We start from the raw sequence: 144179 nt of genomic DNA on the forward strand, positions 1-144179 counted from the left end.
CTCTGCAACCTTGTAGGACTGGAAGAATACTGATGGAATCAGGCAAATCTTCCAATGATCTGCACTCCCTAATGATAGAAACCGCAGGTTTGTGAGGTGTCCCATGGAATCAGGTATCTTTCTTAATGAAACACAACCATCAAGGATGAACTGTTTTAGTGACTTCAATCTTCCAATAGAATCTGGTATTTCTTTTAGAGATGAACAGTCAACTAATGACAGCTTATGGAGATTCTTCAGGTCTCCAATGGAGCTGTGGATATCTCTCAAGAAGTACCAAACACAATGGTCAAGAATGAGCAGCTTCTTCAGATGCCCAATGGATTCCTGAACTTCTGCCAAACTCTCACAGCCATCAAAAACCAACTTCTCTAGGCAGGGGATGCGAGCAAAATCAGGAACTATTACCAGATTCCAGCAACAAGACAGATTAAGGACCTTCAGTTTATCAAACACTTGAAGATCATTTCTTTTGTAAAAGGAAAGAAAATATGGTAACCTCCTAAACCAGAGTCTTAGTCCTTGCTCATTCAGTATTTGGTGGATGTTATGGTTATGAGATAGGTCTTGACCGCAAGTTCTTCAAGATTGAAATCATTGAATACAATGGTATTTAAGGGGAAACCATCCCATTTCAACTACCTTAGATTTCTAGGAAGATCATTTAGTCCACCTTGAAACTTCCAAGTACTGTTTATATGAAGCATTCTAAGTTTCTCCAAAGCAGCAAAAGCTGTCATGCTAAAATTCATCTCTCTTCTATCATAGTTGACACTGATGCCTTGGGTATTTTTGTTATCTGATCCCTGAAGACAAACAAATAAGTAAAAAAAATCATTTAAGGTAGCATCAAGAAATTAACAACTTTGACGTCACTTATGCTTCTAGGTTATCTTGGAGCAACCTCGCACTTTCAAAGAGTTATCTGCACACATGACAGGCTTTAACTTGGACCTTTCAAATAGTACTAGATAATTGACTATGATTTTATGGAAAGTTAACTAAAACCCTTTTCAAAATTTTCATTATATGCAAATCAAATATTTTGCTAGGGTAAAGAAAAAGAACACATGGGATTTGGAAATATTCATGTAAATGAAGAAAAAAAAATGCTCTTGTCCATTGCACCACAGGTTTATATAAACACAAACATATTACGCAAAACTCCTTCAAATCCTTGATAAGGCTGCCTGAGTGTGACCTTGAAATAGGGATGCATGAGTTACTACAGCAAGGGTTCTTTGTATAGCTCATTAAGAGTTAGTCAAGGTTCTCATTATCCCTCCCAAACTTAAAAGAAGGGTCAAGTTTTTTCTTTAATAAATTCTAATCAATCAACAAAAGTTGGAACTTACTAGTGACTTGTGAATCTAGAAAGTAATTGAAAAAACCTTGTAATTTGACAATGAAGTGAGGTGAGTTTAACGAATATGATGTCATTAATTAAAGTTTGAGTGCAGTGAAATAAATGCACAAGATACCAAATTAAATGAAAGAAAATTGCCAACTAAGAACTCGCATTTGGGTTTTTTGTCATATCATTTACTTCATAAGTTCTCAACCTGCTTCTCTGACCAGGATTTTCGAGTTTTTCTTGTCTAACTATTTGTCTGCCCATATCTCGTATTTGGTCATGCATATGGAACTCTCCTTTATCACTAATCTTGATTAGAAGTTATGCAGTAAGGTATCAATTGGTGTAACAGGGGAAAAGCCACAACCTTTCCACATGTGAACTGCATACACTTTATTCCATCCAATAAAGAAACACACAACATTAAAAAATATTTGCTTCTCATTTTCTTCCAATACATCATAACTTATTTTCAACCTGTCGCAAATAGCTTTATGTTGATGCTCAGTAAGCTCATTTAGTAGATCTTCCCATTCTTTTGGTGTTCTTTTATTGAAAAAAGTGAAACCAAATACCTCAAGAATTAAGGGTATCCCACTGGTAGTTGATACAACTCTATTACATAACCCAATGTATTCCTCTGCTGGTTCCTTTCTCCCAAATGCGTGATAGCTAAACAATTCAAGTGATTGGTCTGGATCCAATTGTTCGAGCTCGTAAATCTTGCACTCATTCAAGCATGTCGCTTCGAAGACATGTTTGCATCAGGATGTAATGATGATCTTGCTTCTCGGATTGAATGATTCTATGCTCCCGATCAATGCATTAATTTGCTCTTGAGCATCATCATCAAGAATAACAAGACTACTCTTTACGGCCAATATTGTTTTTGATCAATTGGATCCTTCTACTGATGCCGCGGCATGCAGGATCGTTGCGCTTTAGCACATCTTGGAGGAGCTGTGCTTGTAGTTTCATGAGCCCATTGGATTGTTTTGATACTTCCCTTACATCTGAAATGAAACTGCTAGCTTCAAATTTGGAAAAGATTGTATTGTAAATGGCCTTAGCAACAGTTGTCTTCCCCATGCCTCCGATGCCATGGATTCCAACAACTCGTATTTCATTTGTTTCGGTATCCAATAACTTCATCATTTTGCCAAACATTCGATAAGCTTTGTTTCTTTCCTGTCAAAGAAGGAATAACAGCAACTTTAAGAGATACTGTTGATGAAACAACAATGTTTGCAAAGCAAAAGGAAAACCACTGATCCTTGGAATGACTTAATCATACAACGTTATTGCACAAATTCATGGGCGATTTGACTTCCGTATAATTTGCTACTTTTGTGTGGAACGAGTCCTTTTTGGCATAGAAAATCTAGGAAGTGTATGGTGAACTGAGTAACATGTGGTAAAAAAACATGAATAGAACTTGTGTACAGAGTGCTTTTATATATTTAAATGCATATTGCCTAAGGGGTTTGGCACAGTGGAGGGGGCCTTGCCCACTAGAAGGGTGGTCAGGGATCCATTTTCTTTGAGCGTCAAACCCTTTGCATTAATGAGATAAGCCCTTGCTCAGGGCAACTCCCTAGAGGCAAAGGGTGCGCCAGGGGTCGACTATAAGTATGGCAGGTCTCTGATCTCAAGGGTAGTTTCCCCGTTCACTATGAAAAAAAAAATGCATCTTTGTTTGGAGGGCCAATTTTTGTGTAATCACCCACTTTCACGACGTCACATTTTTGCCATAAAAGATCATGCAATATACAATTCAAGTTTGGGTTGTCTTCCTCAGATGATTAGATTAGGTAAAGCTCAAGCAGATTTGATCTTTCCAAATATATATATGCTAACGTTTACTTTCAATAGGGTTCTAATCTGCAAAATCAAATTCCAAAGAGTGGAGTTTGGCGAGAAAAAAAGGTTTAAGACATGATAAATATTTGAGGAAAAGCCCAAAATAACTAATGAACCTAACGAAAACTTGTGGGAGATATGATCAGAACCAATATATAGAGAGCTAGGGCGCAGGGCTCTAGCTATTACCAGGCACCAAGATATGACCTGACACGATTAATAAAGAAATGGGCCGACCAATGAAGAAAGCCAGAAATCTTCAGTGCTTTAGATTTTCTTTTGTAATAAATCTTGGATCAAGCAGATCCCTACCAGTTCACTGAATTAGAATTCAAACGATCATCCTTCCAAATAGCAGGTGGTTTGTGCACTGCCGTACGAGCTAATGCACGAGCAATCCAATTGCAGGATTTGTCAACACGATTTACACGAACATAACCATTCAAGGCATTTATTAGGAGATGTGACATTATTCACTATGCATCACAGAGTGTCGACAAGGTAACGCAAAACTCACTTGGTTCTCTAGGGAGTCACCTTGGCTTCGGCTTAATTTGATTTTAACAGCTATACTTTGAGTTGAAAAAATTCATGTTTTACCCCTGGGTGCGGTCAACTTGCATTTAGGGTTACCGTTGTTTAAAATGAACTCAGTTAATTTTGATGGAGTTTATTTTGGTTAAAACAAAAGAAATGGGGCAGGAGGAGGTGTTATGACATGACCCGACCCTGACTTCCCCTCCTCGATTTCTATCATCTTTTTTCGATGGCAGCCTCTCCTCTTCTTCAGATAGTGGCCTTTCCTCCTCTTTTTACGACAGTGGTGACAATGACGAAGGCAACTTTTAGGTATGTTTGTCTCTTTGAGTTCTTCCTCTACCTCTTATTTATTTTTCTCTTCTTTTTGTCTTTCTTTTTCTTTTTTCTCCTCCTTATTTTTCTCCTTATCTTCCTCCTTGTCTTCTCGCTTTTCTTATTTTTTTTCTTCATTTTTTTTTTCTCTTCGTTTCTTTCATTTATCCCTCTCTTCACTCTTTATTTTTCCCTTTCTTCCTCTCCTTGTTGGTACAAGCAAGGGCCAAACACCTACCCGTAGGTGAACCCAGAATGGAACTTAAGCTTGGGTTTAAGATATATATATATCCTCAAACCTTGACACAGAGTTTTTTTTTTTAAAGTACCTCGTCGCAACATCCACACTAGGGATGGCAGTGGACCGGTGCGGGGGCGGCCGACAAGGTCTCCACCCCCGCCCCATTTCAAAGTCTGAACCTCCATCCCCGTTTCATGTCCTCCATCCCCGGTCCAAACAGGGGCGGGCCCGTTTCCCCTTAGTCTATAGTCATCCCTTGAAGGATTGGGGACGGGGACGGAGATGGGGCGGGGCGGGGAAAAGCGTAAGTCCATTCCCGCACGGGGATAGATTTTAACCTTCATCCCCGCCTCCATCCCCGTTTCATGCCCTTCACCCCTGGTCCAAACGGGGAGAGGCGGGGCCGTTGTCCCCCGGTCCACTGTCATCCCTAATCCACATCTATTTAACACGGGTTCCATATTATAATTGGCCAATAAAACAAACCTAATAAATACAAGCGGTTAAACCATTTGGATGATGTCAGGGTGTAAACGCGGTTTTTCGCCATAACCTGGTTTTGGCATTGTGTAGCCAAACTGTTAGTTACAGAGCGGGCTCCACCAGATCTACAAAGACTAGACACATGCTTATGCACAGAGAAATTTTCCATCCTTAATTTTTCATAGTGGCAGTTAATTATGGTTACTATTAGCCGTTATGTAAAGCCTATGTCAAATCATAGTCTACCAAGCCACAGGAGAAGAAAATTTCTTCCTTAAAAAAATTAAATACTTGTAGATGGAGGGCGGATCAGGTGCGGCAGCACACCAAACTGTGAAATGTGATTGCACCTGATCTGTTGTGGGCAAACATAGGATCCGTTTTGTTGTTCCTGTGTAAAAGTCCATTTCAGTGGCACGAACGCCGGGCCTTCCCTTTCTGATGCTTCCATGGAAACCAACAAATTTTCTGTGCCACTCTCAAACACTAGTGAAGACTTAACTGTGTTGGGTATATCCCAACTGAATTGATTGGAAGATCCAATATTCCCATATAAATTTTCCATCCAAATACAACATTGCTTCCTTTGTAATCTAGTTCATTTTTTTTTGGATAATTCAAGGAAAAAAACCCGTCACTGAGCCTACCTTAACTGGCCTCTGGTTGGTAAAACCCTTAAGGCATGTTTGATGGTTTGTCCAAGTTTGGACAAAATGAACAAAAAGAACGGAACTGAACTATGGTTCTGTTCATTCTGTAATAACTGTTCCAAGCCCAATGTTTGTTTAGATACTACTCAAATGCTATGTTCTAAATGTCCATTGTTTGATGACAATATGCAGACAATTTGGACAGTCATGGATAATGGGTCAAATTACTTCATTTTGGATTGTATGACACAATCGTTCACCATTTTACATGTTTTAACAAGTTTATTATGTTTTTTTTTGCCCGAATATGGATCCAATTACGTAATTATATCTAAATTCATGAATTTTTGCCTTAAATACTAATTTTGAATTGGATTTTTGCCTTGAATATGGATCTCGAATGAGATTTTTGCCTCGAATATGAATTTTGCTTTGAATATGGATCTCGAATTGGATTTTTGTCTCGAATATGGATCTCAAATGAGATTTTTGTCCTAAATATAAATTTTTGCTCTGGATGGGGATCTCAAATTGGATTTTTGCCTCGAATATGGATTTCAAATTGGATTTTTGCCCCGAATATGGATCTTGAATTTGATATTTGCGGCGAATATAGATGTCTAATTGGATTTTACCCCGAATATGAATTTTTGACCCGAATATGGATATCAAATTGGTTTTTGGCCCAAAATATGGTTTTTCAAAAACTATTATACATTGTGCTCATTTATCAAAAAAACAAAAAGTGAAGAAGATTTTTACAAGGTCAACATTTTTGGATTACCTCAAAGTCTTAAAAAAGGTAGAAAAAATTGAAAGAATCTTTCAATTCATAGCATTTGTGGAGGCACCCGCAAGGTTCTTGTTAGTTGTCTTATCCTGTTTGCTAAATGCACTCTGCCTGCACATGCCAAATTTATGAAGCAATATACGCTATGTTTTCAGGCATCTTAAATGTGAAAATGAATTTTTAAGGAAAGAAAACTAACAGAAAATGGCAATATAGTTGTAACTTTGTTAGTTCAAAGATTCCTAACCCACACAAGCATGTCACAATTATTAGAGAAGAAAGCAAAACATTCCAATGATAAAACTAATATAATACAAGAAAACAAATATTATAAAGCTTTTAGTAGTTAGAATTTAGATTCATAGTTTCAAACCGAAAAATTTATATATAGTGATCCTGATTAACTGTGACCAATTAGTTCTCACCAACATAAAAGTTTTGATTGGATGGTATCTGGTGTGCAGCCCTCTTCAACAATACCTTACCACTTCTAGCAGCTTAAACATCTTCAGATAGAAGTCCACCATAATCTAATGACAGCATTATGTTGCTCTATGTATTTAACATTTCATGCACAAGAATAATGACAGAAAGGCCTACATGTGAAAGTCCGATATCAACTTTAGGGATATCAACCTCAAAGTGTAAAAGGCTGAAGTTTTTTCATTCCAACAGTTAGTGATAGATTCTCGATTGAAAAAATACAGCTGGCATGGTGACTCTGGTCTCTTGCTTTCAACTTGACATACAAATCTTTGAAATCCAAAACCAAATGGGTCACATCCCTATCCATGATAAGCAACTCAACAATGATGTTAAGCAGTTTGCAGTACCCACTAAGCTGACCCCTTACACTGAATTCGCTAATGCTTATGCAAAGAGAATGAAGTTCTTTCCAAGCATTACTTCCCACAGGTTGTCCATAATTGATGGGAATATGTATCTGGAAAACTATATCACTAATGCACACTTGGCAATGACCAAGAATTACGTGAAGTTATGAATCCATCACCCTCCTTCCAGACTGCCTTTCTCCCAATATATTTTCAAGAGCATTATGCAATGAAATCCCCTGTAATTTACACAGAGAAACCTTCTTATCAGTTTTTTAGGCTTCACTTTATTGAATTATTGAAAGAAAGGCATGATAAACAATGAAAGAGATTTCCCTCATGTCATAGTTTATTCAAAATCAACAAAAACACTAAGACTTATCAAAAATAATATTAAAAAAAAAAGAATAAGACTACAAGCTTGAAGCATGAACTGGCTAACAAAATCGAAACAATACTACAAACAGTAAGATGCATAACGATCTCCAATCGACAACACCACACAGACACCCCAAAAATCTAACAAAATCAAATTTCAACACACCTCCGGATCAAGCAACGCAATCCTTTTCTTCTTCCTCGCTGGGCTGAGTAACCAGATCTCTGTAACCGATCATTTTCCCTTGAATTCCACTAAACCCCAAAATTAACAGGCAAAGCCACTAAAACTACAAACACCTCTTCCAAACAAGAAAGCGCGGAAAGAAAGAAAAAGCGAAAAAACAGTAAAGAATGGGCCAAGAAACCTTAATTTTAGGTCAAAATGAGCTCTGTGGGCCTCAATCTTGAGAATCGAAAACGAAAACAGTGAGAAATCGACGATAATTCGGTCGATCCTCGTGGATTCAAAGCGCAATGGAGAAGATTCTTGAAGAAGAGAATTCAGCAACGACACCTTCAGAAGGACGCCGCGAGCGGTTATGCGGGAACGCAGAAGCCCTAATTTGATGTCGAGGCTTGCTTCTTCTTCCGGCCATGATCGTAGGGACGAAGCTACCCTGGCTAGGATGGCAGCATGCAGGAGAGGAAGAGGTTCATGGTTAGAATCACGCGACGATCGGTTCACAGGGTCGCAGGGAGAGGGGAGGAACTTCGAAGGAGAGAGAGAGCACGCCCGTCGATGTTTTTTTTCGTCCCCTTCGTTCCTGTTCATTTTATAACCGGGGGGGGGGAGGGGGAGGGGGAGGTGGATCAAAAATTACATACTATAATGGACGCGGCGGACGCGCGGAACGCCGTCCGACGCGTCCAACGTTTGTTGAAAATCTCTGTTCTCAGCGAGATTTTTGTCCGAATCTCGCTGAGAACAGCGCATCAAACATGCCCTTAAGGTCCCCCCTGCCCACTAGGGACTACACCCAGCTTCGACCTTGCCCCAAGGGATGCCACCCGTGGGTTTCGAACTTGTGACATAATTTCAACTTGGTGACATTCACAAGTCGCCCCTACCACATGAGTGAAGCCCTTGTGGGCAATCTAGTTCAAATTTCTATATGGATTGGGAGTGTAACTCAGTTAGGTTTGGTTCGGGTTCTCACAAGCCCGATTTAGGTTCGGGTCTAAAAGTTAAACCCAAACCTGACGGAATATGATTCGGGTTTGGACTAGTATGCCTAAAAATTATAGGCCCATATAAGTCAACAGGTTAGTGTATACATCGGGCTAGGTATAAATGGGTCAGATCTTGAGTACACCCGATTTTAATCGGGTTTAAGAATTAGACCCAGAGACTGCCCATTTTGATTCGGGTCCATATTCAACTCTGGGTATAACTGAAAAATATCAACCCATATAAGTTATCAGGTTCGGTTATGATCAGGATGAGGCTTAACAGGTTTGGATTTCAGTTTTAGCCTAAATATGATTGATATTGTAAATCCAATTACCGCTAGAAAAAAATTAAATAGTCACGTAGTCAGTTGCTCTTTATGATGATTGTAAGCTAAGAAATTTTGTTATAAACACTCGAGTGGAGAAGGTTATTCACTGTTCTAAAACAAGCCAAAATCTAAATATAAAATGTATTATTTTAAAAGCAATCAATTATGTCAAGTTAAAATATAAAGATATCAATGTTGAGTCATTAGCAAAATGGTTCAAAACTAGACTTTGGTTTGGATCAGGTATAGTTTTGTGTGAAAACGGGTTTGGATTCATGTGGATTCTAATACATAATGGGTTTAAGTACATACTCTTTTCGGGTTCGAGTACATGACGGGTTTGGGTTTGGGTTTGGGTTCAGGTGGGTTCAAATACATACTACCTTTGAGTACATACTGGGTTCATGTTCGAGTACATACCAGGTTTGGGACTATTCGACTATGGATTGTGTGGAACCATTTGATTTGACTATAACAAATAGATAGACTCTAAACGGGTTTGGGTCTTCTTTCATTGTACCCAAGAATAGACCATTTTTCAGTGGGTCCATATTTTAGACCAGACCCAAACCCATTAGTCCACTAAATTCGGGTTGGATCGGGTTTAATTTGTAAAACTAAAGATTTTTCTTTGGTAATTAAAGTGAATAAATGATAAATTATTAGTGCATCTATGACTATATTGCGAATTCTTGATTTTGATTAATTATGAATTTCTGTCTCAAGTTATAAAGAATATTGCAAGAATAATTATAACATTTAAAAATAAGTGATTTTAGATTTTGAATCTAAATTCAATATTTGGATCCAATATGGATCTAAGGTGACATTTGGATTGGATCTAATTTAAAATATTAATTGGATCCAATGGTAATATATTGAACCCTCATAGGAGACGTCCTATGTAGAACCCCATTTGAATCCAAAAGTCTATATGGGTTAAAATTTTATCTAGTTTTAATTTAGATAAATAAATAAATAAAAGAGATAATTATGATTTTAATTAAAAAATTTAATTAAATTATTAATTGAGATATTAAAGAGAGTGAAACGTCCCATACCTCTTGAATATATAAAAAATTAGTTGAAATTGTTAGTAGTTAGTTGTAGAATAGTCAAACTTCAAAATTCTAATCAAATAAAAATTTAAGAAAATTAAATAACTAATGAGGAAGGAATCTAGTAGATAGTCTTTCTCAAAAAGGACTTGTCTCCCCTTCCACATGATTTTGGAGGAGAGAATCATTCACCAATTAGGACTAGGGCTAGGTGAGAGGGTTATTTATATCTCCTTCTTACACGCTTATCTCATTTTTTCAGAAAAATTCTCTCTATCTCCCTCTCTTTTCTTTTTTCTTTTCTTTTTTCTTCTTCTTTCTCTTCTTCTAAAAACGTCTAGAAGGTCTAGAGTAGTAGTGAGCAGCCATTAAAGTTGCAAAACCTTTGGTGGTGGTGGTGGTATACAGATCAGACTACCCAATTTCCTTTTGATTTAGAGAAACTATCAATTTTTAAGGTAAAATTTACATAGTAAATACTTTGTATATACACCAAGCATACATATATAATATATTATTTCAGAGGTGTATTTATATATTTAGATTAGTTATACATCTTTTTTTACAAAGAAAATATTATTTGTATTTGCAAAGGGAGAATCATGAGTTTTTCATCAAATTGATTTTGAAAAGCATGTCTAAATAGGGTTTCTTTGTTGATTCAGTCATAACACGTTTATTTTTTGTGATATTCATAAGTTAACCCTTATTAGATTTGGTTAAAGCTAAAATACTAAGATTTCAAAGGTTTTATGGTCTCATAAAGTTTTTTTAACAAAAATGTTTTCTCTGAAACCTAAGTTTGAGATGATTGATATATAATTTCTGATCAATTTAAAAAATAATTATGTATCTTCTCGAATAACAGTCAGAAAAATATAAATAAAAATATTAGGTTAATCTACACATCTTGGGATTGATTTTAGAATCTTGCTTTACCTAATTTTGATTCGTATTGAAGAAACATTTGTCTTAACGGAGCTCTAATTTCAGGTTTGTTTCGACCTATCTCTTTTGAAAGGTGCAAAAGTTCAAGCAAAATCACTTAGAATATTTTATAAAAGAAATGGGTGAAGTCTAACATATGATAAGAGATTATGTAAAAAAGGTTTTGTCAAAAATGTTTACTATAAACTTCAAGAAAATCTTTATTGTAATAAAAATCCTGCACTTTACAGATTTTGGATTGAAACTCTATCGGAAGAGGATTCAGTAGAAGTTTTTTAATTATTTTTCTACTCATTATTTTTAAAATCAGTTTATTGGGTTGTACTCTTGATAGTACAGGCAGCCATAGTAAAAATATGGTGAATTTATATGTGATTTGTAATTTTTGGTAGATTTTGTAAAAATGGGTTAGTAGGGATCAAAATTTTCCTAATGACTTATGCTTGTGATTAGTTAGTAACGTGTTTCGATCTTATTGTTTCACTATTTTTCTGACACATTTTGCATATTATCAGTGTTAAAACATCTTATTGAATCACAAATAAAGAACCAAACATTGAAAAAACACTGAATCGGAATTTGTGCAAGTTGTAGTTGAAAGATATTGTCAGAGCTTGACTGTTATACAAATTAACTGTTTTGGTTAATTTCAAAGAAGAGTATTTTCATTTGTATGATTGTGTTCAGCGTATTTAGCTTGTTAAATATCTGAAATCATACTTGACTTAATGAAAATTAAATGGTTTGTGTTTAAGAGAATCAAAACCCTAATTTCTCATAAATCAATTTAGGGTTTTGGGGTTTTTCCTGTAATTCGATTCTTATAAATGCATATATTATTAATATGTGATCTTTTTAAGTTATATATAGTATGAACTGAGTTAAATAATATAGATTTAACTTGAGTAAGTGTAGTTACAACTGAACATAATTAAAAACATATAAGCCTTCCGATTTGGGCTTATCAGGGCCTGGACTGGGAAAATCAACTTTTTTTTTGTTATGGGTTAGTTGTAATAGATTAATTGATTCAATATATTATCATGGATATTTTATTCAGGTCTGATATGATTTGAATTACTATAAAATCAGTACATTAATTAGAGTCATGCCGATTTGCTCAATAAGAGTTTATGGGAGCTCTTATTGGAAAAGTTAGAGTTCGTAGCTCTAATTATATTTTGATATTTTTCTTTAAAATTTTTATAAATTCAGTTTTCAATTATATAAGATCTAATATAAATATTTATGATAGAGATAAAGCCGAGTTAGATCTCGATCGATAAGTTATGGTTTTGGTGTAAGAATACCTGATCTGAGAAATAGGTTCCTACACATATTGTATTTGAATTTCATGATAGCTTAAATATAATTTTTTTCATGATAAATTGAGCATGAGCATAATTTTATTTACAAAACATGTGAAATATGAATATGGACATGTTTGATTACATTGTGATTTGGCAAAACATGTTTTTGTTGTGCGGTTTCGGGCTACTCTAGCCACGAGACCTAAATAACTTGACAGTGACATGGAATTATAGTTTATTGAATGATTTATATTTGTGATAATGATGCATGTTGATTTTTATTGAAATTATGTGATATTGCATGAATAAATTATTGAATAACATGTTGACATGATTCATTGTTTATGAGAATGCATATAATATTTTGAAATGCAGTATTTATGAAATGCATGCAGGGTGATAAAAATCCTACAGGGTTGCATGGGTATTTGGGTGCTCAATAAAATACTAATGTAAGGTTCCAAAGAGTCAACAATGAGATGACAATCATTAGCCTAAATAGTAAATGTATTTACCTATAACCTAATTAATAAGATAACCCTTAGCATGATTCCAGGTCTGCCTTTACCGAAGTATGCTGAACCAAAATGGTCATTTTCCCACCTTATATAGGGTAGGTGTTATGAAACTCTCTAGGCCTTTTTGTTTCTTATTATGTTGTGAGGGGCAATACCTCAACGGTCCATCAGCCTAAAGAATTTAGTGGGGCCTGGATTGCCTCTTTTGCAGAAGTATGTGGTCATAATCACCGTATGACACAAAGCCATTCCTCCAGACAGATTCTCTCTGAGCACGCTGCTACGTCATACGGTCCGACTTCGCTTCTGGAAGGATGACTCAGTCAATTACTCGAAAAATTAAAATACATAGTATAATAAACACCCAAGTAATCTAGTATATTTCATAGAAGGCGCATACATACTTGATAGGGTTTTTGGTAATCAAGTGAAACTTAAATTACATGCTCACTTTACTTTTTCATACTTTTATTTATACTCATTTGATTAAGTGAATTCATGCATATGTTTAAATATCTTAATTTCAATTATATTGTAGTTGTACATGCTTAAAATTATAATATCATGCTTTTGTATATTTTAAGAATTATGAATACATGAAATTTATTGTTTGATCATTTATCTGCAAATTAAATATTGAATTTTGTATACTTTGATGGATATATGTAATGCAAGCTTAGTGTATTGTATATTTTCGTTATCTATGTAAATCTTAGTAAAACTCTTCGAAGTCTCATGCTTTCAAAATAAAATATTTTTTAAGTAACATGTGATCTAAGGAGCGAATGTAGGATGATGTGAATGCGCTGTGAGAGACAAATGATTTTGAGATCCCAGAGGTTATTTGTCAAATTTTAATTTGATACTCATTTGACTACTTAATTATCTATTTTTAGACAAATGTTTGAATGATTTGATATTTAGTTTGATTGTTTAATATATCAATTAATTTCTTTTATAGGTGGTTGAATGAAAGAGTTTTAAAATGTAATGTGTTTGGGAGGTTTAACCAAAATTTCAACATATTAAATTGATTTCAAATCAATATTTTTCGCTATGTTTAATCATGTAAATAAAGATATAAGGAGTTTGTCATTTGGACGCCTTTATCTCGAACTTTGTTTTAAAGAGCTATTAAACATCGGTACATGCATGAATTAACTCTTTAGAGCTTAATTCTGTTAAAGCAATGCCAATGATGAAATACGTAAATTAATAAATTTTGTATGTAATAGTTCAATAAGATTTGTTAATGGTGGTTTCATACTGGATCTGGTACTAGAAGGCTAAGACACGCTTACGCTTAGGCGGGCCGTCTAGTACTTGGTACAGTTAGAACGTGTCCATTGGTGAGACTGTTGTATTATTACATATTAGAAAATAAAATTTAAATCAACAACGGATTACCTTTGAAAAAAAATCCGATATTTTTATGTTGAAATATGTCAGGCCTTTCCACAATTGGTTCAAGATCTTGGGTTGATTGAGTATACCCAACCCAGTTACATCCCTAGTATGAATCATAGTGACAAAATTTAAAAATGGGAAAATATCAACAGCCGAAAACTCTCAAGAAAATGATTTTTTTAAAAATCTTGCATTTTGGCTAAATTTTGGCAAAAAATACATTGAAAATATAAAAAAAATAAAATTATACAAGGAAATATAAATAAAAAATATTCAAAAATAAAAAGGACATGGTTTTTTACGATAAATAGCCGATAAATCGTAATATTATGTTTTTGACAAAAAACTTGTGAGAAATTACCATTTTAAACTTTTGAATAATTTCTCACGATATTTTCATGATATTTTTTATAAATCTCGTGAGATTTGTCACTGTGGTATGAATCAACCATGATCTGGCAACCATCCAACCCATCTTCACTGCTAATTGAACCTAGCCACTTCGTTCCAATCAACTGCTCGAGACATGCATTTCAAACTTAATAACTTGGTAGCTTAGGAGGCGTTCGAATCCCCATCCGCACAAGCCAGGATCAGGTGTCATCACATGGTACACTTTGAGTGTGCCGTTACACCTGGTGCCCTCCATCTTTGGCTGACAGTCTGTCAGTTGTGGGACCTAAAAGCAGATGGAGGGCAGCCAGGTGCAGAGGCACACTCAAAGTGTGCTATGTGATAGCACCTGATCCTAGCACATCAATGCCTGTCTGCGGGATGCACTGAGCATGGGCCCACACGCATCCATGCACCTACACAAACACGGGATGCACCGATGCTACTTTAGAGCATCCAGCAGACGCTAATTCGACGTCTGCTGCTGTTCCATGCCCCCCACAGAACAGTAGAGGACAGACAGGCTGGACACACTTAAAAAAATTGAGGGCACTGGGCAGGGCAGGACAGCACATCTTGTTCTGTCTGCAGACAATACAGGACAGGACCTGCTGTCCTGTCCATGAGCGTCCACAATTCAGAGGTTAACTTATAATACTGACAAAGTGCAAAGTGGGCTTTTGTCACCACATGGACAGGTTGTGCACCTCGCTGAGATTGTAATGCAACTTTTCTTTGGGAGACCTTTGCCTGCCTTACAAAATAATCCCATCTGGTGCACCTATAATAGAAAACATCCCGACTATTCAAGAGAAAGCGATAGGGAAGGCCAAGCTCATTTCGTTATACAACCAAAAACAATGTCCTTTACTAGGGCTCTCTTGAGCTCAAGAAGAGATGCATTTGTGGTCATGATATGAAACTCTATACGGACATGGTGTGTGTGTGTGGCACACGCATGCATATGAGAGAGAGAGAGAGAGAGAGAGAGAGAGAGAGAGAGAGAGATTTCCAACAGGTAAAATGCATGATTATATTTCTTCCCCATATACCAATTGGTTGACAACCACGTTCACTAAAACATAAATTACAAGGCGACTTGTGCCATATACAAGGGAAGAACTATTTTACATACTCTCCCGAATCAGTGTTACAACCGCAGATCAGCCACCTTAAACCTCCCTGCTTCTCGATTACCCACTTGCCCAAGGTGATCAAGCCCCGGAGTGCTGATGATGACATCTAGCCATCTGCTTTCAAGCAAAAGAATTTCATCCACGGCCTGCCATGGCTGCAAGAGAACTGTAACCTTCACCTGCTATGAGTTGCCAAGAATTCTCACAAAGCAGAGAACTTTGCAGTGCGAGGCATACTTCCTCTCGAAATGCTCAAGAGTATACAGGTGCTTTGCTTTCCATTTCCTTCCAAACATGTCACAAAATGTCTGTCAGATCTGGCAACTCTCTGAAATCTTCAAGATCAGATATGAAGGCTGGATTGTATTGATGGGGTAACGGTTCAAAGAAATCTGATTCTGCTGGAGGAACAGCATCTGTAACGTCTCCAGCAGGAACTGGGCATAATTCAGGTATCAGAGGCGGCACAGGAAAAAGAGCGTAAGAGGATCTTGGTTGTGTATCCCCAGTTACAGCAGAAGCAGCTTTACTAACTGCAAGCTCCTCGTTCCGATCAATAGTTCTGGCAATCTTTGATTTTGAAGGTTTAGTTGCATCTGAAGTAGCCTTGTGTTTCCCTTTAGACAGTGATTTAGAAGCTTGCCGAGAACTCAGAATGTCATTTTGTTGAAACGCTGATCTTGCCCAGCCAATGCTTTCTCCTTCTAAACAAGCTCTGGATGCTATCCTGCATGCCTCAGAAATAACACCAACAGTGAGGTACCTCAGGTGCTAAACTGTATCGACACATTAAATGCTGGTCAAGGCCTATGATTAGTAAGTAATATTTCAGATACACTTGGACCAGCATGAAAGATGGCTGGTTCAGCTAATGGACCAGATGAGTAGAAGAGTCATTTGGGAACAGGAGCTCATAACTTGTTTCAATGGCTGTCAGCGGACAATGTCCATTAATAGTCCATAACCAGGTTGATCAACCATCAGAGTCAGTCTTGTTCCTTTGCATGAATTAACCAAGTTCACAAAGGAACTTGATATCATGCATGACCAAGGTTGCCAGAAAGGGAAACAGAAATAAGAATCGTGTTGGGAAACGGAGACGGGGAAATGAGACTTTTTAAAGTTCACGTGAAATGGAAAATGTGGTGTAGCAAAAGTACAAATATTGACAATATGCATGAAGAATATTATAAATTTACATAAACTTTACTTTTTTACTAAAATTGTGATAAATGGGAAGAAATTGATACATTTACATAAACTTTACTTTTTTATTAAAATTGTGATAAATAGGAAGAATTAATACATTTATCTTTTTATAGGATATACGATTACATTGACTACAACTATAAAACTATTACAAAGTTGGTTATACTTTATATAAACTAGTTCATAGTCAGCTTGGTTTTAATAAAATATTAAATATCATAAATAAAGTATTCAAATGCCACATAAACTTAGATAGAATCAAGAAATAAGAACAAAAATAAGGAAATTATAATAAAATTTGAAATTCTCAATTTCATCCAATACAGTACACTCTTAAACATTAAAAGTTATACAAAATTTAGTTTTTTTAAATAAGTAATCAAATTTTTGAACACATATATCTCGATTTTTTATTGAAAAAGGAAATATCTTATTTAAGGAAAACTTGCAAGAAATGGAAAACATTTTTCCCAAATAAGGGAAAGGAGTTTCCCATACGAAGTAAGTAGGTTTTCATGTGATGTGATTCTGTGAAATGGGTTTCCCATGCATTTAGAAGTTTCCCACAAGTTTTGGAGATGCTAGGTTTCTGGTTTCGGAAACAGTTTCCCAGGAAATGAGTTTCCCACATGTAAGTGGAGTTTCCAGTAATTCCACATGACTGCAACATCCATAGGTAATAGTGAACCACAATGGAACTGGGAAAAAAATGGCATCACATACCTGTAACGAACCACAGCTGTTTGATGTGAACAATCTTTTAGCAACTGATCATGTGGTACATCCCTCTTTGGAGATGATATAGGTTCAGATATGGATACATAGATATTAGACGGTAATGGAGGTTGCCATGCACCACTGTCATCTAGAAATTCTATTGTTAAGTCTAAGTGCTCCAAAGATTCTGGTGTTCTTTGCTCTGGCCCTTCCAAGACTGGTAAACCTTGATGACTTGGAGGAACTGTTGGCTCATCTTGCTGTTTTCTGGGAATGTCATTAAGTGCCAATGCCACTAACCTACTGCTTTGAGATAAAACAGCAAGATTCCAACGCGTGGTTTTCCTCTCAGATTTTTTAAAACTGGTCAAAGAAGAAAGTGAGGAATATACATGGCCAGGATAATGCATACTCCGTGAACCTGTGTTGTTCCAGAGATCATGCCTGGACCTTTCCCTCCAAACAGATGAAAGTACAGCTGTATAGTGTTTCTGAAGGAGTAGCGCATTATCAGGCAGCTCACTTGCAACGTCCAAGAGCACCTGAACATGATCCTGCAGAAGTCACAATAAACACATTAGTTGATTTATCTCCCTACGTTCATAAAGGAGTTCTTGCAGGTGGGAGATAGATCTTATGAAAATCACAGTAGTTATAGAAGAACAATTAGTGTAAGAATGACCTGGAATAGCACCAAAAGGAATTTCAACAGAAATCTTCGATAAAAGGATGGCAGCTTGTTGTTACATTTTCTAGGCACTACCTAGTATTTACCCTCAATTAACACTTATAAACAACAATGTCAACACTATCTGCTAAAGTTTTTTTTATACTTTTTTATTTTCCCTATTGTCTCCAAGTACAAGGTTTGTTTAGACACCCACATTGTCAAAATGTTCTTTTTCACATTTTTATAGTACTTTCCTAATCAAAAAACAGAAAAGGAAACAATAAGATTGAACATCCAAAAGCAAATCCCAGGCCATGATTTCTTTTTTTATTAGTTTGTTACCATGACTGCAGACAGAAGCCTAAAGTAAACAAAATAGTGGCATTTAAGATACAACAACATTAGGCAAAGAATATACTGATTTTGCATTTCCTACTGAAGATCCTTGATGGCTGTCTTAGATAAAACAATTTGAATACCCTAAATGTATTTGTGATCCATTACTGACTATAACTTTATAAAACCATCAAAGTATTGCACATCTGACACCTTGTTTTCCAATTAGATGAGAATGAATTAAAAATGCCCTTGCATCTTAACCAGTGTTATTAAAAGCGCGCCTCAAGGCGCAAAAAGCGCGCCTCGCCTCAAGGCGAGGGGCTTTGTGCCTTGAGGCGCAGGCCTCATACGCCTTGAGGCGCACGCCTCAAGGTGAGGCGTACGCGTCTCACTGCAAGCTGCATATTTTTTCACCAGTTCTTTATTACAACCAGCAGAGAACATTTGTTGAACTTATGCCATGATATATTGTCATTCATCAGATGGACAATGTCTGCCTTATCATTTAAGTTTAAATGCATGTGCTCAAGAACTCTATTTGACAGTAGTTTCCTATATATATATATATATATGCACAATTATCTTATATTTTATAAAATGCTCTAGATATGAAGTTAGATTATCAATTACAAGCTAAAATGCTGAAGCATGTCAAACGTATATAGTTAACTAACAAATATCAACAAGTATATAGTTACACTGCTATTGCCAAGCATAGACCATACAACGATCGGATCATAAGATGGATAAATTGGGTCGACCTACATAAAAACCTGGTTGAGCACATGCATTTTGGTCCATTTTTGGATTTATTTTATTTTTTTTAAATTTGCCCCTTTGAAATGGGCTGCTGAATTTAAAAAAAAATCTTAGGGAGGGCGCTGCCCCCCTATAACCCCCCGCCAGGGGCGTCACCCCCTGGACCCCCGCCGGGGGGAATCCTCGGACCCCCCTTCTGTAAGGGAAAAAACTATGAATCGGGCTCCACAACTCATCAGTTTCTTAATATATTTTAACTTTTATTGGTTAATCTCATATATTTTCCAGTTATGTAATCAGTTTTTTAATTACTTTTATATGTTAATCGCATATTTTTTAGAATAATCTCATAGATTTTAACTTTTGTAGGTTAATCTCATATATTTTCCAGTTATTTCAGTTATGTAATCAGTTTATTAGTATATTTGAACATTTTTTGGTTAATCTCATATATTTTTGAGTTATGTAATCAGTTTTTTAGTCACTTTTATATGTTAATCTCATATTTTTTAGTACTTATTTGAGATTTTCTATTTTTATTGATTGTTATTTAATCAATAAAGCATTTATTTATTTATTTGTATTTTTAGATATTTTTTTATAATATTTTTTAAGTTTTCAAAAAAAAAATTTTGAGGCTTACGCTTTACGCCTTGAGGCTTACGCCTCGCCTTGGTTTTTGGTGGAGCGCCTCGCTACGCCTCAACGCTTTTCACAACACTGATCTTAACAAAACCAAACTTCATATCTCTTTTATAAAAACTAAAAAAGCAAATTCCCTCTACAGTACAAGACAAATTGCTTCAATATATCCATATGGGTGACTCATATTCAGAACCAATTCAAAGCTAGCAATCTCATCTAGGTGCAAACCTAGCACATAAATCCACAACAGGATGGAAGGAAACCCTTAAGTACCAGATCAGTGCAACAAATCCACATCTCAACACAAAATCGAAGAAAAAATCAACTGCCCAGACCGGAAACTTATTTTCATAAATAATACCTCTGTTACTTTGAGAAGAGCCTTTGCAGCAATAGAGACTTGCTTCTCACTAGTGCCATTTTCTATGGCAGATGAAATGCATCTGGAGAACAATTCTCTGAACCTCTCAAGACAATGAACAGGGTGACGAAACCTTCCTCTATAAAACCCACCAGCTGGCATTGAGTAAAGCGTATCACTTGCTAAGCTCCACACAGCACCATATTCATGTACAATTGCACATAATATAGCATCCTCCTGTGAAGACCAAGAATCAGGTGATGGGATAAAATCTTTAGCACGAAAATTCCCCTTTTTCTTCACCTTTTCTGGCTTGATCACCAGAACACGCTTTACTGACATGGGTACAATGGAAATCTTTCCTCCCATTTTATTCTTGCCTGACGGTTTAACATCAGGACTACCAACAACTTCACTGGGCTTCAGATCCTTGTTTTCTGCAACTTGTTTATTTTGAGAGTCAAAAGGAACCACAGGATTGTCTACAGGGGACTTCTTAAGCTTCTTTGAGCTTTTCTTTGTTTCCTTTTCTTCTTCAGGTACTTTTGGGAACTTTTTCCGTTTTTTCTTCATTGATGAATGTGCCTTTCGTTCAGCAGAAGTTACAGCTTCATCAACAGACACAAGTTCTATCTGAGGTTCTTGATGTAATGGTTCAGTATTTTCTTCTTCAGGTACTTTTGGGAACTTTTTCCGTTTTTTCTTCATTGGTGAATGTGCCTTTCGTTCAGCAGAAGTTACAGCTTCATCAACAGACACGAGTTCTATCTGAGGTTCTTGATGTAATGGTTCAGTATCAGAAGCCAAGGTCTCTTTTTTCAGAGACTTGAACTTAGCCTTCTTCAGCTTCTTCTTTGACTTGGTTTTCAGATCACCTGATCTGTCCTTCCTGCAAGAAAACAATCAAACAGGATTAAACGCACAATCAAACAGAATTAAAGGCCTATTTTCCTTAATTCACTTTTTTCTAAAGAAATTTATTAGCCAAGAAAGCATCTTCACTAACAAAAAACTCCTCTGATGGGTTATGGGCTTATCGCCATTGGAGACCTCTAAAAACCCATGATGGTTTAAAAGTAGAGCAAACAAAAAAGTGGAATTAAAAACTGACACACTACAGTATTGTAACAGGCGTAAAAAAAAATACAAAAAATGTGAACAAATGTGATGTCAGAAATAATTTAGGAGCATAGAAAAGAACACAAAAATCATCTAACAGGCTCCAAAATCATGAGAAAAAGGGCTAAGTAGAAAATAAAAAATAAAAGAAATGAGCATTCCATGCCTGCAGAAACATGTAAGCATGAACATGTTCTTGTATCTTTCTTTTCTAATAATCAACTGCTTCAATATCATTGTAATAGTTTCCGATGGGAATTTTGAAATGATCAATCTCAGTTTTTGATTATTTTCTGAGTATTAACATAATCAGCTATTAAAACGTGCATATAAAAAATATACACCTTTTAGGCTTTTGTTTTTCATTATCTCTATCTACAGCCTCTTTTGCTTCAGATTCTAATTCCTCCATCAACTGCAGCAAACAACGCCATCAGAGTCAATCAACTGCCCATAGCACTAACACATGCAAATTATCAAACTTTACAAAATTGCTTGAACACACCTGACGTTGTGCTAAGGCCTCAACATGTTGGCGATATGCCTCTGTTGCAAATTCAGTATCCCATCCTGAAATAAAGACAGCATATCAGGATCTTCTTCTTTCCATTCTCCCATTTAAAAAAAAAGAAATATGGATGATTTGTGGAATAAGCCTTATATGCACAAGTATATCTGAAAACATGCTAATGTGCAAATAGTAAAACTCATGTCTACATGCTTTTGTGTGCCTACTGGTCATAATCTCATGCCTGAATAAAAGAGGAGAATTGATGTTAGTGGCAATCTACCGTGGAACTTCGACCATTCTACAGAGATTTATCCTAAGATAAAATTGCTGATCATAATGCATTCTTTGGAGGGGAAACATTAATACAAACCCAGTCGTAATGCAAAGTGAACAATGTGCTTTAGTTAAACTCACCACAGTGAATAGGAAAAAGTGCAAGGTATCTCCCATACAGAACGCACAATAGCAAAACACAAACGTTAGGAATAATAAGCAAGGATTCCAACACTTACATAAACTTATATCAAGAAAAAAGGAGTTTGCTACTATGATGAGGAATGCATAGTATAGTGTAGAAAGATAACAAAAGAAAGCATTGAGCCAGTGTGTAATGAGATATTGCGGAAATATAAAGAGTGCATACAAGCACATACAACAATGAATAAAAGTGAAAATATCACAAGTCCACGAAGGGACAATACAAGCACAAGCCTTTAAGAAGGCAACAATATACAAAGCCTCTTATTGAAAAGAGAGAGGAGCTCTCAAGATGAGAATACACAAGGGGATCACCCCTATTTATACAAGAGAAGGAGGAGGAAAAAGGAGGGCCAAAGGGCCTCAAAAGGAGAGCCAAAAGAGGGCTCCCATAGAGTCGTTGGGAGCCCCCAACGGTCACATTTGTGACCGTTGGGGGCTCCAACGACTTCTATGTTGGAGCCCCTTTAGGTCCTCAAAAATAATAAAAAAGAAATGAAAAAAATAAAAAGTAAAAATTACATTTGTTCAAAAAAGAAAAAATAGTTGTTTTCTAAAACAACTGTGAAATTACAAAAATACCCCTATCGGGTATTGATGTAATAAACAGAATTTATATATATATATATATAATAGGTACATTTTAACACCCCCCCTCAAACTTTACGGGGGAAGGACGGAAAGTTTGCCGAGAAGAAACATGAACCAAGGAGCCGGAAGAGCTTTAGTGAAGAAGTCTGCCAATTGATATTCTGAAGTGACATATGGCAGAGCAATAGTTCCTCGTAAAAAATCGTCACGAACATAGTGGCAATCCATTTCGATATGTTTCGTACGTTCATGAAAAGTATGATTGCTTGCAATATAAATGGCACTTTTATTGTCGCAACACAGCTTTGAGGGTTCAGTAATATCAACTCCCATATCTTTAAGCAAACTGCGAAGCCATACAAGTTCCATTGTTGTGGTTGACATTGCCCAGTACTCAGCTTCAGTGGATGATAGTGAAACTTTCTGCTGCTTCTTGCATCGCCAGGCAATCAATGAGTCCCCTAAAAAGACACAAAAACCAGTAGTTGAGACTCGATCATTGGGATTACCTCCCCAATCGGCATCAGTATAAGCAAGAAGATTCAAAGGGGAAGAGGAGGATAGAAATAGCCCTTTATTGATGGTATTCCGAATGTAGCGGATGATTCGGAGAACTGCACTCATATGCACGGTTGTAGGAGCATGCTGAAATTGACTGACTGAGTGAACCGCATGAGTGATATCTGGTCTGGTGATGGTTAAATATGTAAGAGACCCAATGAGTTGTCTGTACGGTGTAGGATCTTCCAGAAGAACCCCATCCTCTAAGCGCAACTTGGCATTAATAACCTCGGGAGTCTCTACCTTCTTATCATCAGAAATCCCAGACTTAGAACATATATCTGCAGCAAGCTTCATCTGTGACAAAATATATCCTCTAGGAGAATATGTAACCTCAATTCCAAGAAAATATCTGAGAAAACCTAAATCAGACACATCAAAATTATCTTTTAACATATTTTTAACATTAATAATACTACTTTGATCATTTCCAGTGATAATCATATCATCAACATAAAGCAACAAAATTACGATACTAGAACCTGCATTTTTAACAAAAAGAGCAGTGTCAGTATAACAAGAATGAAATCCTAATTTTATCATGATATCACTAAAACGATCATACCAAGCCTTAGGAGCTTGTTTAAGACCATATAATGCCTTTAAAAGCCGAAGTGTTTGACCTTGCTTAATATTTATTCCGGGTGGTGGATCCATATAAACTTCTTCACTTAAACTTCCATTTAAAAAAGCATTTTTTACGTCAAGTTGATAAATAGGCCATTTTTTGGTTGATGCGACAGCTATTAAGGTTCTGACACTTGTCATACGAGCTACGGGGGCGAATGTTTCTTCGTAATCAATACCGTATTCTTGGAAGTATCCCTTAGCAACCAATCTTGCTTTATATCGTTCCAAAGAGCCATCGCTTTTAGTTTTAACTTTGAAGACCCAACGACAACCAATAGGTTTTTTGTGTGAGGGTAGATCAACTACTTTCCAAGTATTGGCCTTGTTTAAAGCATTTAGTTCAACTTGCATTGCTTCAACCCAATGAGGTATAGATTTAGCTTGATTATAGTGAGTTGGTTCAAAATAAGAGTGTAGAGTTATCAAACATGCCCGATAATTGGGAGTTAAAGAGTCATAGGAGACAAACCTATTTGGGGGTATTGATATTCTAGAAGAATGCCTAACTTGTGATTCCTCAATTGATTCGGAAATTTGAGAGTATTTTTCGAGGGCACTAATAGGTTTTTCTTGATTTCTTCTTGAGTAAACATTTATATTGGCATTGCTATCATGAACATTTGTATTTGAATTACTATCATTTGAGAGTGTTATGTCAAGAGGGGATACCTCGTGAGTGTCATCTATGTTTTCAAGAGAATCTTCTTGTATGTCATCAATAAGATCATATAAGAATACATAATCGATTTCATTTGTTTCTTCTATTTTATCAAAACTGTTTTCTTCTTCGAGAAATGTTACATCTTTTGAAACATATAGTTTATCATTCTTAAAATCATAACATCTATACCCTTTTTGATTTTCACCATATCCAAAAAATACACATTCAATTGCTTTGGGAGATAACTTATCCCTTTTACGTAGTAGGACAAAACATTTGCAACCAAAAATACGAAGTCGATTAAAATCGGGTGAAAACTTAAAGAGTTTCTCATAGGGAGAAGCATTTTTTAACTTAGAAGAGGGCATTCTATTGATTAGATAGGTTGAGGTAAGAACGGCTTCCGCCCAAAAATTTTTTGGAATATTTCTAGACACAAGCAATGTTCTAGCGGTTTCTATAATGTGCCTATGTTTCCTTTCCGCTAGGCCATTTTGTTGAGGAGTCCTAGGACATGACTTTTGATGACAAATGTCATTTTGGTTTAAATAGTTTTGGAATTCGTGAGATAAGTATTCACCACCGGAATCGGATCTTAAAATAGATATGTTACTTTGAAATTGATTTTGAACCTTTTTATGAAAATCTTTAAAGAAAGTAAATACTTCCGACTTATGACTAAGGAAATAAATCCAAACATACCGAGTGAAGTCATCAATAAACGTAACATAATATGAATAACCCCCTTTAGACATAACCGGAGAAGGACCCCAAACATCCGAATGCACCAATTCAAAAGGCCTTGATGAGAAAAAAGATCTAGTTGGAAAAGGAATAGACTTCATTTTTCCAAAAATGCAATCTTTGCAATTAATTTCTTTTTCCTTACAAAATTTGTTTCCAAAAGGAAAGAGATACATTTTGGAATAACTTGGATGACCAAGTCTTTTATGCCAAGTTTCCATATTTTTTTCTTGGACATAAGAACAAAAAAAGTTTATAGGGAGATCAAGATGTTCCATATAATAGAGGTCTCCCTTTCTATGGCCTTGCCCAATCCGCTTCCCGGACTGGAGATCCTGCACAAAGCAACCATTAGATGAGAAAGATATTTCACATCCATGGTCGGCAATTTGAGAAACCGAAAAAAGGTTTAAATTTAATTTAAGAACAACTCTTACTTTTGGAACACAAAAATTTTGAGAATCTTTAAAAGAGCCAATACTTGAAATTTTCAAAAAGGTTCCATCGGCCGTTGAGACACAAGAGTCCTTTGAATTGATGCAAACATCACTAAGTGCATTCTCATGAGGGGTCATATGAAAAGAAGCTCCGGAATCAAGGATCCAAGAATACGTACCGGGTGATGATGTTGAAGCAATGGCCGCACCCGATGTGGAGGAAGAAACTTTAAGCATTTGTTGGAGAGCCATAGATATTTGTCCAAGAGTTTCTTTAATGTCATTGTTTTTGCCTTCATCTTCTTTGGAGGTGGTTTCTTCAAGAGAGGCTACTTTAGGCTTGAAGGCTCCCATAAGCTTTGGACAAACGGGTCTAATGTGACCCGGCTCATTGCAATAATGACAAACAATCATTTTTCTTCCTCCATTGTAGTTCCCTTGTTTCCCAAAATGAGGAGGCTTATATGTTCTAACATTGTTACCCGGTTTGGATACGGCAAGGATTTCATCAACATGCTTACTCATGCCAAGCCTTGTCTCCTCTTGAGTGATTTCGGCAATAGCATCCTCAATAGGAGGAAAAATAGATCTATGGAGAAGTGAGGATCTCACTTGCTCAAATTCGGGGCGTAGCCCAAAAAGAAATTGAAACAATCGCTCTTGTTCCATTTGTTTTTGTCTTAAATCAACATCTTCCATAGAAACCCACTTTGGCTCTAAAAGAGCCAATTCATCTCATAGTGGGTTAAGGGCACTATAGTAGTCTTGAATGCTAGAATCACCTTGCTTGGTGGTTCTAACTTTTTCTTGCAAGAAGTATGCTCTTGCAAGATCCTTTTGGGTATACATACCCCTCATAAAGGACCAAGCCTCATTGGCTCTACGAAATTTAGCTATATTAGCACATACCTTAAGCTCCACATTGTTCATAAACCACGCAAGGATTTTTGCGTGATTGCTTTCCCAATCTTCTACTTCCTTTTGATGATTTTCAATGGCCTTGAGACGAGCATCTCCCTCAAGAGCTTTTTCTTGATCTTCTTCCATTTTTGTGAGCATGAGCTTAGGTTCCGGAACGGTCCCCATGACATAACCCCAAAGCTTCTTCCCTTTGAGATTATTCTCCATTGTCGATGCCCACATCATATAGTTCTTTCCATTGAGTTTGAAAGAAAGATCAATCTTTGTCTCCATGATGTTGCCAAGAAGTGAGAAGATGTCCACCAAAATAAGAGATACACGAACCACACCTTTCCTTCAAGAATCAAGTGGCTCTGATACCATGTAATGAGATATTGCGGAAATATAAAGAGTGCATACAAGCACATACAACAATGAATAAAAGAGAAAATATCACAAGTCCACGAAGGGACAATACAAGCACAAGCCTTTAAGAAGGCAACAATATACAAAGCCTCTTATTGAAAAGAGAGAGGAGCTCTCAAGATGAGAATACACAAGGGGATCACCCCTATTTATACAAGAGAAGGAGGAGGAAAAAGGAGGGCCAAAGGGCCTCAAAAGGAGAGCCAAAAGGGGGCTCCCATAGAGTCGTTGGGAGCCCCCAACGGTCACATTTGTGACCGTTGGGGGCTCCAACGACTTCTATGTTGGAGCCCCTTTAGGTCCTCAAAAATAATAAAAAAGAAATGAAAAAAATAAAAAGAAAAAATAGTTGTTTTCTAAAACAACTGTGAAATTACAAAAATACCCCTATCGGGTATTGAAGTAATAAACAGAATATATATATATATATATATATATATATATATATATATATATATATATATATATATATAATAGGTACATTTTAACACAGTGAACACAATAAGAAAAAGAGAGACAATAATGTGCCTATGAGAAACAAAACAGAAAGGAGAAAATGCCAAAGATTCAGATAGGAATTTAAGCTTTGGTGTGCACAAAAAATTACTCATTTTAATTGATGGTGTTTTACAAGATAAAGTTGTTGCAATATGTAAAATAAGTGATATGGTTATTGGGTCAACATTTTTTTTTGTTACAGGGGTTAACAATTTGTTTAGAGGACATATATAATGTTGTTAATTTTTCAACACCTCAAGTATGGGTTAATAAAATAACAAACAGAATTTAGGATTTGATTGAAGAAGCAACAAGTTTAAGAAAATGAAAGCACATTTACAGGTGGACACTGAAATTGACATATACAAAATGCAAAAGATGGATATGGTTTTGGAGACAAGAATGAAAAAGAAGGAAACATTTTTACTTTACAATCACATTTAATTTTGTAAGAGGAAATACAAACTTCGAAAAAAAGAAGACCAAGAGTGAACTAATTTGGCACAAACAAATTACTTTATATGAAGATGAAGAGATAGACAATGTGAGAATCATAAGCACATACTAAGAGAATGTATCATCACAAACAAAGACTAGTAGGTTAGATGCGTGTATAAAAAGTTAGAAATAAAGAGAACTATAAGAATTAGATGATAGAGCATTAAGGATAATGCAAAAAAAAACAAAAGAAATGCTATTAAAACAAAGGAATTTAGGTTGCAGGTAGGTTCTGATTAAATCTGAAAGAAAATGACATACTGCATGAAGGAAGTTGCAAAACTATTTATTTAATTAAAAATACAGCTCATATACATAAATAAATAAACAAACAAATGTATATATATAAGTGTAACAATTATGCTGACAAAAACATAGGCAGATAGCGGGCTTAACTCAAACCAACGGAGGCTTGGGTTCTTCAAGACAAGTTGTTGATGATCACATGCATCTATAATGCAAAGAACTTACATATAGAGGGTATTTTGGTAATTTTTATACATAGCACAAATAATATAAAGTTTTAATGATGGACACCCCATGCTAGTTTCAATTTCTATTGCATCTATGTCCAACCCTAATTCCTTTGACAAATGTCACATGTTCTCTTCCATTCTGGTGGAGGAGTTGCTCAAACATGATCCACTGCCAACACAGAAACTAGGATACTTACCTGCAACTTAATTGGCCCAGGCTAAAGGGTCCAGGGCTTTAGGAAATTGGAAATTAACAAGTTCAGAAAATTCTAACCTGTGATAAAAATTAAGGTGCAATTGTCTCCTAAAGTTCATGGTTTTTTTTAGGATATATATAATAAAGACACCTTGCATTCCCAAAATGCAAGCAATACATCTGTTATTTTTGCATTTAATATAGGGAACTGACACAGCATTCCAAAGTCATTTAGGCAGAAAAATTTAGCATGTCAATATCCTATGGGTGATGGACCAGGGTTACCGGAAGCGCGCTTCACATTAATAAGAAGTGTGCTTCCCCATTAACGGGAAACATGCTTCCCATTAATAGGGAAGCTCGCTTCCTGATATTGGGAATTCCTTTTTTTAAGGGTTTGGACAGTTTTACCCCCTTATTAAACTTTTTTTCCAAAAAAATGTGTTTTATAAGAGGGCAAAATGGTCATTTCCAATTTTTTTGTGAAAAAAAAACAAATCGCATAGGGTTTGTGTTTCTTTCGAAAAACAACTCTCTCTCTCTCTCTCTCTCTCTCTCTCTCTCTCTCTCTCTCTCTCTCTCTCAGTGATCTCCACTGACGTTCAGGCCTCCAACGACCTCCAAGTCTCCGCCTTCGGCGTTGGCGATGGGCATTCACAGGTACCTCTCTCTGCCTCTACTCTTTGACCCTCTACTCTTTGACTCTCCCTCTCTCTCTCTCTCTCCCCCCTTTCTCTCCTCGTCTCTCGCTCTCTTTGTCTCTCCCTCTCTCGTGTACTTGAGCGTGCAGCGTGAGTGCCTCGTGAGACAACCGATCCCATGTCACCTTGGCGATGGCTAGCGCCTGTGATGCCCGACTCACCTCACTCTTCACTTCTACCAACCTCTTCTCGGTTGTGCTCCACGTGTCGCTCTGCTCCCTCACCACGCCCTCACTCTCCTCCAACATCACCTTGTGCCCCGACAGTTGCTTCCTCCTTCAAGCCAACTCTACTCCTCCTGCACCCGAACATCATCTTGTCTGCACATGAAGCCTCTTTTGTTGGCTCTCATAGCTCAGGCAAGCAACATGATGTAATATTTAAGATTATTTGATTCATTTCTTGAAAAAGGTATGCTTCTCAATCAAATTTATTAGTTTTCTTGATGTATTATTTATTAAATGCTTGCAACATGAAGCATTTGTTAAATAGTTGCAACAAGAATATGAACTATGAATTTTTCTTGATGTATTATTTATTAAATGCTTGCAACAGGGTGCATTTGTTAAATTATTGCTACTTGCATCTGGAATATGAATTATGATTTTTTCTTGATGTATTATTTATTAAATACTTGCAACAAGATGCATTCATTAAATGATTGCAACAAGAATATGAATTATGAATTTTTATTGATGTATTATTTATTAAATACATATATAATTTAGTTTTGAGATTAATAAATCAACTTTAATGTTATATATTTGTGTTTTATTTTGTCAGTGATAACATAAATCTTATATTTTGGTAAATTAGAAAAAATATAATATATTTTTGCTTCTCTTTTGATTCCTATTCGCTTCTCACTCGAATCCTAGGTCGCTTTCTTCTTTGTTTCTCCTTCGAATCCTGGTTCGCTTCCGATTAGATTCCTAGGTCGTTTCTCGTTCGCTTCTCTTCTCGCTTCCGAGACGATTCCCGGTTCGCTTCTAAGTCATTCTGTGCTTCCCGCTTCCTAAAATTTTAAAAGTGCCCTGCTTCCTGAATCACTTCCTGCTCCCGCTTCCTCGAATGGCAACTCTGCAATGGACATTAAGGACAGTCTTTCCATATACAAACAAGAACAAATGTCATTAATATATTGAAACAACATAATTGGTAGGTCAAGATGGAATCTAGACAAACCCATTTGTTGAATCCACATGCAGAACCTGTCTATAGGATACTAAATTACATGAACCGCTTGAAAGTCAAAGTGTATTAAATAATAGTGATCAACATTTTATTTTATTTTTCCTTGATGAAAACAAGTTTACCAACCAATCAAGGTACGATCTAGATGAAGATACCCTAGAGTTAGATAAACACACATGCAAAGAAAACTAGCGTGGAATTCAACTTTACAGCAAAATTGATGAAAATTTGTATCTATTCGCAAATGACAAAAAAAAACAGGTGGACTCACGCATCAGGCATAACATTATAACAGGCAGTTATAGTGGAAATCATGACAGGAGCATCAACAAATACATAAATCTATAACTAAAAATGTGAACCTCCTACATGGTGATTCAATAAGCATGCATTTTAATCATGTCAGCACATGCATAAAAGCAAAAACATGTTATTTAAGAAAGAAGATGCATTGAGATTACAGTTCTAGAAGGTACTTACGCTCATATACAAGGGGTTCATCATCATCATCAACTTCAGCTTCTAGATCTTCCTTGAATTTCTCAATCATTTCCATATCCCACTCTGTTTCCATGAAACTGGCTTGAGAATCTGCAGCAGATTTGTCAATTATAGGATCCCAAAGATCCAGAAACCGCATTGCATATCTGTCAATTGGGCGTAGCTGATTCTCAAAAGATGAAGAAGCTTGTCCAGATGCTGCTGCAGCAGCTGCCATCTGCTTAACATCAGCCAACATGTCAACATCGTCATCTCCACCTGCTAAAATAAGAGCTCTGTCTTCCTTTAGATAGCTTTCATCTACAGGAGTACCACTGTCTACTTTGACTGCAGTGGAGATACTCTGGATCTCAGGAATTTTCTCATCAAACTTTAAATCCTCCTCATTTACAAGTTCATCATCTTCTAGCTTTCCAACTGCTTCTTCACTAAATTCCTGATTATCCACAGCCTCCTCTTCTTCAACTTTTTTCAAGGCCATGTAGTCTGCTTCATCCTCCACATGTTTCAAGGCAGCTTCTACATCTGCATTTGATAAAACATCATGTTTTCCATCAACAGTAACTGCCCTATGCCCAGAGAACAATTCCATGGGGTCAAGCTTTTTAAAGAACTCTGTGTTATAAGCACCACTCTGTATGACCAGATCATCAAGAGCACGCTTCTGATTTGCTTTCTTCAAGATATTTTCCTCAATCGTGCTCACACTAACAAGCCGATAAATATGCACTTCCCGTGTTTGTCCAATTCTGTGACACCTATCTTGTGCCTGTTGATCCATTGCAGGGTTCCAGTCACTGTCATAGAAAATGACAGTATCTGCTCCAACCAAGTTGATCCCAACACCTCCACTTCTGGTAGATAATATGAAAAGAAAAAATTTTGGATTGGTGTTAAACCGCTGCATCAGCGTTTGTCTCTCCTCTGGCTGAGTAGAACCATCCAGGCGCATATATGTATAGCCATACAGGTTGATGAATGCTTCTAGGATATCAAGCATTTTTGTCATCTGAGTGAATATGAGTGCCCTGTGACCTTCTGATTTCAAACGTCTTAGCAAGATTGCTAATTCCTGAAGTTTGCCACAGTCAAATTGTATAAGTCGCTTATCAGGAAAATAGACCTGTCTTCGCACAATGGCAGGTCTAATAGATGACAGGAGTGGACCGAGAACTGATGTACATTGTTCCTTGCAGATTGGTTCGAGGAGCAGAGAAAATCCCTTCTTGCTACACCAACAGATAGGGGAAGGTGCCCGAGCAGCTGGAATTGCAAACATAAAACATTCAACCAGCTCAAGAATCCTCCTGAAAAGGTCTAGTGGTGACAAAATAATTTCTGCCAGTTTTGATGAGAAGCTCATATAGCAAGACGGATTTCTAGCCTGTTGATGAATGTCATAAACAGGATGTCTTACAGTGACCAGCTCCCTAAGATTTGTTCCATACAAAGGCTTCTTTTGGCATCGCAATGAATTCCACCAAGCAATAGATGCAGCCCTTTCTTGAGCCTGTTTTATCCTTTCCTCAGAAAGAGCTCTTCGAATGTCTTCAAAAATGTTAGTTCCATGAGTTCTTTTCTTATGTTCACAGCCCAAGGGTGAGCACTCTATCTTGGGGAGAGTTTCACAATCAGTAACTTCTTTAATCAAACAGGGTGGTGTAGCAATTGCTTCTAGTTCTTCTTTCTCCCAAGAAGTCATACTGTAATCAAGATGAGTAAAGAGCATTGACAACCCCATGAGGTCAACTTTAGAAAATGGGCCAGAGCAAAGTAACCCACAGACAGAAGAACTCAGCTGTGTGTCAATGCCAACCATGTCAAATGAACTAATGATTGGACGACCTTCAAAAAGATCAGGATGATTGCACACTTTCCGGAGCTGCATTATGACACTAATCATTCCAAAAAAATTTGCACTAGCCAATGTTGCTTGAGTTTCTGAGCTGGCAATAAAATCTTCATATAAGTTTCGTTGCCTTCTTGATAATCTGCAGTATATTACATGCTCATACTTCTTTGGAAGTTGCTTTTCCACATCTCTTTTTAATCTTCGCAATATAAAAGGGCGCAGGACATTATGTAAACGATCAACAACTTCTTTATTAACTTTCTCTTGGCCCTCCACCATTACATTAATGGGGTTGCTAAACCAATCTTTGAATTCTTGATGAGACTGAAATATATGTGGCATCAAAAAATGCATCAAAGACCATAACTCCATAAGGTCATTCTGAACGGGAGTTCCAGTCAACAGAATCCTTCGTTTGGAATTGAAGTTCAGTAGAGTTTGCCATCTTTGAGATTTCCAATTCTTTATCAAATGAGCTTCATCAAGAATCAAGTACTTCCACTTCTTCCGCTTAAAAGCTTTTGCATCCTGTATCACCAGTCTGTAAGTTGTAATGCATATATGGAAGGAATTTACTTTCATCCAACCCTGCCTTTTAAATTTCCGCTCTTTTGCAGATCCAAAGTAGGTCAGAATTTTAAAAGCAGGGCACCACTTCAGAAATTCTGTTTCCCAGTTAAGCATAACACTGGTAGGTACCACTATAAGATGGGGTCCCCATATTCCTTTCTCACATGCAAGGTGTGCTAGAAGAGCAATCGTCATTATTGTCTTGCCCAAGCCCATTTCATCAGCTAAAATTCCATTAAGCCGCTTCTCATACATAGTAACAAGCCAGTCAAGCCCGATATGTTGGTATTCACGGAGAGGGTGTTTAAGAAGGAAAGGAAACTTTGTACGTACTTTTGTCGTTGAGAATGTGTTTCCAGTTGGTTGAGCTGATCTTGCAGCAGCAGCTGCATCTGCAATTATATTTTCACTCTCTCGTCCTTCAGATTTCTTGTCAAACTTGTCATCCATTTCTCTGATTAGAGAATGTTCCTCATTGAGAAGATCAACTTCATGCCTAACTGCATCAGAACTAACTGGGTTCTCCTGGTTGCAGAAATCCGATTCAACACCAGAACTAGCTGAGGAATGGAGTTTCTCCTCACACGAAGCAAAATCAGTTCCAGCTGACCCATCTTCATCAGTGTCGCTTTCCTAATAAAAGCAGCCAGCTTTACAAAAGTTACACAATCGAATATCATCAGAAAAAATCAAACAAAATACCTTATTATAACGTGCAAGTAGCTCTTCTATAGGCATTTCACTCTCCTTCTCCAGTAACATGATCTGTAAATGACAAATTAAATTATAAGCAAAAAGAAAAAGGAACATAATAAAAAGAAATTGCTTTAAGAAAAAGTACCGTCAACCTGCAGTAATATATGTCTACATACAGTGAAGAATGAAATATGAACACTAGAGCAATAATAAATGCAACTGACAATGCTACTCATCACTGAAAATAATACAATCATGTTTCGAGTTACATATACACCTAAAGCAGGTACATGGCACACTTATCAATTATATCATTGCAATATCTGCTTGATATTATAACATCAATAGCTGGAGACTAATACCTATATATAATGTGACTCTTGGGAATGTATTGTAATGGGATAACTTGAGAGATTACTTGTTCTCTATAAGTTTTTTTTGTACAGTAGAGAAAAACTTGTTCATGGATAGAACAAGAAGTGCGTACTTTAGTGTAGGCGACCAGGAGCCATGAATAAGGGCTAATGGAAAAAAACATATACATAATGGAAAAAAACATATAAGTATGGCGGTACAAAGCCGGACCTCAATAAGCTCAGACCAAGATAGGCTGATATTGGCTGCTCATTAGAGAGCAAAAAGTACATTGGTGAAGATCTTCCTCATATAGTGTGCTTAAGTCCAGAAGTCAAGATGTCTAGAATTCCTTTCTAACAAAGTTGTCCAACAAAAAGCACCATCTTCACATCAATGCCCATCTCTCATCCTTCCTTCTTATCCGTAAGATCAGAATGAATGATCTCAAGATACGAGTGAGATCATCCATGACAACCAAGTTAGGCCACAACCACTTGAGAAGCAGATGAAAGCGCACACACACCACAAACTGGAGCCAAGTGAAACTATTTTGTGTATTGCATTTTTTTTTTAAACACTAGCAGTAGATATGGGTAATGAGGCTCCCTTATTATTCTAACCGCTGTATTTCACCAAGAACTTTTTGTCTTGCTTCTTTTGTACTAATCAAATCTATTAAAGGACACAATTTTACTCTTCATATATAAGAGTGGATCCATTCGCTTCAGCTTTAATCTCTCCTCTAACTGTGCTAATATGGCACTCTGATCAGGTGGATTTCTAGTCCACAACACTCAATCTACTCCACAGATCTGTAATTTATACTGAGGACCACTGTCAGCATTAGCTTCAGCATATTTTGCTTGGGGTGCTGAAGAGCATTAAATGATAGGTCATTCTCCAACGGAACTATCTGTATTAATGGTTAATATTTGGTGCTATTTGTAATGAAAAGAGGCGGAAGCACCAATAGAGCAAAAGGTCACTCTTTAAGAGTGACTACTAGAGCCAAGAACACAAACACCAAATGTGCACACACACAACTCACAAATATAGAAAATGACTTAAAGTCATAAGTTTGAAGAAAGGAAGAGAAGGGTGTAAAAACCCATACATTTAAGAGGGGAACACCTCCTCTACTTATAGAGGAGGAGGGCACAAGAAGGGACCACAAGGGGGCTCCCTTGTAGTCGTTGGGAGCCCCCAACGGTCAGAAATCTGACCGTTGGGGCCCCAACGACTACAAGAGTGGGGTCCCTTGTGGTTCAAACAAAAGACAAAAAAAGAAAAAGAAAAAAAGGAAAAAGAAAAAGTAAAAAATATAAAAAGTACATTTTGCTGTTTTACAAGAATACCCCTATCGGGTATTACACTAAAGTGAATATGTATATATATATATATATATATATATATATATATATATATATTTTAACACGCCCCCTCAAACTTTACGGGGAGAAGACCGAAAGTTTGCTAAGGAGGAACATAAATCGTGGAGTTTGGAGCGTTTTGGTGAAGAAGTCAGCTAGTTGATACTCTGAAGTAACATATGGTAATGAGATAGTCCCTCTGAGGTATTCGTCTCGAACATAATGGCAATCCATTTCGATATGCTTTGTCCACTCATGAAAGGTGTGATTGCTGGCAATGTATATCGCACTTTTGTTATCACAGCAGAGCTTGGTAGGAGTGGAAATGAGGACGCCCATGTCAGCAAGGAGACTTCTGAGCCATACGATTTCCATAGTTGTCATTGCCATAGCCCGATACTCAGCTTCAGTAGATGATAAGGAGACCTTCTGCTGCTGCTTGCATCTCCACGAGATGAGAGATTCACCTAAAAAAATACAAAGACCCGTAATTGAGATACGATCATTGGGATTTCCTCCCCAATCAGCATCAGTAAAAGCAGTCAATTCAAGAGATGAGAAAGAGGATAAGAAGAGTCCCTTGGAGATGGTATTTTTGATATATCGCACAATTCTCATTACGACCGCCATATGAACCGTGGTAGGTGCGTGCTGGAACTGGCTCGCTGCATGAACCGCATGAGCTATGTCAGGACGAGTGATGGATAGATAGGTGAGGGATCCAATTAATTGACGGTAGGGAGTTGGATCTTCAAGAAGAACACCATCTTCAAGTCTTAGTTTCGCATTGATAACTTCAGGAGTCTCAACTTTCTTTTCATCAGATATTCCTGATTTGGTACAAATTTCAGCAGCTAACTTCATTTGAGATAAGATGTATCCACGTTCGAAATAAGCTACTTCAATTCCTAAAAAATATCGCAAATAACCAAGGTCAGACATATCAAAGGTATCTTTTAGCATAGACTTAACATCATTTACTCCCTTTTTGTCATTCCCAGTGATGATCATATCATCAACATACAGCAGAAGCATGATAATGGAGTCACCTGTCCTTTTAACAAAGAGAGCAGTGTCAGTATAGCAAGAAGAAAAACCTAAATTGATTAATACATTACTAAACCTGTCATACCAAGCTTTAGGAGCTTGCTTAAGTCCATATAAAGCCTTTTTTAATTTCAAAATTTTTCCATTTAAATTCATACCTGGAGGTGGTTCCATATAAACTTCTTCATTTAGATTGTCATTCAAGAAGGCATTTTTAACATCAAGTTGAAAGATAGGCCATTTTTTAACAGAAGCTATAGCAATAAGGGCTCGAACACTAGTCATTCGAGCAACTGGGGCAAAAGTTTCATCATAGTCTACCCCATACTCTTGGGCATATCCTTTGGCAACCAACCTAGCCTTATATCTTTCTAATGAACCATCACTCTTAGTTTTTACTTTAAACACCCATCTACATCCAATGGGTTTCTTGCCATTGAGAGGATCAATGATTTCCCAAGTTTGCGCCCTTTTAAGGGCATTAAGTTCAAGTTCCATAGCTTCATTCCAATGAGCATATTGTTTGGCATCATTGTAATGAGATGGTTCGTGAAAGGAGTGAAGAGCAAGAAGACATGCTCGATAATTAGGAGAAAAAGAGTCATAAGAAACAAATCTATTTGGTATCTTGGGAATGCGATTTGATCTTCTTTGAGAGGTTTCTTCTATCGACTCACTTTGAGAAAATCTTTCAAGAGCACATGGAGGATTTCTTTCATTCCTTCTAGAGTAGACTTGTATTTGTCTAGACGCATTTTCTTCTAAGTTTTGATCATTATTTGGATGTTCAACAAGATCTTCACTAAGAGATTCACTAGGATCAACATAATCATCTATGATGTTTTCTTGAGGTAACAAATCAAATAAAAAGGAATAGTCAATATCCTCATTTGGTTGATGCGAAAAACCACTTTCTTCTTCGAGGAATGTGACATCTTTTGAGATATAAAGTTTATTCTTAAGAATGTCAAAACATCGATATCCTTTTTGTTTTTCGCAATATCCTAAGAAAATACATTCAATAGCCCTAGGAGAAAGTTTATCATTTTTGCGAGTTAAAACAAAACATTTACATCAAAAAATTCTTAATCTTTTATAGTCGGGAGACATGTAAAGTTTTTCAAAAGGAGAAAGATTTTTCAAAGAGGATGAAGGGATTCTATTGATGAGATATGTTGAGGTTAGAACCGCTTCGGCCCAAAAGGATTTTGAGATATTTTTTGAAATCAATAATGTTCTTGTAGTTTCTATTATGTGCCTATGCTTTCTTTCCGCAAGACCACCATTTTGTTGCAGAGTGTTGGGACAAGAACGTTGATGACAAATTCCATTTTCTTTTAAGTAATTTTGAAAATCATTGGACATATATTCACCTCCCGAATCGGACCTAAGAATAGATAAATTTCCCAAAAATTGATTTTTAACCATTGCATGAAATTCTTTAAAGAAGGAGAAGACTTCGGATTTGCGACTTAGGAAGTATATCCATGTAAATCTAGTGAAGTCATCAATAAAGACCACATAATACGAAAAACCTCTTTTAGACAAAATTGGGGAAGGTCCCCACACATCGGAATGAACAAGTTCAAATGGCTGAGTGGTAAAGTAACTCCTTTGAGGAAACGGAATAGCTTTAGATTTCCCAAAAATGCAATCTTTACAAGTCATGTGATTGTCTTTACAAGTATTGTTCAAAAAAGGGAAAAGAGACATTTTTACAAAATTTGGATGACCAAGTCTCTCATGCCAAATTCCAATACTTTTGTCTTTAACAAGATTGCAAGATGACTTAGATGGAAGCGTCAAAAAATCCATAAAATAGAGATCACCCCTTCTATGGCCTTGCCCAATCAGCTTCCCTGACTGGAGATCCTGCACGGTGCAATCTTTAGGTGAGAAAGAGACTTGGCATCCATGGTCGGTGATTTGAGAAACGGAAAAGAGATTTAAATTAATTTTTGGGACGACTCTTACTTTGGGAACAAAAAAGTTTTGAGATTTTTTGAAGTCAAGAGTTCCAATACTTTCAATTTTTAATGACGTTCCATCGGCCGTTGAAACATAGGAAGACATGGGTTCGGGAAAAACATTTGAAAGAGAGGTTTTATGAGATGTCATATGAAAAGAAGCACCAGAGAGTCTAGTATCCACATACTTGGAGGTGATGAAGAGTAGGCGATGGCGGCTCCGGATGTTGAAGGAGAAGACTTGAGAAGATGTTGGAGAACTTCGGAGATATGATTGAGAGTTTCTTTGATATCTCCTTCTTTGGTACTTTCTTCCTTCTTTGGAGAGCTTTCTCCAACCGCGGCAACCTTACCTTTAAGCTTAGGACAAACCGGTCTAATGTGCCCCGGTTCATTACAATAGTGGCATATAATTCCCTTTCTAGGCTCATTACTATTTTTGTTAAAGTGGGGAGGTCTATAAGCTTTAACATTCGATCCGGGCCTATTAACGGCCAAAACTTCATCACTCCTAATGCTCAAGCCAAGTCGAGTTTCTTCTTGACATATCTCGGCAAGGGCATCTTCAATAGGTAGGGCTTTGCTTCTATGGAGAAGAGATGCCCTTGTTCAAATTCCGGGCGAAGTCCATGAAGGAATTGGAAAAAGTGCTCCTTTTCAATTTGTTCCCTCCTAAGTTCAATATCTTGTGGAGCAACCCATTTGGGTTCAAGAAGGGCAAGCTCATCCCAAAGAGGGGTTAGAGAGCTAAAATAGTCCCGAACACTCATATCCATTTGTTTGGTGGAACGAATTTTTTCTTGACAAAAAAATTGCCGAGCAAGATCCTTTTGGGTATACATACCCTTAAGAAAAAACCAAGCCTCATTGGCCCTTCTAAATTTGGCAATATTGGCACAATTTTTAAGGTCTACATTGTTCATAAACCATGCCAAAATTTTGGCATGGTTACTTTCCCAATCCTCAATTTTGGATTGATGTTCATTAATGGCTTTGATGCGCTCATCGCCATCTAAAGCCTTTTCAACTTCATTTTCAATTTTGGTAAGAACAAGAGAGGGTTCGGGAGTAGTTCCCATAACAAAGCCCCAAAGTTTCTTACCTCTTAGATGATTTTCCATAGCGGAGGCTCACATGAGATAGTTGGACCCATTTAGCTTGAAAGAAAGCTCCACTTTAGAGTCACGTTCCATCGGCACCAAATATTCTTCCTTTCTTCAAAACTTTGAGAGGCACGCGTTCCAAGATGACAAAGAAAAAGCCCAATCACCAACCGAGCTCTGATACCATGTAATGAAAAGAGGCGGAAGCACCAATAGAGCAAAAGGTCACTCTTTAAGAGTGACTACTAGAGCCAAGAACACAAACACCAAATGTGCACACACACAACTCACAAATATAGAAAATGACTTAAAGTCATAAGTTTGAAGAAAGGAAGAGAAGGGTGTAAAAACCCATACATTTAAGAGGGGAACACCTCCTCTACTTATAGAGGAGGAGGGCACAAGAAGGGACCACAAGGGGGCTCCCTTGTAGTCGTTGGGAGCCCCAACGGTCAGAAATCTGACCGTTGGGGCCCCAACGACTACAAGAGTGGGCCCCCTTGTGGTTCAAACAAAAGACAAAAAAAGAAAAAGAAAAAAAGGAAAAAAGGAAAAAGAAAAAGAAAAAGTAAAAAATATAAAAAGTACATTTTTCTGTTTTACAAGAATACCCCTATCGAGTATTTCACTAAAGTGAATATGTATATATATACATATATGTATATATATACGAATGTATATATATAAGTATATGTATATATATATATTTTAACACTATTGAATGTAATGAAATGGATTGAATCCAATAAACATGCAAGAACACACTTTCAATCAAGTAGCATACTTGATTGAATCATCAAACCAGCCACAGAAGGGTCTAATAAATTTGTTATTGCATAGAGACACTCAAAAATGAGTTGAAAGAATACAAGGCCAAAAGGGCCTATTTATAATACAATGAGAAGGCCCAGGGGGCAGCCCCATGTAGCCGTTGGGGCTGCACCTAACGGTCACATGGGGCAGCTCCAACAGCCACATGGAGCTGTCCCTTTCATGACAAAAGTCAAAAAAGCAAAAAAAGAAATAAAAATACTAGAAAAGAAAATACAAAAAGAAATAAAATATCAGCCCCTAATGGGCTGATGCCTATTTAATGAAAAGACCAAAATACCCCTGATGCGTATTTCGGTTTATATATATATATATATATATATATATATATATATATATATATATATATATATATATATATATATATATATATATATATATATATATATAGCTTAACATATCTTAACCCCCCCCCCTCAAACTCATGGTGGGACAACCGAGAGTTAGTCCAGTAAGAACTGAAATCGAGGTGACGGAAACACTTTAGCAAAGAAGTCCGCTAGTTGGTATTCTAAGAGAACGTAAGGCAATGTGATGGTCTTCTTCAGAAATTCTTCACGGACATAGTGGCAATCCATTTCAATATGTTTTGTCCTCTCATGAAATATATGATTGCTTGCAATGTAAATTGCGCTCTTGTTGTCACAACATAGTTTGGAAGGTTCTACAATGTGAACTCCCATGTTCTCTAATAGTTGTCGCAACCATACTAACTCTGATATGGTTGTTGTCATGGTATGATACTTAGCTTCAGTGAAAAAAAGTGACACCTTCTGATGCTTCTTGCATCGCCATGAAATTAAGGAATCACCTACAAACACACATAAACCAGTTGTTAAGCGTCTATCATTTACCTCCCCTCTCCAATAAGAATTAGAATATGCAATGACTTCTAACGAGGAAGAGGATGATAAAAATAATCCATGATTGATGAATTTCTTAATATATCTAACAATTTTCACTACAACACTCATATGCACTGTAGTGGGAGCAAATTGAAATTGACTAACAGAATGAATAACATGCGATATATCAGGACAAGTAATAGAAAGATAAGACAAAGCTCCAATCATTTGTCTGTAGGGAGCTGGATCTTGTAGAGACTCGGCATCATCTTTCTTCATTTTGGCATTTATGACCTCCAAAGTATCAACCCGTTTTTCATCCGAGAGTCTTGATCGTTTAATGATCTCTGCTGCATACTTAGTCTGTGACAAAAAATAACCACGAGGTGAGTAGGCAACTTTTATTCTAAGAAAATACCGCAAAAAACCAAGATCTGTCATATCAAAGTTAGCTTTAAGCACATATTTGATATGATTAACTCTCTGTGTATCACCTCCTGTGATTATCATGGCATCAACGTAAAGTAGTAAGATCACCATCCCTGCATTGGAAGACTTAACAAATAACACAGTGTCAGTAAAACAAGATTTAAAATGAAGTTGTGTCATCACTTTACTGAACCTATCATAACAAGCTTTGAGAGCATGTTTTAGGCCATACAAGGCTTTGCGTAACCGAAAAGTTTTTCCATGTGCTAAGTTCAAGCCTGGTGGAGGGTTCATGTAAACCTCCTCGTCCAGATTACCATTCAAAAACGCATTCTTCACATCCATTTGAGATATAGGCCATTTTTTAATCGAGACTATAGCAATGAGAGTTCTAACAGTTGTCATTTGAGCAACTAGAGCAAACGTCTCATCGTAGTCAATTTCATATTCTTGATTGTATCCCTTGGCTACTAACCTAGCTTTGTATTGTTTTAATGTTCCATCGCATTTGGTTTTTATCTTGTAAACCCATCTACATCATATAGTTTTTCTTTAGTTAATGTTTAGATTTTCCAAGTTTAGGCTTTTTCCAAGGCCAGTGACAGTCAGCATAAAACCTTAGTCACACCCTATGAATTAGAACCAATATGAGAATTTCGTTGGGGTGTTCCCTATTGTGTGATGCGTTGTACTCTATAGGCCCGGAGGCAGTGTGATAAATGGGCAAGGGTTGCTAGGTCGTCGCCCAGAAGCGATGCGTTACACCGGCGCCCGATTGTGGTGTCAAATGGGCAAGGGTTCCCTCACTTTGTTGGATGGGTGGGGGTAAAGAAGATAGTTCAAGACCATAAAATTAGGTTAGTAACTTGGAACATGGGGTCTTTAACTGGTAAGTTAGTAGAGTTAGTAGATGTTATGTGTAGGAGAAAGATGGATATTTTATGTCTACAAGAGACCAAATGGGTAGGTGTGAAAGCAAAAGTGCTAGAACATTGCGGATATAAGATTTGGTATACAAGAATAAATAAGAATAGGAATGGAGTAGGGATTGCTATTAGTCGTGAGTTTATAGATAATGTAGTTGAGGTCCGTAGGAGGGGTGATAGGATTTTACTTATTAAATTAGTATTAGGTACGGATATTATTAATATTATTAGTGTTTATGCACCTCAAGTAGGTTTAGATGATTCCATTAAGTGTCAATTTTGGAAAGATTTAGATAGAATAGTACAAGAGATATCTTATGGAGAAAAGCTCTTCATCGACGATGACTTTAATGGGTATGTAGGCATTAGTAGGGATGGATTTGAGAGTATCCATGGACGCTATGGTATAGGAGAAAGAAACGAAAGTGGAGAAAGGATTTTAGATTTTGGTTTGTCCTATGATATGATCTTAGCAAACACTTGGTTTAGGAAGATGGAGTCTCACCTAGTAACATTTAAAAGTGGGGTTAATACGAGTCAAATAGATTTTTTCCTACTTAGAAAGAGAGATAGGGTTGTTGCATCGATTGTAAGGTTATACCGGGAGAAAGTGTAACTACACAACATAGAGTCTTAATTTTAGATCTTAGAATTAGAAAATGTCGCAAAAGGGATAGACATAGGATAGATCCTAGAATTAAGTGGTGGGCACTGAAAGGAGCTAAACAAGGAATGTTTGTAGCGCAGGTAGTTAAGGAAGCTAATTGGTGTCTCGAGGAGGATTCAGAATCAATGTAGAATAAGATAGCGTGTGGCATGAGAAAGGTAGCTAAGGAGGTATTGGGTGAGTCTAAAGGTGGTGCACCACTAGGTAAGGATACATCATGGTGGAACGAAGATGTCAAATTAGTGATTAAGGTTAAAAGAGAGTGTTATAGAAATCTAAGTAAGAGTTGTGATAATGAGAATTTGGAGAAGTATATGATAGCAAAGAAGGAAGCTAAAAAAGTAGTTCGAAATACAAGGAATAAGGTATATAAGGAGGTTTATGACAAGTTGGATACCAAAGAAGGCGAGAAGAATATTTATAGGCTTGCAAAGATGAGAGATAGGAAATCGAGGGATCTGGGTATGGTTAGATGTATCAAAGATAAAACGCAAAGGGTTTTAGTCAAAGATGAGGAGATTAATGAGAGATGGAAAGATTATTTTGATAAGCTATTTAATGGAAGTCATGCTCAGGATCTTGGAGACTTCTCCATTCATTTTCATGAGATAAATTGTGATTTCATGCGCAAGATTCAAAAGAAATAAATTGCAGAGGCTCTGAAGAAAATGAAATCAAGAAGGGCAGTTGGCCCAGATGATATACCTATCGAGACTTAAAATGCTTGGGTGAGAAAGGTTTAGAATGATTGACAAATCTTTTTAACAAGCTTTGGCGGACAAATAAGATGCCTAATGAGTGGAGGAAGAGTACTTTGGTGCCTCTATATAAGAATAAGGGTGATATACAAGATTGCACAAACTATCGTGGTATAAAACTCATGAGTCATACTATAAAACTTTGGGAGAGGGTGATTGAGTATAGATTGAGGAAGGTTGTCATGATATCGGAGAATCAATTTGGTTTTATGTGTGGAAGATCAACTATGGAAGCTATACATCTTCTTAGACAACTTATTGAGAGATATAGAGAAAGGAACAAAGATTTGCATATGGTTTTAATTTATTTGGAGAAGGCATACGATAGAGTACCTAGGGATGTTCTCTGGTGGACAATGATGAAGAAAGATGTTTCTCTCAAGTACATTAGTATAATTAAAGATATGTACGAAGGAGTAGTAACCAATGTCCCCACTTGTGGAGGGGTGACAACCAATTTTCCTATAACGGTTGGGTTACATCAAAGATCTGCATTAAGCTCTTTCCTATTTGCTATAGTGATCAATGAGCTTACGAGATCAATTTAAGAAAATGTGTCGTGGTGTATGTTGTTTGCTGATGATATTGTTTTGATTGATGAGTCTAGAGCTGGGGTTAATGCTAAGTTAGAATTATGGAGTCAGACATTGGAAGCAAGAGATTTTAAGTTGAGTAAGAGTAAGACAAAATATTTGGAATGTCGATTTAGTAAGCAACGAAGTAGTGATGGGAGTGTTGTGAAGCTTGGTGAGCAAGAAATATCGGTGGATGACTGTTTCAAATATTTGGGATCTATATATGGTACGGAATGTTGGGCTGCCAAGAGACATCATATTCAAAAAATGAGTGTAGCTGAAATGCGGATGCTTAGATGGATGTGTGGAAATACAATAAAAGATAAGATTCGGAACGAGGAGATACGTAAGAAGGTAGGTGTTGCATCCATTGAAATTAAGATGCGAGATAATCGTTTACGGTGGTTTGGACATATTCGGCGAAGGACTAATGATGCTCCAGTTAGAAGGTTGGAGAAATGGGAAAATATATTAGTTAAAAGAGATCGGGGTAGGCCTAGGAAGACTTGGATGGAGATGATAGGAAAGGATATGAATGCTTTGAACCTCACCGAAGACATGGCATTGGATAGAAATGATTGAAGGAAAAGGATTCATGTGGAAGGCCCAAAATGAATTTTTTTTTTGGTTCATATCGCTGACCCCAATTGTTTTGGGATGAAGGCGTAGTTGTTGTTGTATCATTCAAAAGTATGGAAAATTTGATGGAGATGTAATTCATAGGATAAAGGTTGGGTGGATGAAATGGAAAAGTGCAACTGGAGTGTTGTGCGATCGTAGAATGCCATTGCGGTTGAAGGGAAAGTTTTATAGGATGACAATTAGGCCCGCTTTACTATATGGTACGGAATGTTGGGCTGCCAAGAGACATCATATTCAAAAAATGAGTGTAGCTGAGATGCGGATGCTTAGATGGATGTGTGGAAATACAATAAAAGATAAGATTCGGAACGAGGAGATACGTAAGAAGGTAGGTGTTGCACCCATTGAAAATAAGATGCGAGAGAATCGTTTACGGTGGTTTGGACATATTCGGCGAAGGCCTAATGATACTCCAGTTAGAAGGTTGGAGAAATGGGAAAATATATTAGTTAAAAGAGGTCGGGGACGGCCTAGGAAGACTTGGATGGAGATGATAGGAAAGGATATGAATGCTTTGAACCTCACCGAAGACATGGCATTGGATAGAAATGATTGGAGGAAAAGGATTCATGTGGAAGACCCAAAATGAATTTCTTTTTTGGTTCATATCGCCGACCCCAATTATTTTGGGATGAAGGCGTAGTTGTTGTTGTTGGAGGCTTTTTTCAAGGCTTCTAATTCATCATTCATGGCCTTAATCCATTCTAGATGATGTTTAGCCTCATGATAAGATTGTGGTTTGGTATGAGTGTATAGCCATTAGGTATGATCTATACCTTGGTTCAAAGGAATCATAAGATACAAATCTATCAGGAGATTTTGAAATTCTTATGAATTTTCTAAGACTAGAAGGATCTACTTTTTTATTTTGAGAATATCTTTATAAAGCACATGGTGGATGATTTTCTGTACGTCGGGAATATTTTGTATATCATTGTGAGATGGGTCTATATCATCAAGACCCCCATCCACACTCTCATTTGCATTATGCGTGTCTTCATTTCTACTTTCATGTGTGTCATGAATATTTTCATATTGTTCATGTTCATTGACAAGGTAAAAAAAAAGCGAGTAGTCACAACTTTCTTGGATTTTTTCCTTCCAAAAACCAATTTCATTTTCAAGAAAAGTGACATTTTGATAAACATACAATTTGTTTCTTTTAATGTCATAACATCTATATCCCTTTTCGTTTTTGTCATAGCCTAAAAAACACAAGGGATTGCTTTTGGAGAAAATTTGTCATTCTTATTGGTAAGGACAAAGCATTTGAATCCAAAGACCCTTAACCTTTTATAATTGGGAGATGTTTTAAAAAGTTTTTCAATAGAAGAGATATTTACAATATTTTTGAAAGGCGTTCTATTTATCAAATAGACTGTCGTAAGGGCGGCTTCGGCCCAAAAAACTTTTGAGATGTTTCTAGACACAAGTGTTCTAGTACTTTCAATAATGTGTCTATCTTTCCTCTCGGCTAGTCCATTTTGTTAAGGAGTGTATGGATACGATTGTTTATGAACAATCCCATTTAGGCCAAGATAATTTTCAAATTCTTTTGACACATTCTCCTCCGTTATCGGTTCTAAAGATTAGATATTAATTTTAAATTGATTCTTAATATAACAATGAAATATTTTAAAACACCCAAACACTTCCGATTTTTTTTAGAAAAAATATCCAAGAATGTCTGTTAAAGTATGTATATATAAATGTATATATCTTTTTTCTTTTTTTTTTGTACATCCAAATACCCAATAGGGGTATTTTGGTAAATTTTCATGTACTTTTCCTTTTTAGGTTTTCTTTTTTTCTCTCTTTTTTTTTCTTTTTCTTTTATTTTAATTTTCTTTTTGTAATAGGACCACCAAGGGGCCCCACCTATCTAGTCATTGGGGCCCCAACGGTCACATTTATGACCGTTGGGGCTCCCAATGACTAGAAGGGAGCCCTCTTGTGGTCCCTCTCAATTCCTTTTTGCTCTCCTATTAATAGAGGGCTTTCCCTCCTGTAAATGTAAGGGTTTTCAGCCCACTTTCTCTCTCTTTTCAATACATTTTTGCCTTTTAGGCATTTTACCCCTTAGTGGGTTATTTGTGCACTTCACGTGCTTGTGTTTTTGGCTCTTCGCTTGACTCTTTTAAAGAGTTCTTTGGTTTTTTGGTGCTTCCTCTATTTTCATTACATGGTATCAGAGCCATTGGATTTTCAATATCCTTGAAAGATCTTTGGAGCTCTTCATATTCTATTTTTTCCCGTCATCAATGGAGCATGAATCAAGAGTTGAGCTCTCCTTCAAACTCAATGGCGCAAACTATCTTAATTGGGCATCAACTATAGAAAATCATTTAAGAGGTAAAAAGCGGCTATGGAAAATCATCTAAGAGGTAAAAAGTTGTGGGGCTTTGTGATGGGCATCACTCTCGAACCCACCTTAAAGCTCACCAAAATTGAAGGAGGTGTTGAGAAAGCTCTAGATGGTGATGACCGCATCAAAGTCATTGATGAGCACCAATCTAAGTTAGAAAATTGGGAAAGTAACCATGCCAAAATTCATGAACAATGTTGATATTAAAAATTGTGCCAACATTGCTAAATTTAGGAGAGCCAATGAAGCATGGTTCTTCCTTAAGGGTATGTATACCCAAAAAGATCTAGCTAGACAATTTTTTTGTCAAGAAAAGATTAGATCTACTAGACAAGCGGTCATGAGTGTGCGTGACTATTTTAATGCCTTAACCCCTCTTTGGGATGAACTCGCTCTTCTTGAGCCCAAAGTGGGTGGCTCCAGAAGATATTGAGCTTAGATGAGAACAAATTGAAAATGAGCATTTCTTCCAATTTCTTCATGGGCTTTGGCCCGAGTTTGAACAAGTTATGGCATCTCTTCTTCATAGAAGTAAAGCCTTACCTATTGAAGATGCCCTTGCCGAAGTATGCCAAGTGAAAACTCGTCTTAGCATAAGCCTTAAGAATGATGAAATTTTAGCCGTTATTAGGCCTGGAAACAATGTAAAAGCATATAGACCACCCCATTTTTCAAAAAATAATGGGTATAGAAAGGGAGTGACTTGTCACTATTGTAATGAACCAGGGCATATTAAGCTGGTTTGTCCAAAGCTCAAAGGAAAGGCGGTCGTGGTTGGAGAAAACACTCCAAAGAAGGAAGAAGAAAATATCAATGGAGGAGATATCAAAGAAACTCTTTGCCAAATTTCTGAAGTCCTCAAACATCTTCTCAAGACTTCTTCAACATCAACTTCTGGAGCCGCCACAGCCTATGTTAAAATGTATATATATATATCAAACCCGATAAGGGTATTTATGTAATTTCACAGGTTTTACGCATAGACTCACTTGAAAATATGATTGTACATTTTTTCCTTTTTCTTTTGTTGTATTTTTTCTTTTTTTCTATTTGGTTTGATGTGACATGGGGGAGCTCTCAATGCATATGTTGGAGCCCCCTCCAACATGTGTATTGGAGCCCCCTCCCCCATTGCTCCGTTGTCATATAAATAGGGGTGATCCCCTCTAGGTTTCTTTATGTTTTTGTAAAGCCCCTCTTAGGACCCAATATATTGAAGTTGATATTTTTTTATGCTCTTGTGCATTTATATATGTGCCTTTGTGCACTTGTGAGAGTTCTCCCTTGTGCCTTTGTGCACACTTCGTGTTTTTAGCATTGTGTTTATACACAAAATCTCTTTTTAGAGAGATTTTCACATGGTATCCAAGCAAGGTCACTTGAAGAAAGAAATTGGTATGGTTCTTCACAAATATTGAGTGTCTCGAAAAGCATGCCTTCAACATTTTCAAAATTGGCGTGAAGACTTCTCTTCATTCAATATTTTAGAAGGGTTTTTCAACAAGACTTGTAAGTCTTGTTGTGGTACACATTTCTTCTTCCATCTTTCCTCTCTAATGGGTGAAAAAGACTCGTTTTTCTCTTGGTTTCAAGCTAAATGACTTCAATTATCACGTGTGGGCCAGAAATATGGAAGCTCACATCAAAGGAAAAGGGTTTTGAGGTTACGTTCAAGGCTCGATTCTGGAACCGGAGCCAAAAATCACTTTGGTTGAAAAAGGGAAAATAAAAAATCTTGAGGGAGATGAACGAACCAAGGCTTTTGAAGAATATAGCAAAAAACATGAGTGAAAAATGAAAACTTCAAAATCTTGTCATGGATCTTCTCTTCCGTTGAGACAAAAATTAATGTCAATATTATAAAGTTCAAAAAGGCATCTCAAGCATGGGAGTATCTTAAAAAGATGTACACCTCTAGGGACTTGTCCCATAAGTATTATCTCAAAAAGAGGGCGTTAATTGTCCTCCAAGAGAAAATGACTATAAGAAAGTATTTTGCCGAACTCTCTTCCGTTTGAGATGAGCTTGTTATGCTCGAACCAAAGTGGAGTCGAGAGGCCATAGAACTTCGTCATAAGCAATTAGAAGAAGATCAATTTTTTAATTTTTTGAATGGGCTAAGGCCCGAGTTTGAGCAAATTAGATCTTCTCTTCTATCCTCCTTCACCTCTCCATCTCTAGAAGACGTCATTACAAAGTTAAGTGGAGAGGAAACTCGTATGGGCATTAGCAAGCAAAGTCCAAGTATTCTGGCAATGCCCACAAATCAAGAAGAATGTGATGCGATGAATGTCGTTTCTAGGCCCGAGAACAACTTGAGGACATATAAGCCTCCTCATTTTAAAAATCAAAATCAAGGATCCAATGGAGGACAAGGCGGAAAAAGGGACTATAGCAAAATCGTGTCACTTTTGCAAGGAACCAGGACACATCGAACCGGTTTGTCCCAAATGGAAGAAATTATTGGTTGTGGCAACCACATCTCAACTACAAAAGGAAGAAGGTACATCTACTTCCACAAATGAAGCTCTCTCTTTAAATCAAATTATGAAAGCTCTTCAACTACTTCTTAAGGGAGTCATTTCAGGTGTCGCCCTATCTACTCCTTCCCCTCCAGGTAAAACTTCTTGGCTTCTAGACTCGGGTGCTTCATTTCATATGTCTCCAAATATTTCTTCTCTTTCCGAATATTCTAAAAGTTTGTCACCATCTTTTGTTTCAACCGCGGATGGCACTTCTCTTGAGATTAAGGGGATTGAAAACTTTGAAACTCAAAAATTCTTTATTCCCAAAATTAGATTTATACCTAAATTAAATTTGAACTTACTTTCTATCTCTCAACTCTCAGACCTTGGATATGACATTCAATTTTCATCTAATAAATGTTTAATACAAGATCACCGGTCCGGGAAGTTGATTGGGGAAGGCTCTAGGAAGGGAGACTTGTACTATGTGGATTCTCTTCAAATCCCTAAAACCCCTTTTTGTAATGTGGCCCAACATAAAGACATAAATGTTTGGTACAAAAGATTTGGTCATCCCAACATCACCAAGTTATCCTATTTGCATTTTATTAAAAATCTTTGTAAAAGTACTTTCTCCTGTAATGATTGTATTATTGAAAAAATGAGAAGTATGCCTTTTGAACAAAGATCTATGTTTACCAAAAAACCTTTTGAAATTATTCATTCGGATGTTTGGGGACCGACACCCGTCATATCCAAGGGAGGCTTTGCCTATTATGTGATTTTCGTGAATGATTATTCTCGATATTGTTGGATATATTTCCTTAAACATAAGCATGAAGTGTTTTCATGTTTTAAAACATATCATATGATAATTAAGAATCAATTTAATAGTAATTTGAAAATATTTAAGATCGATTCCGAAGGCGAATATTTTTCCAATGATTTTAAAAAATATCTTGATGACTATGGTATTGTTCATCAAAGATCGTGTCCTAAGGCCCTACAACAAAATGGGTTAGCTGAAAGGAAGCATAGGCATATCATTGAAACCACTAGAACCCTTATTTCCCAAAGTATTTTAAAAAAATTGGGCCGAAGCGGCTCTTACTTCAGTTTATCTTTATTAATCGTCTTCCATCCAAAAATTTAGATAAAATCTCTCATTTAGAAACTCTATATGAAAAAGAACTCGATTATAATAGATTGAGAGTTTTTTGTTGTAAGTGCTTTGTCCTTACAGATAAGAATGATAAACTCTCACCAAAAGTCATTCCTTGTGCTTTTCTTGGCTACTCCAAAACCTATGTCACATGGACTCGGCTCCAAGGTCGACGCACCGACACGGTTGCGGCTCGGACTCGGTCAACCCGACCCTGGGTGCGGTCAACGCACCCATAATCATTTTGGTCCATTTTTTGGATTTTTTTTTTTAAATTCTGGGCTACAGAATTTTAAAAAAAATCTCGGGGGGGGGGGGGGAATGCCCCCTATAACCCCCCCGCCAGGGGCGGGCCCCCTGGACCCCCACCCGCTGGCTGCGCAGCAGGACCCGCGTCGGGGGGAACCCCCATCCTGTAAGGGGAAAAACCTTGAATCAGGCTTCACAACTCATCACCTATCCCCTAATGGGCACAACTTTGACTGAGTCTTATTATTATTATTATTATTATTATTATTATTATTATTATATATATATATATAGCCGAGTCTTCGTGTCCAAAACTTTTGAAATTGCACCGCACCCGCACTCGCACCCATGTGACATAGTCCAAAACCGAAAAAGGGTTTTGATGTTATGATACTAAAAATGATAAGTAATATATCTCAAGAAATGTAACCTTTTTGAAAAATGATAGTGGTTTTGAAAAGAATGAATCTGACTTAGAAAATGCTGATTATTCCTTTCTTTTTGATCTATTATCTAAAGATGATGATTTCTCTAGTGATGATGAATCAACATATAACAGTGACAATGAAGTGGTTGAAATCAATAATAACTCTAACCCTTCTACCTCTCAAGAAGAAAATATAACTAGGGATCCTATCACCTATACTCATAGAGATATATGCACCATTAGAAGTGCTATTAAGCAATATAGTGAACCTAATGAATCTATCTTCTCACATGATTCAAACCCTAGAAGAACCGAAAGAACTAGAAAAACTCCCTCTCGATTTGTATCTTTTGATTCTTTCTCTCCTAAATATCGGGCTTGCTTAAGTGTCATTCACTAATATTTTGAACCAAATTTTTTTGAAGATGCCAAACGATATGTTGAATGGAGAGAAACCATGAAAAGTGAACTCAAAGCGCTTAGGAAAGCCAACACTTGGGAATTTCAAATGCTTCCCAGTGAAAAGAAAACTATAGGATGTCGATAGGTGTTCAAAGTCAAAACCAAGAGTGATGGATCTCTTGAGAGGTATAAAGCTCGTCTAGTAGCTAAAGTCAAGAATACGAGATTGACTATGAAGAGACATTTGCTCCAGTAACTCGTATGGTTACTGTCAGATGTCTCATCACCATTGCTTTCATTAGAAAATGAAATACTTACCAAATGGATGTCAAAAATGCTTTTCTAAATGGTGATCTTCATGAAGAAGTCTACATGAATGATCCACCTGGTATGAAAATTCCTAAAAATAAAGTCATTCATCTTCGTAAGGCTCTTTATGGTTTGAAACAAGCTCCCAAGGCTTGGCACGATAGGTTTAACAATGTAATGACTGAAAATGGTTTCAATTCTTGCTATACTGACATTGCAGTGTTTGTTAAGAAATCTGATACAGGGATTGTTATATTACTATTAAATGTTGATGATAGGTTAATAACAGGTGATGATGTCAAAGGAATCAAAAACATTAAATATATCTTGACCTCAAGATTTAAAATGTCAGACTTAGGATTTCTGACATATTTTTGGAGAATTGAGGTTGTCTATTCTCTCATAGGCTATTTTTGTCTCAAACTAAACTTGCTTGTGAGATTATTGACAGATCAAGAATCACATATGACAAGTTCTGTGAAAATCCTGAAATAGTAGGTTCAAAGATGAAAATTGAAGATGAAATTCTCCTAAAAAATCCCACACCTAACCGGCAACTCGTTGGATCGTTAACGTATCTCAATATTACAAGACCTGATATTTATCATGCAGTGCATGTTGCTAGTCAGTTTCAACATGCACCTACTACAATTCATATGAGCGCCATTCTCTGCATCATCAGATACACAAAGGGTACAGTAAACAAGGGGGTATTTCTATCTTCTTCTTCCGAATTGAATTTAATTGCTTATATTGACTCTGATTGGGGAGGTGATCCAAATAACCGTCACTCCACCATTGATTTTTGTATTTTTTTACGGGAATCATTAATTTCTTGGAGATGCAAGAAGCAACAAAAAAGCATCGCTTTCATCCACCGAAGCTGAGTATAGAGTCATGGCATCTACTATAATGGAGATTGTTTGGATTCGCAGCTTGTTGGAAGATATGAATATTCAAGTTCTAGAGCCCACAAAATTATATTGTGATAATAAAAAGTACAATCTACATTGTCAAAAATCACATATTTCATGAGCGCATGAAGCATATCGAGATGGACTGCCACTATGTTCATGAAGAATATTTAAGAAGAACCATTGACCGTCCTTATGTTACATCAAAATATCACCAGGCAGACTTTTTCACCAAGGCATTGTACTCTCCAAGATTTAACTTCCTACTTGGCAAACTTTCGGTTGTAACACCCTAAGTTTGAGGGGGGGGGGGGGTTAAAATGTAGTATCTTATTTTATATATATATATATATATATATATATATATATCAAACCCGATAAGGGTATTTATGTAATTTCACAACTTTTACACATATTCTCACTTGAGAATATGATTGTACATTTTTTCCTTTTTCTTTTGTTGTATTTTTTCTTTTTTGTCTTTTTTTATTTCCTTTTTTTTGGTTTGATGTGACATGGGGGGGCTCTCAATGCACATGTTGGTGTTAAAATGTATCATCTAACCTTTGTAATATTATATATATTTTATATATATAAAGGATAATACATATTCATATATTGTATATATGCATATGTATTATCCTAATTATATATAAAATATATATTTCTCTATTTATAAGTATAGGGGTAGTTTAGACATTTCACAATTTTACGCATATTCCATTCGGAATATGTTTATAATTTAATTTTATATTTTCTTTTTTTATTTTTCTCCTTTTTTTGGGTTTGCGCCACCTAGGGAGGCTCCCCAAAGAGTCGTTGGGGAGCCCCCAACAGTCACAAATGTGACCGTTGGGGGCTCCCAACGACTCCTTTGGGAGCCCCCTTTGTGGCTCCTCTCTTGTGTTATAAATAGGGGTCTCCCCCTTGTATTTCTTCACTCCTTGGAGGAGCTTATGCTCCATTGTATAGGGTTTTTTACCCTCTTCTTATTTCTTCAATAATATTCAACTTATGACTTTATGTCATATTTACCCCTTTTATGGGTTTATGTATTAGCACATGATGTGCTTGTGTTGTTCCCTTGAGTGGGTATATTCGCACTTAATGTGCATGTGTATGGGTTCATTATCGAACCTAAAGTATTCAAAGTCACTTTCTAACAGTTGGAGCCCCCTCCAACGGTTAGAATTCTAACCGTTGGAGGGGCTCCAACATGTGTATTGGAGCCCCCCCCCCTTTTGCTCCATTGTCTTATAAATAGGGGTGATCCCCTCTAGGTTTCTTTATGCTTTTGTTAAAGCCCCTCTTGGGACCCAATATATTGAAGTTGATATTTTTTTATGCACTTGTGCATTTGTATCCGTGCCTTTGTGCACTTGTGAGAGTTCTCCCATGTGCCTTTGTGCACACTGTGTTTTTAGCATTGTGTTTATACACAAAATCTTTTTTTAGAGAGACTTTCACAGCCTATTCATCATCACCTCCAGGTATGTGGATACTAGACTCTAGTGCTTCTTTTTATATGACATCTCATAACAACTCTCTCTCGAATGTTTTTTCCGACCCTATGTCTTCGTATGTTTAAACGGCCGATGGGACATCTTTAAAAATTGAAAGTATTGGAACACTTGACTTGAAATCCTCTCAAAACTTTTTTGTTCCTAAAGTAAGAGTTGTTTCAAAAGTTAACTTAAATCTTTTTTTAGTTTCTCAAATTACCGATCATGGTTGTCAAGTATTTTTCTCACCTAAAGATTGCATCGTGTAGGATCTCCAGTCAAGGAAGCTGATTGGACAGGGCCATAGGAGGGGCGATCTTTATTTTATGGATTTTTTGACCCTTCCATCCAAGTCATTTTGTAATTTTGTGAATGTCAAAAGTATTGAAGTTTGGCAAAAGAGACTTGGTCATCCAAACTTTTTAAAGATGTTTATTTTCCCTTTTTTGGACAATACTTGTAAAGACAAACACATGACTTGTAAAGATTGTATTTTTGGGAAATCTAAAGCTATTCATTTCCTCAAAGAAATTATGTTCCCACACAACCGTTTGAACTTGTTCATTCCGATGTATGGGGTCCCTCTCCTGTTATATCTAAAGGAGGTTTCTCATATTACGTTATCTTTGTTGACGATTTTACTCGATTTACATGGATTTACTTCATACACCGTAAATCTGAGGTTTTATCATTTTTTAAAGAATTTCATGCAATGGTTAAAAATCAAATTTTAGAAAACTTGTCCATTCTTAGATATGACTCGAGAGGAGAATACATGTCCAATGATTTTCAAAGCTATTTGAAAGAAAATGAAATTTTTCATCAACATTCTTGTCCTAACACTTCGCAACAAAATGGTCTTGCGAAAAGAAAACATAGACACATAATAGAGAGAACAAGAACTCTATTAATTTCCAAAAATATTCCAAAACCCTTTTGAGCCAAAGTTGTTCTTACTTCAACATATTTAATTAACAGAACACCCTCGTCTTCTTTGAAAAATCTTTTTCCATTTGAAAAACTTTACATGTCTCCCCACTATAAAAGACTAAGTTTTTGGATGTAAGTGTTTTGTTCTAACTCACAAAAATGATAAACTTTCTTCAAGGGCAATTGAATGTATTTTCTTAGGATATGGCGAAAAACAAAAAGGTTACCGTTGTTTTGACCTATTAAATAACAAACTTTATATCTCAAAAGACGTCACTTTTCTAGAAGAAGATGGTTTTTCGCATAATCTAAATGAAAATGTTGATTTTTTTTGTTTGACTTATTACCTCAAGAAAAATGCATAGACAATCATGTTGAAACTATTGAACAGTGTTATCAAAAACGCGCCTTGAGGCGCAGCCCTCTGTGCCTCAAGGCGCAATTTTTTTTCTTTTACTAAAGCTTGAGGCGGGATCATCGGAGAATCTGATCCGCGGCGATCCAGCCATCTTCTTGACGGAGAAATTGCCTGCCAAGGGGCTGAACCAGACGATGAACTTGGAGTCGCGGCCACCGTGGTGGAGGAGGTCGAACCCGACACTCATGGAAAGCGTGGAGACAGCGAGGGAGCCGAAGGGGCCGATGTCGGACTTGACGAGGAGGCGGAAGGCGTTGGCAGGGTCGTTGGGCCGGTAGGAGAGGTGGACGGAGGGGCCAGCATCGAAGACGATGGCGAGGCTCATGCAGAGCTCTCCGACGACGTCTCTGGCTGATACGCCGAAGAGGAAGGGGAGGCCGAGGACTCTCAGGGGGACCTTCACCCTCAGGAGAGGCTTCCGCTCCTCCCGAAGCTTGAGGGACTCTCTCTCTCTCTCCTTGGTTCCAAAGAACGAAATGTTAAATAAAAGTTTAAACTACAAAAAACGAAACGTTAAATACAAGGTAAAACAAGTGATAGTTTAATCATGTTGTGCTGATATGACTGTAAATATCGTAATAAAATCATGATATTTTCATCTAAAGGATAATATCGTGATTTTGAAAATATTACTACATGTTGACTATTCTAGTGACTGTTGACATACTCGGGTTCGAGGTGGCTTGCCCTAAGCTTGGGTGGGTGTGGCTCGGTTCGGTGTTGTGGACTTTATGGCTAACTTAGCTTGAAGAGGATACATAACTGAAGTGCCTTTTTTGGGCCAACTCAATTAGTATTTTGTGGACGTCTCCAAGGCTCAGTCCAGTTGAGTTGATGGCAACCGATTGAAGGTTAAGTACTTATTTGGGTTCCTATCATGAAGAACCAAGTCAGCATGATATGTCCATACCCGCACCTCACTTTGAACCGCCTATACCATGTTCAGGTCCACATGGCTAGAACCAAACCCAAGCTAGTCAGGTAAAACCACTCTTTTTGAAAAAAACAAAATGCTTATGAATTGACAGGACTTTAATTGAATCTTGGGTTGGATCTAATTGGATCCTACTTCAATATTAAGCTCAAATTAAGGATTCAACAAGTAGGATGTAATCTGACACAAATCCAAATCCAATAAGTTAGATTTGGTAGCCAAATTTTACTATCCGGTTAAAAATCAGATATTTTTTTATAATTTTTTTAAAGTTTTCAAAAAAAAATTTGAGGCTTACGCTTTACGCCTCGAGGCTTACGCCTCACCTCGGTTTTGGGTGGAACGCCTCGCTACGCCTCAACACTTTTCACAACACTGCTATTGAACCTCCTATAGCTGCTAGTGAGGATCATATTGAACCTCAAAATGATGAGCAACATGGTCCACATGAAAACTTAAATGAAAATATAATAAGTCATACACAAGTTTATACTAGAAGAAATGAAAATAATCTTTCTTGTGCCCTTGGAAAATTCTCTCAAAATGAATCGTTAGAAGAATCCTCTCAAAGGAGATCAAATCGTATTTCTAAAATACCTAATAGATTTGTATCTTATGATTTTTTTTCTCCAAATTTACGAGCTTGTTTGTTAGCTCTTCATTTTTTCCATGAACCATCCTATTATAATGATGCCAAACAATATGCCTATTGGAACAAAGCAATGAAACTTGAACTTAATGCACTTAATAAAGCACAACAACAACAACAACAACTACGCCTTCATCCCAAAACAATTGGGGTCAGCGATATGAACCAAAAAAGAAAATCATTCTCGGTCTTCCACATGAATCATTCTCCTCCAATCATTTTTATCCAATGTCATGTTCTCGGTGAGGTTCAAAGCCTTCATATCCTTTCCTATCATCTCCATCCAAGTCTTCTTAGGCCTACCCCGACCTCTTTTAACTAATATATTTTTCCATTTCTCCATCCTTCTAACTGGAGCATCATTAGGCCTTTGCCAAATATGTCCAAACCACTGTAAACGATTCTCTCTCATCTTATTTTCAATGGATGCAACACCTACCTTCTTACGTATCTACTCATTTTGAATCTTATCTTTTATTGTATTTCCACACATCCATCTAAGCATACGCATCTCAGCTATACTCATTTTTTGAATATGATGTCTCTTGGCAGCCCAACATTCTGTACCATATAGTAAAGTGGGCGTAATTGTTGTTCTATAAAACTTTTCCTTCAACCGTAATGGCATTCTACGATAGCACAACACTCCGGTTGCACTTTTCCATTTCATCCACCCAACCTTTATCCTATGATTTATATCTCCATCAATTTCTCCATACTTTTGAATGATAGATCCCAAATATTTGAAACAGTCATCCACCGGTATTTCTTGCTCACCAAGCTTCACTACACTCCCATCACTACTTCGTTGCTTACTAAACTGACATTCCATATATTCTGTCTTACTCTTAGTCAACTTAAAACCTCTTGCTTCCAATGTCTGACTCAATGATTCTAACTTAGCATTAACCCCAACTCTAGACTCATCAATCAAAACAATATCATCAGCAAACAACATACACCACGACATATTTTCTTGATTTGATCTCGTAAGCTCATCGATCATTATAGCAAATAGGAAAGAGCTTAATGCAGATCCTTGATGTAACCCAACCGTTATAGGAAAATTGGTTGTCACCCCTCCACAAGTGGGGACATTGGTTACTATTCCTTCGTACATATCTTTAATTATACTAATGTACTTGAGAGAAACATCTTTCTTCATCATTGTCCACCAGAGAACATCCCTAGGTACTCTATCGTATGCCTTCTCCAAATAAATAAAAACCATATGCAAATCTTTGTTCCTCTCTCTATATCTCTCAATAAGTTGTCTAAGAAGATGTACAACTTCTATAGTTGATCTTCCCGGCATAAAACCAAATTGATTCTCCGATATCATGACTGTTAAAATATATATGTAATATATATTTATATATATATATATAAATATATTCTGCCTGATAAGGGGTAATTCTGTAACTCACCCAATAGGGGCATTTTAGTCTTTTTCCTTTTCTAGTTTTTTTCTTTTTCCTTTTCTATTTTTTTTCCATTTCTTTTTGTCTTTTTTATTTTTCTTTTTGTGCATTTAATGCACAACCATTGAGGGCCCCAACAAAGAGTCATTGGGCCCCCAACGGTCACAACTGTGACCGTTGGGAGCCCAACGACTCCTTGTTGGGACTCTCAATGGTCCCTCTCTCTTGCTTTTCTCTAACTCTCCCTCACTCCTCTCTTGCCTATAAATAAGTGGGGTCTCCCCCTTTGTAATGTGTGGCTTCTACAAGCCCTTTAGTGCATTTATAAGATTTTATGTTTTCTAGCCATTTTTGGCTTTTGTGTATGTCCTCTTTTGGACTTGTTCTTTGATTTCTATATGTGAATGTCCATTGTAGGACATACATTTCTTTTCCGCATATTTCATTACATGGTATCAGAGCCTTGGTTGTGCTCTTGTTTCATATAGCTAGTTGTCTAATTTTTTTTCTCTCTTTGTTTGTCCTCCATTCTTGATTATATAATGGAAGGAGAACAAAAGATTGATCTCTCATTCAAGCTTAACGGTACGAACTACATGATGTGGGCCGCCGCCATGAAAAACAACCTCAAAGGTAAAAAGCTTTGGGGATATGTGATGGGCACCATTAAGGAACCTCAACTTCAACTTACAAAAATAGATGGTGATCAAGAAAAGGCTCTAGAAGGAAGTGCTCGCATGAAGGCTATTGAAGATCACCAATCCAAGGTAGAAGATTGGGAAAGTAAGCATGCAAAAATTCTTATATGGTTCATGAACAACGTGGAGCTAAAGATTTGCGCCAACATTGCCAAATTCCGCTTAGCAAATGAAGCATGGTTCTTTATGAAAGGTATGTATACCCAAAAAGACCTTGCTCGTCAATTCTTTATCCAAGAAAAAATTCGTACCATTAAGCAATGTGAAATGAGTGTAAGAGATTACTATAGCACTCTTGGACCTTTATGGGATGAGCTACCCCTTCTTGAACCCAAATGGGTATCAAGTGAAGATGTTGAAATGAGAAGAGAACAAATGGAGAAAGAACACTTTTTCCAATTTTTACATGGGCTTAGGCCCGAATATGAACAAGTAAGGTCCTCCCTTCTTCATAGATCAAAACCGCTTCCATTGGAAAATGCCATAGCCGAAATATGCCAAGAAGAAACTCGTCTTGGCATGATTAAGGGAGGAGATGAAGTTCTTGCCGTGTCTAGACCCGGCAATCATATGAAAGCATATAAGCCTCCACACTTTGGGAGGAAAAATAACTATAATGGCAATTATAGGAAAGCTATTTGCCATCATTGTCAAGAACCGGGTCATATAAGACCTAATTGTCCAAAGATAAATGAGCCTCCAAAAGATAAAGTTGCTACTATTGAAGAAATTCCCCAAAAGAAGGAGGAGCCAATGAAAGGGAAATAGTCCTTCTCCCTTGCTCAACTATCCGAAGCACTTCAAATTCTACTCAAATCACCGTCAACTTCGGGAGCCGCCATTGCCTCTTCTTCTTCTCCAGGTACGCCTTCATGGATTCTTGACTCTGGAGCATCTTTTCATATGACCCCTATTGAAAATGGACTATCCAATGTATATAGCAACTCCAAAAATTCTTTTGTCTCCACCGTCGATGGTACCTCTTTACAAGTTAAAAGCTTTGGAACCTTAGATTTTTCAAAAGATTTTTTTCTGCCAAATGTAAGAGTAGTACCTCAACTTAATTTAAATCTCTTATCTGTCTCTCAAATATGTGATCATGGATGTGAAATCTCCTTCTCAACCAAGGATTCCTTTATACAGGATCTCCAGTCCGAGAAGCGGATTGGGCAAGGCCATAGGAGGGGAGATCTCTACTACATGACCAATTTGAAACTTCCCACCAACTCTTTTTGTAATCATGTCCAAGATAAAAATATAGAAACTTGGCATCAAAGACTTGGACATCCAAGCTTCTCAAAAATGTACTTCTTTCCTTTTGGAAAGAAATTTTATAATGAGAAACATTTTGTTTGCAAGAGTTGTATTTTTGGAAAAATGAAATCCACCCCCTTTCCAAAAAGAACATTTGTGTCAAAAAGACCCTTTGAATTAATTCATTCGGATGTTTGGGGTCCTCCTCCGGTCATATCAAAAGGAGGATACTCATATTATGTTACCTTCATTGATGATTTCACTCGATATGTGTGGATCTATTTTCTCAATTTAAAATCCGAAGTTTTTAACTTTTTTAAAAAAATTCATACGATTGTCAAAAATCAATTTTCAACTAATATCTCCATTCTTCGATCTGATTCCGGTGGAGAATATCTATCAAATGAATTTCAAGAATATTTGGAAACCAATGGAATTTGTCATCAAAGGTCATGTCCTAGGACTCCCCAACAAAACGGTCTAGCCGAAAGGAAGCATAGACACATTTTGGAAACCACTAGGACTCTTCTCATTTCCAAAGAAATTCCAAAATGCTATTGGGCCGAAGCCGCCTTAACCTCCACTTATTTGATAAATAGAATGATATCCTCATCCCTTTAAAATATATCTCCATATGAAAAACTTTTTGAAAGAACACCCGATTTTAATAGATTAAGAATTTTTTGGTGTAAGTGTTTTGTCGTTACACATAAAAGAGATAAATTATCTCCCAAAGCTATCGAATGTGTGTTCTTAGGATACGGAGAAAATCAAAAAGGTTTTAGGTGCTTCGATCCCAAAAGCAACAAACTATATGTATCCAAAGATGTTACTTTTTTAGAAAATGAGAACGGCTTTAAGAAAAATAAAGATATTGATGAAAGCGAATATGCTTTCTTATTTGATCTTCTCTCTCAAGAAGATGTGACTCCTCACGTAGAGGATGTTCTTAATGATTTAGAGGATACTCCTCTTAGTAATGATGAAAATGGAAGTAATGATGTTGAAAATAGGTCAATTCAAACCTATACTAGGCGTGGTCAAGAAATTCCCATAAGTGCTTTAGAAAAATATTCTCAAAGTTCCAACATAGAAGAAACCTCTCTAAGGAGATCTAGTCGAATCTTCAATCCTCCTAATAGGTTTGTTTCTTATGAATCCCTAACACCTAAGTATAGGGCATGTCTAATTGCATTACACTCTTATCATGAACCATCACTATAATGAAGCCAAAAACATTCCTCAATGGGTTGAAGCCATGAAACTAAAACTTAGTGCCCTTGAAAAGGCTAAAACTTGGGAAATAACTTCATTACCCACTGGAAAGAAGTCTATTGGATGTAGATGGGTCTTCAAAATTAAAACTAAAAGTGATGGGTCATTAGAACGGTATAAAGCTAGGTTGGTAGCTAAAGGATATGCTCAAGAGTACGAAATAGACTATGAGGAAACCTTTGCTCCCGTAGCTAGAATGACTAGTGTTAGGACTCTTATTGCGGTTGCATCCATTAAAAAATGGCCTATCTATCAATTGGATGTTAAGAACGCATTTCTTAATGGCGAACTAAGTGAAGAGGTCTATATGGATCCTCCACCAGGACTATCTATTGGTGAAAACAAAGTTCTTAAACTAAGAAAGGCACTATATGGGTTAAAACAAGCTCCAAAAGCTTGGCATGACAGATTTAGCAATGTAATGACTAGCTTAAATTTTCGTTCATGTTATACTGACACTGCGTTATTTGTGAAAAGTGCAGGGTCCTCTGTAGTTATTTTACTACTATATGTTGATGATATGATCATTACTGGAAATGATGAGCAAGGAATTCATGATATTAAGAAAACTTTAAAAGAAAATTTTGACATGTCTGACCTTGGTTTCTTAAGATATTTTCTAGGTATTGAAGTTGCATATTCACCCCAAGGGTATATTCTCTCTCAGATGAAACTTGCTGCTGACATTTGTGCCAAGTCTGGAATTTCGGATGATAAAAAGACAGAAACCCCTGAGGTTATCAATGCAAAGCTAAGGTTGGAAGATGGGACACTTCTCGAGAATCCTACTCCCTACCGTCAACTTGTTGGGTCTCTGACATACTTATCCATCACTCGACCATACATAGCTCATGCAGTTCATTCCGTCAGTCAATTTCAACATGCACCTACAACTGTGCACATGAGTGCAGTCTTAAGGATTGTCAGATATATTAAAAACACCATAACTAAGGGAGTTTTTCTTTCCTCTTCATCATCACTTGATTTAATTGCTTATACAGATGCTGATTGGGGAGAAAATCCCAATGATAGAGTCTCAACCACTGGTTTTTGTGTTTTCTTAGGTGACTATGATTTCTTGGAGATGCAAGAAGCAGCATAAAGTATCATTGTCCTCAACTGAAGCGGAATATCGTGCAATGGCCACTACAACCATGGAGCTTGTGTGGCTTAGAAGTCTCCTCTGTGATATGGGCATCGTCATCTCAATTCCTTCGAAGATGTGTTGTGATAACAAGAGTGCTATCTATATTGCAAGCAACCACACCTTCCATGAGAGTACTAAACATATTGAGATGGATTGCCACTATGTTCGAGATGAATACCTAAAAGGAACCATTACACTGCCCTATGTCACATCCGAGTACCAGTTGGCGGACTTCTTCACCAAAGCTCTTGTTGCTCCTCGTTTCATGTTTCTTCTCAACAAGCTTTTCGTTGTATCCCCGTAAAGCTTGAGGGAGGGTGTTAAAATATATATGTAATATATTTATATATATATATAAATATAAATATATTCTGCCCGATAAGGGGTAATTCTGTAACTCGCCCAATAGGGGCATTTTAGTCTTTTTCCTTTTCTATTTTTTCTTTTTTCCTTTTCTATTTTTTTCCATTTCTTTTTGTCTTTTTTATTTTTCTTTTTGTGCATTTAAAGCACAGCCATTGGGGGCCCCAACAAAGAGTCGTTGGGCCCCCAACAGTCACAATTGTGACCGTTGGGAGCCCAACGACTCCTTGTTGGGACTCCCAATGGTCCCTCTCTCTTGCTTTTCTCTAACTCTCCCTCACTCCTCTCTTGCCTATAAATAAGTGGGGTCTCCCCCTTTGTAATGTGTGGCTTCTACAAGCCCTTTAGTGCATTTATAAGATTTTATGCTTTCTAGGTATTTTTGGCTTTTGTGTATGTCCTCTTTTGGACTTGTTCTTTGATTTCTATGTGTGAATGTCCATTGTAGGACATACATTTCTTTTCCGCATATTTCATTACAATGACAACCTTCCTCAACCTATACTCAATCACCCTCTCCCAAAGTTTCATAGTATGACTCATGAGTTTTATACCACGATAGTTTGTGCAATCTTGTATATCACTCTTATTCTTATATAGAGGCACCAAAGTACTCTTCGTCCACTCATTAGGCATCTTATTTGTCTGTCAAATCTTGTTAAAAAGATTTGTCAACCATTCTAAACCATTCTCACCCAAGCATTTCTAAGCCTCGATAGGTATACCATCTGGGCCAACTGCCCTTCTTGATAAAGCACAAACTTGAGAAATCATTGATCCCCTAATGGCAAGAAACTCATTGGGTGTAGATGGGTTTTCAAAGTAAAAACTAAAAATGATGGTTCTTTAGAAAGATTTGAGGCTTGATTAGTAGCCAAAGGATATGCCCAAGAATATGTGGTGGATTATGATGAGACTTTTGCCCCTATTGCTCGAATGACTAGTGTTCGAGCCCTTATTGCAATAGCCTTTATTAAAAAATGACTCATTTTTCAACTTAACGTCAAGAATGCCTTTTTAAATGGAAACCTGAGTGAAGAAATTTATATGGAACCACCTCCTGGCATGAATTTAAATGGTAAGATCTTGAAATTAAAAAAGGCATTATATGGCCTTAAGCAAGCTCCCAAAGCCTAGTATGAAAAGTTTAGTAACGTATTAATCAATTTGGGTTTTATTTCTTGTCATACTGACACTGCTCTTTTTGTTAAGAAAACATGTGACTTAATTGTTATTCTACTTATGTATGTTGATGATATGATCATCACTGGAAATGACAAAAAGAGAGTAAATGATGTTAAGACTGTGTTAAAGAAAACTTTTGATATGTCTGACTTGGGGTTTTTGAGATATTTTTTAGGTATTGAAGTGACGTACTCTCATCGGGAATACATTCTATCTCAAATGATATTAGCAGCAGACATCTGTACCAAATCAGGAGTTTCAGATGAAAAGAAAGTTGAAACTCCTGAAGTTATAAATACAAAGTTGACACTTGTGGATGGCGTTCTTCTTGAGGATCCTGCCTCCTATTGGCAATTGATTGGATCCCTTACTTATCCATCACCTGTCAGGATATTGCTCATGCGGTTCATGCTGCAAGTCAATTTCAGCATGCTCCTACTACAGTTCACATGACAGTCATGATGCGAATTGTGCGATATATCAAGAACTCCATCTCCAAAGGGCTTTTTTTATCCTCTTCTTCATCTCTTGAATTAACTGTATATATTGATGCAGATTAGGGGAGAAATCCCAATAATCGAATCTCAACTACTGATTTTTGCATTTTTTTAGGTGAATCCCTCATTTCGTGGAGATATAAAAAGCAACAAAAAGTTTCTCTATCATCCACTGAAGCTGAATATCGGGCCATGGCGATGACAACTATGAAAATTGTGTGGCTTAGAAGTCCTCTCTATGACATGGGCGAGCGTGATTTACATCGCAAGCAATCATACATTTCACGAGCGTACCAAGCATATTGAAATGGATTGTCACTATGTTCGAGATGAATTTCTCAAAGGAACCATCACACTACCATATGTTACTTCAGAATATTAGTTGGCTGACTTCTTCACCAAAGCGCTTTCAACTAAGCGTTTCATGTTTCTTCTTAGCAAACTTTCGGTCTTCTCCCCGTAAAGTTTGAGAAGGCATGTTAAAATATGTATATATAAATATATATATATATATACACTTTCAGTCTTCTCTCCGTAAAGTTTGAGGAGGCATGTTAAAATATGTATAACAACAACAACAACTACGCCTTCATCCCAAAACAATTGGGGTCGGCGATATGAACCAAAAAAGAAAATCATTCTGGGTCTTCCACATGAATCCTTCTCCTCCAATCATTTCTATCCAATGCCATGTCCTCGGTGAGGTTCAAAGCATTCATATCCTTTCCTATCACCTCCATCCATGTCTTCCTAGGCCTACTCCGACCTCTTTTAACTAATATATTTTCCCATTTCTCCATCCTTCTAACTGGAGCATCATTAGGACTTCGTCGAATATGTCCAAACCACCGTAAACGATTCTCTCTCATCTTATTTTCAATGGGTGCAACGCCTACCTTCTTACGTATCTCCTCGTTCCGAATCTTATCTTTTATTGTATTTCCACACATCCATCTCAGCATACGCATCTCAGCTACACTCATTTTTTGAATATGACGTCTCTTGGCAGCCCAACATTTTGTACCATATAGTAAAGCGGGCCTAATAGTCATCCTATAAAACTTTCCCTTCAACCGCAATGGCATTCTACGATCGCACAACACTCCAGTTGCACTCTTCCATTTCATTCACCCAACCTTTATCCTATGATTTACATCTCCATCAATTTCTCCATACTTTTGAATGATAAATCCCAAATATTTGAAAGAATCATCCACCGGTATTTCTTGCTCACCAAGCTTCACTACACTCCCATCTCTATTTCGTTGCTTACTAAATCGACATTCCATGTATTCTGTCTTACTCTTACTCAACTTAAAACCTCTTGCTTCCAATGTCTGTCTCCATAATTCTAACTTAGCATTAACCCCAGCTCTAGACTCATCAATCAAAACAATATCATCAGCAAACAACATACACCACGGCACATTTTCTTGAATTGATCTCGTAAGCTCATCCATCACTATAGCAAATAGGAAAGGGCTTAAAGCAGATCCTTGATGTAACCCAACCGTTATAGGAAAATTGGTTGTCACCCCTCCACAAGTGCGGACATTGGTTACTACTCCTTCATACATATCCTTAATTATACTAATGTACTTGAGAGAAACACCTTTCTTCATCATTGTCCACCAGAGAACGTCCCTAGGTACTCTATTGTAAGCCTTCTCCAAATCAATAAAAACCATATGCAAATCTTTGTTCCTCTCTTTATTTCTCTCAATAAGTTGTCTAAGAAGATGTATAGCTTCCATAATAGATCTTCCAGGCATAAAACCAAATTGATTCTCTGATATCATGACAACCTTCCTCAACCTAGACTCAATCACCCTCTCCCAAAGTTTCATAGTATGACTCATGAGTTTTATACCACGATAGTTTGTGCAATCTTGTATATCACCCTTATTCTTATATAGAGGCACCAAAGTACTCTTCCTCCACTCATAAGGCATCTTATTTGTCCGCCAAATCTTGTTAAAAAGATTTGTCAACCATTCTAAACCTTTCTCTCCCAAGCATTTCCAAGCCTCGATAGGTATACCATCTCGGCCAACTGCCCTTCTTGATTTCATTTTTTTCAAAGCCTCTGCAATTTCTTTCTTTTGAATCTTGCGGATGAAGTCACGATTCATCTCATGTTAAAATATGTATATATAAATATATATATATATATATACACTTTCGGTCTTCTCCCCGTAAAGTTTGAGGAGGCATGTTAAAATATGTATATATATATATGTATATATATATATGTATATATATATATACATATCTTTTTCCTTTTTCTGTACATCCAAATACCCAATAAGGGTATTTTGGTAAATTTCCCTATACTTTTCCATTTTAAGTTTTTGTTTTTTTCTCTTTTTTTGTTCTTTTTTATTTTTCTTTTATTTTTCTTTTATTTTTATTTTCTTTTTATAATAGGACTACCAAGGAGCCCCACCTATCTAGTTGTTGGGGCCCCAACGATCACATTTATGACCGTTGGGGCTCCCGACGACTAGAAGGGAGGCCCCCTGTGGTCCCTCTCAATTTCTTTTTGCTCTCCTATAAATAGAGAGTTTTCCCTCTTGTAAATGTAAGAGTTTTCAGTCCACTTTCTCTCTCTTTTCAATACATTTTTGCCTTTTAGGCATTTTACCCCTTAGTGGGTTATTTGTGCACTTCACGTGCTTGTGTTCTTGGCTCTTCGCTTGACTCTTTTAAAGAGTTCTTTGGTTTTTTAGTGCTTCCGTTATTTTCATTACAATGTCTACTACAGTCATCTACAAACACAACATAGTAGGATACCTCTCCTTTAGATACGACTGGAAATGGTCCCCATACATCCGAATGTACTAACTCAAATGGGTTCTTAGTTATAAAATGACTTGGTCCAAAGGGCAAAGACTTTATTTTGCCAAGATTGCAATCTTCACAGACAAAATCTTTTTTTTTTATAATTTGAAAGAAATGGAAACAAGTGTAATTAGGTCACACTAGGATGTCTTAGTCTTTTGTGCCAAATTTTTATATCTTCCTTTTCCACAAAATTACAAAACGGTTGTTTTGGTAACTCAAGATTGTCCACGACATAGAGATCTCTTCTTCTATGGCCTCGCTCAATCGTCTTCCCGGACTGGAGATCCTTTATTAGACATTCATTAGATGAAAACAATACTTTGCAACCATAGCCTGTAATTTGAGAAATGGATAAAAGATTTAAATTTAATTATGGTACTACTCTAATATTTGGTATGTAAAAGATTGAATGTTTTTGAAAAATCTCAAAACTTTTGATTTTCAAGGATGTTCCATCAGTAGTTGAAACATAAGAATCAATTGACTTAAACTTACATTCGGACAATATGGACTCATTTGGTGTCAAATGAAAAGAAGCACCGAAGTCAATGATCCAAGAGGTCTTACTATGGTCAACACTTGTAGATATGGTTGCTTCCGAAAAGAAGGAAGTTTGAGCTTTAAGCATGGGTTGTAGTGCCTCCATACGTTGAGCCAAAGAGAGCGAGCTAATGCATTTGGAGTTGTCTATATCACTCATTTCAACCGAAGCAACTCTTTTATCTTCTTTATGATCATCCTTCTTTCTTTTGAGACAAAAAGGCTTGATATGTCCACGTTCGTAACAATGATAACAAATTATCTTTTTACCTTTTTGTATTTATGACCATCCCTCTTGTCATTCCTTTTATAGTTGTTGGTGTTTCTTTCATTCTCACTTTTTTACAAAATGAAGAGGTTTGTAGCTTCTAGTATGATTAGCAGGCTTTGACATGGCAATCACGAATTATTCATATTTTAAAACGGAAGGCTTCTTCAATCTATTTTCCTCTATAGTCAATTCTTCAAGAGTTTCCACTATGAAAGAAATACCTCCTTTATGAAGGAGAGCTAACTTGGTTCCTTCAAATTCGGGTCTAAGCTCATTAATAAATTGGTAGAAATGCTCTGTTTTAATCTGATTTTTACGGAGTTCTACATCTTGTGGGCAATGCAATTTTGGCTTAAGAAGAGTCAATTCATCCCAAAGAAGAGAGAGTGAATTGTAGCATTCCTTAATGTTCATCTCTCTTTGAGTCATGGTTCTCACTTTGTTTTGAACATTGCATATGTGTGCAATATCTGTAAGACTATACATATCTTTAAAATATTTTCACGCATCAGTAGCGAAATCAAATTTCGCTAAGCTAAAACATTTGTGGATGTCCACACTATTGATGAGCCATCCAATTATTTTGGAATGACCCATCCTCCACTCTTTCCATCTTTTTTCATAGTCGAAAACTGCTTTACCCATTTTCTCTCCTTGAAGGGCAACTTCCTTCCCATTCTCAATTTTTGTAAGAATGAGCTTAGGCGCTTTTTTGGTACCATCCACCAAACCCCATAGTTTGTTTTTCCATATTTTGTGTTTTACTATAGATACCCACATCACATAATTTGTATCGTTTAGGCATACGAGAATGGAGACTATTACTTCCCTCTCATTCTCCATTTCTTTACAATGCGAAGAGAGAGGGTAGAGAAAGAGAGAGTAGGAAGAAGAAGAGAAAGAGAGAGAAAAAGAAAAAGTAATACAAGACTTGCTTGAGAGATGGCATGCTTCCCGATGCAACAATCCACGGTTTGTTGTATCCGTTAAGCTCACAATCCTCCTCTGAATATTGTCATGATCTTTCCTCTGAAAATTGATTTTGGATCACCAAAGCTTTGATACCATGTAATGAAATGTATTGAATCCAATAAACATGCAAGAACACACTTTCAATCAAGTAGAATACTTGATTGAATCATCAAACCACCCACAAAAGGTCTAATAAATTTGTTATTACATAGACACTAAAAAATGAGTTGAAGGAATACAAGGCCAAAATGGCCTATTTATAATTATGGATGGCAATGGGGCGGGGCGAGGCGGGGGACAAGGTCTCCACCCCCGCCCCCCCTCAAGATTTTATCCTCCACCCCCGCCCCGCCTCCTTGGCGGGGATGGATTTTATCCCCCACCCCCACCTTCATCCCCGTTTCATGTCCTCCATCCCCGGTTCAAACAGGTATGAGGCATGGCAGGGCGGGGATATTGCGGGGAAAAGTGGTCGGGGCGGGGATCGTGGCGGGGACGGAGCGGGGAAAAGTGCACGTCCATCCCCGCCTCCACCCCCGGACGAGGATGGATTTTAACCTTCGTCCCCGCCTCCATCCCCGTTTCATACCCTTCATCCCCGGTCCAAACGGGGCGAGGCGGGGCGGGGCCCCGCTTTCCCCCGGTCCACTGCCATCCCTATTTATAATACAATGAGAAGGCCAAGGGGGCAGCCCCATGTAGCCATTGGGGCAGCTCCAACAGCCAAATGGAGTTGTGCCTTTCATGGCAAAAGTCAAAAAAGCAAAAAAAGAAATAAAAACACAAGAATAGAAAATACAAAAAGAAATAAAATGTCAGTCCCTAATGGGCTGACGCCTATTCAATGAAAAGACCAAAATATTCCTTATGGGTATTTTGGTTTATATATACATATATATATAGCTTAACATTGAAAAGCACAAAATTATATGGAACTATTGAGCTGGAACTCATGGGGTAGCTCCAACAGCCACATGGAGCTGTCCCTTTCACGACAAAAGTCAAAAAAGCAAAAAAAGAAATAAAAATACAAGAAAAGAAAATACAAAAAGAAATAAAATGTCAGTCCCTAATGGGCTGATGCCTATTCGATGAAAAGACCAAAATACCCCTGATGGGTATTTCGGTTTACATAGTTATAGATATATATAGCTTAACATATATTAACATTGAAGGCACAAAATTATATGGAATTATTGAGTTGGAACTCATGGTTCAAGCTTTATCGACTCAATCTGACCACATAGATATGTTTAGGATGGTTTGTTTGCTAAGGATCAAACCTTGGATAAGTGTTGTTAAAAACATGCCTCCAGGCACAAAAAAACATGTCTCAACTTGAGGCGTGAATGTGTAGCGCAAAAGGCCCGAGGTGTCAGACTTATAGGCCTTGAAGCGTACACCTCGAGGCGAGGCACGCCTCAGGCCGAGCATGCCTCAAACTGATTGAGTCAAATGGGGGTCAAAGCTCTCGTTTGACCCAAATCTAATACATAAAAAAGAAAAGAAAAGGGGGAGGCCCAATGGGTTAGGGCACTTTCTCTCTCTCCTATCGAAAGAAGAAGAAGAGGTATGTACCCCCCCCCCTCTCTCTCTCTTTTGTCTCTTCTTCTTCTTCTGTTTTTCACCTTCTTCTTTCTTCTTTTGTTTCTTCTTCCCTTCTTTTGTCCTTCTTCTTCCTCTCTTCTTTCTTCTTCTTTTTCTTGTTCCCTTCGTTTTTTTTCTTCCCTCCTTCCTTTTCTTCTTCAGCTCTTCTTCTTCTTCCATACTTCTTTTTCTTCCCTCATTTCTTCTTCTTCTAACCACAAAGATATGTTTAGGATGGTTTGTTTGCTAAGGATCAAACCTTGGATCAGTGTTGTTAAAAACATGCCTCAAGGCGCAAAAAGCATGTCTCGCCTTGAGGCGTGCATGAGTAGTGCAAAAGACTCGAGGTTGAAAAGACGTGTTTTGGGTCACGGGTCAGGGTACAGACCCGTGACCGTGATCAACGTTATATTATATTCCTTCATTAATGGAACATGGGTTATTGTATTTTGTTGTAAAGGGTATTTTGGTACCCTAAAATCTTTGTATCAATAATAGCATATAATGAAAGGTTCAGTAGCCGATTCCTGTATTGAGGAATCTGGTTTTCTCTGCAGCTCCTTATCTCTCTCTGTTCTTCACCCTTCACGCATGATGAAACTCTGGTTTTATAAAATCTAACATGGTATCAAAGCCACAGTAGAGTTGGATCTGGGATTGCTTCCAAATAGGTACATCTAAAAGATTGTTTAGCCTCACAAGTCGGAAAATCGATTTCTTAATCTCTTCTTCTTCCTGTTAATCTCTTCTTCTTCCTGTAAATCTCTTCTCCCTGCCTGAACTTCTCTCTCTCATCATTGTCATCGTCGTTGACGTCATCGTTACGCTCCGTCTCCAGTGATCTCGCTCCTTCGGTACCCCTTATCTGTGTGTGTGGAGCACTTTGGTAACCCATCTTGATCAAATCTGATGAGATTCATATTTTGATCACGTTTTTCGGTCATTGAAAGTTTTTGTGTAGTCTTTTTTAATCTCAGTTTGGTTTTAAATCAACTTGTTGATCAGAATCAAATCTGATCAGGTAATCGACTGTCTATTAACCTCATTTTTCTCCTTGTTAATCAGATTTGACTCCATCTATTGTTTCACATTTTCATCATCTTTATCCTTGAATGTTTTTAAATCAAAATCGGGTTTGAGCTTCATTTATGTGTTTCTCTTAAATTTTCGTACTTATTGACTACCTTCTTTTATTCATATCTTCCTTATTTTATTCACATATGGATAATTACGATTTTGATCAGAATTCAATACTCCATCTAAATTAGATACCAGATTTGGTTTATTTTCAGTTTTCTTCTCAATTATTGTTTATCGTTCTTCACATAGCCTGGTATAGTTTATTCTGCAAAAAAAAGGGAAGTTCCAGTTGTTCTTTTTTTTTAGTCATCTACGTGACTATTCTGTTAGCAGCAGCAAAAAAAAAGCCGTGGGAATTTCATTGAAGTTGAAAGTTGTCTTTCTATATACTGATTTCTTAGCTTTTATAGGGTTGTGTGCTGGACACATTCTCCCTATTCTTATCATAAAACATGGATTCATTTCCTTCTCAGTCTGGCCTTTCTTCAAGCTTTCTTAGTCAACTCGTGTCTGAAAAATTAAACAATTCCAATTTCCTGACTTGGAAGAGGCAGATCATTCCTTTCATTAGGAGTCAGGATCTTTCTGGACATCCGGATGGATCTGTTCCAGTTCCTCCAGAGTTTATATCACGTGAGGAAAAGGACAATAAAGGAGCATCTACCACAATATATGTTAGAAATCCAAAATTTGTGGCTTGGATGAAAAGAGATCAGGCGCTAGTTGCTTACATTACCTCTACATTGTCACAAGAGGTGCTTGTGGCAATTCCAGATGACTGCATTGCCATGCAACTTTGGGAGAGACTAATTCAGACATATGCACAGGTTTCTCAGGCCAGGATTGTATTTCTTAAAAGAGAATTTCAGATATTAAGAAAGGATTCCATGACTATCATGGAATACTTAAACAAAATGAAGATCATCACAGATCAATTAGCAGTGGTTGGGTGTGTGACTGATAAAGATATGGTACAACAAACTCTGAGTGGATTGCGGCCTGACTATCACATGATTGTTACTTGTTGTGTCTACCTGATCTGCCTAGATTTGAAGACCTGCATGCAAAACTACTTCAATATGAAATGAACTTGAAAGGGTTTTCTGAAGAATCACATATGCATGCAAGGACGCGAGAGGTCCTTGCCATAGGGGTAGCCTATGGACGAGGACGAGGAAATTATGATGTTAAGGGAAGAGGAGGACAAGGAAGAAGTGGACAAGGAAGTCGTGGGCTATTACCTACACCCAACATACATCCCAACTCACAGCGACAGAGGCCAATCCCTACTTGTTTTCTGTGTAACAAAAAGGGGCACATCAAAGCTAATTGTTGGTTTAATCCCCTAAATAAAGGAAAGTCAGCACAGACTAAAGCAAAGAGAGGAACAAACAACATAAAGGCCAGCGAAGAAGCAAAAGAGTTGTGATTGTCAGCACTGGCATGATTAAACCAGAAACAGAATGAGGAAGGTACTTGGTATGTGGACTCTAGGGCAGCGACTCATGTTACTGGTGATGCAGATAAGCTCCTAAACGTCGTTCCTTACATTGGTAGAAATAGTATAGTCACTGGGGATGGATACCACCATCCTATCTCTCATATTGGAAATTTTGTTATACCCATGACAAAGTCCTCTCTCAATCTTTCAAAGGTTCTTTATGCTCCCAACATCAAGAAAAATATTATTTTTGTTTCCAAGCTTGTTAATGATGTCAATGCTTCAGTTGAATTTACTCCCTCTTCTGTTTTTGTCAAAAACGACAAGGCAATATGTATGTTTTCCAAGAAGATCCTTTCGCTCGTGTTCGCCCTGTTGACCCAAACTTAAAGCTCTCCTCATCATCGTCCTCAGTGGTTCCTACATGTGTTTTTAGTGTCTCTGAATCCAATAAGCCAAATCTTTGGCATGGTCGTTTAGGTCATTGCAGTAGCAGTTTCATTGAGAAACTTGTTTCAAATAACCTCATTTCCAAGTCTAGTCTAAGAATAAATATCAATGACAACAAATGTTCCAGTTGTCTCTTATGTAAGAGTCATATTTTACCTCTTCATTCTATCAATAAAAGAGCTTCAAGACCCTTTGAGATTATTTGTTATGATGTTCGGAGGCCTGCCCCAGTTGCTTCTTTATCTGAAATTAGATATTATCTTATATTTGTTGACAGTTATTCTCGTTATACTTGGATTTTCTTTATGAAACACAAGTCTGAGACCTTCAAGTTGTTTCAAAAATTTCACACCTTTGTCAAGAATCAATTTTCTGAAAACATTCTTTGTTTCCAATGTGATGGAGGAGGTGAATTCTCTTCAAGTGATTTTACTAACTTTCTTCAAGGTAATGGAATAAAGAGAAGGGTGTCTTGCCCTCATACACCTCAGTAGAATGAGATTGCTGAAAGGAAGCATCGTCATATTGTTGAGAGTGCAATGAGTATGATACATGATAGTAATCTTCCGATTACTTTGTGGACAAAAGCCTTTCAGCAGTCCATGTGATAAATCGTTTGCCCATGACTGTTTTGGAGAACAAATCTCCTTACTTTTCCCTATTTGAAGTTCAGCCCAACTATCATGATTTGTGCGTGTTTGGTTGTGTATGTTATGCTCATATTGACAGTTCAATGAGACATAAGTTTCAGGACAAGGCCTTAAAGTGCAGGTTTGTGAGATATGCAGCTGACTATAAAGGATACAGGTGCTATGATCTCATGAGCAAGCGCATCAAAATATCAAGAAATGTTATCTTCGATGAATTGAATTTTGATCATCGATGCATTGCTTCTTAATCAAATTCCAAAGTTGAGGTCTATCATCCTTGGTAGAATTCTGAACTTTTCTCCGGCACTAGTAATATTTGTTCTTCAGATTGTGATCAGAAGGATAAAGGGTCTATGTCTGTAGATAGGCTGATTGCACAGGAGAGTACAGAGTCATTCTTGGGTCCAGAAAGGTATAAAGGTCTTGTTTATACCCGACGAGAAAGGGATGCACCCACTAACTTTAATCAGGAAATGGATACACCTTCTACATCCACTCCTACCTATGAGGTTAGTCGACCTACCCGCTCTCGTCATTCGATAGAAAGATGGGTCAATTATGAAAATTTCTCATTGGACTTCCAACTTTTTCTAACTGCCTTGAGCAAGGAAGATGAGCCCACAACTTTTTCTCAAGTAGCAAATTTTAAAAGATGGGTTGAAGCTATGAATGAAGAAATGGAGGCTCTACATGAATGTCGTACCTGGGATGTTGTTCTCAGACCACCTGACAAAAATGTTGTTGGGTCGAAATGGGTGTACAAAATAAAATACAAACTGGATGGGACTATAGAACGGTACAAGGCGAGACTTGTCGCAAAAGGATTTACACAGAAGCAAGAACAGGATTATGATGAGACTTTTAGTCCAGTTGTAAAAATGGGGACAATAAGAGTCATACTATCTTTAGCGGTTGAACATCAGTGGACAATTAGTCAACTTGATGTCAAAAATGCTTTTCTCCATGGAAATTTGAAGGAAGAAGTATACATGGAACAACCCATTGGCTATGCAGAAGGCAATCCTACAAAATACGTATGCAAATTAAAAAGAGCGATATACGGATTGAAGCAGTCATCCCGTTCCTGGTTTGATAGTTTCTTTCTTGAAATACAAAAATATAGTTTTAGGCGATCTCTCCTTGACCATTCCTTGTTTATATTCCAGAACCAAGATGTGGTCACTCTACTGTTAATATATGTGGATGATATTGTCATCACAGGTAATTCCAAAGCTCATATTGAGGAGGTCAAACATCTCTTGAATCAGAGATTCAAAATGAAGGATCTTGGGAAACTGCGATACTTACTTGGAGTTGAAGTTGACAGTACTTCTGAAGGAATAATGACTCTCACCCAACATAAGTACACTATTGATGTTTTCACTAAGGCAGGTATGAAAGATTGCAAACCCTTGGGAACTCCTAGCGTCCTTCACCAGAAACTCAGCTCTTAAAATGGAGATCTATATGAAAATCCTACAAAATATCGTAGCATAATAGGCATGTTGCAATATCTTACTTTCACTAGACCTGATATTGTTTAGTCAGTAAATCAGGTCTCTCAGTTCATGCATGAGCCGCGTGAACGACATATGGAAGCAGTTAAACGGATACTTCAGTACTTGAAGGGAATGGTTGGAGATGGCCTTTTGTATAGAAAAAGGACAAATGAGCAAAATGAACATGAAATTATTGTCTATACGGATGCAGACTGGGCAGGAGATCCAGATGAACGCAGATCTGTATCCAGCTATTGTGTGTTTGTTGGGATGAATTTGGTATCCTGGAGTAGTAAGAAACAAAAGATTGTTGCTAGATCAAGTACAGAAGCCGAGTATAGGTCAATGGCAGCCGCTACTGCTGAAGCTACCTGGATTAGGCACTTACTAACAGAAGTGGGAGAATCGATCTCTCGATCCCTCCTTTTATGTGATAATCAAAGTGCCATCAATATGTCCTTTAATCCCATTTATCACAGTCGTGCCAAACACATCAAAATAGATAAACATTTTATGAGACAAACGATAGAAGAGAAGGAGATTGAGCCTGAATTTGTACGGACTACTGATCAAGTGACTGATATATTCACAAAAGGATTGACTAAAAACAAGTTTTGGATATTAAAAGGCAAGTTGTTCATGGTTCAAAACCATGCACAACTTGAGGGAGGGTGAAAAGACGTGTTTTGGGTCACAAGTCACGGGTCAGGATCCAAACCCATGACTGTGATCACCGTTATATTATATTCCTTCATTAATGGCACATGGGTTATTATATTCTGTTGTAAAGGGTATTTTGGTACCCTAAAATCTTTGTATCAGTAATAGCATATAATGAAAGGTTCACTAGCCGATTCCTGTATTGAGGAATATGGTTTTCTCTGCAGCTCCTTCTCTCTCTCTGTTTTTCACCCTTCACGCATGATGAAACTCTGGTTTTATAAAATCTAACAGAGGTGTCATACTCCTAGGCCTTGAGGCGTACACCTCGAGGCGAGGCACGCCTCAGGCTGAGCATGCCACAAACTGATTGAGTAAAATGGGGGCCAAAGCTCCCGTTTGACCCAAATCTAATACATAAAAAAGAAAAGAAAAGGGGGGAGGCCCAATGGTTTAGGACACTTTCTCTCTATCCTACTGAAAGAAGAAAAAGAGGTATATATATACCCCCCCCTCTCTTTCGTCTCTTCTCCTTCTTCTTCTTCTTTTCACTTTCTTCTTTCTTCTTTTGTTTCTTCTTCCCTTCTTTTGTTCTTCTTCTTCTTCCTCTCTTCTTTCTTCTTCTTTTTCTTGTTCCCTTCTTTTTCTTCTTTCCTTGTTCCTTTTCTTCTTCGGCTCTTCTTCTTCCATCCTTTTTTTGCCCTTGTTTCTTCTTCTTCTTCATAATGACTAGGTTTTTTTTAATTAATTGACTGTGTATAAAAATTGTATATGTCAATTTTGTTAGTTTGTTTATATATATGTAGTCAAAGGCACCGACTAGGGGCCTAGTCGGCGCTTAAACTGCCCTCGCCTAGGCACGAGGGTAGTTCCGTTTAATGTTTTTTTCATTTTATGATAAAATAGCAGGAGGTTTAGAAACCTCTCTCTCTCTCACACCCTACGCCCTCGCCAGCCGTCATTTCTCCATGTACGCCTCTGCCTCTTATATTTCTTCTTCTTTCTCCCTTCCTCCGCCTCTTATATTTCTTCTTCTCTCCCCCTTCCTCCGCCAATTCTTCTTCTTCTTCTTCTCTCTTTCTCTGCAACCAATTGTCCTTTTTGCTGTAAATGACAGTTTAATATCTGAAATTTTTTTATGCATGGATGATTGTCCATGTACTGAAGCTATTCTTTCAGTGGCTCTATCATATTATGCTTGTTATGGACAATTTTGTTGTTACTAATTCATAGATTGTCAAATATGTCTTTTTTTCTTGCACATTACTTTTTGTTGCATCATTTTAATTTTCACAAGCACTATCCGTAGTGCAATAATCATGACATCATTGTATGAATTGAATGTGGTGCCACCTTTTTGTCATACTCAACTTGTCCATCTTTTAATGGAAGAACAGAAAAGATTCCTTTGATTTTGTGTGTATCTGTGTTTTAAGAATTTAGATTATGTTTAAATTTCAAAGCTTTTGTTGATATTGGCAATTGTTTGCTTCTTTATTCAATTCTTCTTAATTTTTGGGCAGGTTTTGTAATATAACAGGTTTAACATGATTCACGATAGTGGTATTTTGTACTTTGTGCATTTGTTGATTAATCTTAATAATATTTGGGCAGGTTTTATAATATAACATGTTTACTATGCTTGACAATAGCAATATCATATGCTTCGTGCATTTGTTGTTGATTAATTTTATGTTGGATACATGTTTGCTATTAATTTTAGCACTTTATTTTAAGAATTTAGATTATTTTTAAATTATTTGGCATTTGTTGGATATCAATATCTTATGCTTCGTGGGTTTTTATAAGATTCGAAAAATCAAAGGCCCAAAATCTTTCTAAATTTTTGGGGCTCCAAATATCATTTTTTCATCGAAAACTCATGATTCAGGTGTGGATTCCTAGTAAACGGACCGTGCCAAACACATCTATAGGGTCAGAACCATGAAAAAACAAAAAAACTCATTTAGCATGTTCCCACCACTCATATATATAAAGAGGAGAGAGTGCCAAAAAGCAAGAGATTTGAACAAAAAATAAGATGATCCTCACTTCACTTAAAGGATCATTTGCTTCAGATTTGGCCAGCTCTTCCTCCTCATCCAATGTTGCCTCATCATCCTATACATCATCAATGGAATAAAACCAGTTATGAGAACATGATAAAGTTTTGAAGAAAAGCAAGGCCATATACAGCGGATTATTATAAAAATTTATGAAAGCATAAATAATTGAAATGATAACTACTCTGGAAAAATAAAGGTATGAAGCAGAATACTCGCAATATCCTTATAACACAGTAAAATCTCTCTATAATAGATTTGCCTGTAAAATACTTCTAGTCTAATTAGTAACAGCTCAGCAATGCCATCTTACAGAATTATGTCAAAGCATAAAAGGAAAAACAAGGCATCAAATGCATAGCTAGCAAACCTCATCAATTTAGATATAAAATGACCACAAAGCACATTAATTGAAAAATAAATGGTTGCACTAGTCTCTTTGAAAAAAACCTCTCATTATGGTGCACCCTTTGTAAAGATGAGATTGTGATCACTAACTACCCTAAACAAGGTAGCTCCATCATTTGAAGGTTGGAAAAGGCATTATAAGAATGCACTGATTTTTTCTGGTTCTTGTAGCAAAATAGAGGAGTGCAAGTAGATGAGCTATTATATATTTATGCTTGGCTTCTTTACATTGGATATAACCAACCCAAAAAAACATGCACAGATGCAGACCAATCAACTGCTATCTAAGAAGAATAGTTCTTCTATCAATCAAAGGCAGCAAGGGGAGAATATACATAGCAGCCAGCATAAATATTGTAATTCCCACATAGGTTGTGGATCAAACAGATGAATTTCTTCTCAAATCAAAGGTTTTGAAGAGTCTTTCTCTTTCTGGTATGTAGTTCCCATAGCAGGCAAAAACAAACGTAGAATTATCATCATGGCCAAGGTTGCCAGACTAGGAAGCGGAAGCAGGAAACTATTCGGGAAGCAGAAGCGAGAAGCGATGCATTTTAAAATGTATAGGAAGCAGGAAGCGAGGAATAAAAAATATATATAATAATTGAATGTGAATCATAATGAAACACAAATAAAAACTAAAATAAAAGTGACTAATATTAAATTTCATTATTTTTTAGTGCAAGAATTAAATTTTTAATAAAATCTAAAAATGATGATTACCAATTTAGAGAAAGCACATGGAAGTAAGTGAGAAGAGTGAGAGAAAACACATAAAAACATGAAAAGTTGAGTAAGAGAACATATAAGATGAATAAATGAAGTGCGTGGAAAGCATAGGAAAAGCGTGGGAGAATCGAGGTTCTCATCAAGCTTTGGAAGCGAGGAGTATCGCTCTTCCGAAGCAAGTTTCCGGGAAGCGAGCTTCCAACCTATCTAAGAAGCTTCCGGTAACTCTGATCATGGCCTTTGCTTCTTGTTTCTTCTATATTGATCTTTTTCTTTTTGCAGTCATTTCTGCATTTTCTGCTACAGTCCTGGTCATACTTCCATACCTCAACAACTCACATCTGGACTGATGGAAGCTTTTGTAACATCCAACATGAAATCGGAAGAAGAGTTATCCTTGCAAAAACTCCAAATATTGGATAAATGTTGAAAAGAGGGTTAAAAACAAACTCTAACCCTGGAAGGTTATATACTTATCATCTGCTGGCATGATCATCGTGACAAAGGAGGTATGGTCACTTTCTACATTCAGTCATATTTGTTACCCATTTTTTACTGCTCAAAGAAGTGGAAAAGAAGCTTCCAAAGACCTGTACATCCTTCCCGTGGAATGGAACAGGCCAAGACAACAAAATAGATTGGGTAGATTGGCATCTTATCGCAGCCAATGGAGCACTGTATCCTTGGATTAGGAAATTGGGACCATTAATGGAGCATACCTGATGATAGTGGAAGCTCCATTAAGATAAAGGATGGTGGTCAACATTATGGGAGAATAAGTATGGTGTCCATGGACTTCCCTTAATTGGGGAAGAAGCAAAATCAATATGATGATAAAATTTTATGAACTCATGTGTTCCCAGCAATGGAGAAGGAAGCTGTCAAGTGTAGTGCCAGCCTCTGAATATAAGCTTGCAAACTGCATAGCAGCACATGAATGAATCATGCATGCAGATCCGCTACTACCTTGTGAGCTTTACTCAATATAATAAATAAAGTAGAAAGCACAAAGAAATCACATTAAAAGGCAACACAAAACATGTACGAGACCACCATTGTGAATATACCGCATAAATGGCTAACTCGAAGAATAGAAAAGTGAATAGCAAAAGACAGCACAGTACTCAGCATACTAAATGATTTTAAAAAGTGAACAGGATTGCAGAGATCCTATGCCTATGGTCAAGAGCCCATAACACACAATGTAAGATACCGAGGGTAGAACATAGATGTGAAATTAGCAATTTTTTATGATACAGCTCATCCAGTTTGTAGCATGGAGTACCACCTTCATTGCAAGGATAACATTAGCTTCCTCATCAAAGTAAATAGGGTTTACTAGCTCCTAGAATGAACAATTTTCTCATAAATAACTCACAAAACGACAGGCTTTGCTCATACACAAAAGTAACCATTTTGTCTGGAGGGCCTTGCTCATGGAGCAAATTGGAAGGATAACTTTAGATTCTTAGTCAAAGAAGGCAGTGCTTCGTAAGACCTACAACAAGCAAGTTCAAATTTGGCAATGATGTTCACGTCCACTCAGCATTTCTTATAATCACAAATTTGGGAATGATGTTTACATGTCCACTCACAATTTCTTATAATAGCAGATGCTGTAAATATGGAGGGCCTGAACCTGAATCTTGATCACTTATTGAAGCTAAAGCAGCAAGAGCGAGTTCATCTGATATGCACCAGTTTTTCACGAGTACATAAGAATATGCAAGAAAATATGAGTCTGTTGGAAATAGAAGGACCCAGAATAACAACTACTGATGGACCATAGAGTTGGTTGATGAGGTTATGCCCCCACTAAATTATGCATAGTGAGTAAGCCAATATGGACCAAACACCCAAGAAGAGAAATACAATTGAAGCTCACATAGTTTATTTTATTTATTGAAGGAAAGCAAAGAACATACTCTTTCTTCTCCAATAGGAATAACATAATCCTTGTCATCCTGCAAAAAGAACAAGCTCCTCAACAACCATCCATCAATGTTGGCACTATCACAAAGTGTTCAGACAATAGCTTCTCGAAACATAATCCATATGTGTGTGTATCTACCATGGATTTTATGCTGCATATGCATTTATGTGTAGATTTGCCAGAATAATGATACAAACATAAGCATTTAGCACCTCATCACCAAAAATGTGAGAAAGGGGTTCTCCATCCTGTACTTTGGAACCTTCAAAATGAAGTTGGTTAAGAGGTTCTTTGTGTACTAACTGACCCACGTCACTGTCTCGGCCCTGTGGTTATAAAAAAAGTTAAGCAATCCAAATTTTTTCATAAGCATTGACCTGTTTTTGAGGAAAGAACATTACTCACAAACTGAAGGGCAGTGAGAGAGGTTGAATCCTTTCTCTCAATCTTCCTAGAACAGGAGAGAATATCTCCATTGCCTATGTTGAGATTGTCAGCTTCGAGCTGCTTTTTAAGAAGGTTGCACCCCAAATTTTTATTCTCTTCGTCAATAGAATCTGGAACAAAATAATTGATGAAATTAGTGCACAGTGCACACTGTTCCTACTCTTAGAAAAACTCTGGTTCAAATGTGCTCAGTACCATCAATATGGTCATGTTCCTTCTTAATAATTTTAGCATCATCACTGCTTGAGCTTCCTTCCCTGCTGACTGAGAGCGATTACGTGTAGCATAAGAAAACTTTAAATTAGGCAATATGTATTAGAATTAAAGTTGCTGATAAGTAAACTTTTCTATTATTATGAAAACAAAAGGGAAAAGTGCTTTCCTAAGGCGTATGGAATCTCACATTTGTCATGATTCATAGAATAGCGCTTTAGCAACTCTTCAAGTGGAAGATCGGTCTCATTTTGCAAGGCTTCCAATTCTTCTCTGCGTTCTTCCTTGGTTATTAAAGCTTCATCTGCTTCAATGGTTTGTTCATCATCTTCCTGAAACAAATTTTTCAACACATGAAAATGCCCTTTGCTCAACCACAAAGATGTGAAGATAAGGAGCATCACAGAATTTTGCAATCAAACAAGAAAGATAATTATCTGATAGTGCTAGGAGCTATTAATTTCATACATCTGGACATATGAGAAATATTCACAAAAAAGGAAGCAGCAAAATAGTAACACCAGGTCTTTCATTTGAACCAGAAACCCCACAACTCAACAACACCCTTAAGATGGACAATATTTTCAAACAACCAGCTAGTGATGTGCACATGACTTGTATATACTTCTATCAGCGATATGGATTTAGTACACACTTAATTACATGGTTCCTGTTGGAAGCAAATGATGCAGATGTGCACTGCCCTCTGAAGTCAGGCAAATGATGTTACACTAGAAGGTACAAAATCCCAATTTCAAGTCCTAGATATCAAATTCTCCATACTTTTTTTATATGGGAAACCCCTCCAGGATTGAGCCAGAATGGGCTCCACCCTCGGTGATAAATTCTCCATATTAGGATAAATGAATTTGAATTCATGGATAAACATCACAAGCATTATCCCAAAATCCTAGTATGGTAAAGCAAGAGCTTATTTAGTTAATATACAAAAATCCAGCAATGATGAAGCTAGAGAATTAGCTTAAGTGACAGTGTGTGGAAACATAAACGACAGTTCGACTACCTATGGATAGGCGTAACTATTACATAAGTTCAGAACATGAACTAGCAAGGGTCTGTCTAACCCCAGCTTGCCTATTGAAAAATGGAAACATGTCAAGCAAGAGCATACAATATGACAATGGTATTAGTAAGGAAAAGACTCACAGACTCATCATCTGATTGAATGCTGAAGTCAGCATCATCACCATCATCCACATTGTCTGGCTGAAATCCTGTAATATGGAGGCAAATTTCACAAAATTTACCAAGCAAAACATGCTAAAAACAGAGACAAGAAAGTGGCCAATCCATCTGGAAGTTAATGTTGTTTGGAACAGCCACCAGGAGATCAAAGGGATTCAAAACACTCATTTATTTAGATGAGTAATTCAGAAAGCCATGAATCCATCAACAGAATGAATGTTCGAAAAAAAAATGTCAATCCCATTTGCATAAAGCACATGACATAGACATGGCTCTGAAATGGCAGGAGAGAGAGCAACAACGATATCTCTGCACCTTTTTCCAAAATAAGGAGACATTACATAAAACTACCTCTCCCATTTGATTCACCCCCTTCTTTGCTTTGATAAATAGGCTGTCCAATTGCAGAATGTCTAGGCACTGCTTCAGATGGTAAGGGCCTATCACTGAGATTTTCTGCCAGCATTGTAGAGTACCTGAGACGAATAAGCCAATTCAGGAATAGGACATCTCCTGTCACATACCTTCATCCCACACAAAAAGCTGCAGGAGATGAAGAGCCAACTTACAAAACACGGCCTATTGACATATAAAATAGAATCAGAAAAATATGTATAAAATCAAGCTACCTCTCAGTCTGGCCTAAGAGAATATCAAGCTGCTTATCAAGAGCCTTTTTCTTTCTTTCTTCGAGCTCTAATTGGTGTTTGTAAAGAACCTGAGTCACATGCATAAAAAATATGTCAATGAGGACGCAATGTAGCTGACCTTCTAAACAAATAAATGAGTTCTACTTGCCAGTTTCTCTATTTTAACCCAGAATTTTTTCACATCCTTAGATATGTTAGCAGCAATTTTACGCAACCGTTGCTCTTCTTCCTGAAAAGCACAGGAACATAATCAATTCTACCACATGGTTCATTGTCAATTAGTTAGAATCATCAACTTCCAACATGAAAAATACGACTTTATTAGCAATATATTTAATTCCTACAGCCCAGTAAGGGAAATCACACCTTCACTTTTTTCTCTCCTCTTGTGGCCTGGTCAAGAAAGCCCTTACTAGCTCGTATAGCAACCTTTTTAGCTTGTGTCAATTTCCATTTTCTCTCTGATTCAAAGTCCTGCAACAAAACAATATAACAAATTATGGTATCAAGCTTAGTTGTCAAAGGCGGCGCCTAGGCGCAGCCCCACTGCCTGGGTGACCAGGTCTGGGCGGTGGGGAGGCTTTTTTTAAAAAAAAAAATTTAAAGACATCATTTGTTTTCTTCTTCGAGGAGTAGAAGAAGAAGAAGAAGAAAGAGAAGACATGTTATTTGTCTATTGCTTGTATTATGTCTATTGTTGAGAAGAATAAGAACAATAAGAAGAAGACATATTATTTGAATATTGCTTGTATTATGTCTATTGTTGAGAAGAAGAAGAAGAAGAAGACATTATTTGTCTATTGTTTGTATTATGTCTATTGTTGTTGTTGTTGTTAATTTTTGCATGCAAGATTTTATTTTTTGTGTATTATTCGTTCACATTCTTAGTTGTATCACTTGTATGGTCTGTTTATTCAATTGTTAATTTATTCTTAATTTGTTTGGGCAGGTTAAGGCTATGTAATATAATTGTTTTACAATGTTCAATGACATATTATTTGTCTATTGCTTATTATTGATTGATTTTATATCATATACATGTTTCTTATTATGTTCTTTATTTTTTAATTTTTTTTATTTTGGGTACCGCCTAGGCCCCACCTAGGCCTATGACAACTAAGGTATTAAGTAACGGACCCACACAATATCATGTTCACTTTTTCTGAAAACTATATGAATACATATAGACGCATGTGTGTTTATGTGCACGTGTGCACACACACAAGGAAAGGTGTAGCTATGCTAAAGCCTAGAGAATGAAAATGAGCATGTGCGATCCAACAGTGCATGCTTCAATTCTGCTCAGAAACCCTTCAGCGGCAATTTGATGGGGTGTAGGTACTAGGTACGCTTAAGCCTAGAGCATGAAAATGAGCATGTGAAAGTGGATCACATGCAATCCAACAGTGCATGCTTCAATTCTGCTCAGAAACCCTTCAGCGGCAATTTGATGGGGTGTAGGTACGCTTAAGCCTAGAGCACGAAAATGAGCATGTGAAAGTGGATCACATGCAATCCAACAGTGCACGCTTCAATTCTGCTCAGAAACCCTTCAGCGGCAATTTAGTAGCCAAGGCTGCCACTAAAGCATATTCACATTGCAGGAGAGGCTTTCCTTGTGTTTGCTGAGGTTCAAGGTCCACAGCCACAGCCACACACACACATATATATATATGGAAGAAATAATAACTTACCTTTGACAGCCAAATCATTTCCTCAAAAACATGATCCCAATGTGTTTTAGGACGAGGAGGTTCTCTAGGAGCGTCAAGGGCCTACAATATTAGGAGGAAGAGAAAAGACAAGCATAAGTACAAAAATCAGACGCAAAAACATAAAAGTGAACAGATCTGTAATGCAAGAAAATTAATTATATAAAATCTTTGCTGAGCACATGATTATTAAAACAAAAAGGACCAGCAGAAAAATCAATCAAATGGCTGTTAGTATAAAGTATTGGGAAAATAGGAAGTCTTCTTCATATGTATATAATATGAGCATCACAAAATCAAAGCTATGTCACAAGAACATGCCAGTTTTGGCCACGTGACATGCTACAAAACAGCTGGACACATACAGACATTAGCTTATTATCAATAGTTAATATTTTAGCAATATTTTGATAAAGATGCATTTTTATATATTAACATATTAAAAAATACTTTTTATTGATTAAAAAATAAAAGATATGTGCCCTCATGTCCTATTTTTTCAAAAAATATATGCACTCAAGTCTTGAACTTGTGTCATGCATCTGATCACACCGGTATCTTTGTGATATAGGCACCAAGTTTGGATTTCATGATGCAGAAAGAGGATGTCTAGGTGGTATGTTTTGGTCAGGTAAGGGCTAGTGCAGTGCATGTGAGAGGCCTGATGAGATTAGAAACTAGCCTTCTGCATGCAGGCTTCACAGAGAGTGGAGGGCTGTCACTTAAACTCGCTTTGCTTCAGTATGAGTCAGGGATTAGGTCAGGAAGGTATTTTACAATTTAAGCATTTCATAAGATTCACAAAAGATTTTGATGGTTTTATTTAGAGCATCCCTAGAGAAATATTTTTCCTTTCAAACAAATAAACAAGTTATCAGGAAAAAGACAACAAACAGTTTCTCTGACAGCAAAACATAGAGAAAGCAAAGATTCAGTTCACAGAAGTGAATTACATAATAAAACTGCACTAGATCAATTTCATATAATTAAATAGAAAAATGCATAGGCAGCAGAAAGCACTGTCAAACCTGGCTCATTAGCAAATGATATAGCATGGTTAACAGAAAAGGTAAGACACAGATGACGACATTACCCTCGTAAAAAATTATATAAGTTCAAGACAAACATGGGTCAAAGTAATGGTACAGCAGAACAGCATATCAGCCAATCATATAGGATTTTGCCTATGTGATGCTAGCAACATAACAACATCTGAGATTGCAGACAGTTTGAGATAAATAGGATCTAGAAGAATATATGCTGGTTCTCAGCACATAAGTGGTGGTATTTAGTACAGCTATCTCAGATAGGACATAGTAGGTAAAACTAATACTCAATTAAATTAAAAAGAAAAATACTATTATTAGCAGCAGAACAGAAATTTTAAGTAAAGAACAGTGGCTAAAGTACAAGTTTGGAAACAAAAGTTGACTACTAACCTTCTGGCGCCTTGCTCTGGTCTCATGATCAAGCTTAGATCTAGGACCTTTTGAGGCCATATTGCAAACAACTATATCAAGATACAATCCTGCCATATCACACAAATTGCAAATCCAAAAAACAATAACAGTCAACAGTTATTAGCTAAAATATAAGATGAAGCACAAAACAACTGGGGAAAAGGACTAAAAGAACATGTGAAATGAAGTCCATACAAGTTCAATCCATGATACCTGGATAGACATGGTAACATTGCTAAACTTGTTGCCAAGTCTGATTCCAGAAAAGGACCTACTTAAAAGCAGGGGTGGAAAAAAACAAATCAACAACCAAGTTGAAGAAACTGAAAGAACTACTATGAAAATTAACATTGACATTTCAAAGCAAACAAAATTTCTTTTAGAACATCAATAACCACAATCAGTAAGGGGAGGAGAGGTGCACTGTGCAAGCAATACCCAATTGTTTCAGCAGGAAGCATGCTAAAATCACTAACTTGATCAAGCTTAACCAAGAAGACCAAAAGTCTAAATCAGCTCGAGAACCAAAACTCACTGCATCCGAACTACTTCAAAATTGATCATATAACAAACAATGAGGTGTACTCTGTCAGAAAAAGCACTTATTTCTACCTTAAACTGCTTCTTGAATTAATATTTAGCTAGACAAACTTTCCCTATTAATATTCATAGCAACCAACATCATGATCAACTTAATCAAAATGGCATTCCCTCCCACAAAAATTTCAGGAAAGGACTACGGGTAGCTCGAAGTTGGGGTCACTCTCACAGGGTACAACTTCAGCGGCTTGAGATAACAACGTCAACAAGAGTAAATCACCTCAATGCATCAACACAATCCCTAATCTTCAGACTTACTGGGTTTCATTCACTTATCCAGGAAAATGGGATAAGTTGCGAAATCTCACTACGTTCAACTCGGCAAAATGCCCACCGATCCCCGCTTCCCGTACAAGCGGGTTCATAAAAAAAAACACCCTTTAGGACCAAAACTTGCCGTCTTCCACATTTAGGAAGAACTAACAAACCCCAGTTTAGTTTACAAAAAAAAAAACTCTCTTCCAGGATAAACCCTAACGTACGTTCACTCCCAACCATCTCAAAGCAACCGTTTTCGCGCAAACAAAGCCCAAGATCACTCTAGAAAACAACAAAAACTAGAAGTTCACGAAAAGCAGGAAAAACGAACATCACGAAAACAAAAGAACGTAGAGTCTATAAGAAAATCTTGGGAAGAAAGAGGAAGACGACCTTCACCAGAGAGTCCTCCAGCGATTCCCCGCCCGAACTCTTGAACACTGACAGGAGAAACCATTTTGAATGAGAATGAGAAATTAATCGATCGGGAAGAAACAAAAACGCGTACAGATTAGTAAAGGAACAAGGAGAGGAAGAAGGAAATCACGATCTCAAGCATGAACCAACTCCCGCGAGCCGCGATTATCCGAAAGAAGAGGAAGAAAAGAGAACCCGAAATTTTCGAGAGGGTCCTGTTTGGGAAGCCGAGCGTCGGGGACAGTTTTGGAAAAAGTAGAAAAGGCTATGGGCTCCAATCTCAATGGCCTTAAATGGGTCAGACCCAATGTAGGGCATGATCCGAGTCCACTCGCCATTTTGGCCGCGTGACTGTGGTGACACGATCGGACACGATAGTGGAAATGGATTAACATGGCCATTATTTTAATATTTTTTTATATTTCCAATAAAAAACATTTTTTAATATGATAATATCAAAAGTAGTCTTTTATTGGTTTAAAAAAAAAAAACTTATGGGTTATCATCGTGTACCATTTTCCAACATTACTTTGGAACTTGCAAGCTGAACACTCATCCTCATGCACTTGAGTTCACGAATCTTTGTGACATAGGCCTTTGGTGCAAATGGATCGGCTTTTCTTGGACCTGTTGTCGCCCTCTCAAAGTCTACTCTCCCAATTAATTGGTTTTTTGAAAAAGGATATTTTTTTTATTTTAAGCTTAGCTCGAGCCCAAACTATGGGTGCAGTTGTAATCCATGAGGGCATTCAACATGCTCCTTTATGAAGACAACCAGAATTGAAGTTACTTGAAGATAAAGATTGACGTGCTAAACATATGAGGATTAGAAAAACTAGATAAATAGGTCGTCCTAGCTAGATTAGGCAACACATGTTCAACAACTTTTGCATATTGGAAACCAAACTTATCGAATTTGCACAGTGTTTGATCTGTAAACTCCAGAGAAGATGCAAATTCTTTTACAAGACTACTAATATTGGGCATAGGAGAGGGGTTTTGGTTATGTGGGGAGAGGTTGCCAAGGATTGAAGGTGAAAATGTGCTATGAAAGAAGAAATAGACAACTTGTTTTTACCTATAGGTGCTTATAACTTGGTTGGTTGTAAATGGATATATAAGATTGAACATCATGTTGATGGATCTATTGTCAGATATAAGGACAGACTAGTTTTTAAGAGGTACAATTATTAAGAAGGTGTAGATTAATTTGAGACTTTTAATCTTGTTATCAAACTTACTTTTATCAAGACCATTATTTCTATTATTATTGTTAGTTGTGGTTAACATATTCATCCATTGGATGTGAATAATGTGTTTCCTCGTAGTTTTTCTAAAATAAGAGGTCTATGTGCAGCAACTTTTAGGATTTGAAGACAAGTACAAACCTCATCATGCATGCAAACTCAATCAAGCTTGGTATGGGTTGAAACAAGCTCCTAATGCATGGTTTGAAAGCTTAAAAGTATACTTGAAAAAACTAAAGTTTGTTGAATGCAGTGCTCACTCATCATTGTTCATCCATCATGACCATAATGTAAAAATATATATCTTGATACAAGTAAATGACATAATTATAACAGGAAGCTCTCATCAAAAGTTCAAAAACATCATTTGAGCATTTTGTCAAGAATTTTTAATAAAAGACTTGAGATCTCTGCACTATTTTATGGGCGTTGAAGTGACTTAGGACTTATCCGATATTGTCCTGACCCAAATGACGCATATTTCAGACTTTGTTATTGAGGACAAACATGATAGACTAAACAAGTATTGTTATACCTGCAACTCCAAATGTTCAACTATCCAAATTTGCTTAAGAACTTAATGCAGAATCCAATTCAATTCATAAGTATTATGGACGCCCTTCAATATGCAATATATATTTACCTGACCAAAGGTAGTCCACGTGTTCGAAAATTCACTAGTAGATATCTAACTTATTCGAGATCCAATTTATTGTCATGGAGTTCCTCTAAACAACAAATCGTGGCACGATCCAATGCAGAAGTTGAATATAAAACTATAGCTGGTGCAACGTCTGAGCTTATTTGGATTAAACAACTCCTAAAAGATCTTGGGTTCAAGTCAAATCAAGCTCGAGTTATTTGGTGCGATAATTTGAGAACTACTTATTTAACTGTTAATTTGGTGTTTCATGCTAGAACGAAACATATAGAAATTGATTACCACTTTGTTAGAGAGAAAAGTTGCTTAGGCCAATTTAAAAGTACACTTTATTCGTAAGATATCAAACTTTCTTACCAAAGCATTGCTTGGACTGAAATTTTAAAACTGTTGAGACAAGCTCAATTTTGAAGAGATTGGCTTGAAGGGGTGTGTAAAGATAGATCTAGGTCTAGACCCAGATTCACACAACAGATAGGGCTCCCATCAGTAGAGCCCACACGTTGATAAGAGTAATACTGGGCCTCACGTTAAGAAGAAGTCATAATTCAGAGATTTTGAAGGACTCATTTTCTATAAAGAGTCAGAAGAGGTTTCCTATTCCAATAAGAAGTCTTTAAATGAATATAAACAAATTAGCAAACAAGATGATAAAATAAAAAATGGCTACAATTATTAATAAAAATCTATTTCATATGGACAAATCAAGCTATTTGCTGCAGTCAGGGCTGGGCTACAAAAATGGATAAAAATCTATTTCATATGGAATCAAGGTTGGTCTAGGACTGTGCTTTTAAAAAAAAACAACTGTTTCGGGATCCTGCCCCCCCCCAGCTCCGCCTATGGATACTTTGGATTTGAATCTAAAGTCTTTGTGTCCAAGGGTCTAGGTGTTTCAAATGAATAAGGAATTTTATTCTTCCTCCTTAGAAATAAAAAGGAATACATGTTTTCTTGAGAATAAATATGTGTTGTTTCATGTTTCAGGATCATGGCAGTTTGATGCTACAGAAACTGGATCACCTAGCTAGGTGGATCTAACTTGGAACCTATAAATAATAAAAAAGATTTCCTAAAATTAGAAAATTTGAAAATCCTGACACTACAAGAAAATTGTTAATTAGCGACGGAAATTAGCGACGGATTTTTTCTGTCGCTAATTAGCGACAGATTAGCTAGAGATAGAATTTGTCGCTAATTCACGACGGATTAGCGAGGAAACAAATTTTATCGCTAATCTGTCGCTACTTAGCGACGGATTAGCGACTAAATTTTTTGTCGTTACTTTTTATTACAAGAACACCATTTTAGCGATGGATTTAGAGAGGGAACTCTGTCGTCGCTAATCTGTCGCTAATTAGCGACGAAGTAGCGACAGAATATATTTCGTCGCGGTTTTTGTATTTTGATTTAGCGACGGCTTAGCGACGAAATATTTCCGTCGCTAAGCCGTCGCTAAATATCGCGTAAATCCCTAATCCCATCCCTCTTTCTCTTTTTCCTGTTTCGCTGTATTGCTCCCGCCCGCCGCCCTCTCCCTCCCGCCGCCCGTCGGGTCTCGCCACCGTCCGGCCGCCGCCGCCTCGCCGACGATCCTCGCTGCCGACCTCCCTGCTTGGCTAGCGGCTGCGCCAGGGACCCCGAGCACCGGCGACCCGCCGCCGACCTCTTCCTCCTCCCTGTTGTTCCTCCTTGTGGCTGCTGCCGGGAGGTGTTGTCTCCCCTTCGCCGGCGACTCGCAACCGGCGTCCTAAGCCGCCGACGACCCTCCCTGCAGCCACCTCTTCGCCTCCGCTCTGAGTTCCGGCGACCCAGTGGCCCCCGAGCTTCGCTCCAGGTCTCCCCCTCTCTGCTGTCGACTGCGCCGGCCACCGGCGACCTCGCCAGTCGCCGCTCCCCGTGCTTTCCGGCAGGGGGGTCGACCCCCTGCCGGAAAGGCATGGGGGGTCGACCCCCTGCCGAAAACGCAGGGGGTCGACCCCCCCTGCCGTAAAGGCACGGCAGGGGGTCAACCCCCCATGCCGGAACTGCCTTTCCGGCAGGGGGTTTAACCCCCTTCCCTGCCGGAAAGGCAGGTGGTTTAACTGGCTAGGTTGAGATTTAAAATTCAAAAAAAAATTTAATTATAAAAAAAAAAATCAAATTGAAATCAACTGGCTAGGTTGAGATTTAATCAACTGTGGTTAGTTAGAGTATTTCATAAATTTTTATCAATTTGTTAGTTTGTTCTAGTTAGAGTAGTTCATAAATTTTTATCAATTTGTTAGTTTGTTAATGTCTACTGGTAGTTAGTTTTACTTCAATTTGTTTTCTTGAAATCTGATTAGTTAGAGTATTTCAATCTATTAGTCTTTTATAATTATATTTTTCTTAGATAGATTGGTATTTAATGTTCTCACAATCAGTTAGTTAGATTAGGGCTATTTGAATTCTTTATGATAGTGGTGGTTAAACGAAGTTCACATCTTTTCTAGTAAACTAATTGATTGATTTATTATTCCTTTGCTAAGTAGTTCAGATTAGAAATTGTCTATGACTTTATGTTAGTCGACTAGTTCAACATGTTATAGCTGGTTTGTTAAATTAGCATCTTCTAGTTAGATTTGGCTTAACATATATACTATTTTTCTTTTCTCTTCTTTCAATTAGTTAGAGTTGTTTTAATTTGTTTTAATTTTTTTAGTTAGTGTTTCATCTTGTTTCATGATTAGTTAGTTTGTTACTTAATTTGTTTTGTTTTTGTGCAGATTTTTCAACGGAACCAACTCGTGCTCGGCCACCTGTGGTAAGTAAATGACAAAAACAATGCAAATCGGGTAAATACCCGTGGTGAGTAAGTGATGCAAACGTATCACATGTTATTTAATTTATTGAATGCAGCACTTTATTGTTCACACACTCACTTAGTTGTTGATATCTAGGACTGCTTTGTTGGAGTTCGGAGATCATGCTGAGCATGATTTTAATGTAGAAATATGGAAGTGTTCTTATTTTTGGAGTACGGAGTCCATGCTAAGCATGGTAGTAGTTAGTGAGATATTAAAGTGTGTTTGCTGCAGGTACATGTTTGCCATTTATTTGATATGAATGATTATGATGTATTGCAATGTTTGATGTAATTGTATCCATGCTTGCATGTAGTTACTTTCAATTTGATTTTGACTTCCATGTGAAATTTTATAATAAAAGCATGCTTCAAATGATTGTATCATGTCATTAATAGTTTGCACATGAAAATATTAAGTTATCAATGCATGCATCAAAATTCTTGTTATTGTTTGACATAGTATATTGCATGATAAATTTGATATTTTCTTCATCGTAGCATTCTGATTGTTTTTTTCTTAATTCGTTAGGATACTATTCGTAACATCATACGACAGAATGACTGCAAACCGTGAATGGATGTATCGTAGGATAGTGGACAATGAGTTATCGCATGAATATATGGATGGTGTCGACAGTTTTATTGAATTTGCAACGGCGAGTGTCAGTACGGTAGATCCCACAGGTCGGATTAGGTGTCCCTGCAAGATTTGTAAGAATAATCGATTTGTAGAACCTCATGGCGTTAGACATCACCTATACAGGAAGGGTTTTGTGAGTGATTATCAGAACTGAACATTTCATGGAGAAGAATTTAGAAACGATTTTGATGCACGGGTGAATGTGGTGCACGATAATCCATATACGAATTTGATATTTGATGCTGCAGGAACAGAACTGGGTTCTGCTATGAGTTCTAGTGATGTAAGAACTGCCGTAGATGAAGAATCACCAAACGATGCAGCTAGTAGATTTTATGATTTACTTAAAGATGCTGATGAGCCACTTTGGAACGGTTGTGAGAGTCACACTATCTTGTCTGCAGTTCTTCAACTAATGAATTTGAAGTCCGAGTATAATTTGAGTCAATCATGTTTTGACCGTTTGTGCATGATTGTGAAGAGTATGTTGCCTAAAGATGAGAAATTGCCACAAAATTTCTATCGTGCGAAAGTTATGGTCAACGCACTAGGTATGAGTTACAAAAAGATTGATGCTTGTCCAAATCACTGCATGTTGTATTTCAAGGAGCAGGAAAACGACATATCATGCCCGTCATGTGGGCATCCTCGGTTCAAGCCAAAGACAAGAGGCAATGGTAGCACGAGATCAAAGGAAGTTTCATACAAGTCGCTCCGCTACTTTCCTATCACTCCTAGATTGCAGCGATTGTATATGTCTTCAAAGACAGCTAAACACATGAGATGGCATGCAAATAAAGTTCGACACGATGAAAACAAGATCACGCATCCTGTTGACGCTGAAGCTTGGAAGCACTTTGATCGTACTCATCAGAACTTCGCAATGGAAGTGCGAAATGTTAGACTCGGTCTATGTACAGATGAATTTAATCCATTTGGGGGTAGATCAACTCCATACTCATGCTGGCCAGTATTTGTAACTCTATACAACCTTCCACCAAGCTTGTGTATGAAACGTCCAAATCTTTTCTTGTCTCTGTTGATCCCTGGTCCGACCTCACCTGGCCAAAATCTTGATGTATATCTAAGGCCATTGATTGATGAATTAAAAGTATTGTGGGATGACGGTGTTACCACGTATGATGCCCACAAAAAACAAAATTTCAACATGAAGGCCGTTGTTCTATGGACAATCAGTGACTTCCCTGCATATGGTATGTTATCTGGTTGGAGCACACATGAGAGGTTGGCTTGTCCGTACTGCATGGAGGATTCCAAAGCTTTTAGATTGAGGCATGGAAGGAAGCCTTGCTGGTTTGATTGCCATCGTCGATTTCTACCCAGCGATCATCCGTTCCGACGTCAAAAGAATGCATTTACAGCAGGCACAACTGAAATGGAAGGTCCATCCTCAAGATTGTCTGGCATAAAGATTTTAAGAAGATTGCGATACTTTCCAGATGTATTAACAGATGCCCGCAGTCCTACACCCTTCCGTGGATTTTGGAAGGAACACAATTGGACGAAAAAATCTATTTTTTGGGAACTACCGTATTGGCCGACCCTATTGATACGACATAATTTGGATGTGATGCATGTAGAGAAAAATGTGTTTGATAATGTGTTCAATACAATAATGAATATTAAAGGAAAAACGAAGGATAATCCGAAGGCCCGTATGGATTTAAAATTAATATGTAAAAGACCAGAATTGGAACTCAAATAGTATAATGGCAAAGTACTGAAACCAAAGGCGAAGTACGTGCTCGGACCTGATCAAATAAAACATGTATGTCAATGGTTGAGACAACTGAAATTTCCAGATGGATATGTCTCTAACATTGCTCGGGCTGTGAAGATTGACGATGGACAGTTATATGGGTTGAAGAGCCATGATTGTCATATCTTTATGCAACGATTGATACCCCTAGCATTCCATGATATGTTAGACAAACCTATATGGGGGGTATTGTCTGAGTTGAGCGGATTTTTCAGAACATTGTGCGCATCGGAGGTCATTGTATCAGATGTAAAGAATCTCGAGGACTCTGTCATCACCACTGTTTGTCTGTTAGAAAAGATATTTACGCCAGCATTTTTCGATGTTATGGAACATTTGATCATACATTTGCCATATGAACTAAGGGTTGGTGGCCCTGTGCAATATCGATGGATGTACCCATTTGAAAGGTATATGTTTTTTTATATTTGTCTCTTTAATGACAGATATTTAAAATTTGAAATGTATATTCTTGTCAGATGCATGTTCGACTTAAAAAAAAGGTTCGTAATAAAGCAAGAGTAGAAGGCTCTATTTATGAGGCGTACACTTTAGAAGAGATTTCAAATTTCTCATCTATGTACTTCGAACCTTATATTTCAACACGTTACACATGCCCGCCCCGTAACGATGATGGAGAACAAGTAACTGTAGCTGACAAGCTGTCGATATTTCAACGACTTGGGCATGCATTTGGTAGTTGCCGATCAAGGCTATTGACAGATCGAGAGCAAGATGCAGCACACATCTATATTCTTTTTAATTGTTCAGCGATCGACCCATGCATCGAGTAAGTATATGTATATGCAACTCAATTATAAATCCTTTTATGTTCTATATGTGGATACATGGCTCGGTAATATAAGTATTTGTGGTTTGCAGACGATTTGATCTGGAGTTGCAAAGCAAAGTTTCACATCTCACTAATGCAGAAGTACAAAAAGAACGTGAAACTAAGTTTGTGGAGTGGTTGAAACAGTTGGTAAAGAAGCTAACATAAATTTTGTACTTATAAACAACACTAAGTTACTTAATTGATCGTGATCACAATAATTGTTTATGTCTGTGCGTAGGTTCGCCATGGTGATGTTAAAGATCAAGGAATATGTGATTTAGAAAATGGTCCGACCAAAGTTGTGCAATGCTACAACGGGTATATCGTAAATGGTTATCGATTCCATACAAAAGACTACGGTATAAACAAATCAACGATAAATAGTGGCGTGTGTGTTAAGGGTAGCAGCTACGGTGAAAATGAACATGATTACTACGGTGTTATAGAGGAAATAATGGAGTTGACTTACTTAGGCATGAATAACAGGATTACGGTATTCAAGTGTCATTGGTTTGATCCAACTGCAACAAGACTCGACAAAGCTTCAGGCATTGTGGAGGTGAATCATAAATCCAGGTTTGGAACATATGAACCATTCATATTAGCCTCGCAAGCTCAACAAGTTTATTATACTTCATATCCAAGTATAAAAAAGTCAGATAGAAATGAATGGTGGGCAGTTTGCAAGGTGAAATCTAAACTATACCCCGAGTATGATCAGTTACAGGAAGATGAGTTAGCTGAAGACAGTGATTACTATCAATCAGATGATGTCTGTGACTTCGCTTATGGTCACGATGTTGCGCATGATATGCATGTCATATCTCCATTGGCTGATGAAACATTCATAGAGGAATGTGATCCAAATGATGTACCAAGTGGATGGGCAAACAATGAAGAAGAAGAAGAAGAAGAAGAAGAAAGTCAAACTAGTGACGAGGAAGAATTCTCAAGCTAGTGAGCAAAATCTTATACTACAAACCTCTATTTAAATGCATTGTAATACTTGATGTGAGTTGTATTGCAATACTTGGTGTGAATGATTAAAAATTTTATTTCAATGTATTGTAATACTTGATACGAATGATTCGAATGCATTGTAATACTTGATGTGAATGATTTCAATTATCTGAATGTATTATAATTTATGCAATTAACGAATGATTTGAATTAGTGCAATACTTGATGTCAATGATTTGAATTATTTGAATGCATTGCAATGCTTGATGTGAATGACTTGAATGCATTGTAATACTTGATATGAATTATTTGAATGTATTGTATGACATATGTTATTTGTTAGAATATGGTTCGTGGAGGTTATAGTAGTCGCTCATCCAGTAGTAGCCAGGCTCAACCTTCATCTTCATGGGCTCCTGTGATAGGTATATCATATAACTAATTAGATGCTTGATTAGTTCAAATGCACATTCTGAGAACTTGGTGTGTATTTTTTTACAGATGATGTTGCGCCTGTACACGACCCACCTACACCAGTTGATCGCACAAGTCAACAGCCAACACAGGAAACAGGGTCTTCTCAGGCTGGCACAAGAAGACTCATTCGAATAGTGTATATCGATAATCGACCGTAAGTATTTTGTTTTCAATTATTGCATATCTTTTAAATATTTTATATTGATATTTACTGTGTAACAATTCATGTGCAGCACGAGGTTTGAGCCACAAGAAGTAGTACGGGAGATTAGGAATTCACTTCTTCAACATCTACCAGGACCAGTTGCTCAATGAAAAGAGTACCCAAAGGAGGTGTTAGACAGATTGTGGTCCTCATTCATGGTATACAGTTGTTCCTCATAGTTAATGTGTTTCATATTTAATTTATTTAAGCAATGTCTACTAACTTTCTGAAAATATTTGTAGGCTTCGAATCGCTTTGCAACTACGGTGGAAGAAAATGATGCAAGGAAGGTGTGGCAGAAGGTGGCTGCCAATCGATTTGCAGACATGCTGCACACTATAAAGACTGCAGCAAAAAAAGCATCTGGCGTAGTAGATGATCCATTACTGTGGAAGGGCCATGGTCCTATTACTATCAGGAGAGATTACTGGGATGAAATGTGCGATATGTGGGCGGGAGATGCATTTAAAAATCGCTCTGCGAAGGCTTCACAAAATCGATCGAAGATGCCCGAAGCCCATCTACACACAGGTGGATCTAAGACATTTGGGAGCCACCTAAAGAAAATGGTAACTCATCAATATATAATATTAATTTTATAAGTATTCTTCCAAATTTGTGTACTAAATCTTTTGTCATTTAACTTCGCAGGAAGCAGAAAAAGGAGGCAGTGTACCATATAAGGATGTGTTTGTAGAAACACATAAACGGAAGACCACGGGAGTCTTCGTATCAGAGAAGGCGAGAACGACAACGGTATGTATTAATTCTATTAATAATCATTGCAATATATATGCAAGTCATCATAATGTTATCATTAATTATTAATGAATACTTTAAACATTATTTTGTAGGAGGCATATGAGCAACAGATGGTAGAGCGATATGGCGAAGACGCTACTCAGCATCCATCATTTGATCCTACAGCATGGGTGACTGCAGCAGGTGAACCCAAAAAAGGTCGCGTGTTCGGGTTTGGGAGTAATATGAACACTTCACCAGTTATTGGTTCTTCCAGTTACGACTCACCGACTTCTTGCGCCGACATAAGCTCCAAGCAGCCGACTATTCTTTCCGGTGATGATGTACGCGAGATCATTAATGAATCACTGAATAACTACTTCCAATACACCGTCGCCCCCTTTCTCCGAAATGAGATCAAGGCCGCTGTTCAGGATAGGGGATCTTCGATTCCAGGTCCCTCTCAGGTATAATCACATATATAGTTTTTTTGACTGTCTTAAAGCACATCTGAGCATGGTAGAATCACATATAGAGTTTTTGTAGATGCCTTAGAACACATATGAACATGCTATAATCACATATTCAATTTTTTTACTGCCTTAGCACACATATGAGCATGATAGAATCACATATAAAGTTGCTTTGCCTGCCTTAGAGCACATATGAGCATGCTATATTCACATATTCAATTTTTTTACTGCCTTAGCACACATACGAGCATGATCGAATCACATATATAGTTTTTTGCCTGCCTTAAAGTACATCTGAGCATGGTAGAATCACATATAGAGTTTTTTTATATGCCTTAGAACACATATGAACATGCTATAATCACATATTCAATTTTTTGACTGCCTTAGCACACATATGAGCATGATAGAATCACATATATATATATATATATATATTTAACTTTTTGTCTGTCTTAGAGCACATATGAGCATGATAGAATCACATATAAAGTTTTTTTGATTGCATTAGAACACATAAGCATGCTATAATCACATATTCAGTTTTTTTACTGTCTAAGAACACATATGAGCATATTATAATCACATATTCTGTTTTTTGACTGCCTTAGCACACATATGAGCATGCTATAATAACATATAGAGTTTTTTAACTGTCTTAGAACACATATGAACATGTTATATATCATTTATGATAGAATCACATATAAAATTTTTGGCTTTGCCTGCATTAGAGCACATATGAGCATGCTATATTCACATATTCAATTTTTTTACTGCCTTAGCACACATACGAGCATGATCGAATCACATATATAGTTTTTTGCCTGCCTTAAAGCACATCTGAGCATGGTAGAATCACATATAGAGTTTTTTTATATGCCTTAGAACACATATGAACATGCTATAATCACATATTCAATTTTTTGACTGCCTTAGCACACATATGAGCATGATAGAATCATATATAGAGTTTTTTTTATTGCCTTAGATCACACATGAGCACATGATAGAATCACATATAGTGTGTAATTTATTTCATTATATTTTGTTTATCAATACTGACTGTTCTTTTCTTGTGTAGGCTGCTAGCGATAATCAGGGTAGTGGAGCTGAAGGGACAGATAAAGACAATGAACAAGAAGACGCACAAAATCTTGGCGATGATTAGAGGACTGTGTTGAAGAAGTTCTATTTTTTTTATTTTTCCTAATTGTAATTGTTGAATTGTAAATAATTAAACTTCTTAGTTTTAAGGTGGAACGATTAATTATTATATATACTTGTTATATGAATTTTTTTGTGTGTTTTGTTTTTTATTTACAGGAAATATAAATTGTACAGGAAATATAAATTGTACAGTTCTCGGTAATTAATTTTTAAATAAATTATTTTTTATTTTTTTTCGTTTTTGCGACGGATTAGCGACGGATGATTCCGTCGCTATTCATATTAATCTAGCGACAGCTTAGCGACGGAATTAAATCCGTCGCCACGCCGTGGTCGCCGTTTAGTACCGGCGGATTGGCGACGGAATATAGCGCTCGTTATTCCGTCGCAATTAGCGACGGACTTGGCGACAGAATTATTCCGTCGCCAGTTAGCGTCGAAATATTCGCGACGTAAGCATACTGTCGCCGCGTTGTCGCTAATCCGTCGCTAACATGGTTAGCTACGGAATGTGGTCGTCGCTAATCTACTGCTTTGTTGTAGTGTGAAAACATTTAAGAAAATCTTTAAAATACTTTAAAGGCTGTATCATTCCACCTCTTCTTGTAAATACATCGACCTGTTACTCAAAGTTCCTAAAAGTTGAAAACTTTGAAAAATCAATAAAAACTGAAAATCTTGAAATCTCACTACAAATTGAAAATTCTAAAAAACATTGAAATTTTGAAAATTTCCAAAAAAAACATTTAAAAGTTGAAAATTCTCTACAAACTTAAAACTTACTAAAAATCGAAAAATCTGAAAGTTACTGATATTTCAAAAATCTCAGAAAAACCAATCCAACCTCAGAAGCCTCATTGGAAAATGGCTCACGAGGACTTTTGGTGTTTTGATGGGCAAGCTGGGGTTAGACAGACCCCCACCAGTTAAACAACAATATAGTGTCATTGGGTTTTGAACTTGCAATATCTCAACACAAATAAGTTACGTGTACTACTTGCTCCTGTCAAAACAAGCCGTTGGTCCCTCGTGAGGACTTTGAAAATATAGGCAACAAAGACTTATGATTCAGATGAAGACATCACAATGACCTATGAGTTTAGAAGAAATTTTTGAGAGAGAAAAACTCATCGCCTCTTTAACAGTGGAGTCAATCAGTCAAAGAACTCCAAAGGAATAAAAAATAGTGAAATTAGGATCATTTTTGGAATCCAGATAGAAAGAAAGATTGGAGAAGATTTTAAACCATATAATGACATGTTAGCTTGGTCATTTAAATGCATGTCTAGTTTAGATCCAACACTTGTTGAATATCGTTTAAGTTATATCCAAATGAAAAATCAGTTAAACAAAAACTTAAAATGATTGGCCAAAGAATAGAGTTACAAGCTAAGGAAAATCTAAACGGTTTCTTCAAAGTAGGGTTCATCCATCCTATAGATTATCTTGCATGGTCAGCTAACATTGTTGTAGTCTTAAGAGTCAATGACAAAATTATGGTCTGCATGATTTTACAAACTTGAACAAAACAATCCTTAAAAGATGATTTTCTCAATCCAAAGTTGACGTTCTGGTAGATGATGTGATAACATGAGATGTTGTCCTTCATGGATAGTTTCTAGAATTGTAACCAAATCAGGTGGATTATTGTCAACCAACTCAAAACTGTGTTCACTACACCTTGAAGAACCTTTTGCTATACTGCCATGCCCTTTGGTCTAAAAAATATTGAAGCAACTTATTAAAGAGCCATTATCCTGATATTTTATGATCGAATTCTTAAATGTCTAAAAGTCTATATTGATAACATCCTTGTGAAATCCAAAACTAAGAAAGTCATATAGAGTCTTTAACCAAAGTTTTTTATTGTCTTTGGCAAGACCAACTTAGGATAAAACGTCAAAAGTGTCTTTGTGATTGAATATGATAAGCTTTTAGGCTTTATGATTTTGCAAAAAAAAGTATTGAAATATATTCTACTAAAATCGAAGTGTCAACCTTGATTGCCCATCACCATTAAAACAATTGAGAAGTTCTCAAAGAAATATCTCAACAATAAGAAAATTTATCTCAAACCTAGCAACTAACAGTGAACTTTTTAATAAGCTTTTGAGGACAGATGGCGAGTTTATTTGGAATGAAAGAATGTCAATAACCTTTAAGTAAATTGAAAAAATATCTCTTGAATCAATTAGTATTGAAAACCTCTATTGTAGGGAAACCATTGTTATTGTACCTCCCAGTTAATAAGGTATCTTTCTTCTTGTCCAATATGAAGAGGATAGGAAGCAGAGCATGTAGTCTATTACGTAAGCAAATTATTTGTAAGAGATGAGAGAAGGTATAAAAAATTGGAAAGAACATGCCTAGCTTGATCCCCATAATTTGAGTTGATTCTAGTTCGAGCCTATGTTAGTTGTTCGACCCATTTGCATATACACCCTACTTGGCATAGTGACATAATTTAAAACCACAAAATAACGGCTGTTAGATTCTCGTGAGAACTTAAGATTTTTTTTCGTATTTTTTGCACTTTTGTTGGTGAAATATCAGAAAGAAATAACAAACAAATAAATTGTAAGAAAAATATCAACAAATAAAAACCCATTTTTTCAAGAAAAGCAATTGTTAACAATGTAAACATCACAATAAAATCATGAATACTATATTTTAATGAAAATATTATGATAAATTGCCATTAAAATTGGTGACTAAATGACCACGTTTTTCACGTTATTGAAAATATCCCTGATATTTATCACATAGATCTAGGGGTGTCAACGGGTCAGGTTTACCCAGACTTGACCTGACCCGGAGCAAACCTTATAGGGTTTGGGTATGATGACAAATAAGAAGACCCGATTAAGGCCTGGGTTTGGACTCGAAGGTCCGATTAATACATGGACCCGAGTATAATTTGTGAAATTTTACACCAGACCCACAAATTTTCAATGTAAAAATGATAAAAAATATTATTTTATAGAGTATGGTCTGAGCCTGGTTGATGTAGTTTTTATGGGTATGGTTTTTTTTTATAGTAAATCTGATTAGACCCGATACCATACCCAAAAATTGGATCCAAATCTGATTTCACTTGAGTTCGAACCAAACCCTAACTGTTGACACCCGTCATCCCTGGGCTGGGCTGGAAAGGGGCCCCAAGGGAGTCTGGAAATGCAAAGAACCGTCTGGGGCCTATTGCTTTGACGCTCTCAAGGTGAACGTGTGTTCTTTCATTGTAGGACTCTCTCTCTCTCTCTATATATATATATAGTTGTGATTAGGGATGGCAGTGGACTGGGGGAAAATGTGGCTCCGCCCCGCCTCGCCTCATATCGTTTGGACCGTGGATGAAGAACGTGAAACGGAGATGAAGGCTCAGATGAAAGTTAAAATCAAAACCCGTGTAGGGATGGAGGCGAGGATGAACTTACGCTTTCCCCCACCCCGCCCCGTCCCCATCCTGATCTCCGCCTTGCCCCGCCCCATCTTCAATCCTTCTAAGAGATAGTAATGGACCGAGGGAAAACGGGGCTCCACCCCGCCTCGCCCCCATTTGGACCGGAGATTGAAGACATGAAAAGGGGATGAAGTCGGGGTGAAGGTTAAAATCCAAACCCGTGGGGGGATGGAAGTCCAGATTTTGAGACGGGGCGTGGGTGGGAGACCTTGTACCCTGCCCCCGCCCCGGTTCATTGCCATCCCGAGTTGTGACTGTGCGACTCTTCTAAGCTTTGCTCTCGTGTGCGTTGCGAGTAGAAGCAGAACAGGCGCGCGCGGGCAACACCCAGACGATAGCACGACCCGTCCAAGCTTAGAAGAATCTCACACACAACAAGCGAGAGAGAGAGAGTATTGCGGATGCTCTACCATGGTGGGAGTCTTGCGAGCCTCTCTGCGTATTGGTGTCCGTCGCCACCTCCCACCTTGTTCTTCTTCTTCTTTCCTCCTCAAGCATTTCTCTGAAGACGCCCACGCCCATGCTCACCAGTCCACCGAACATGACTCGCCCTCTCATCAGCAGGAGAAGCGCCACGAAGGAGCAAACGGGGAGCCCGTAGATGAACAAGCCCGCGTTCTTCAGGCCGCCCTCCGTTACGTGGTACCCACAAAAATCCGATCATCCCATTGAATTGTAGAGAGAGATGGTGATTTTGATGGGTTTTTTGTCTTCCTTTTCCCTTTTTGTTTGGATTTGTTTGGAAGGTGAAACTTGGGTGGAGCGAAGCGGCGATAATTTCTGGTGCGAGAGACGTCGGTTTGTCTCCTTCGATCGTCGGATCATTCCCGAGGAGGGAGGCCGCTCTCGTGGAGGTAAATTTTTGGGAGAATATGAATTGGGTTTCTCTGTTTGGGATGGTTTAGTGGCGTGGTCTGTTTCATTGAAGGATTTCTATTATGGTCTTGTTAATTGTTTCTCGGGTATCATGGTTTTTGGTATTTTTTTTCTTCTCCTTTTAAGCGTGTTCCCTTTTTCTTATGTTTACTGGTTAGTTTTTGTTTGAACTTTTAGGTGTTCGTATGGATTGTGGTTTCTTTCTTTGTTGTCACGTCGATCATTTCGTTCATATTAATAATCAATTAGGTTTTCTCGTATAGATATTTATAGCTCTTTATTGACCTGAGAAATCATCTTTCTTTAGCTGTCAGAAGTGCAAGATCTTAGAATTTCGTTAACATTGTCCGTTTGATTGTCATTGTGGTGTATGCTACTTACTATCTAGCTCACTTAGGTGCCCATGATCTGTCGCACGCTTTTCTAAGTAGTTGTTTTGCTCGTCAGAATGGAAAATTAGCACCCAAATTCTTAGTCGATGAAAGTCCTTGAATTTTAATCATCATATAGGCCAACTAGACTTGACAAGAAGATATAAATCTGATATAATTCTTGTGTAAAATGAGTATTGTCCTTATTTACTTGAATACTGTCTCTGTCCATGTTACATAGGATCCCGTAAAGTTCCATTCCAAGGAACAAGCCAATAGGCTGAAAGTAGCCAACATATCCTGTTTTTTGTCCATATTTTGCCCTTATTTACTCTGAATTAGTGTGTTATCACACTTCTGTTGACTTGCTTATCCTTTTTCCCTAACTAAATCATAATCGATGCTCTGACTGTAAATGATCATTTCTGTATGCCTGTTGTTGCATCATGACATTTTTTTCTGTTAAAAATATTTTCTTAGCGATCACACAAAGTTTTCAAATTTTACAGATGCCTTTTTTTATAACAAATTCAACAGAAAGCTGATATTCCAAGCTTTGTGGGCTATGGAGAATCAGTACTCAATATCTATCAATAGTATATTTCAAGATGTGGTAGTCTAGGAAAGTAAATGGCTCAAACTTGGCTCAGTAATAGTCAAATCTAAGGTAATTGGATTTGGTCTCATACTGAGAAGCTATATCAATTCTAGTTCCGATTAGGCCATATAACATTATAACTCAATATATATAAACAGCTCTGATTTTGTCAAACTTTTTGTTGGACTATGATTTTGGATGTGAAAATTGCTAAAATTAAATCCGAGTCCAATTAATAATCAGATTTGACTTGATCTACAGAATTTGACTGAATGAACTCGGATTCAGTTGGATATCTGACAACAACCTGAAGCATTTACTTTCCTGCTTTTGGTTCTCTAAAACCATGGAGACCCTTTCCTGGAAAAGCTGGACCAATTCCTCCTTTCATCTGAAATTGTGGAGGTGTATCATTCTATTGATGACATGATTTTTCCTCGAAATATAGTCGAAAACAAATTGTTTTTCTTGGTACGGGGCAAAGGAAAACCTTCCGAAAGTGACTTCAGGCTTAAGAATTTTTGGGTGAGAATGGAAGACTTGTGTATTATCTTCAAACAAGGTATACACAAAAATTTTATAAAAGGAACAAAGTTTCCTGGTACCTTCCACACATAATGCTTTCAGTGTTCCATGGGTCTTCAAATGAGAAATGTTTCCAAATCCCTTTCAACCTGGAGTGAAAAGCATACACTTTTTTTTGCATTTTAGATTGCTAGCCTGCTTCACACCCCATCTCCTGCCCTAGGATGCCCCTTTTAAAACTTTCCCTGGGAGATAATTTGGGACAATAATCTTTCTCTGCGACAATCTTGGATAGTGAGGTAGCTCCCTTTTATATAACTCTCAAGTCAACCCATCTACTTGACATTCATCTTCATCAATCTGAAATCCATGACGTACATGATCAAGAGGAAACTGAAAGTGTTTTGTCTTGAAGGGACTTAATCTAGTGCAAGGCATTCATTGTGCTAATTGTATGTTGTTCACCCTCCCAACTTCTAAAAGAGGTTTTGGCATTTGTTGCATTGAGACTGAGAATCAGGCCATTACCATTAAAAAATATAAGTATTAGCACAAGGAAATGGTGATTGGTGGATTTCTTTCCGAAAGGAAAAATACAATAGCAATGGCTAGCCGTGGAGGACATGGTAAGGTTGCTCTTTTACTTCTCCATGTGGAGAGGAGGGTATGTGGATATGGATGCCCTTTTGAAGGGAATCAAGATAATTATGGGAACTGGCTCTCAAACCATTGGATTTCTCACTCACCATGCAAACATCTTTTTCTCTAGGCTAAATTAAGTGTTTAGGATATTATTGCTAAGTGGAGGAAATATTTCTCTAGTAAGAGTTCTTCATGGATAATGTGCCAATGTAGCCTGAAAGGAGCCACGCTGGCTGCATGTCACTTACCTTGGGGGCAACCCTTTCTCTCAATACAGGTGATTGCGTCCTTTGGATCGGTACAAGCGATAGCTTAATTTCTGAAAATTCTTCTAAACTTTAACTTGTTGAGCCACAAGCTTCTCCTCTTCTTGAAAACCAATTTGATGCTTAGGACCTTCCCATAAAGCCATGTTGTTTGTGTTGTTGGTGTCTTATCATAAGCCACTTAGAGCAGATAACCTTCAAGACTGAAGTTTTAATCTTTTGAATCAATGAGCTCTTTGCTTGAGGGACTCTGTGACAGCTTTTCATGCGTTTATACACTGCCATTTTTTTAGAAATCTTTTTTATTTGAACTGGCCAAAGTTAGAGGTTCTCCCTTCATGGCTAGTCCATATAACTATAATAACTATAACTTATTGGTAATGAAATTTCTTTAGATAAAATAAAAGAGTTTTTTCTCTTTTATTTTTATTTAAGAGTATTAGTTATATAGTTAAGTTATTATTATGTATTAGTATTAATAGTCATTAGTGACTTTCGTTCTAGTATAATAATGAGATGTAATAAAATGTCTGGGTTCAGTATTTATGATTCCGCATTTACGGCATAACATGTGACTTAGCATTGGCAGATTCTTTTATTCTGTTCATTAACATTTCAGATCTGGGCGTAGAATCTTCTATTGATTCGATACAGAATACCTGGACCGATTAGATTCTCTCTTCTCTTTTCCTTGTACCAGATTCATACTTAATTGATTCAATCTGTTGAATTCCGAAGAACCCTTACATTTACATATAACATAAGAAAACAACTCATTATTAAGCTTTGTGTCTGTACTACCCCGATCCCCAATCGAGTTATTTAGTTAAAGTTAGACGTCTTGAAAAAGTCACTCCATCTGCTGGAGAGCATGCTTTAGGTAGAATGTTTCAATAAATGAGAGAATGAGGTGACAGTCTCTTTGGTGATGGCTTTTCAGTACTTGGTAGGAGAAATGGAATATAATGACCCAGAGGATATTATTGATAAAGCTAGACATATCCTCTCTGTTCATCACTTCATGCAGCAAAAGAGAAAGACTTGAGCCAATATCAGGTGGAAATTGTTTTACTATATACTTCAAGGTGACATCTTCTCATACTGTCCCCTTTGATTTCTTTTGTTATACGAGTTAAAGCTACAAGAGAAAATGTCATGTTAGATATTAGTTTTGATAGTAATAGCTTCACAAATGGTGCACATATAAAATTTCACTACAGAATGAGCACAGAAAAGATCTCACTAACCCTCTTCCCCTTCTCCAATCAACTGTTTTTAGATAGATGAGCTTTTTCTTGATCTAGCCGCACACAATTTTGGCATTAGTGGCAGTTATCATGCTATTTTGGCTGGCATTCTTAGGGGAAAGATCAGCTAATATCAGGCAAGGCAGATTCATTTAAAAGTTAGTACATTCACCTCTTCTTTCTCCAGTGTGGACGTGCAAAAATCCCACTTGTTATGTATGAAACCAGTAATTTTTGTTGTTGTTTTCAGTGCATCAACATTATGTACTTCCAGTTATCTATCACGTGGTATCTTTTTTCATGCTAGATATCTTAATGGTCCATACGACATCACTTTCTGTACAATTAGGTAATATTTGTAGGAAGTTGTGAAGGATGAATGCCCTTCATATTGATGACATGATATCATGCTTGCTTTCCGATGCTTAAGATATTTATGCAATTGATGGTTAAGTTCTCTTTTATGGGATTCTAATTGTTGATTCGATGTGATTGCACTACTACAGTAGGTTTGAACATTTGAATTGCATGTAATGAATGTCTTCATGATGCAAAACATTGTAGCTCACTGTTTCTATAAGTTGGAGTATATGTGATAATGTGTGTTTTTATGGTTGTTGAAATTGTGCATTTGTAGTTACCTTGCATACAACTACTTTTTGCAATACTACTACTTTAGTTTTGCTTTCCACGTATGTCACATAGGTATTGATGCAGGTATGGCATATGTTACCGGAATTTCTAACAGGTTGGTAAGGGGATACGGCCATGTACACACACAACATTTGGTCATGTTGATCTGACTGTCCAAATGAAGTAGAAATCATAGGTGCGGGTAGGGGTGGCAATCGGGTCGGGTTGGCGTGTCAGCATACCTCAACCCGAACCCGACCCGTTTATTAAACGGGTCGGCTGTGGCAAACACGAACCCGACCCGTTTAATAAACGGGTAACCCGACACGACCCGCCAACCCATTTAATAAATGGGTTGGGTCGGGTAAACGGGTTTTCAGGTTGGCGGGTCAGGTTGGCGGGTCGGGTTGGCGGGTTGACGGATCGGGTTGACAGGTAGGTGGGTCGGGTTGACGGGTCGGGCAGACGGGTTGGCGGGTTGACCCACTCGCCTAACCCGTTTATTAAACGGGTCAGCCGGGTTGGCGGGTTGGCATACCCCCAACCCGAACCCGACCTGTTTAATAAACGGGTTACGCGGGTCGACCCGTTTATTAAACGGGTTGGCTTAAGCCCAACCCGAACCCGCCTAAGAGGCGGGTTGGCGGGTCGTGTCAGAAATTGCCACCCCTAGGTGCGGGTCATGTCGACCCAATCAGACTATATAGCTATGTCACACAGACTCTTCTAACAGGGCACCACACCCGCACCGAGGCAGGTGCGACACTTGGACACAACTTGCTTTGTGTTAGGTGAAGTCAACCACACTGAGGTCCAATTCTATCCAAAAGTAGATTTAGTTAACCATAATCAAGTCCATTTTTTATCTATATTATATATATAAATACATGAATGCACACGCATACACGTAGTGTTAACTTAAAACTGTTAATATATATATATACCCTCCCCGCACCCCCGCACCCAAGTTTTTTTAAAGTGCCGCATCGCCACATCCGCACCAGTACTCGCATCCGCACCAGTACCAGTACCCGCATCAGTACCCGCATCCGCATCCGCATCCGCATCCGCATCCACACCTATGTGACAACTTCATAGATGGATTCAGCATCACCCAAATGTTAGAAACCAACTTTTGGATTGTGCTTTTTCGATGAAAAACATGATTTTATTGGCCAAGAAAAACATTGTAGGCTGTTGATTTTTCAAGGCTCATAAAATTGTACCTGTTTGTCATAATATCAGATGATCTAAGCCTAGCCAAACCATGTAGATCACATGTAAAATGGGAAATGGAAAAAAGAAAAGTACATTTGTACATGATATGATGCAGAGGAGGCCAGGGTTGAGCCTATACAGCGTGAACCAGACATGGCCATGGAACCTGACACCAATGGGATGGACGATCGGACCCAAATGATGGATCCGATCGCGAGCCAGGTACCTCGAAGCAGGGATGTACCTCTGCGCACCTATGCCAGGCGAGCAAAGAGGACAACACACGACCACCACTCTAGCCAGGATTGACGGTATCGGGTCGATTCGATACCGGGTTCAGGACCCGGGACCCGGACCCGATACACAACCTACTTAACCTAACTTTAGGGTTACCTAGAGTGGGAAGGCTGATTTATTTTCTGGGAGTTTTTCCTCTGTCACGTTCAGCTACAACAACTTTCATTTTGGCCTTTCCAGCCGCCAGTTCCATTTCCTAGTTTTGTTTTTTTATTATTCATTGTAGTTCTGTATATTGTTTTTTAATAAACAACATTGACGTCGGGACGTCGATCTCTCGCTGCATCAAAGTGGTATCAAAGCTCAGCCCCTCCTCTTTGGTCGACGATATGGCACAAGAGGCGAGGGACGATCCTACGAGAGGGAAGGAGCGAGAGGAATCAGATACCGGCAATGAGGATCCCATGATGCGGATGATCGACATGATGACAAAGATCCAGGAAAATCTGCTACGTGTAAGCAAGGATGTAGCCGGTATGTCAAAGCGTTTGGATGGGATCGAAGGTCGGATCATGGTCCTTGAATCGTCGGTGGAGATGCACGCGACTTCTATGCTAAAAACGAGAGCGGGAGTGGGTGACGGTGCAGCCGATTCCGCATATGCTGCAACGATCAACCCAGTCCAGCTGACCTTTCATCAGTCTGCCGTGCAAGGGGATGACGTCGAGATGGGTCTACACAGGGATGCTGGTCGCACTAACACCCCGCAAACGATACCTTTTCTGAATCCCGTCCCGGTAACGGCTGCATTTCAGGTGGTCGGTACCTTCCAACCGAACCAAGGGGTCGTTGAAGGACCTCCCAACATCGACCTGGGTGCGCAGGTCTGGCCTCGAGCCACGGCAAAGGGGCTGCAGGTCAGACATGGCCTGCAGGGCTCGAGCGTGGCGTTGGGCCAGGCTGTAGGTGCGACTGCATCACCCCGGGCTGACCTATCGCCCCTCCTGAAGCTCGTGCATGGGGGCTCGGTCGCAACCCACCAACGAGCAGGGGGGTGTGGTCCCTTGTGGATCAGACTGATCTCGACAGAGTCCGGCCCGGAACCTATGGTAACAGGGCCTAGATCTGGTTCTCGGGGACCATCCTTTGGGTCCCAGGGAGCGGGTCTGAGCCTCGAGCCCCATTATCCGACCTATCCAGTTGGGTCTGGTTCGCTGGCTATCCCAAACCAGATCCAACCAAATAATTTTGAACCCCAATTGAGATCCACTATCGACCCAATCTTACATCGGACCTGGACGGAGCTCCAGTTTGATTTTGAGCTTGGTCAAAACCAGACCCATCATGTTATGAATCAAGGATCGAGTTCTAACCAAGCCTTTTCCCACCACAACTCGATCCATGATCCTACCTATCCCATTCTGGGTTTGACGAATAGCTTAGGTTTCGACCCGATCCAAATCCAATCGGGTGAGTCATCCCAGTACTACACAAACCAGGCCCAATACCCGTACCAAGCCCCAAACCTCACCCAATCCATTAACCCGTCCCCGATCCAGAACCCTACCCCATATCCGACACACTACCTCTGCACTAACCCAACCCTTAACCCAAACCCATATTATCCCATTCCAACCAACCTAGAACCCGTGAACCGAGCAACCCTTCCACCTTTAGTAGGACCTCTTGTTATACTGGTGCCTCAACGCCGGTCGCAGATGGTTCCCATCCACGGGCGGGCCAGACTGAGACAAATTCAGTAGGGATCGGTGCGACCTGAGCGCCGATCCCACGTCATTGGAGTTCGTCAGCACCAGCCTCCAGGCGAGCAGTACCTTGAAGAAAGTGACGATGCCGTGTTGGATGATGACGCTTTCTGGAACGAGTACCCTGCAGGAATGGTGGAGACTCGTTAGCAGAGAGCGTCAGAGCACCCCTCTACCTACTGGGTGAAGCTAGACCTTCCAGAGTTTGCAGGACGATTTGACGCAGAGCAGTTCTTCGACTGGGCCTATGCAGTGCAGTTTTTCTTTGACTACCACTTTGTAGCTGAGCGGCGTCGTGTCTCTCTGGCGTCCACTCGGTTGAGGGGCCTAGCGCAGACATGGTGGGTTGGGCTGCAAAGGTCGAGGGAACGACATGAGCAAGAGCGCGTGCAGACATGCGAGGAGATGCAGAGGTTGATGCAGTCCAAGTTCGTGCCTCCAGACCACGCTGAGAGAGCCTACAAGGACTACCTGACCCTGCGTCAAGGCACCCGTACCCCGGCAGAATACATTGCTGAGTTCCATCGTCTATCCCTGCGAGTGCAGATTGAGGAGACCGCCCACAAGGTATATTTCTGGTCTCCGTCCTGCTATTTCTGATGATTTCAGTTGTGTCACAGTCGAGTCATTGTATCAGGCCAACAATTATGCCATGAATGTGGAGGAAAAGTTGAAAATGAGGCAGGAATATAGTCTCCCAGAGTGACCAGTCCAGTCGACCCAAGTCAAGTGAGTGCAAGCTCCTCTAGGAAGGAAGACTCAAAGCCCACCCCAAGAGTCGACCCTAGCAAGCTTGACCAGTCCGAACCAGCATACCATACCAGATCTAAGGCCAAGCCTAGTGAGTCTACCATCCGTTGTTTTAGGTGTCAGGAGTTAGGACACGTAGCGTCCAAGTGCCCCACCGTGAACATGAACGCCCATTTCATCGAGGGTATTGTTGAGTCGTCGATTGAGGGAGAGAATGAGAGGGAAGTCGTAGAGTTCGACGGTAATATCGAAAATTTGTTGTCCATCCGTCATGTTTTGACCGCACCCCGAGAGTTGGCCCCTGCAAAATGGTTGCAGAACAATATTTTTAGAACCTGGTGCAACTGTGAGGGGCATGCGTGCGATGTTATCATTGACATTAGGGCTTGTGAGAACATGGTTTCCGAGAGTGTCGTGTCCACCTTGAATCTGAAAACGAAAAAATTGTTCTAACCATACAAGATGGCTTGGTTCAAAAGAGGGAACGAGGTTCCTATTACCCAGCGTTGTCTAGTTCGGGTCTCTATGGGAGAGCATTACCATGATGAGGTGTGATGTGATGTAGCCCCTATGAGTGCGTGTCATATTCTTTTGGGATGTCCCTGGCAGTTTGACCGCAAGACCATTCACGATGGCTGTAGGAACACATACTCATTTATTTTTAAGGGTCATAAAATAATCCTCTCCCTATCAAGGAGACCGATTTTCCCATTGTAGATAAGCCTGACCGATTTTTCCATTGTGGAAGACCCAAAATGAATTTCTTTTTTGGTTCATATCGCTGACCCCAATTGTTTTGGGATGAAGGCGTAGTTGTTGTTGTTGTTTGTTGTTGTAGATAAGCCTGAGCGAATTTCCCGGCTCGCGGGCCTATCATACCAGACTTTCTTGAGCCATTGTAGGGAGGACGATTATTATTATGCCCTGGTGGCTAAACCGTCTATGAGTACGTCGTTGCCCGTTTCCGTGAACATCGCGCCCCTTGTTGAGGAGTTTCGCGACATTATGCCAGACGACCTTCCTGATGGTCTACCTTCGATGAGGGTGGTGCAACATGCCATCGATTTTGTCCCGGGGTCGAGTCTACCTAACCTCCCCGCGTATCGCATGAATCCATCTAAGCATGCTTAGCTATTGAGGCAGGTTCAAGAGTTACTGCAAAAGGGTTTTATTTGTGAGAGTGTGAGCCCTTGCACCGTGCCCGCCCTTCTCACTCCTAAGAAAGATGAGTCCATGCCCATGTGTGTCGACAGTAGAGCGATCGTTCGCATCACTGTCAAGTACCGTTTCTCCATTCCCCGGTTGGATGACATGTTTGATATGTTGGCTGGTGCCTCTATTTTCTCCAAAATTGATTTAAAAAGTGGGTACCACCAAATCCGTATCCGAGAGGGGGATAAGTGAAAAACGACATTCAAGACACGTGATGGATTGTATGAGTGGTTAGTCATGCCATTTGGGTTATTAAATGCCTCGAGTACTTTCATGAACATGATGACCCAAGTGTTGCGTCCTTGTATAGGGAAGTTTGTCGTAGTATATTTTGATGATATTTTGGTCTATAGTTCTTCGTTGTCTGATCTTTTGAATCATTTGCGTAAAGTCCTAGAGTTTTTAAGGAAGGAGAAGCTGTATGTGAATGCCAAGAAGTGTGAGTTTATGATGTCAAGTGTGGTATTTTTGGGTTTTATTATATCGTCTGATGGAGTAAAGGCGGATCCTGCCAAAGTTCGTGCGATTGTAGAATGGCCTATTCCAAGGACTATAGGAGAGATCCATAGTTTCCACGGGCTAGGCACTTTCTACCGTCGTTTCGTGAGGAACTTTAGCACCCTCATGGCCCCTATCACGGAATGCCTAAAAGGTACTAGTTTCCATTGGACTTCAGCCGCAGGCAAAGCCTTCACGTTCATCAAAGAGAAAATGACTAGTGCCCCCGTCCTAGTCTTTCCTGATTTTAACGCAGTCTTTGAGGTTGAGTGCGACGTCTCTAAGGTGGGAATTGGTGCCGTCTTGAGTCAGAACCGCAGGCCCATCGCATTCTTTAGTGAAGAGTTGACTCAGTCGAGGTGTCAGTACTCTACTTATGACGTCGAGTTCTATGCCGTTGTACAAGCCCTTCGTTATTGGAGGTATTATCTCATTTATAAGGAGTTCGCCTTGTACACGGATCATGAGGCATTGAAGAATTTACATAGTCAAAAGAAGTTGAGTGCCAGACATGCCAAGTGAGTCAGTTTCTTGCAAGAGTACACTTTTACGATTCACCATCAATTAGGTGGTCTGAACAAGGTAGCTGACGCACTTAGCCGGAAGAATAGTCTTTTGATGACTATGTCCGTGCAGGTCATTGGGTTTGAGCAATGCAAGAAAATGTACCCAACAAACCCTGATTTTCAGCAGGTCTGGGAAGGGTGCCTCTCCTCTTCTAGCATGATAGACCCACAATTCCTTATACATAACGGTTACCTCTTTTGAGGTGATAAGTTATGTGTGTCAGCATTCTCTTTTAGGCTACAATTGATTTTCGAGTTACATGAAGGGGGACTAGATGTGCATTTTGGACATGATAAGACGTTCGCACTGTTAGATGAATGATACTTTTGGCCCCAAATGCACAAAGATGTTGTCAAGTTTGTCCAAAATTGTCGAGTATGTCAAGTGTCCAAGGGTCGACGTCAGAATAGTGGTTTGTATACTCTTTTGCCTATCCCTGAGCGGCCTTGGGAACACGGTTCTATGGATTTTATTGTGGCTCTTTCCAGAACCTCGCGTCGTTTTGATTCCATCTTAGTTGTGGTTGACCGATTTTCCAAAATGACTATCTTTGTCCTGTGTAAGCGAACCACTGCGCCTTGTTAGTAGCCTCGTACTACTTCAAGGACGTGGCCCGCTTTCATGGATTGCCTCACACGATCACCTCAAATCGTGACACTCGCTTTATGAGTCATTTTTGGAAATCATTATGGGCCTTATTGAAAACCAAACTCAAGTTCAGCAGTGCATACTACCCACAGACCGATGGCCAAACAGAAGTCGTGAACCGCACCTTAGGGAACCTACTAAGGAGTCTAGTTGGGGAGAATGTCAAAACATGGGACCTAGTCTTGCCGCAAGCCGAGTTCTCCTACAACAGTTTCATCAACCGTTCCTCATGTAAGTCTCATTTTCAAGTGGTTTATAGGCGTTCACCAACCCATGTGGTAGATCTAGCACCTGTGTTTAGTCTCCCAGCCCCAGCCCTAGACGCATTTGATGCCGTGTAATACATGCGTGATATTTACAGACAAGTCCGAGTCAAACTTGTTGAAAGTTACGAAGCTTTCGTAGACCAAGGTCATCGTGATGTTCAGTTTCAAGTAGGTCAGTTAGTATGAGTCTACCTGCATCCTGAGCGTTTTCCAGTGGGTACTTATAGTAAGTTGAGTTCTAAGAAATATGACCCTTTCAAGATCCTCCGACGATTGGGTCCGAATGCCTACCTCTTTGAACTGCTCGAATATTGGCTCATTTCGCCTATCTTCAATGTGTCTGATCTATATGCTTACTGTGGCAACATCAAGTCGTCTGAGCCGACTTCTTCCCAACCAAAGGAGAATGATGCAGAGCAAGCCAAGGCTGAGCCTATACAGCGTGAACCGGACATGGCCATGGAACCCGACACCAATGGGATGGACGATCGGACCCAAATGATGGATCCGATCGCGAGTCAGGTACCTCGAAGCAGGGACGTACCTCTGCGCACCTATGCCAAGCGAGCAAAGAGGACAACGCATGACCACCACTCCAGCCAGGATTGATGGTATCGGGTCCATTCAATACTGGGTTCAGGACCCGGGATCCGGACCCGATACACAGCCTACTTAACCCGACTTTAGGGTTACGTAGAGGGGGAAGACTGATTTATTTTCTGGGAGTTTTTCCTCTGTCACGTTCAGCTACAACAGCTTTCATTTTGGCCTTTCCAGCCGCCAGTTCCATTTCCTAGTTTTGTTTTTTTTATTATTCATTGTAGTTCCATATATTGTTTTTTAATAAACAACATTGACGTCGGGACGTCGATCTCTCGCTGCATCATGATGGCAATCTGACCAAATATTAACCCTATATATATATATATATATATATATATATATATATATAGAGAGAGAGAGAGAGAGAGAGAGAGAGAGAGAGAGAGAGAGAGAGACAAACACACGTGCAAACACTCAGAAAAATACACAGCTATATTACATATTACAAGGTGCTCTACATATGAAGCTGTAGATTGTCAATTGTTGACCAAGTCTAAAACATGTCAAATCTTTGTAACTAGCTAACAAAAATGGCATACAGTTAACAGCCGATGCTTTATATTCCTAGCATTGACTACACATTGACAGGATCATTGGTCGAGATTGTCAAGTCAAGTCCAACACCCAGATGACCCATACCCAAAAGTACCCAGGTACTAGTGCAAATACGATAGAGGTGCAGGGAGCTGGTAGAGGTACCCATGTTACAAAGCTTTTCATAGGATTAATTATTGTATCCTAAGTTGTTGCAATTCTACCGTCTGTTGGTGATGGTTTCTCATGGTTTAGTAATTGATACAGTAGCAATATCTCCTTTTTTTCATCTGTTTTGGTGTCACGTCCTCTTTTACTGGTAGCCTTCTGGGATCAATTATTTTAATTTATTGTGTTGGCTTGTACATTATTGGTTTGTTCTTTGCTGCAGTATTTTATGGATGAATGCCTGCAAAGGTTGATTGAAAGAATTCAATCAGATGGGGAATTGTCGAACTTGATAACTACTGAGTGCATTGCCAAGCTTGTCCGTATCCGCCTGGAAATGCAGACACCTTGTATATCTCGATGGCCTCAAGCACTAAGTATCCAGGTATCGTGTTTGTGTCTTTACATGTTTATGGTGATGCATATTTATGCTACGTTACATATCATTGCATATCTTTTTAGGCACAACCAATGAATATTCCGACTAGCTTTAAGCAGCGCGCTATGCTAGTTGATGAAATTTGGCATGCTGCTGGTGATGAGGCTTCAGATATTGACTGGTATGCCAAACGTGCTGCATTAGGAGGAATTTACTCAACAACTGAGCTATATATGGTGACTGATCACTCCCCAGGTTATCTTTACCCGCTGTCCAACTTTTTGTAAACTGAGATAACTTTGTGAGAGCATTTGATGTAAATCATCTCTTTGAACCAGATTTTCGTGACACCTGGATGTTCTTGGATTCTCGAGTCAAAGATGCATTTGATTTTCGGAAGTCAGTCCAGGAGGTAATGCTTTGTGCATGCTGTTCTGCTTGTTGAATTTTCAAAGTTAAGTCAGATACTTGATGTGCATTTCTTGATTGTCACAGGCAGCATATTTGGCAGAAGCTGTAGGAGCAGGAATTGGGAACTCATTTCAAGGATTCGTGAAGAAAGTACTTCATCAATGATACAGAAAATTATGGCACTAATTTTGGAAAAATGTTTTTTTTTTTCATTTCAAGTATGCTAAAGTCACAAACAGATTATTAGATTGTTCTCTGTTTTGAACAGTAAGGACAATTATGTCATGAGATTATTGTGATCTAGATGTGAGACTTTATTACTTTCTGTGGAATATAATGTCCTGTTTGAATGTGAATTATCGTGAGCTGTACCTGACGAGATTGTTTCATGTTGCAAATATATGTGTTTAAGCAATATGTTTTTTTTTGTCTATGAAATCTTTCTGATCTTCGTAGATCCAGATCCATTTGTTGGATACTTGCTGTGGTACTTATATTTTTCTTTATTTACCTACTTGGCTTGGATTGATTTATGTGGTAAGAGCAAACTTTATATGATCTGATTATCACTAGGGCAAGCTCATTTTAAAAGTTAAAGCATTCTTGTTTATCAATTCCAAAAGTAGTTCCTTGACCTTCATAATCATGAGAGGCTGAATTTAAGTTAAGTGCATATGTTGCAAACCTGTTCTTCTATACAATAGGCGTATTGATCAATGTGTATATGTATTTTCTACGTGGGAAATAGACCACGCTTTCAATTGTTGAGCTGCTAAACATCTTGAGCACTTTATGGGTATGCGTTCTTCCTAAAACTTCTTACCATTCTTTTTGCTGCTGCTATTTAAGAGATTTCAACCCGGTCTTGATGAAAGATTGTGCAAGATAAATAACTTAACTAGAAAAATATAAAAACCAAGGTAATGGAAAGTCCGAATTAAGTCCAGTTACTTAGCTAGACATGATAGAACGTCTAGTAGGAAAAATCGAAGTGAGGAAATTCAATTTCAACAATTCTGTTTTTCTTTTTCCACAAAGGCGTGGGTTGTTTTCTATCTATATACTAAAAAATTAAAAATCAGTTGGTTAATATTTTCTATGCACATATACTGTTTCATGATTTTTGCTATATTATTAGTGGTTACACACACAAGAAAAACAAAGTTTTTCATTGGTGTAATTTGTAAACTAGTCCTAATACGGTTTGTGCATCCTCGATCCTAGTCCTGAATCTCCCTCCAATCTAATTGCGTAAGGAGGTTCCCCCTCCTACCTTCTCCATAGTATCTTTTCTTAATGACTGTTCTAAAAGCACATGGTAAAAACAATGTCCTTTTTCTTCAAAAATTACGGTAAGGAACATTTCGGAAGAAGATATAAAAACTTTAGCAGAATTCATACAAATTGCATTAATTGAGATACTGACAATAAATTGAATTTGTGATGGTATTACATTGATAACCTCATGCCATGTTCAACTTGAAGCTAAAAGAAACTTTTGTTTTTCTATTTGATCATGTCTTCGTTTATTGCAATTTTCACAGAATAGGTTTTGTTAGTTTACCACATTGTATTACAGAGAATAGGTCTGGTTAGTTTCTATTTCTCTGTTTTGCTTGATATGTTCGTTTATTTACATATAATCCCAAAGAGGCTACTACTTAAAAATTTCTTTTTAATTTCTTCAGAATTTCATAGTTAGTAAAATTAATTATTGAGATTCAATTACCATATCTTTTTTACCATCAATTAGAAGTTAAAAGATAGAAGAGGTTTCTTTTAAGTTTCGACTCCAAATGGATCAAGCAAGAATAAGAATTTAGTTTGTATAACTGGTGGGGATCTGCTTAACTTTAGTTAACTTTCATTTCAAGTTCAAAACTCAATGGCATGGTTGTATAACTGGTGGGGGTACTGCCTAACCCCAGCTTGCCTATCAAAAAGAAAAAAAAGAATAAGAATTTTCTTTTCTTAAAAAAATAATATTTTTGTTTTATTTAAGCATAAAGTCTCTTTTGACCAACCAACTCCAGTGCGAAAGATACAGAAATACGCTGGTATTTCATCTAAGAAAATTGGGTCACCCAAGGTTACAAACTTGAAGCCCTCTGGACGAAGTCCTTCACTTTTATTCAGGAATTTTGTTATTAATCTTTGTAAGAAACCACCTAGGCTTTTTGAATTACCATTGCATACAAATCTTCAAGCTAAAAGCAGCAGACACTAACATGTCCTCTCTTTCTCTCTCTCTCTCAAGGTATTTAGCTACTCCGTCATGAATCGTCAACGATGGCATTTTGTTTCTCCTTGCAAGCATGAAACTATCTTTTACTCACTGTTGGGGAGTCTTGAATCAGAGGTGTGTTGTGGTTTCGGTCCGATGCTCTTTTCTGTTTGGTAGTGGTGGTGTTACCAAAACCCTGCATTGTCAATGAAGTTGGTATTGAATTTTGGATTGGATTGGATCTAACTTGGATGTGACTCATATTGACATAGCATATCAAGGGGTGACTCTTGGGTTTTGGAAGTTATGGTTCTGTTCATTCTATTTTTTTTGTTCCAAGTCCAACAAATGTCCTTTATTTGATGGAAAAGAATGAAGAAGAAAAAGAAACCCTAATCAATGGAATAAAAACCCAATCAAGAAAAAGAAACCCTAATCTATGAAAATCAAACAAAAACCCCTAATCTAAGAAAACCCTTAAATATGAAAACCTAAAAATAATTTTGATTCAAACCGAAATAAAAGAAAAAAAAAAGAAAAAGAAAGAAGAAGAAGAAAGAAAGAAAGATGAAGAAAGAAGAAAAGATGAAGAAAGAAAGGGTGAACCTCGCCAACGGCCTCAGCCTTGGCGGCCTCGTGTTGATGACAGCGACATACTCATCCTCGGCATCGGTGACCCTGGCACCAGTGAATCCTTGGCTGCCAAGGAGAGAGAGATACTCAAGGGACCCCTGCACCCGATTTTTTTAACGTGTTCCCCACGTCTTGTTCTTTTTATAACAGAGGGAGAGGTGTTACAAAAAGAATGACTTTTTAAGGTTGTGATGGACGCCATTTCGAGCGTCCACCGCATTCGTTTGTTGAAATCACCTTCTCCCGTGTCCATTTTGTCCCATTTCAGAAGGAGGACGATGATTCAAACATACCTTTAGGGACCACCACTAGTTCCCATTATGGGTCTCCCCTAGATCTTCCTATAAATATGAGAGATTCATGATAGCTTGACGAGGACTACCATGAGGATATACGTGGTTGCTGAGTGCCACATTTGTGTGTGATCTTTCTCTCTGGGTTCAAGGATTCTGCTCACCTTTTGACATTTTGGCTTGGGCTCATTGAGGGTGTCAATTGACTAAGGAGAATGTCGACCACCCGCATCCATCAAAGCATCGTTCAAATCATCCAAGATCGCATCCGGTAAGTGACTCTTTTGTGACCCATTTTATACTAACATTGGGTTATGGGATGTCAGACGACGATGGAGGAATCATTGACAAGTGACCCACTGCTTGCCATAGTCGTTTCTGCCAGCCATTCGATTGGCTCACTCGTCATACTCTCGTTTGGTTTTGAGATGTCAGATGACGATGGAAGAAGCATTGACAAGCGACCTACTGCCTGCCATAATCATTCAATCAGCCATTCGGTTGGTTGTCCATCGACGACTGTTGAGGCAACCTTTACTGTACATCCTTAAATTTAGGCCATATCCAGCAGAGGATCGATGATCCCCCAGTAGATCTGATTTCATTCACGTGTGAGGATCTTGTCTGAGTGATTTGAGCATCATTGGAGTTCTGTGGAAGCATTTTGGCATGTTTTCTGAAAACTCTACAAAATTCTAGTAGAAATTTATTCATGCACGGTCTGATGCCTTGATTTGCATTTTTTGATTAACCAATGCAGAATTCAGTAGCGATGTTAAAATGAAAGTTGTTCTCCATTAAATTATGCAAAACTTCCATTCATACCTTATCGACATTTAAGATTCTTAGCAGGCTATATTTCAGAAAGAGCATCCCCGCACCCATTAGGGGGTTCCAGGTCTGTGTCTGACCCAATTAGACTCAGTCCAGAACCAGAACCCGTTGAAGGTTCCAAGTGGATGGGTTTTCTTAAAAACTAATAAAATCTGATATGTGACCCAGACTTGTTAGGGGTTCCGAGTGGATGGGATCCATGCCTAACCTGGTCAGACTCGGTCTGGGACCCGAACCCGTTGGGGTTCTAAGTGAACTCGTTTGAGTTTGACTCAGTTAAACTTGGTCAAAAAATCAGACCCGTTGTGGGTTTTGAGTGGATCGGGACTAAGTCCCAACTGGTCAAACTCGATCCAAGACCTAGACCCGTTGGGGTTTCGGGTGGACCGGGTTTGAGCCTGACCTAGTCCAAGATCAGAACCCGTTGAGGGACCCAGACCCATTGGGGGTTCTGGGTGGACTGGGTCTGAGTTTGACCTTGTCCGGGATCTATACCTACTGGGGTTCCAGGTGGATCAGGTCTAGTCCTGACCCAATAAGACCTGGTCTAGGACTCATTATTGTTCTTGAGTAGATCGGGTTAGTGACCATGGGTCAGATTAGGTCTAGAACCATACCATTTAACCCATTAAAGATAGAACCAGTTTAGGAACAAATATAGTCATTTTGGGACTGGTTCACGAGTTCCTAAGATCAGTTTTTGGGGTTTCTGAAATTGGTTTAGACATTCTAAAAATCGGTTTAATTGTTTATGAGATCGGTTCAGGCCTCTTATGATCGATTTAAGGGTTTTCTGACCAATTTAGTGATTTTTTGGACCGATTCAAGGTTTTTTGTGATTTATTTAGGGTCTTTAAGGACCCATTTAGGTAGTTTTAAGACCTCAGCCCCAAATATGACTCATAAATGCATGTTTTTATCATTGATTTCATACTTTTTGATAATTTTAACATGATATAAGGTGTGTTTCATGTTATTTTTAGAGTTATTCATGATTATTTAAGCATGAGATTATGAATATATGCATTTTATTTGTGTTATGACATGCTTTATATGAACTTATGATAAAAGATTTTGATTAACTCACTCTGGATATCTCCAAAATGATTCGAGTTTTGTTGATTGAAGGTTTTTTGGACCTTGTTGAGATTGTGTGTGACTTTATGAAACCATGATTCTATCCAAAGGTAGGTCATTATATTCAAAATTCACATAGGGTATAATAGTAGATGTATACACCAACACATAAAGTATGTTTGTACCCAAATGTATAATACTAAATTGCCTTTAGTTACATGATCTACTAGTTTAATCAGTTGAAGTCAATTCCTTGATAATTGAGGAGGCAAAACAACTCAAAGTATTATTTTTTTTCACCAAAGTAAAATAACAATGACTCTATTATACTTGCTTTAAAAAATATGAATAATAAATAGTCTCACATTTACCTTTTCGATATGAATCTCATATAAAGTGATTAATCTCTCACTCATATAGAGAATAACATAACCAAATTGAAGGTTGTCTATGAGAAGTGAGAGCGCTTAAAAGGTTGTTTATGAGAAGTGAGAGTGCTCAAATAATCTTAGTTTGTTGCTATTGCAATCACGAGTAGCTAAGAATATTCGAGGTGTCATTTCTCACTGCAGAACATTGATTTTTTTTTTAAAATCCATTAAAGGGAAATTTATTGATTTAAACACGATTTCATCTCAGGCCATATAGATTAAAAACTTCATTTTTGGTCTTGGTATAGTGGACTTTATTGAAAGGTCACTAAAGATCTTATGTAATGATGAAGCTATTGTGTCCTTGAATAACAACAAGAGCTCCACCTCATGTTGACACATGAAGTTAAAGTACTTTGTTGTTAAATAAAAGACTGAAAATTATTTAGTGTCTATTGATACAATTAGTACAAAAAAAATGATTGTAAATTCTCTTACTAAAAGGCTAGCATCGAGATTATATTTTCAACATGTAATTGGGATAAATCTATTTGATTCCTTATGATGTACAACTTTATTATAGTTATATGTGATTACATTTATGAAAATAAATTGATTTTCTATGATTTGTCCATCGTTGATTCTGTGTAAAGTGTCTCTCATTTTATGAAGAGAATAATAAATTAACAATATTAAAAAGATCAATAGAATGAGTCAGAGATCAACACATTTATAAAGGTATTCTTAACATGGTAAACACTGAAAATAAATAATATTATAGTACATGAAAATATGACATCTCATATAAAGGTGTTTATCTCCATGACTCATATGGTTTATTCTTGTGACACATGATAGCATGCGATTACACATAAAAATTAAATCAAGATAATAGTAAATAACTTCGATTATGTGTTTTTCTTTGTCAATAAGCCAAGTGAGAGAATGTTGAATTTTGGATCAGATCAGATCTAACTTAAATATGACCCATATTGACATGATCACATCAAGGGACATATATGGTTGTGGTTGTGGCTTTTGGGTTTTGGAGGTTAGAGGTCATGCTCATTAGAGACTTCTACTAGTGCCCATTATGAACACATTCTGGACCCATTAAGAATCTCTCTTAGATCTCTCTATAAATATGAGAGATTCATGGTAGCTTGATAAGGATTACCACGAGGGCATACATGGTTGCTGAGTTTCACATTGGTGTGTGATCTCTCACTCTAGGTTTAAGGGTCCTGCTCATTCCTCGATATTCTGGTTTGGGCTCACTGAGAGTATATGAGGAGAACGCCGACCACCTGTATCCACTGAAGCAACGTCAAGATCTTCCAAGGCCACATCCAATAAATGATTTTTTCAGTATCCATTTTATGCTAAAAGTTGGTAGTCTCATCACTGCATTTCAACACCATTCACGAGAATCTTTTTGGCAAATCCATCCTTAACGCCACCAATCTTAATGCAAGCTCCCAAACTGAGCCTTAGCTTTAATTTGATTGCAGATTCATCTTTCTTGAGGCAACTTTCAATGGGAGCAAGCACTGTGGTGACCCACTTTCCCAATCACATAGACCCACTCAGGAGTGGGTGCTAATCAATATTGACATGTATACAGCTTTGGTTAGGCGACACTTCTGTCAAGTGAAGCTCTTCCCTGCTTATAGTGGGCTGGCCTGATTGTTAACGCCGAATCTGGGCCTTCTATTGGCTTCAGAGTTGTCACTGTCAGGGGGCTGGATCTAAACTAAGCCAAACACCTTGCCGACTGACACTCAGTGGCTTGGTTAGATTGCATTTTTGACCAGTCAAGGCTCTCTCTCTCTCTCTCACAGAGAGATTTGAGCACTGGACCTATTGAGACAAGGCTTAAAATATCTCGATTACAGAAAAATACATTGTTTCAATGCTGAAAGTAATTGGATTTGAACTTCAAACCTAATGTTTGCATGTCAGCAGGGGTGGAACCACGTTGTGGATAGGGTGGGTACGTGCCCGCCCACCCTCAACCAGGAAATTCTCCCAAGGGGATAATGGATGCCCACCCTGACCTGAAGGACAGGTGGGCAGTGCCCACCCTGCCCCAGAGTGCAGGTGGGTAGTGCCCCGAGTCAGGGTGCGCACCACTCTTGCCCGTAGCCCCATGGCCCACCCCTACCCAAGCTCGAGTAATCGCGAGTCCCACCCCACACACATACTCTCTCTCTCTCTCTCTCTCTCTCTCTCTCTCTCTCTCTCTCTCTCTCTCTGGGCCACCCTAGTGTCCGCCCATAGTTAACGGGAGTAACTAAGATCTGTAGGATTGGTTGCTGTCTAGCGTGCTATGGGGCCATCGACAGAAGAAGTCCCAAGCGAGGTGGTTGTGTTGGAGAAAGAGAGTTCATAACCCTCCAAAAATCAGTTATATTTCTTTAAAAAAACCCTCTAAATTTGACACGTATGGCAATCACCTAATGTTATGATAATTACAAAATATGATAATTACAAAATAGTCTTTTGATAAATTTGAAATTATACAATACCATTACAAAGTTATAGAAAGGTTTCTTTGGATTCCAATTTACTTCTTGTCACTTCCATTTTTGCTTGTACAGTGTTTTTCCTTTTGTTTCCTACTTGTTTTTGCGTCAATCTCTTTATGTTTAATGCTTCATGCATTTTGTTAATTACTAAAAATTGTTAACTTTCGTTCTTTTGTTTCACCAAAATCGATCTGAATCGTCCTATTCAAATGGATTCGGCCGAACGACGATTCAAAAGGGGCTGATTCACATTCAATTCAATTCATTTTTTTAATATTTTTAAGGGGGTTAAAATAATTGTTTATCATTTTTTTTAGTATTTTTATTGTTTAATGACATGTCTCCATCTGATGGTAAAAAGTTGTCTACGCACAAACGATTCAATTCGATAGTTTTTTTCAAAGAAATTGATTCACCTATCCATTTCATATCTTGTAACTATAGCCCACCCTATCGATCTATCAACACTGAAATGTTTTTGGACTGTGCTTCTTATAATGAACTTTTCTCGTGGGCAAGCAGCATTGTGAAATCCAGCCCTTAGGTCAGCAAAAGCAAGAGTGAAAAGAGCAAGCAACAAGAGAATGAGTTGCTTCACCATTTTTTTATAGAAAGCAAAGTCTTTCTGCTTTCAATGAGAAGAACTAGCTGGGATTCAATGGCTAATCCAACAACAAACAAGGAACCTATTTGTATCCATAAAGAGGTGGTAAGGTGGTTGGTGGTTGGTGCTCACTTTTGAACCAACACTTATTTCCTTTTAGTATTCATTTGTGCCCACCCTACCCTAGTTTAGATTATTTGTCCAATGTACACTCCTGGCTGGGTCCAATCAGGTTAAGCAATTCTGGCATTGGGTTTTTGATGAAACAAATTTGACATGTTTTGCGAAGTCGTGGGTTCGAATCGTCTCCTCTTCACTTGTAAGATTTGATGGTGGTCCGCACGTAAAGATGCAGCTAGGCGAGTTTGGCCAAGAGTGATCCTTGAACCAATACTGCATCCCGTTCTTGCAAAATGAATCTGGTTTTGGATCTGCATCTGACTTGGATTTTTTAATACCATGGCAGATCATCTAAGTTTTTGTGGTACTGGATCCACTGAAAATGGGTGAAAATTGTTGGGTTTTATATAGGCTACGTTCTAGGGGCTTCAAATTGGAGGTGCATTGCAGTTTCCTCAATACTCTCTGCTGTTTGGAAGCAGTGTATTGTGGTCCCCTTAACACCCCTACTCATTGGGAGCTGTGGTGTTGCCAAAACACTGTATTGGAGACGAAGTTGGCAACCTCACCCTACATTTGAACACTGTTCGCAAGAGGATGTTTATGGCAACTCCATCCCCGGCAAACCAAATTTTGGCAACACCATATTTTCGCAACTCATGGGAATCGCGATTCCATCCCCATGCAAGGCTCCAAACAGAGCCTTATTTTGAAAAGGGTAAATCATGCGTTAGACCCAGTTCTTTCACAGTTTTGTATGTATATCTTATTCTTATCCTCTCCTTTTTTAGGATTTATAATCCAAAGAAACCGCATCTAGCACGAAGACCTGGTTGCACTGGCTCAGCCTGCCATACCTACGGTCATCGTGCCGGCAGCAAAAATTTTCGAGGCTAGGACCCCTACCCCCAGGGCCTATGCTATCCGATCTAAGCCTATTTGGATTTGGATTTGGAATGAAAAAAGTTAAACTGAATCTGTGTCCAATTAGCTAGCCGAACCAGGCATATTTTATATCTGATCTGGTCGGATGACCCAATGGGTTCAGATTTGGTGCAAACTCAGATTCAGATTTGAATGCTAATCTGATACTGGATCCGGGTCAAAACTCTTACCCATTTCTTGGTCTAATGAACTGCTATGTTATGTGAGGTCATTTTCTTTAATGAACATACTTCAGTCTTGACCCGAAGTTTGACTAGACCGGAGTAGTCCTGACCTTGAGCAAACCTGACTGACTATGTGGGTTTTTTTTTGGCTATGACCTTACACGGACAAAAACCTGACCATTGGGTGGCCCCCACACTTTCACTTATTATGTCCCCTCTTCAGCCAGCAGTGGGGGCCCCCTTTGTTTCCTCTGTGTGTACGTGGGGCCCATCTCCCTGAAATCTTTTCCCAGCCCCTGACAAAAGCAGGCTCCCCCCAGTTTGGTTCGGTGTTGGCTTCGGGCTTGAACCTAGCCGGTTAGGTCAGGTGACCTAAAAGGTTATAAGTGCGTCCCACTGAACCCTCCAGAGGATCCAGCCCGTCCATTTCTTGATGAAGCGTGGTTCTCTTTGATTTGGTTGAAACTCCATTATTTTGGGGTTCCACCTAAGCATCTACCGTGCAGTGCCTATGTTACATGTACACAACCATAAATACGTCATTTGTATGAACTATATAAACAGTATTCTTTTAGATATTTAATTTAATATATTTTATATGGAAATAAGATCATATTGCACAATATTCATTTTTTTAAAGACATGCACGTAAACTAGGGATAAACATTAAAATTATCAAGAAAAACATAGCCATAATAATATACATAAAAAATAATCTCTGTATCAACTCACTCAGATCTGAATTTTATTCAATGAATGGTGCAATCTATTCTTTTTCTCATACCCAAAGAACTAGGCACAAGTGAGATCACAGACTTTAGATCAATTTTGTTGTTAAATACCACCTTGAAATTGATTACCAACCTGTGCAAAGTGCTTTCATACCAGGACGAAGATCATTCATGATTGTGTGGTATTTGCCCGTGAAGCTCTTCACTCGATTCATACATCAAAGAATAAGGCTTTCCTCTTTAAAATTGATTTGAGGAAAGCATTTGACACATTAAGATGGCCTTACCTCTTTTAAATGTCTAGAAAAAGCAAGATTCTGAGTGCAGTGAAAATTATGGATTAGGGCAATACTTCTGCTTCTATTGCAGTGAACACAAATGGTAAGAGGATATATTTTTCAACCCTCCAGGGGTCTCAGGTAGGGAGATCTACTGTCCCTTTTACTTTTCATCATTGCAATTCAAGGTTTTACATGTCTTATGAACGAGGCATATGAACAGGGACTGATTAAGGGCTTCACAAACCTTTACTTCTTGCAAATGGTATCATTATTTTTTTTAATAAGTTTTGGAGCAATTTTGTATCCTTTGGCTGGTTTTGTGATGCTTGGCAAAATGACAGGACTACAAATAAATGGGGACAAGAGCCAGGTAATGGTCTTTAATGATGATAATGGGTGGCTGAGAAGTTTGGCTACATGCATTTTTTAGTGTGGGGGAGGGGACTTCACCAATGAAATACTTGGGCAGACCTTTGCATTTGAGGGGTGTCAAGAGACAATTATTGGGCAGGGAAGACAAGGTGAATAGGAGGTTAATTACAAAGCCTTTTTCTCTAACAGGTAAGAGTAACCCTGGTGAAACATGTTCTTACCTCAGGAGCAAGGATTACTCTATCAATCGACGTCAACTTCATAGATACCTTCTGAAGCCTTTTTCAAATACAAGAGTTCAGTATCTACAATACCTCAATCATTTTTGTAATGGCAAAGAAAACTGCGAAAAAACTAAGCGTTCCCAAAAAAAAAAAATTGGTGGGTCAGACGGAAGGGAATTCATGCAGCCTAGTTAATTGGCATGACATTTCAATGCCAACAGAAATTGGTGGGGATCTTGGTCAAGCTAATAAGGCGTTGCTCCTCAAATGTTGGTGGGTGGTATGCTCGGAAGAGAGCTTATTGTCGAACTGTCTCAAGGCTAAGTACAGACTCAAGGGGTAGCCATGGCAATAGGTACATGACACACATTGGAAAAATGGGTCCAGTTTTTTGAAAGGTCTCATTTCAGTCTTGCTGTTCTTTCTGGGATACATAAAAGTAGAGATTGACAACGAGTGTTCAACGAGCTTCTGGTGGGACGTAGGTGAAAAAAGAGCAGGCTTCAAGGGGCCATTTCCCAAACCTTTTTCGGGTGGTTTTGGTCACGAGAGGCTACGATGTGGTCAAACCATGAAGGGTGGAGTGTTGAATTTAGAAGACCATCACCGATAGTTTCAAGTGAACAAGAAAAGCTTACCACACTCATCTCGCATGTAAACTTTCAAGATCAAGATCACCTAAAGTTTTGAGATTTTTTGCCCCCCTTTAAGCACGAGTTTTGAAATTTTAGTCTTGAAAAATTTTGCACCCCTTTAAGCACAAGTATCTTAGTAATCCATAAGTTTTGAAATTTTAGTTTTATATTTTATTTTATTATAATTTTTTTGGTGCCCCTTTAAAGCAAAATATAAAAATTCATATTGCCTCGCTTTATATTTTATTCTATTATAACCCCCCCCCCCCCCCCCTTAAGTAGAATATAAAGTTTATATTACACATCTTTATATTTTATTTTATTATAAAATTTTTGTGCCTCCTTTTAAGCAAAATCCTGGATCCACCACTGATCAAAGATGACATAATCAGTTGAAATTTTTCAACAGACGGAAAATATATAGCTGTCATGTTGTCAGATGAAGTTTGCTACTTTCCTAATGGAGCACTTTGGGGGGAGGGGCTCCATGTTTGCTTGGCTAATATTGCACGGCAAGGTAAAAGACAGGTTTATTTTTGAAAGCAAGGGGTTTTCACTTGTCCAACAAATGTAGAATTTGTGGTTCCAATGAGGAGCCTTTGTACCACTTACTTCATGACTGCCAATTCATTAAAGATCTGCATAGATGGTCATAGCGCGACTTTGATGCATCAGAGGAAGGTTGTCACTCTTTTCGGGAATTGGTATTGGCACATAGCTTTCATAGCAAGGGTACTAAATGGGTCTATGTGAGACGTTGCTGGCTCATGCTTGCTTGGAGGACTATTTGGATGGAAAGAAATAACCGAACCTTCGCTGGAAGTTTTAAGCAGTGGAGAATCATTCTTGATATGAATGATTCAATGGGAGTTTAGGCAGAGGTGTAAGCTTAAATGACCCAAGTCAGATTAGCATGGATTCGACTCTCAAAGAATCGGATGCCTTTTCATATGAGAAGAATACAGCTGAAATTTGATTTTTATCTTTTTATTTGTTTTGTGATTTCGCTTCATAGTTGGCTTTTGGGAGACACCTTGTCCCCAACATCTACAATGAACCTGAATATATTTTGCCAATGAATGAATGCTTTCTTTCAAAAAAAAAATAAAAGGGTACAAACTCACATATATACTACACCCACGTTCTGTATGAAGGACTCCTCTTGAGGTCATCTTCTAGTTCAACTTGACCTTTCTTTGGACTCTTTAACTCAAGAACTTCCTTTGAGTCCTTCACCTTAGAATCCTTAACTGTTGAACTCTATTGGACTGTAACTTGGGTGGAGACTCTATTAAACAACCAGGTGTTCCAACATTCAAGACGTAAGTTAAAATAGGACATGAGGGCACGGATTTTTTAACTTTTTAATCAATCAAAAATAAAAAATTTTAATATTTTTATATATTACTAAAAATAATAAAAAAATGTATGTGCGTGTTAGTAGGTGCCCTAGCGTGTCCTACATATGAACAGAGTCAAGCTGAAGATTTTATTTAATGTAGTGTGGTTAGCTTGTTCTGAGAACTAGGTTGTAGACAGACCATAACCTAATACAACCTTTACAGTTTGATGGCAATTGGCCAAACGTGCCCTGAAATGGGTGAATGCACATAGAAGAGAATTTTGTGCAAATTATTGTAAATAAACATATCCAAGTAATAAAAACAGATTATCCTTCACTTTCATTTACAACTTCTACAATATTTTTCACTTAGTATTCTGTAACATCTGTAAATTCCCTGCTAATTGCCTAATTGTTCCTTGCAGTACCTGGATTCTAATTTTCTAATGCATACATGCTAATGGATTAGTGCGTGTTTCACCTAACCCACTTAGACTATCATAAATCATGAGTATGCATAGATGTCTTAAATCTTTACATAGAGTTCGTATTGCAAGTCCATACACCAGCTCATGGAGTTTTACGCTGCCAGGACAGTGATAGTAAGTATGGGAGGCAGAGCCAACGCGGCTAGGTCTCTGATGCTGGGGGTGGTTCCTCCGTGTAAATATATAAAAAAAAAGTCCCTACACCTGATTAGGTGGGTAAGCTCAAGGCGTTCAAGTTGAAGGACATTACCTGAAGTGCGTATTTTGCACAAGTCCAAAGCCAATGAAAAATTGTCTGATAAACCAGAGAAAGTACTCATGGAGTTTTATACTGCAGACTCTGAAACAAGGTCATGGACAACATGACATCTCTCGGCCGGTAATGGGACATCCAAATGAAAGTAGTGATTTCTCTTCTTTGAAAAAAAGAAAGAAAAATGTCCGGTAAAGTGGTCAGTAATAGATTGACAAAGCTAACCTAACCGATGATGTGTATCTGATATCATAGTCATGAAAGTTCCCTCTTCATTTCAACTATTTGATAACCTTTCTCCCTTGGGTCATTCTCTTGTTTGTTGGTAATGAAGCTGGGATGAAAATCAGCTCCAATGGGGCGTTGGCAGCTAGACGGACAGTCACGGTTTGATACCCATAAGCGTCGCCCCACTGTGCAAACCAACGGCCAACATAGGCCCCGGGGGCAAGTGTCTTAGCCTTGGAGTTTTACGCCACTGGCACAATGACCGTAGGTATGGCAGGCTGAGACAGCACAATCAGGTCTTAATTAGTGCCGGGTGCAGTTTCTTCAGGTTATAAATCCAAAATAAAACTGGGATGAAAATCGAGATCCTAATGATAAGATTCACCATTGAATCCTATTTCATCCATGTGAGAGTGTTGTACACAAAGCAATACATGTTTGAGAACAAATATAACTCAATCAAGTAGTTCATCATGTGGGTTAGCAGCAGATCATGATTTTGTCCACTGTCCCAAACTAAATTTGTCCAAGGCCATTCGTTAGCATAACTTTGTCCTCTAAATGATGAATAGAAGTCTTAGCATACTTTTGAAGAAATCCCAAGTCCCTTTTACCCTCCCTTGCCTACATTGTTTCAATGCTTGGACACTGTTCACTTTAGAAGGTCCAATAAGATAGTTGGATGGCTGGATCACACTATCATAACCAAGAAGACTCGGCTCAAATGCCACAGGGGTTATCCCCCAGCTTGCCTATCAAAGGAGAAACAAAAAAAATTGGAGGAAACCCACAGTAATGGACTGGTTAGAGATGGTTTAAGAAAAAGGTTAACCTTAAATAGCTATGAGTTTGTTTTTTTTGAGAGAGAAATAGCTATGAGTTCAAACCTTCATTAAGTTCATTCCCGTTAAAAGATCAACCATAGGATGGATTTCTTTTTTGTCGTTCAAAATATTTTTTCTTTACCAAGTGAATCAAACTTCACAAGGAACCACCTTTTCATCATCCTTTTTTCTGTTTTTTTGTTCCATGGAGAACCTACGTATAAGTGCATCACATGATCTGTTTGTAACGTAATCTATGTTTTTTGCTAGTTTGTGCGATAAAATTACCCTAATTTTCCATATATGTTCTTCGTATCATACAAGAGGAAAACAACATGACCTGAGAGTGTTCCTTCGTGTCATCAAACTGGTAACAAAAGTTGTGTTTGAATGAGAAAGTGGACTAAAGTACGACCTTTTTGTCCCCTAGCACACCACCACTTTTCCTACCTAGTGAGATCCAAGTAACATGTTGGGCTCCTCAAATTCTTAAACCGAGTACCTACTTGGGGTCAAAAATTCAGGGAGGGTTAGAAAAGATAAAAAGAAAAGCAGGACAAGACAAAAAGGAGGACAAGGAAATTTTCATGCGCAAGGGGAGCATCTGCCTTTCCAAGTAAAAGCCAGGAGGCTTTACAAGGTCAGCACAAACAACGTCCTGGTTTATGTAACACGCTTGAGCATGGAGTGCACGCATTCTGATGAAGGTGGGACCCACAAGGAGGGGGAAAGGGTCATGGCTATTCTGTCCACTGTCCACAAGCCAAAAAAATGAAAAAGGTGTGTGTGTGTGTGTGTGTGTGTGTGTGAGAGAGAGAGAGAGAGAGAGAGAGAGAGAGGTGCATTGTACTAGTTAGTTGGGAAGATGAGTGTTAAAGTGGGGATTAAACTTTTCTTCTTAATGCTAAGAAACTCACAAGATCGAGCCCTAATTAGCCCTACTATATAGTGGTAAACCCTGCTTAAGAAGGCTGCGTCCTTGGTGCTGCCACATACTTGTCACGGGTTTGATCCCAGGTAGATTCAAACTTGTGACCTTGGAGACTTCTGAACACATTGACATTCACCCTAGCCAACTGAGAAACGCCGTAGAGGCTTTCCCATTGAACTTGTCTCTTACTATCAAACCTAATTCATTTGGATCTTGCCCAAGTCATGATAAGAGATCCTTTTGTCTAGCCATCCTAATGCGCTGCATTGGAATTTTGGCCAAGATATTAGGTTCTTGTTGAGTGTTGTCCTCAAATTTACTTGACTCGGTTGGTGATCTAATTAACCAACCTAACCCAGAGAGAGAGAGAGAGAGATGCCCTTTCTTCACCTGGCACCATCCCCTTGATCTAAGGCTGATTCTTTCCTCCATAGTGTCACTTCATGCCTTGCATACATAAAAATGTTTTGTCCATATGCTATTCTTTTCACTTCAACAATAAAAAAAATTGGTCGGAACATCCCCCAACTTTATGAATTGTGACTTTTTACAAGTCGGCTATTAATGGGTGGCCCCATAGATAATCTAAAAAGTGAGACTATAGATCCTTGTCCAAACATTTGTATTATTTGTGGGAATTATAGGAAAGAGATGATGAAGACTTCGGGGTACCATGAACCTTTTTGGTATCATCTTTGTTACCCATTAACTTCTAGCTAATTTAAACTTTCAAGGGAACCTCTATTTTTACTTCAGTAAATAATGATTCTGGTTAATAGAATTTAGGACGTATTAAAATCGATGCAAAATTGATAAAGGATTTAATTATGATTCTTAACTTACTTGGCTAGAGAAAAGAGCTTAATCATTCAAGAGTGTTGAAAAACCAACATTTCTTTAATAATTAGATGGAAAAAAATTTACTTAATTATATTTAAGATGTTCGCAAAATCTAACCAGCTTTATATTAAAGTTTCTGCAATTAATGATGTGAAATAGGCAACTACTATCTCAGTAAAAGAGACTCATCAAGACAAGTTCGCTAAGATATTCAACAAGGAAGAACAAATATGTTTTAGAAAATAAGATGTGGATATGTAAATTCCAAAAACAACTTGGTTAGATATTGCTATCATGAGTTAGAAAAAAAAAAACTTGTTCACTTTTACTCATTGGAGTTTACCTTCTTAAGATAAAAACCAACACATTCTTTCTTTTGATTGATTGATATCAATATTTTTGGTTGGTTTAACCTGATGACGACAGAAAAGGAAAGAGAATATGATACAAAATCGTGTCCCCTCTATGTTATAGGTGGCATATTTGACAGTATATATTTTGTGTCTTGTGACATAATTCCTCTTATATAAGGTGGAAGGTTACTTCATCAGCTATAGACAACTTTATGTACCAGTGTTGGTGCGTGGCCTGATCCCTGATAATACAACACACCCACACCCACACCCACACCCACACCTACTCTCTCTCTCTCTCAGCCTAAGCCATTAACTTGCAGTTATATTTTACATTGACTACTAGACAATGCCTAATGATGATCATACTTTTGAATATATATGTGTCTTCAGTTTGCATCAGGTCTACAATTGACCGTATATTCCAAGGTGGACTGACAATCAGCTTTGGATGCATTCACCAATACACAGAAACGAGATAAAATGGGGTATCATTTTACCAGTACAATTAAACATGTTCCAGCTTAGCCCACTTTTGGATCAATGGTCAAACTCAAACACCACCAAGGCACCAACAACACTTTTATTTTGCTTGTTTTATTGTGGTTTGATAATTACCCAGTTGAAACCTCTATTGCCCACAAGATGTTCCATTGAGCTACCTGTAGGTCCCCCTTCGGATGTAGATTGGGAAAAGGAAGGTGATCATAAGGATTTGTTATAGAAGACTTGAGGAAGAATGCAACTGCAGATCATTTACCACACTAAACTTAGTTTGGTTTTGTCCTTTGGTGATCAACTTATTATTGAATCAGACAAGCGTATTTCTACCAGAGGCATCATTATGATTGTTGGGTAGATGCACTCGTCGTGGAGAGAGAGAGGGAGAGGGAGAGAGAGAGAGAGAGTAGGGGAAATTGGGGAGTGGAGAGAGTGACTGTGTCATTGGTACACATTCCCATGCACGAGCCTTTCCCTGCATTGCCGGTGCCTTGTCGGCTCACAGCCCAAACACGCCAAAAGGCCCAAAACCACCCCAAAATCTACTCCCCATCCACTGCACGTGCAGGTGCAGTTACTGACGCTGCTCTCTCTCGTACCAAAGCAGCCAACAAATAATAATAGTAATACCTCAGGCCCCTCTCTCTCTCATTGTACCAACTAGATATATACTCTGGGGGGGGGGGGGGGGGGGTTAACAATGCCTTCAATCTAAAACCTCCCTTAAACCCTTCCCGAGGACATTCCCCCTATTGAACCACCTGAGAAAACCCCCACTCAACCGATCTCCCTGCATCTCCACATATCTCTCTCTCTCTCAAGAATATACTACGCATAAATCAAAGTTTGGATATTGCAGCACTCCGTTCATCTCTCCAAATGCCTGACTCAACCTGGGCTCACTCCAACTCCAATCTCTCACTAGAAAATGAAGACATAGGGGTACTTCTCACACTCGGCCCCCCTGGCCAACCTTCCCCAGCTCACCACCAGCTCAAGCCACTTAACCACCATCATCATCATCTCACCAGCCTACAAGAATACTCTAGTGACAGTGGAGTGACCATTGCTCTTCATGTTGGTCCGACGAGCGAGACCATCAGCAGCGGCAGCAGCGGGAGCAAGAGCAGCAACAAGCTTGCCAAGGGGCAGTACTGGATCCCTTCCCCTGCTGAGATTCTCGTTGGCCAAACTCAGTTCTCTTGTACCGTCTGCGGCAAGACATTCACTCGCTACAACAACATGCAGGTGAAACAGCACAACCAGTAAAAAAGCCTAAAAAGAAAAAGGCCATATACCTAGTGTTCTCCTTTACTCCGAGATGCTGGAGAGGGGTATACTAGGTTCGGTCCTATAGCTTTCTTCTATGCAATAACTCACCGCCCTCAGAATTCGAACCTGCATCTTCATGCTGACAACTCAAGAGCTTTGCACCAAAACAATGGTCCTGAACCATTCATTTTGATTGAAAAAACTTTTTTTTTTTGCTTTTATTTGGGGGGTTGAGTGGTAGGACCAAGAAACGAGACGACCAATCCAATTCTGCTAATTCTTTTGGCTATTTTCAGCCACAATGAAGAATTTCGTGGAATAAGATCATAATTCCACTCAATTTCTTAAATCCAAACACACCCTAAGGGTACGATTGGCATCATTTGAAGGTGTCCAAGTTCCTGAACTCCAATGATTCTAAGAAACATGCACATGAAATTTTGTAAACAGAATCGTTGGTGATCAAAACATCGTAGTTCATGATAACTTGGTAGATCTACACCTACCCTGCTACCCAAAAAATGTCATGAATCAATGAAGTAGTAATTTTGATTTGACAAGAACAACAACCGCAAAATTTAGACCCTCAACAGGTCCAGTGTTGAGTGTTCACCATGTGAGAGTTGTACTAGAATGGACCAACTAGAAGGTGGCTCTCATTTGCTTCTGCATTCCATCTTTCCCTCCTGCTGCTTGGACTATAGATATACAATGTGTAGATAGTCCATAACCAATTCGACCAATGGGGGATAACTAAGTATCACCAAAATCATTTCTTTTATTGGTTTTCAGATGCACATGTGGGGCCATGGATCTCAATATCGCACTGGGCCAGAGTCACTGCGCTCGATGAAGCCAATGGAGGCCCTCAAGCTGCCTTGTTATTGTTGTGCACAGGGCTGCAAGAACAACATTGACCACCCAAGGCCCAAGGCCCTAAAGGACTTTAGGACCCTGCAGGCCCACTACAAACGCAAGCATGGGGTCAAGTCCTACACATGCTGCAAGTGTGGGAAGGAGCTTGCAGTTCGTGGGGATTGGAGGACACATGAGAAGAACTGTGGGAAGCTCTGGTACTGCATATGTGGATCAGACTTCAAGCACAAGAGATCTCTCAAGGACCATGTTCGGGCCTTTGGAGCAGGTCATGGACCCCAAGGAACAGGGACCGATAGCAATGCCAACGAGGATCAAGATGAAGATGCTGATGATGCTGATGGTGAGGGTGGGACTGACTCTGCTTATTACTACTCATGCACTTCATAGTTGTAAACATTTAGTATTGCAATTGAGTTTGATTGGTACTGGTAAATTAACGTGATCTCCCAAGGACTACTAAGTTAAGCATGCTTAGACAAGTTGGGCATGGAAATGGTCCCTTTCTCAAGAAAGTCTGTCATTCTCCTACTTTAGATCCCTCTGTTTTTTTTTAAGGAAAAATTAGATCCCTATGTTTATGTAAACAATTGGATGGTGTGGGTCCCTTCCTTGAGAAAGCCCCCTGAGACCATCAATAGCCCTACCTAAATCTTCTTTACATTTAAACAATTGGATGATGTGGGTCCCTTCATCAAGAAAGCCCTCTCTCTCTCAAACTTTCAGCGTAGGACCTGGCGCTGAGTGCTGAGTTGGAGCTTTGTGATGCAATTGAAATGGGACCGCTGTTGCCTTGCCGCCCATAGGCAAAGGTTTGCCATTAATAAACACAAAAATTAGGGCTGACAAATTAAAGGGAAAGCAGGCAACTTGCTTCCGTTTGGACACAAACTGGCAAACATTGATGACTGACTGCATGCCTAGAACTTTAGCAAGTTCTACGGGATAAAGCCTGTTGGCTTTTGGTTAAGGCGTCTCTCTCTCTCTCATGTGTATATATATATATATATATATATATATATATATATATATATATATATATATATATATATATATATATAAAAGGTGCTTCTATTGTAGTACCGAACCACTGGATCATGCTTAGCATACTCTTTAATGTTTTCATGTATTAAAGTTGACTCAAATATGATGTTTTATATATATCATTTTTAAACCCTCATTTTTATGAATTGTACGTTGTTGATTTAGCGTCTTAAAAATAGAATCTTATGATGGATTAAACATGATAAAACCTTCTAATATACTAAATATATCAATATAGTTAGATTTTTTCATTTGGAGACTAGATCTATGTAAACAAGAGTGAGTATATGATATCACCACCATAGGTAATATTTGCTACCCCGGTGGATAAGCAACCCCCTAATGAAAAATGCAATCTTTTTATTTTCTACAGTTATTTTTTTTGCACACATGACCCTCAATATTTTATCTACATATTAAGTTTAGTAGAAACTGTCATGTTTCTCTCATGTATATAACATATTTTATGAGAATTGGAAAATCAATGACTTACAACACTACAAGAAAAATGCAGAACGATTTTCGTCGCTACTTTGTCGTTAACGTGTTTAGCGATGGATTAGCGATAGAAATCGTCCGTCACATAATCATGGTCGCTAAAATACAACGGAATTTATATGTGGTAAATCCATCGTTAATTAGCAATGGATTAGCGACGGATCATGTCCGTCGCTAATCCATCGTTAAATAAGGACTTATTTGGTTTTGCGAAGGAATGTATTTCGTCGCTAATTCATCGCTAGAATTTAATAATGAATATGTATCTGTAGCTAATGTCCGTCACCAACTTAACGAGAGATTAGCGACAGATTAAATTTCTTCACAAAACATTCACTGATTTAAATTGACGACAGATACTATTCGTCGTAAATTTTAAAAAACATTTTTTTTTTGAAATATAAATATCGAGAAAATTTTTTCGTTATACAATTTATATAACTTGTGTATAAAAAATAAAGTACACATAAAAAATACATATACAAAGCAGGTGAAACAAATTTAACACAAGTTATAAGTTAAACAAATTTAACAACCTAGTACAGTCATTGCCAAGTTCTAATTAGTTATAAGCACGTAAAATAAATTAAACACATGAATCTAATCCTCGCCAAGATTCGGGGCGTCATCCTCTTCATTGTCTCGATTTGCCCCTCCACCCATGCTTTCATCAGCTCCTCTACGCCGATCATCTCCAACGTCCTACAAGAGAACCGAAATGTTAGTATTGATAAACAAAATATAATTAAATAAATTATATACAATGCACCTAATCTAATACAATCAAAGTAAATGACTGGATGACACCTAGACTAGCAATAAAGTGAAAGACAATAACAGAATTCAGATATGTATTTTAAGATTGACCAAAAAAAATCATAGTGATTCAATCATGCAGATATGTGTTCTAAGGTTGTCAAAAAAATGTCACAGTGATTCGCGCATGCATATAATGCTTATAAGGTTGTTAAATAAATGTGTTATGTATCACAATCATGTATACATGTGTTATAAGGCAGTCAAAAAACTTTTATAGTGATGAAATCATGCTTATATGTGTTATAAGGTTGTCAAAAAACTTTCATAGTGATTCAATCATGATATCTGTGTTATAAGGCAGTAATTTTTTTATAGGGATTCAATCATGCATATATGTGTTCTAAGGCAGTAAAACAATTTCATAGTGATAAAATCATGCTTATATGTGTTCTAAGGTTGTCAAAAAGCTTTCATAGTGATTTAATCATGCATATATGTGTTCTAAGGTTGTCAAAAAACTTTTATATTGATTTAATCATGCATATATGTATTATAAAGCAGTAAAAAAACTTTCATATATGTTAATATCATGCTCATATGTGTTCTAAGGTTGTCAAAAAACTTTCATAGTGATTCAATCATACTCATATGTGTTCTAAGGCAGTAAAAAAACTTTCATACTCGGTTCAGGCCAAAGATAAAAGGCAATGGTAGCACGAGGTCAAAAGAAGTGTCATACAAGTTGCTCTGCTACTTCCCTCTCATCCCTATATTGCAACGATTGTATATGTCTTCGAGAACAGCTAAACACATGAAATAGCATGCAAATAAAGTTCGACATAATAAAGACAAGATCATGCATCTTGTTGACGGGGAAGCTTAGAAGCACTTTAATCATACTCATGAGACCTTTGTAATGAAAGTGAGAAATGTTAGGCTAGGTTTATATACAGATGGATTTAATCTATTTGGGGGTAGATCAACTTCATACTCATGTTGGCCAGTATTTATCACCTCATAGAACCTTCCTTTAAGTGAAATCTATATTTTGGGAACTACCATATTGGCCGACCTTATTGATACAACATAATTTGGATGTGATGCATGTGAAAAAAAATATGGTTGATAACGTATTCAATACAGTAATGAATGTCAAAGAGAAAACAAAGGATAATCTGAAGGCCCGTATAGATTTAAAAGTAATATGTAAAAGACCAG

General features: G+C 38.0%; 2 protein-coding genes, 1 long non-coding RNA gene and 1 pseudogene across 3 annotated transcripts; 2 read left to right on the top strand and 2 right to left on the bottom strand.

The window, feature by feature from the left end:
• Nucleotides 1–6755: 6755 nt before the first annotated feature.
• LOC149834056 (uncharacterized) lies at nt 6756–8174 on the bottom strand. Its single transcript, XR_016432502.1, has 2 exons — nt 7608–8174; nt 6756–7302 (listed from the first exon to the last, which is right to left on the bottom strand). It is a non-coding gene; the product is annotated as an uncharacterized LOC149834056 (long non-coding RNA).
• A 7416-nt stretch (nt 8175–15590) lies between these two features.
• Nucleotides 15591–90979, bottom strand: LOC149834057 (protein PHOTOPERIOD-INDEPENDENT EARLY FLOWERING 1-like). The gene is made up of 24 exons (XM_090009273.1): nt 90956–90979; nt 90802–90848; nt 89764–89821; nt 89530–89618; nt 88073–88153; nt 86745–86852; nt 86527–86607; nt 86358–86446; nt 86080–86204; nt 85690–85757; nt 84713–84854; nt 84505–84573; nt 84268–84419; nt 84060–84188; nt 83855–83893; nt 83308–83358; nt 80782–80850; nt 34659–34721; nt 31514–34589; nt 22038–22102; nt 21877–21947; nt 20414–21302; nt 17646–18193; nt 15591–16440 (listed from the first exon to the last, which is right to left on the bottom strand). The coding sequence occupies exons 4-24, from the start codon at nt 89587–89589 to the stop codon at nt 16011–16013; spliced, it is 6405 nt and encodes a 2134-aa protein (XP_089865399.1). The 5' UTR covers nt 89590–89618; nt 89764–89821; nt 90802–90848; nt 90956–90979; the 3' UTR covers nt 15591–16010.
• Nucleotides 90980–106586: 15607 nt separating this feature from the next.
• LOC149834058 (uncharacterized) lies at nt 106587–121070 on the top strand. Its single transcript, XM_090011197.1, has 6 exons — nt 106587–106943; nt 107048–107155; nt 120150–120311; nt 120389–120560; nt 120644–120717; nt 120801–121070. Exons 1-6 carry the CDS (start codon nt 106713–106715, stop codon nt 120879–120881), a joined length of 828 nt encoding a protein of 275 aa, XP_089867323.1. The 5' UTR covers nt 106587–106712; the 3' UTR covers nt 120882–121070.
• Nucleotides 121071–139391: 18321 nt separating this feature from the next.
• On the top strand, nt 139392–141050 carry LOC149834059 (zinc finger protein WIP6 pseudogene; annotated as a pseudogene).
• The last annotated feature ends 3129 nt before the right edge of the window (nt 141051–144179 follow it).

The sequence above is a fragment of the Nuphar pumila genome, chromosome 6 (genome assembly GCF_984573655.1).
Source record: "Nuphar pumila chromosome 6, dmNupPumi1.hap1.1, whole genome shotgun sequence".
Taxonomy (NCBI): Eukaryota; Viridiplantae; Streptophyta; class Magnoliopsida; order Nymphaeales; family Nymphaeaceae; genus Nuphar; species Nuphar pumila.

What these genes read in the sequence shown, in the direction of transcription:
- LOC149834057 (XM_090009273.1), bottom strand. Translation starts at nt 89,589, where the DNA reads ATGGCCTCAAAAGGTCCTAGATCTAAGCTTGATCATGAGACCAGAGCA. An exon ending in GGGTTAAAATAGAGAAACTG is followed by an intron (nt 86,447 to 86,526) that starts GCAAGTAGAACT and finishes CATGTGACTCAG; the next exon opens with GTTCTTTACAAACACCAATT. An exon ending in GGGTGAATCAAATGGGAGAG is followed by an intron (nt 85,758 to 86,079) that starts GTAGTTTTATGT and finishes TCCATATTACAG; the next exon opens with GATTTCAGCCAGACAATGTG.
- LOC149834058 (XM_090011197.1), top strand. Translation starts at nt 106,713, where the DNA reads ATGGTGGGAGTCTTGCGAGCCTCTCTGCGTATTGGTGTCCGTCGCCAC. An exon ending in AGGCCGCCCTCCGTTACGTG is followed by an intron (nt 106,944 to 107,047) that starts GTACCCACAAAA and finishes TTTGTTTGGAAG; the next exon opens with GTGAAACTTGGGTGGAGCGA. An exon ending in CTCAAGCACTAAGTATCCAG is followed by an intron (nt 120,312 to 120,388) that starts GTATCGTGTTTG and finishes ATATCTTTTTAG; the next exon opens with GCACAACCAATGAATATTCC.